General features: G+C 47.1%; 7 protein-coding genes and 2 long non-coding RNA genes across 12 annotated transcripts; 4 read left to right on the top strand and 5 right to left on the bottom strand.

Moving 5' to 3' along the window:
* Positions 1-5,446: 5,446 nt before the first annotated feature.
* On the top strand, positions 5,447-13,983 carry LOC310750977 (ras-related and estrogen-regulated growth inhibitor-like protein). Its single transcript, XM_083589437.1, has 4 exons — positions 5,447-5,700; positions 7,939-7,992; positions 9,593-9,669; positions 10,916-13,983. The coding sequence occupies exons 1-4, from the start codon at positions 5,586-5,588 to the stop codon at positions 11,333-11,335; spliced, it is 666 nt and encodes a 221-aa protein (XP_083445563.1). The 5' UTR covers positions 5,447-5,585; the 3' UTR covers positions 11,336-13,983.
* An 8,500-nt stretch (positions 13,984-22,483) lies between these two features.
* On the bottom strand, positions 22,484-27,869 carry LOC310750985. The gene is made up of 3 exons (XR_014542362.1): positions 27,389-27,869; positions 26,398-27,023; positions 22,484-24,145 (listed from the first exon to the last, which is right to left on the bottom strand). It is a non-coding gene; the product is annotated as an uncharacterized lncRNA (long non-coding RNA).
* Positions 27,870-31,393: 3,524 nt separating this feature from the next.
* Positions 31,394-41,096, bottom strand: PEX11B (peroxisomal biogenesis factor 11 beta). 2 transcript variants are annotated; one of them, XR_014542359.1, is made up of 5 exons: positions 40,767-41,096; positions 37,296-37,411; positions 34,739-34,940; positions 32,244-34,143; positions 31,394-31,783 (listed from the first exon to the last, which is right to left on the bottom strand). XR_014542359.1 is itself a non-coding variant. In XM_083589436.1 (4 exons), exons 1-4 carry the CDS (start codon positions 40,820-40,822, stop codon positions 33,774-33,776), a joined length of 744 nt encoding a protein of 247 aa, XP_083445562.1. In that variant the 5' UTR covers positions 40,823-41,075; the 3' UTR covers positions 31,394-33,773. The 2 variants fall into 2 exon arrangements, 1 of the variants encoding a protein (XP_083445562.1); XM_083589436.1 differs by having other exon boundaries at positions 31,394-34,143; positions 40,767-41,075.
* Positions 41,097-41,526: 430 nt separating this feature from the next.
* LIX1L (limb and CNS expressed 1 like) lies at positions 41,527-63,518 on the top strand. Its single transcript, XM_083589405.1, has 6 exons — positions 41,527-41,961; positions 51,192-51,355; positions 53,046-53,186; positions 54,981-55,076; positions 59,960-60,037; positions 60,606-63,518. The coding sequence occupies exons 1-6, from the start codon at positions 41,619-41,621 to the stop codon at positions 60,846-60,848; spliced, it is 1,065 nt and encodes a 354-aa protein (XP_083445531.1). The 5' UTR covers positions 41,527-41,618; the 3' UTR covers positions 60,849-63,518.
* A 919-nt stretch (positions 63,519-64,437) lies between these two features.
* On the bottom strand, positions 64,438-66,404 carry LOC310750983. The gene is made up of 2 exons (XR_014542360.1): positions 65,505-66,404; positions 64,438-65,276 (listed from the first exon to the last, which is right to left on the bottom strand). It is a non-coding gene; the product is annotated as an uncharacterized lncRNA (long non-coding RNA).
* A 1,347-nt stretch (positions 66,405-67,751) lies between these two features.
* Positions 67,752-72,401, top strand: RBM8A (RNA binding motif protein 8A). The gene is made up of 6 exons (XM_083589440.1): positions 67,752-67,909; positions 69,056-69,115; positions 70,163-70,240; positions 70,404-70,540; positions 71,177-71,313; positions 72,019-72,401. Exons 1-6 carry the CDS (start codon positions 67,843-67,845, stop codon positions 72,062-72,064), a joined length of 525 nt encoding a protein of 174 aa, XP_083445566.1. The 5' UTR covers positions 67,752-67,842; the 3' UTR covers positions 72,065-72,401.
* Positions 72,402-74,302: 1,901 nt separating this feature from the next.
* LOC310750962 (gonadotropin-releasing hormone II receptor-like) lies at positions 74,303-85,823 on the bottom strand. Of its 3 annotated transcripts, XM_083589394.1 has the most exons (5): positions 84,929-85,823; positions 84,156-84,257; positions 78,568-79,711; positions 77,524-77,728; positions 74,303-75,168 (listed from the first exon to the last, which is right to left on the bottom strand). In XM_083589394.1, the coding sequence occupies exons 3-5, from the start codon at positions 79,147-79,149 to the stop codon at positions 74,684-74,686; spliced, it is 1,272 nt and encodes a 423-aa protein (XP_083445520.1). In that variant the 5' UTR covers positions 79,150-79,711; positions 84,156-84,257; positions 84,929-85,823; the 3' UTR covers positions 74,303-74,683. The 3 variants fall into 3 exon arrangements, with proteins under 3 accessions (XP_083445520.1, XP_083445519.1, XP_083445521.1); XM_083589393.1 differs by lacking the exon at positions 84,156-84,257; XM_083589395.1 differs by lacking the exons at positions 84,156-84,257; positions 84,929-85,823 and adding an exon at positions 79,857-80,221.
* An 8,443-nt stretch (positions 85,824-94,266) lies between these two features.
* On the bottom strand, positions 94,267-106,091 carry ANKRD34A (ankyrin repeat domain 34A). Its single transcript, XM_083589391.1, has 2 exons — positions 104,373-106,091; positions 94,267-97,099 (listed from the first exon to the last, which is right to left on the bottom strand). The coding sequence occupies exon 2, from the start codon at positions 97,040-97,042 to the stop codon at positions 95,462-95,464; it is 1,581 nt and encodes a 526-aa protein (XP_083445517.1). The 5' UTR covers positions 97,043-97,099; positions 104,373-106,091; the 3' UTR covers positions 94,267-95,461.
* Positions 106,092-111,198: 5,107 nt separating this feature from the next.
* Positions 111,199-123,888, top strand: POLR3GL (RNA polymerase III subunit GL). The gene is made up of 8 exons (XM_083589438.1): positions 111,199-111,309; positions 112,656-112,846; positions 113,385-113,514; positions 115,931-115,999; positions 116,694-116,750; positions 120,358-120,431; positions 121,388-121,501; positions 122,235-123,888. Exons 2-8 carry the CDS (start codon positions 112,721-112,723, stop codon positions 122,319-122,321), a joined length of 657 nt encoding a protein of 218 aa, XP_083445564.1. The 5' UTR covers positions 111,199-111,309; positions 112,656-112,720; the 3' UTR covers positions 122,322-123,888.
* The last annotated feature ends 16,105 nt before the right edge of the window (positions 123,889-139,993 follow it).

The following is a 139,993-nucleotide window of genomic DNA, read 5'->3' on the forward strand; positions in this document are numbered from 1 at the left end:
AGGTTAAAAAATAGAATACGCAATATAAGAAAAGAAGGGATACTCGCTGAAGGGACAGAGGGAAGTCGCAAGCTTGGCAGAGCTAAAAATATCTATGTGATATGTATGTATAAGGAAAGTATGTATAAGGAAAATAATAATAATAGAATTCTCCAGAACTCTTCACCAGGCCAGATGATGAGGGGAGAGGGCTCAGGTTCTCCCCTCAGGTTCCCATTGCTTGCGTGTTTCCCATGGGGGCATCAGGTTGGATGAGAACAGGGGGATGGAATATATGGGTCAAAGGCCTGATCCAGCAACCTCTTCTTATGCTGTTGTGAGTAGTGTGTGACTGTTGAGGTGTGTTGACAGGCACCCAGTTTCTCCTGCCTAGGAAAAGACACCTGCAAGAGTTCTGGTATTTGTTCCCTGGGACCTGAGGTTGTGTGAACAGGTCCAAGGGGCTCCTGCCTGCCAGTCTTGAATTTAGTGGCTCTTGGTCAGCTGGCTAAGAACTAGAGATTTGGTCTGACTCCTAATCTGGTGACCCTGCAGCTTCTGACTGTGTGCCTTGATTGCTGCTGGAGTCTGGTGGGGGGTGTCATACCATCCCATAGGCACCCAATATCTCCTTGGGAACAAACCCCTGGTATGCACTGCTTTTTGTTCCTCACAAAGACTCTGCCTAGGCTGTTTCGTTTCCTGACAGAAGTCATTTGTGCCAAACGGGGCAGCTCGGATTGCCAAATTCTCAACCGGCTTCTGCAGCTGTGCCGCTAACAGCTGCACAATCTACAGGCATGAGCTAGCGGCATTGCTCATCTCAGTCCAGGGTGGTGCCCCACCCATTGATTTCTGCAGGTCAAAGTCCCATGAAAGGCAGAGGAGCAGGCGAAGCTGTTGCTTTGTGGGTCAGCTGGCGACCCTCCTGGAAGCCACTCCTTTGCTATCAGCGTGCAACCGAGGCCCAAACATCTGTATGCTTGTAAATGAAGGAGTGACACTTGCTTGTATTGTGTGTCGAAGGGGTGGTACTCGGCGCAAAGTCCTGAGGCCAGGTTCTTGAGGAGTGGGTGACATTTAGGACAGCTCAGGAGACTAGTCCACATGGAGGAAATCTCTTCACTCGAGGCTAGCCTCCACACCAAGAGGAAAGAGTTGGCCTTTTCCTTCAAATTAACTTCACCAAAACTATTCCCTCAAATATCTGCCCCTCTCAAAAAATAAATAAAATAAAATCCAAAGAAGAATTTAGCTTTTCCCAAAGCTTCTTTAGCAAGAGACACCTTCTGGCCTCAGGGTGCTTCCAATACCAGACATTTTTCTGGATCCTGAATTGCAGTCACTGATAAATGTACCGTGGGAGTGTACATTGATAAAGGTATTCAATGTGGAGCCAAGATCCCTTGCAGGGCTGGTACAAGACATCTTTGCTACGTGAGGAGAGAACAAACTGGCACCCTCCCACCCTCATGCCATGCTCAGAAGCCTCCTGGACTGGCAGATGGGTCTAACTTCAACGCTGATGATGGGATAGCGTCCCCCACTCCCAAGTGCTAAGGGGCTCAGGACAGGCTGCCGCTCTGCACCCCACCATCTTCCGCATCAACTGCCACCTGAGGTAGCCATTTCACCCTGGATAAAAGCAGAGCCCGTGTGGTGTAACTGTGTTAGACCAGGACCTAGAAGACCAGGGTTTGAATCCCGGTCAGCCATGAAGCTCACTGGGTGACTGGGGGGGGGGCAGTCACTGTCCCTCAACCTAAACTACCTCACAGGATTGTTGTGGGGCGGTGGGGGCGTGGAGGAGAACTATGTATGTTACCTTGAGCTCCTTGGGGGAAACAGTGGTATACAAATGAAATAAGCAAGTAGTGCTGAGTTTAGTTTGGCTCCTGCGGATGGTTGAACCCCTGCAGACCCAAAGAAAGAATTGCTTTAATGACATTTTGGCTGGTCCCAGTACAGTGGTACCTCAGGTTAAGAACTTAATTCGTTCTGGAGGTCCGTTCTTAACCTGGAACTGTTCTTAACCTGAGGTACCACTTTAGCTAATGGGGCCTCTCGCTGCGCTGCCACCACGCGATTTGTGTTCTCATCCTGAAGCAAAGTTCTTAACTTGAGGTACTATTTCTGGGTTAGCGGAGTCTGTAACCTGAAGCGTCTGTAACCTGAAGCGTATGTAACCCGAGGTACCACTGCAAATGTATTCCCTTACATTTTGGGTGGTTATCCCTGTCATGCTTGTCTCTGTCTGTCTGTCTGTCTGTCTGTCTGTCTGTCTGTCTTTCTGTCTTTCTGTCTCTCTCTCTCTCTCTCTCTCTCTCTCTCTCTCACACACACACACACACACACACAGAGAGAGAGAGAGAGAGAGAGAGAGAGAGAGTTTGCTTATTGCTTGCTTGGATGGCGGATGGAGAGGGATAAATCTACTGAACAAAGTCATCTCTGTTGCTCCACCCACTTCCTGCCTTTGGCCACACCCACTCCTGACACACAGTCCCCACCCTGCCACTCCCCAGAAAGTTGTCCCTGACGAAATGTGGCTCTGGGGCTGCAAAGAATTCCCCAACTCTGCTCTACTGTGCACCGACCACATGGGTTCATGTTATGGAATTTATTTATTTCTTTGCAACCTCCCAAGGCTGTGAGGGCCACACATCCTTCCTTGGGTCAGCTGGCAACCCGACAATCAACGTTTTTAATCAGCTCCTGAACAATGGAGGAAATCGATAAGAAAATTTCACAATGAGCAAGGAAGCAAGTGTGGGTTTCAGGAAGTCTAGGGAAACAAGCCAAGGGAAAACAAGGAGAAGCCTGCCGACCACTGACTGCTGAAGCGGGAAAGCTCCAGAGGCAACCTGCTTTTGCAGCATTGCATTGTTATCTGGGAGGTTGAAATGATCCTACCAGAGGGAGACAAATCCTCATTTTTCCTCCCTGCCCCATTAGTGGTTAGAGTGCCAGTCTCCTGGTACCTGGGAGAAGAGGGTTCATGACCCCACTTGGCCATCATGAAACTTTCACACCAGGCAACCTTGAAAGCCAGTCCCTGCCTCTCAGCCTCACCTAACATGAGTCAACAGTGTGATGCACCCGCCACAGTGGGTGGCGCTGTGGTCTAAACCACTGAGCCTCTTGGGCTTGCTGATTGGAAGGTCGGTGGTTCGAATCCACAAAATGGGTTGAGCTCCTGTTGCTCTGTCTCAGCTCCTGCCAACCTAGCAGTTAAAAAGCACACCAGTGCAAATCAATAAATAGGTACCACTGCGGCAGGAAGGTAAACGGCGTTTCTGTGCGCTCTGGTTTCTGTCACGGTGTTTCCGTTGCGCCAGAAGCAGTTTAGTCATGCTGGTCACATGACCCAGAAAGCTGTGGACAAACGCCGGCTCCCTCGGCCTGAAAGTGAGATGAGCACCACTCCCCATAGTCACCTTTGACTGGACTTAATCGCCCAGGGGTCCTTTACTTTTACCTTTCTTTTTTTTAACCTTACAGCAGCAAAAAAAAGCTCATTCTAGGCTACATCAACAGAAGTATAGTGTCCAGGTCAAAGGAAGTAATAGTAATACTCTATTCTGCCTTGCTTAGACCACATCTGGAGTACTGTGTCCCATTCTGGGTGCCAGAGTTTAAAAAGGATACAGTGGTACCTCAGGTTACATATGCTTCAGGTTACATACGCTTCAGGTTACAGACTCTGCTAACCCAGAAATAGTACCTCGGGTTAAGAACTTTGCTTCAGGATGAGAACAGAAATCGGGCTCCAGCGGCGCAGCAGCAGCAGGAGGCCCCATTAGCTAAAGTGGTGCTTCAGGTTAAGAACAGTTTCAGGTTAAGAACGGACCTCCAGAACAAATTAAGTTCTTAACCCAAGGTACCACTGTATTGACAAGCTGGAAGGTGCGCAGAGGAAGGTGACCAAGATGATCAAGGGTCTGGAAACCAAGCCTTGTGAGGAATGGTTGAGGGAGCTGGATATGTTCAGGCTGGAAAATTGGAGATAACCAGGTTGTCATCAAACCTCCTTGCAAATATGATTCAAACAAATCAAGATGAACAAGATGAAAATCAAGATGATTGCCTGGAGGTGACTCTAGTCTTTATGGGATGTTTTTTTATTTTCTGGTCACAAGGTGGCAGCACCTCTCCTTAGTCTCTTCTCAGAACTTAGAAAGAAGGAAGTGCCTTATTGGGAAGGCAGAATATGGGCTTGTCCACACTGGGCTTGTCCAAATGTAGGTTTGCCACGGCCTCTTTCCCCATTAATGTAGGGGGGGTGTCACAGGGGAGCAAGGCAGTAGCTGCAGAGTGGTGCTACCTGGTCCAGCCAAGTCTGGAGGTGTATGTGAGACCTTAGAAAACTAATTAAAATCTGAGCAATGCTCTTTTGCTGTTCTAGCAGTATTATTATTATTATTATTATTATTATTATTATTATGAAAGCCAGATTTGTTCTGTTTAATCGTTCTGACATTTTCAAGTTTTCATAAATCCCCTTATGAACATTTCAAATAAAATAAAACCACAGTATCTTCTTTTCCAAATATGCAGAAGTATTCGTTAAACCACAATATTTATACATCAGTGCTGCATAGTAGCTCTCTTCCAGTATCCTCTCTCTCTCTCATTACTTGCTTATTTATCTTCTGGAAATTTGTTTCTTTTCCTTATCTTTAAAACTTCCATAAAAAATTATATGGAAATAACAATAACAACAAAAAACAGCAGCACCATAAATATTGCAACTAAATAAAAACAATCCATTTGGCTTCCTTGCGTTGCTTCTGCCCACTGCTGACGTCTTTTTAAAAATTCCTCTTTTGATGCCCTTTGCAATTTTCTCCCCAAAGCCCTGAATTGTTTCTTTCTCATAGGCTGACATTTCTTCCACAGGGACTTGAAAGCTCATTCTCTGCTTGGTGCATACGTTAGGGCAGCCAAAGGCGTTTGTCCACACCCAGGCATTCCTTCCAGGTGTTCTGCTCTCCCACTGGGTGCTTATTGTAGGAAGGGTACTGCTTATCCATACAATTTTTTTTCTTGCAGTCTCTGCACAATGGTCAGCGTGACGTAGTAGTTAAGAGTGTCAGACTAGGAACTGGGAGACCAGTATTCAAATCCCCGCCTCACTTGACAGCGACACTCCCTGGGTGACCTTGGGCCAGTAGTTCACTCTCAGCCTAATCCGCCTCACAGGGTCGTTGTGCGGGTTAAATGTCGGGGTTGGGGGGGAACCATGTACACCAGCCTGTGTTCCTCCCTCCATTTCAGCTAGAGTTTCTTTTTCCACGGACAATCTGCTAAAAAACAAAGACTCTGTCAAAAATAACCTGCGTGCAATATCTCAGTGACCTGTTTGCTATATTCAGGCTCCGTTGAACACAGAACTCACAGTGCAGAGCTGTTCCTGGCTGTCCCTGCCACTCAAGCAGCCGCCCCTCCTCTCCGCTATATAAAATGCCAGCAGGAGAGAAGGAGGGAGAGAGAAGCAGAGGCAGAGGAAGGAAAGCACTTTGCCAAGAGGCTCCTTTAGAACACCCTGCCAGCTGCGCCCTTTGAGCTCTCTGCTCGCCCTCTCCTCCAGGGGATTAAAACTCCAAATGTTGGTCAAGCTGAGGATGGCTTTCCAGCAGGCCGGGAAGATATCCGAAGGGAGCCTGCCCAAACTGGAAGCCAACATCCTCGTCATTGGAGCTGGGAAGGTGGGCAAGTCAGGTGAGTGACCTGCAAGTGCTGGCTTTGCATGCAAAGGGATTCCAGATTCGATCCCTCTCCCATCTCCAAGCAGGGCTGGGAATGACCCCACAGAGTTGCTGGGGGTTAGTCCCATCGGCTCTGATCACTGGGCCATGCTGGCTGGGGCTGATGGGAGTTGTAGTCCAGAACATCTGGAGGGCATTGGAACAGAGGATGGGGAGGAACCTTCAGCCCTCCAGATGTTGATGAGCTGCAATTCCCATCACCCCAGCAAGCATGGCCAGTGACCAGAGACATCTGGCAGGGGGCAGGCAAAGGCTCCTCACACAAGGTGAGGACAAGGCTGACCTAGCTAGAGCAATGCTCTGGCTCAGTATAGGGCAGCTTCCACAGTTTTGCTGTCAGTTTTAAACAGGCCTCAAGCTAAGGAGTTGGCTTGGATCTGGTCGGCTAAATGGTCCACATGTTTGTAAGCACACTGGGGCAGGACTTTGGCTGCCTGCTTGCTTATGCTGCAAAGTGCCATCTTTGCTGAGGATAAAGGAGCTGGTGTTGTAGAACTGTAGAGTTGGAAGAGACCCCAAGGGTCATCTAATTCAACCCCCTGCAATGGAGGAATCACGGCTAAATAATCCCTGGCCGTCCAACTTCTCTTTGAAGGAGAGTCCAGTACTTTCGGAGATACAGTGGTACCTTGGGTTAAGTACTTAATTCGTTCTTAACCTGAAACTGTTCTTAACCTGAAGCACCACTTTAGCTAATGGGGCCTCCCACTGCCACTGCCCAATTTCTGTTCTTGTCCTGAAGCAAAGTTCTTAACCCGAGGTACTATTTCTGGGTTAGCGGAGTCTGTAACCTGAAGCGTCTGTAACCCAAGGTACCACTGTAGTGTGTTCCACCATCGAACAGCTCTTACCCTCAGAAAGCTTTTGCTAATGTTGAGTTGGGATGTCCTTCCTTGTCATTTGAATCCATTGGTTTGGGTCCCACCCTCTGGAGCAGCAAAAAACCCCAAGCTTGCTCCATCTTCCATGGGGCAGCCCTTCAGGTGTTTGAAGGTGGCTCTCTCATATTGCCTCTCACTCGTCTCTTAGTCACGTCACAACTATGCTGTGAGCTAGGATAGGAAACAGGGAATTGAATATCAAAGCAAGCCCCTTGGTTTCCAAGCAGGGGACAATAAGATCGACCTCCCTGCCAGGAGGAACAGCTCATTGAACACTGCAAAGGATGACTTTGTCGCTGCTGTTTGTCAGCTTTTTATAAAATACCATCAATGTAAAGCCACTTTACAGGTACGATTTGAAAACATAGTCCCCTTTGCAATCTAAATGTAGTCTGCCGGGGAGAGAAGGGGGAAGGCGAGGGCTGTCTGCGGCTTTAGCACAGCTGTAGGGCTGACAGATGTCCACAACCTCTGGAGAGCACTAGGTTGGTGAAGGCTTCTATAAGAGTACTTTGGGCAGAGGCCAAGCCCTGTGGAAGGGACACCCTCCAAAAGTGGTGGGCTCTCCTTCAGTGGAGGTTTCTGAGCAGAGGTTGGTTGGCCAACTGCCAGAGGTTCTGCCGCTGTGACTCATGCATTGCAGGGGGTTGGGCTAACTGGCCTTTGGGGGTCCCTTCCAACTTTACAATTTATAGGATTCTGCAACGTGGGTGAAATGCCTACATTCTGAGTCAAGTGGGGCATGATCACTTCAGAAGCAGCTGGGTATCGTGTCAGGAGGACCGCAAGGATGGACCCATGGCTAAACCCACCTCTTAACTCACAACCTGTCTCCTGCGCCCATTCTCATTGCTTTCCCCCTTCACGGAGCTGCACAGTATTGGAAGTGGGGGGAAAGGTAATGTCAGAATGGGGCTCTGGGGAAATAGATGGCAAAGGAAGATCCCCCACATCTGTCTGTCTGTCTGTCTGTCTCTGTAATTGCGATGGATCTGGGATGAATCCTCACCTGGGATGTGGTGATGTCACTTCTGTCACTTCTAGTCTGACCAAAATCAAATCATTCTTGTTATGAATCCCACTTCACCTTGGGCCAGTCCCTGCCTCTTAGCCTAACCTCCCTCACAGGGATGTTGTTGTGAGGGATTAAATGAGGAGGGGCAGAACCGTGTGAACCACCTCCAGCTCCTTGGAGGGAAAAGTGAACTATGAATGCAATAATGAAACCAACCAGTAAATAAAGACTTATTGTCTGTAGCAGCCGGATCAATGATGCCATCCTAATATTGCTGCTTCTCCCCACATTCTAGCTTTGACGGTTCGGTTTCTGACTCGGAGGTTTATTGGCGAATATGGAGATATTGGTAAGTGACCTTTGAGATCATCCTTCTCTGGTCCCGTCCCATCCCCCCCCCCCCGATAATCAAATCTACGAATTATTTTTACGTTAAAATTATATACCACTTGGTTGTAATAAAAGCTCAAAGTGATCTGCAGAAATAATAAAGCTATTGATTCTTTTTGTAAAGCTCTCTGGGGTTTCATTGCAATCATCAAACAGTATATAAATCGTGAAAAATAAATAAATAGAATCCTTTTTGTCTTCCTTTTCCTCCCCTCCTGGTCACCCGTTCACTTTCCTTCCTTCCTTCCTTCCTTCCTTCCTTCCTTCCTTCCTTCCTTCCTTCCTTCCTTCCTTCCCTCCCTCCCTCCCTCCCTCCCTCCCTCCCTTGACCTTGTGCTATTCACCATCTCCAACCTCACAGGGTTGTTGTGGGGATAAAATAGGAGTTGGGGGGGTCGAAAAACCCCTCTGAATGCTTCCTTGAACTTCTTGAAGGAAAAGTGTGATAGATGCATAATGATAAATAAATAACCCTTCATCCACCCACCCATCCTATGCAAATATGGATTGTATGCAACTTTTCTAAGTAAAATTCCATTAAAATTAATGGACCTAAGTTAATTTTTAACGGGTCACCTCTGAATAGGACTGACATTGGAGATACCACAATATGGTCCTAATCTGGATAGGGGAGGGGCTCCCGCACCTGCAAGTCAGTGTGGTGTCGTAGTTAGAGTGTCAGACCAGGACCTGAGAGAGACCAGGAGCCAAATCCCCACGTGGCCATGAACCTGACTCTCCACTTCACCTACTTCACAGGGTTGTTGTGAGTTTAAAATGGGGAGAAGGAGAACAATGCAAGCCAAATCATGTTCCTTGGAGCTATAAAACAAAGGACATAAATCTGCATCAATCTGGAGCAGCATTGTGGCAAGGGCTAAGGAATTAAACCACAGAGCCTAGGACTTGGCGATCAGAAGGATGGCGGTTCGAATCCCCACGACGGGGTGAGCTCCCGTTGCTCGGTCCCAGCTCCTGCCCACCTAGCAGTTTGAAAGCACGTCAAAGTGCAAGTAGATAAATAGGTACCGCTCTGGCGGGAAGGTAAACGGCATTTCCGTGCGCTGCTCTGGTTCGCCAGAAGCGGTTTAGTCATGCTGGCCGCAACCCGTCGTCCGCGACTGGACTTAACGGTCAGGGGTCCCTTCACCATTACCTTTTACATGCCCTATACCAGGGGTCAGCAAACTTTTTCAGCAGGGGGCCGGTCCACTGTCCCTCAGACCTTGTGGGGGGCCGGACTATATTTTTGGGGGGTAAATGAACGAATTCCTATGCCCCACAAATAACCCAGAGATGCATTTTAAATAAAAGCACACATTCTACTCATGTAAAAACACGCAAAAGGCGATTGGGCCGGATCTGGCCCCTGGGCCTTAGTTTGCCTACCCATGCCCTATACAATCCATACAATCTGCCCTTGAAGGCATGGCTACAGAGTTAAGGCACACCCACCCTCAATTTATTATGGCCAACAGACCAGAAATAAGACCAGTTAATGTAGCCTGCGGCCTGCGCTGTTATTAACACATTTTCTCCCCACCTCTCCTCCCTTCCAGAATCAATTTACACCCACAAAGTGATAATGGCTGGCCAGGAAGCCTGCTTCAGCATCTGGGACTCCGTCTGCCCCCAGGTAAGACATCACCACACACAATTCACCAAGGCAGTTTCCACAACAGGCGAATGCCTGCCTGAAGCTGGCCTGCCAGCGGTGATGCCGCGGTTAGGGTGCTGGACGAGGAGCTGGGAGACCAGGGTTCAAATCCCCCCCTCAGCCATGAAGCTCACAGGGCGTGACCTTGGGCCAATCACTTGCTGTCAGCCTGCCTCACAGGGTTGTTGTAGAGATAAAATGGGGAGGTGGAGAAGCATATTCGCTGCCTCGAGCTCCCTGGAGGAAAGCTGGGGTATATAAATGTAATAAATAAATAACAATATGTAAATTGATAGGTTCCGTAGGAGGATTATTACTGCTGAGAGATGGGCCTCTGAAATGATGTTGTGCCTTTAGTCAGAGATATACATGACGGGCAAGGAGGGAGAGAAAGCTCTTTTGGAGGCCTGAATAATTAATTTAATAATCAGATTTCTGAAAGTCGAATTCCTGAAGGAGCATTAGAGGCTGGTGCCAGGGTAGTGTAGCAGTTAAAGCATCAAACTAGGAACTGGGAGACCAGAGTTCAAATCCTCACTCAGTTATGAAGTTCACTAGGTGGCCTTGGCCCAACCAGCCTGAGGTACTTCACAGGGGAGAGGGGGAATGATGTATATCACCTTTGAATTCCTTGGAGGAATAATAATAATAATAATAATAGTTTATTATTTATACCCCGCCCATCTGGCTGGGTTTCCCCAGCCACTCTGGGTGGCTTCCAACTGAATATTAAAAACAATACAGCATCAGACATTAAAAACTTCCCTAAACAGGGCTGCCTTCAGATGCCTTTTAAAAGCAAGATAGTTGCTTATTGCCTTGACATTTGATGGGAGGGCATTCCACAGGGCAGGTGCCACTACCAAGAAAACCCTGTAACCTCGCTTCTCACAGTGAGGGAGCTGCCAGAAGGCCCTTGGTGCTGGACCTCAGTATCTGGGTTGAATGACAGGGGTGGAGACGCTCCTTCAGGTATACAGGACCGAGGCCATTTAGGGCTTTAACGGTCAGCATCAACACTTTGAATTGTGGTCAGAAACGTACTGGGAGCCAATGTAGGTCTTTCAGGACTGGTGTTATATGGTCTCGGCGGCCACTCCCAGTCCCCAGTCTAGCTGCTGCATTCTGGATTAATTGCATTTCCCAAGTCACCTTCAAAGGTAGCCCCACGTAGGAGTAAATAAAAGTGCCTCGCTAACTCCGGCCCTCGTTCAAATTTGTGCAGATGGCCAAGCTCCAGGGTTGCCTGAACGAGAAGCAGCTCCGCTGGGCCGATGGCTTCGTCATCGTCTACAGCATCAGCGACCGCGCCAGCTTCCATTTTGCCCGCCAGCAGCTCCAGAGGATCAAGCAGCTGAAGAAGAGAGGAGGCGCCGAAAAGGTCCCCGTTATCCTGGTGGGGAACAAGCGTGACTTGCAGCACCTGAGAACCGTCTCCAGCGAGGAAGGCCGCCTTCTGGCCCTCTCCACCGATGCAGGCTTCTTCGAGATCTCTGCTGCTGAGACCTACCATGGTGCCCTGGTGGTCTTCCACGAACTCCTGGACCTGGTACGGGACTCCAGGAGCGCCACCAAAAAGGCAGTGGGCATCCGGGGACTCGTACGCAGCATGTCAGCTGTCCTTGGGAGGAGGAGGACTGAATGAGCTTTGGTTGCAGGGAGCTGGGAGGAAAGAGAGGAACTAGGGAATTTTGGGAGAGGAGCTCTGTTGATGGCCGCTCAGTTGGATGTGCATCCATCCCTAATGAACATCGGGCGAAATGACCACAGAAGGATGGTGCGGAAAGCTTGCACACCTTGGACCTAGAGTTATGGACAGCTATAAATGTTTACCACAGTCTCTGAGAGTAGCCGTCTCTTGCAAGTACGAAACAAAGGTTGGATGGCCCATCTACTAGGGGTTCTTTAGATGTGGTTCCTGCTTTGCTAGGGGTTGGACTAGATAACCGCTTGGGGTCCCTTTGTGATTCTGTGATCTGGCGTCTTGGAAGCAGGAGCGATGCACACCTCCCACACGGTGTTACCAAGGTCTGGTGCTGCAGATCAGGAACGGCGTTGTGAAAATAAAGGACGAGGAAGGTGCTTTGGAGCATGTGCAGAGCACCATTTGCTTCATCGCTGAACAGCAGCAAAAGCAGACACCGTGTCTCCGTAGTTAGAGGGTGGGTCTTGCAAGTCAGAGGCTGTGGCTTTTGCTCAGGAGAGGCCGGCGTACATTAATCACTCTGCAGTGGCAGGGTTCGAAAGAGCAATTACGGCATTTGTGTGAAGGCAAACCTTTTTGGAGGCTCTGCAGGGGTTGGAGAAATGATTAGGCTGATTGGGTAGGAAATAGAGCTCAAATGGATCTCATGCCAGTTCAGTGCAAGAACTCTGCTGGATTGGACCGTGGGCGCTTGCCACCCACCCAAAGCACTTTCTCTTTGACTTAAGTGCTCAGAGGTAGCTGGAGGCTTTGCTATGTTGTTTTAAATGTTATCTGCAATGCATGCTGAAAGCCACCCAGAAGGCGCCTGCTCTCGGTTGCATGCTATGTAATTCCCCTTTTAAAAAGAGGGATGGAGAAGAGCTAAATAGCAAGGTGGCAAATTTCCAGTACTCTGTAATGTGTGTGGGGGGGGGATTTTTTTCCCTTCTTTTTATCCCCAGAAAGAAAACTAAAATGTTTACCATTATGTCCTTGTTTATCGTATAAGTTTGGTTAAACCACTGGCTTTAGGAAGAAGACATAAGAGTAGTCCTGACCACCAAATTTGCTATTATTATTATTATTATTATTATTATTATTAAAAATAGATGTTGAATATGAACCTCTTATGGTCACGATCCAAACAGCCACACTGCAAGTTCTTAGCCTTTACAGGATGCTTCTCAAACTACAGACACACCATCCTGCAAACTACAGACACACCATCCTGCTTGGGCAAATGACTTTGGAACGGATGGACATTTCTAAAGCATAACGGTGAAACATCACAGGGATCTGCTCTTCAAAGCTGGCTGGGATTGGGAGGAGAGTCCAAAGTCCCATTGAGTGTACCTACCCAAAGTAGTTACAGTATTTGGATTCTGGTTGTGCTGAGTTGCCAGCCAGCCAATTATAGGGTTGCCAACCAGTGGCGTAGCGTGGGTTGTCAGCACCCGGGGCAAGGCAAGTAATTTGCCCCCCCTAACCCGTGGATTTGTGCCCCCTAACCCCCAGATGTTGCGGCCGGCCCCCCCCCTGCACCCCCGCTACGCCACTGTTGCCAACCAGCCAATATTTTGTCAAGACAAATAACCTAACCAGATTCAATCCCTAACCAGCCCAGAAGACTGGTCTGTTTCAAATTCCGCCAAATGGCTCCTCCCATCAGTTGTTGGCCGACTGCGCCTCTGACTGGGCTCCACCTCCTCTTCTGACATAAACCTCCAGTCCCCACCCAATCACCCCACTTCTGGCCTCCTTGTGCTGAGGATGTGGCCTTGCCCAATGAGCCAGTATTTTTTAAGAGAGCAAGCATAGCTGCATTCTGCACATCAAGATTCTCCTGGGTAGTAGCCTGATGCGGCAAGCAAGGTTCTGATGTTCCATCTTGCCCTCCTTTCCTCATTGCTGCGCCCATCATTTATTTTTATTTTGAAACCACTGTGTGCACACCTGTACAGCTTAATGGAGAATATCAGCATGGCAGTGAAGTCTGGGGCTGATGAGAGTTGTAGTCCAGGACAGGGCAGGTTGGTGTAGGCCTGGGGTGCTTTTAGATGATTTGTTTATTGAGCATTCAACCTGATTTGTCTGCAGGGAGATTAGATGACGACTGCTATTTACTGGGCGGCCTATTTACTCTTATTTGTTTGTAGAGAGGTTAGATGACATTGCGTCAAAACTAGCATCATCCCAGACTTTCCAGTGCATTTCCTTATTCAGTCACCTTCCATTTTGCAAAAAATAATTCCCATCTTTTTGTGAAAGCAGGTTTGCTGCTCATGACCTCCCAATGAACTACAACTGCCCAGTTTGCCATCATCCCACCCCAAAATAGCAGCAACCCAGAAGCAGGGTGGCTTACAGTGCCCTGGAAGAGGACTGAACAGGTGCTGTCATTTTAGGCAGCGAGGATACAGCACAACATTTTGTCGTGGTTTCCTTTTGTTTTCATTTATTCAAAATTTGTTTTGAGGGGATTCTTGTTTACGTTCAAACCTATTTTGTTATTGAACTGTTCTGTTGGAATGAAACTCTTGCAGAAGAAACCTCTCACTCTGTCATAATGTTTGGATGAGTAATAAAAAGTTTACTATTTATGATGACGGTGATGGACTGTGGTGAACTTTCTTAGTTTGTTCCCCAAAATCTCCAAGCAGCGAGAGACTCCACTCCAAAGGTTTCTGGTGCTTACTCAGGGCTCTGCTTGCTTGGAATGAAGGTCAGTCAAGATTGTGGTGTCTTTAGGATACATGGTTTTATTTACACATCTCTACAACCTGAGCATAGGACGGAGTGGCTCACAGCGTCAACACCCCAACATGTCTTGCTTCTCCTTCAGTCACAGTTTTGGATCCAGCACGGAGCAAGCAGGTCTCTGTGTCTCCAGCTTCCAGCCTGCTTTTCCAGCTCACATTCACCGCACTGGCTGTGGTTCTCCTCCCTAGCAGCTAGGTGAGGGCGGTGGAGAAAAGGGCCACCCAGTAGCCTGGAGGGAATCATCACTTAGTTGCAGCTCTTGCAATCTCACTCACTCTATATCTATATCTATCTATCTGTCTATCTATCTATCTATCTATCTATCTATCTATCTATCTATCTATCTATTGTTTTCCATAAAAGTTAAATACAACAAACATAACATTTCCAAAAATTAAAAAAGTGGTTCTTTCAAACCTTCAGACCTTCCTTCCCTCCATGGGTTCCATTTCTATATTTTGTTCCTGCATCTTTTAATGTAATTTATCCATTATACAAAGGGACGCGTGTGGCGCTATGGGTTAAACCACAGAGCCTAGGACTTGCTGATCAGAAGGTCGGCGGTTCGAATCCCCACGACGGGGTGACCTCCTGTTGTTCGGTCCCAGCTCCTGCCAACCTAGCAGTTCGAAAGCACGTCAAAGTGCAAGTAGATAAATAGGTACCGCTCCGGTGGAAAGGTAAATGGCGTTTCCGTGAGCTGCTCTGGTTCGCCAGAAGCGGCTTAGTCATGCTGGCCACATGACCCAGAAGCTGTACGCCGGCTCCCTTGGCCAATAAAGCGAGATGAGTGCCTCAACCCCAGAGTTGGCCACGACTGCACCTAATGGTCAGGGGTCCCTTTACCTTTTTATCCATTATACAATCATGGTTTCCAAAGTTCATGTTACTTTACAAGTGTCCTTGTATCCCTGCCAAAGATTTCAGCTGTTTACAGTGGTCTCTCAAATATGTTAAAAAATTATTCCTGTCTTTTATACTTGGTCTTCCTGGTTTCTGACCTTACCCGTCAGTCTTGCCATTTCTGCATATTCCATCAGTTTGGTCTGTCACTCTTCTCTGGCCGATACTTTTTCTTCTTTCCATCTCTGGGCTAGGAGCATCCTTGCTGCTGTCGTTGCATACATAAATAGTCTTTTATTTTATTTTGGTAGTTCCACACCTGTAATACCTAACAAAAAAGCCTCTGTATTTTAAACAAAAGTTATATATCATTTCCCAGAAAGCTTTTACCTCCCCACATGTCCACCACATATGATAAAAGGTACCCTCTTTCCCTTTACATTTCCAGCAAACATTTGAGCTGGTCCTATACATTTTTGCAATTTTACTGGGTGCAATCTCACTCATTCTTTTGGGATGCTGATGAGGACATTTAAGCGACCAGCTAAGGTTGTCCTCTTACCTATTCCTTGTCTGACTTGTTCAGCAGTCTTATCTGTTAGATTCTAACCCTCCCTGGGTACAGGACTCCAAGAACTGGAAGGGGCTCAGGGCATCATCCAGACTGCCCCCTCCCCCCCAAAAACCCTACATCAATCCATACAGTCCTTGCCTGCAAGCTGCCTAAGTAATCAAGCACTGCACTGCAAATTGAAATTCCCTTTGAAACACATTTTCAGCACTATTATTCTCAAGCAGTTGGCAGAGGCAGGAAGCAAGGATGCTCTGTGAACTTTCCAAAGCACGCACACAACGCTGCTAAGAGAGAACAGACGTCCAAGGGAGGGTGGTGCTGCTATTTGTGGATCTGAGTGGGCCTGGGTTCAAAAAACGTTGCCTGCTCTGGGGCAACGGCTCCTCCGGAGTCCACAAAGATCCAGAGAGCTTTCCCAGACACGCTTGGCAGAGGACCCAGTTCGCACAATCTGTTACTAGGGTAGCAGTAAGTCACAGTGGAGCTGGAGCTCATTGAACTGGAGGCTGGACCACCTTTTGTCAGATGTTGCTGGTGCCCTCCAGATGTTGCCGGACTACAACTCCCAGCAGCCCCAGGTATACTTTTTTAAGAGCTGCTTTGGGATGAGTTTTTTACCGGGATAGCTTCTCTTGCCTCTGCACCACTGCAAGGGGAAAAGCAGCAAGCTGTTAAAATCAAACAGGCTTTTGGAAACTAATGCTGATCACTGGGCTGGCTGCTGACATGGCAGGCTGCATTTTAATTGCTGGTTCGAAAAGTCTTTTGATGTACAGTATTTTAACTATTATTTTTAACTAGGGTTCTTTCTTTCTTTTGTAATGTTGTTTTCAAATGTTCGAAGCTGCCACGAATCCCTGCTTGGGGAAAAGGCAGGATATAAATAACCTATAATCCCCACCCCACCCCTGCAACTCTAAAAGATAGATAGCTAATAATAATAATAATAATAATAATAATAATAATAATAATAATAATATATTTATGCCCCACCCATCTGGCTGAGTTTCCCCAGCCACTCTGGGCGGCTCCCAATCGAGTGTTGAAACAATACAGCATTAAATATTAAAAACTTCCCTAAACAGGGCTGCCTTCAGATGTCTTTAAAAAAAAGATAGCTGCTTATTTCCTTCACATCTGAAGGGAGGGCGTTCCACAGGGCAGGCGCCACTACCGAGAAGGCCCTCTGTCTGGTTCCCTGTAGCTTTGCTTCTCGCAATGAGGGAACCGCCAGAAGGCCCTCGGCGCTGGATCTCAGTGTCCGGGCTGAATGATGGGGGTGGAGACGCTCCTTCAGGTATACAGGACCGAGGCCGTTTAGGGCTTTAAAGGTCAGCTTGTCACATTGCAGTGCTGTGGGAGAGAGAAAAGTTGCACTGGCTAGAATTCTTCCTCCTACACAATCCATAGTGTGTCCCTTCTTGGCACCTGATCATCTCATGAGCAGGACTGCTATATACCAGTGGACAGAGTGATCAGGACCCCAAGATATTCAAGCCCTGTTCGCACACACGTCGACGGCCTTGTTGGCTGCACATTTATTTATTGCATTTCATCCTCACATTTCATTCCCATGACATTTTCATCCCTCTTGCTGCAGAGGCAAGAGAGGTTGCCCCTGACAGAATCCCCCTTCCATCAACAGCCTTCTCCTCCTTCATGAATTTGCCTAATCCTCTTTTAAAGCCATCCAAGTTGGTGGCTGTCACTGCCTCCTGTCGTGTGGGAGGAAATGCCGTAGTTTTAAATAAAAGTCCCAAAGGCTGCAACCATTCCTCATAGGGGAATCCCTCCCTCCTATTACCTTAGTTGCCCTTTTCTGAACCTTTTTCAACTCTACAATATCCTGTTTGAGGTGAGGAGACCAGAAATGTACACAGCAGCGTTTCAAACTTGCAGGGAAACCAAAATGCTTGTGTACAAAGCTATTGTACCACCAACCTTACTGTATGCTTGTGAAATATGGACCACTTATAAACGCCACCTCCAACTCCTCGAAAGATTCCATCAATGGTGTCTCTGAAAATTTTTACAAATCACTTGGGAAGACAGGTGAACTAATACTAGTGTACTGGAAGAAGCAAAGAACACCAGTGTTGAAGCAATGATTCTTCAACATCAACTTTGTTGGACTGGTCATGTTGTGCAGATGCCTGATATCGTCTTCCAAAGCAACTACTCTATTCCGAACTTAAAAATGGAAAGCATAATGCTGGTGGTCAACAAAAGAGGTTTAAAGACTGTCTCAAGGCAAATCTTTTTTAAAATGTAGTATAAACACCAACAATTGGGAAACACTTGCCTGCGAGCGCTCCAATTGGAGAACAGTCTTTACCAAAGGTGTCATGGGCTTTGAAGACACTCAAACTCAGAAAGGGAGATGAAAGGGAGAAACGTGCTAAGAGGAAGGCACACTTGGCAAATCCACACTGTGATCAACTCCAGCCCAGAAACCAATGTCCCCACTGTGGAATGACGTGTGGATCCAGAATTGGCCTCCACAGTCACTTACGGACTCATTGTTAAAACCGTGTTTATAGAAGACAATCTTACTTGGCTATGAGTGATCGCAGAAGAAGAAGAAGAAGAAGAAGAAGAAGAAGAAGAAGAAGAAGAAGAAGAAGAAGAAGAAGAAGCCGCACTGTAGATCTGTATAACAGCACTCTTACTTGGTTTGCAGCTGATCTTTTGCACAGCTTATGGTATGTTGAAAACTCTCAGAGAAGCTGATTGCTTCATTTGGCACCAGGGAGTACTTTTTCTCCAGGTCACACACTAGGAAGCTTTGGTGGGTTTCTGCAGTGTGAGTTGTTGCATGAGGATTTAAGAGCGGCTTGTTTTGCAGAAACCCGCTCTCTGCTTGTGGCCTACATTTCATAGAGAGCCAGGGTGGAGTAGCGGTTAGCATGTCAGACTAGGACATGGGAGACCAGCGTTCAAATCCCCACTCAGCCATGAAGCCCACCTTGGGCCAGTCCCTTCCTCTCAGCTTAGCCTACCTCCCAGGATTGTTGTGGGGATTCAATGACGAAGGGGAGAAACATGTGCGCCAGTGGCGTGCGGTGAAATTTTTCGTAGGGGAACAGGACCAGAGGCGCCAGCTTGTGAGGGCAATTGCGGGGGGACGATGACAATAACATCACCCCTCCCTCCCTAAGCTGGGCAGAAGCTTCCTGACCTTTGGGGAGGAGGCACCGGGGGAACATTTAGGGGAGTAGCCTAGTTCCCCCTTGTCCACTGACCGCATGCCACCGATGTGCACCGCCTCAAGGTCCCTGAGGATAAAAAGGTGAGATAAAAATGCAACCCTAAGATCATAGGGGATGCAGGAGGCAGATGGATTATTGTACCTGCAGGGTATACATAAGGGGGGCTGGATTAAATGACATTTAAATCTCTTGCGATTATAAGTCACATCCTCGGCCACAGATGGTCTCCACAGACACAGTGTGAAGCTGCAAATTTGCTGGCAGCTGTCCCTAGCGACAAAATGAGTGTGATATGCTCCTGGCGGGTGATGGCGGAGGGGATGTGGAACAGCATGTGAAACTGAATGGCTGGAGTAAGGTTAAGGGGGGTGGGGGGAACAACTGGAAGTGAGGAAATTTCCACCAGGGAAAGGAAAAGTACCCAGATGATGGTGACACTAAAGGCCTGACAGCAGCAGACTCCCGTTATATTTTGGATGCTCACTGGAAATGCTGTTGTTGTTTTCAAAAGCTTTCCCCATATTCACATCTGTGGCGATAGGATTAACAGCTCACCAAAATTCATTATTATTATTTTATGTGAAAAGAGTTCCATGTGCCGTTTAGAATTGTAGAGTTGGAAGGGACCCCAAGGGTCATCCAGTCCAAGCCCTGCAATGAGCTAGCCCGCTGCAGCATGAATCTAATACCAAAAGGCTCTGACATAGGGCAGATTCATACCATACGAGGAAGCACGTCCAACACACACTTAACCCCCAAAGAATCTGGCAACTGTATTTTGTTAAGGGAGCCGACATCAGCCTCAGACTCTAGCGCCCCTGAAACTTATAACAATACCACTTTTGTATTATGTAACACAGGAAGTGAGCCAGAAGGGGAAAGGGTGGGCACTTCATACTTTCATGGGACCCTGTGTGGCGCTTACAGACCCTCCAAGTGTCCCCATTTTCCAGGGACAGTCCTGGAATTTACAGAAGCCATCCTGGTTATAATGCATTACTAGAGTTAAAGCAGGATGTTGTTTGTCCTTTCCGTGCCACAACCATTCCCAAACGATCTCAAAACGTAGTAAAACCATTGATGTAGATGAGTCCCTGGTTTCTGATTTGATCTCAGAATGTCCTGCTTTTCCTTAGGACGTCCCTATTTTCATCAGAGAAATGTTGGAGGGTATGGAGTTATGCAACCCCCTGAGCCAAGGAAATAAGTAACTTTACAACCTTTAGAAGACATCTGAAGGCAGATCTGCATAAGGAAGTTTTTTAAAAAATGTTTAATCTTTTATTATGTTTTTATAAATGTTGGAAGCCACCCAGTGTGGCTGGTGCAACGCACTCAGGTGGGTAGGGTATAAGAAAGAAAGAAAGAAAGAAAGAAAGAAAGAAAGAAAGAAAGAAAGAAAGAAAGAAAGTAAGAAAGTTGAACAGGACGTCCCTATTTTCACTGGAGAAATGTTGGAGCATATGCGCTTAGCTTAGTTGGAGCTGAAACCATCTTGTGGATTCTAATTAGTTCTTCCCATAGATCCAAAAACTGTTGGTGGGTCAAATGTCAACACCCTATTCAAAGCGGGGAATAGGGGGAGGGAATGGAGAAAGGGAAGTTCAGAGCTGGTGTCGCACAATGCACAAGGCTTCACAACCCTAAAAGAAGTAAGGGAAGAGTGTCCCTGTTCTAGTGCAGAGTTCCTTGCCTTTACCACTTAGCAACCAGTGCTGTCTCTTGTGCCTCCCATGGTTAGACAACTGTGTTCTTTTCTAGGCACCTCTGGGCTGAGATTAGGGCATGCTTTGCCAAACCTGTTCGCTCACATCAAACTCAGATGCCATGGCTGTTTTGGACTCCCATCACCCTCCAGGCAGCAGCGGTGTTGGACTCCAACTCCCAGTCTGTTCCAGTTATGACACCTTACCCTTTTTTGAACCTTTTCCGTGATGGACAGGAATGATCTCACATCGTTGCAGACATCTCTTTCTCTTTCTCTCCTGCCCACACACAGAAGATCGCTGCCTGTTCCATGTGCACGGATGTCTAAGCAGACATCCCCCTCTTGCTTAAAGATACCCTCAAGAGAAAGGAAAAACAACAACCCTAATTGCCCTGTAATATAATATATAATATAATTGCCCTCTAATAACTGCAGATCAGAAGGAACCTCTTCGATGGCAGAACGTGGAAAGGAAGTGCGCCTGCACACCACGCAAGGCTCTCGTTTAATTGCACGCGGATTTGCACGTGCGTATGCACGCGCTGGAGACAAGCAGGGCCAGGCCATGGTATTTTGTGGCCTGCCGCAAAGGATGAGATAACACACATACACACTGGTTGTACAGAAGCTAAGGACTTTCCCCACACTTCCGCTAGTTCCGTGCCTAGAAAGTACAGTTCTGAGTACAATTCTCCCTGGGCAAGGATGGAGGCTGCAATCTTCTTCACCCACTCCCAACATTAACAATATTCTGTCCCCAAGAAAGGAACAGCCTTCCCAGACCCAAAGCTCCATGTGACGGGACACCTGGCAGGCGAGAGTGAGAGCGAGCGATGTTCCGTGGCTCCTGCTTCCTCCTTATTGTGAGATTACTCAACGGCTAACTCAATACAAAGATCATGTTCCCTTCTTCCCTTCCAGCCCCGCCAGGCAAAAATGTTTCTTACCAGGCTCTGCGTGCCTTATTCTAACACAATTCTGTCACCCCAGGGGACCTCTTCGCAAAGGAAACTGTTCTCCCTGAGAGCAAGGGTGTCACTCTCCTGGACGGTATGCGCCAAGCTAGCAGCAGCTGAGCGCAGCCGGATGTTCTCTGGAGAGCATTGCTTGACTGCATAGCAGGGAAACAATTTCAACTTTTCCCTGAAGCAAGGCACTTGAGCCTGGAGTGCAATATTGATGCTTTACGAGCCTCATAGAATCATAGAACTGCAGAGCTGGAAGCAATGGCTGCGATTTGTGGAACTGGCACTGTACGAAATTGATATTTTAGCATGGCAGCACCTACACTTTGGAACATGCTGACATTGATAGCTGATTTCTGATTTTAACTTTTTGAAATGGGGTTCATCGTATAGCTTTATGCATATATGTTATAAATTGGTCTGATATATATATATATATATATATATATATATATATATATATATACTGTGTATATATATATATATATATAGTGAACGGCTGTATCAATTATTTTTTTATAAATAAAGAAAATAAAAGTGAATGCACAGGCGTGAAAGGCAGGTGCACAGAATGCTGGACCACAGTTTAGCGTATGGGTCGGCAAATTAAGGTCCGTGGGCTGGATCAGGGATCAGGCCCAATTGCCTTCTGGATCCGGCCCACGGACGGTCCAGGAATCGCCGCGCAGATTGCCAGTACGTGGATCACCAGCGCACATGTTCTTTTCCTCTCCGTCACACAGCGGCGCTGGCGGCGCCTCCTCCCTCCCTCCTCCTGGCTTCTCCCTGCCCTGCCTAGAGGAGGAAGGGGGCTGGGCTTTGTTGAGCTGCGGTTGGCTGAGCGCCCCTCTCGAGTGGCCGCCATTTAAAGCAACCCCTCTCTGGAGCAAGCCCTTTCACGCACCACTCATCGTCCTGCCGCCACCACCAGCCCCCGCCGTTCGCAAGACACAGGTGAGCCTGCCTGGTGCTCTTGCATCTCCCCCCCCCTTCAAAATATAGTCCAACCCCTGACAAGGTCTGAGGGACATTGGACCGGCCCCCTGCTGAAAAAAATTGCTGACCCCTGGTTTAACGTTACGTCAAACCCCAGTCCTTGGGCAACCTGGATCAGGTCTCTCTGTCTTGGGCTCTCTCAGCCAGTAAAGCCAGACTAAGGGTGGGTGACCTGTTGCTGAGAATTGTTTGTGAGGAGGGAACCACAAATGCACATTCCGGAGCACTGTGTGCAAATGAAAAGGAAGGAAGGGATCAAGATGTGGTTGGCAGCAGCAGGAGGAGGAGATGTTCCTGGTTATTACAGATCCCCCAGGGAGCAAAGCAATGGGGCAGAAAGTTTCGCTTGGCTGGGTGCCTAGAAAAGAACAAAGGCCTTATCCTTGTCATCACCCAGTTTGCGCCAGGACGCTATGCTTGGGTCTGCACGCCACTTGCATGACATACAAGAGAAGAGGAATTAAGGAAGGGGGCCAACCTCTCGCATTGCCCTTTGGTTTCAGTTGGCAGGAGGGTGCGATAGGTACAGAAGAACATGAGTGGAGCCTACAGGATGCTCCCTGGATCCCTTTTTGAAAAATGACATTACATTGACTATTTTCCAGCTCTCATTTATGGAGGCTGATCCGACGGACACGTTGCATAGTTTTGCTAGAAGATGGTCAATTTAATATCTGAATTCTTGGAGGTCTGTCAGGTGGGTGCCGTCCAGACTCAGCAATTGGTCAGCTTTTATTTTGCCTGTTATGCCTAGAACTTCACCTCCCTCCACCACTATCCACCTTTGTTTCCCAGGCTCACGTCAGTTCAGATACAGGTATTTCCTCTATATCTTCCATCATGAAGACGGATACAAACAATTCATTCAGCTTCTCCATGATCTCTTTATCCTCCTTTACGACTTCTTCGACTCCCTTGGCATCCAAAAGCCCTAACGCCTCTCTAGATGGTTTCCTGCTACTATATATTAAAATAACTTCTTGTTGCTAGGATGATCTCTGCTTGAGACAACAGCAGTACAGACGGGATTTGAGAGCCTTGGCTATGCATGACCTCCCCTGTCAAAGGCAGTATGCCTCTGGTTAGCAGTTACTGGGAATCTCAAATGCTGCTCTTGTGCTCAGGTCCTGCTTGTGAGCTTCCCTTGGAGGCATCTGGCTGAACACTGGAGCATCTAGGATGTGGGACTCTGGACTGATCCAGCAGCCAGGCGCTTCTTACATTCGCACTAAATAGATGTGAGATTAAATATATTCGGGCCAGTTTTCACTCAATCTGGTTTTGTAAGTTTGCACATTGCTACACATCAATAACGTTGGTTTTCCCCCAATGAGGATTCTGGACAATTCTCCCACCTGTAAAAATTAACACCTCTATTGGGGGGGGGTTGCTTGTGGTGTTACTATGCTATTACATTGCTATAATATTTATTTATACCCTGCCCTTTTCCCAGACGGACTGAAGAGAAGTTTTCACTCTTGATCTAAAAAGGGAGCCACTCCTCGTGGAAGCCCAAGAGGTGTGCCATTTTCCTTCCTCTCCCCAAAACTGAGGGGCCGACTCTTGAATTCAAACATCATGGTACCTGGGCAGGGTCTATGGATGGAGTCCAGGGTAGGCCCGAGGCTAGAATTCAGGAACGCTCACCTTAAAAAGAAAGATGTGGACAAGCTAGTGGGTGTTCAGAGGAGGTTGACCAAGATGATCAAGGGTCTGGAAAACAAGAATTATGAGAAATGGTTGAGGGAGTTGGGTGTGTTTAGCCTGGAGAAGAGGAGACTGAGAGCGGATATGATAGCCATCTTCAAATATCTGAAGAGCTGCTGCATGGAAGATGGAGCAAGATTGTTTTCTGCTTCTCCAGAGCACAGGACTTTGGATCGATGGATTCAAATGACAAGAAAGGAGATTCCAGTAAAACATTAGGAAGACCTTTCTGACAGTAAGAGCTGTTCACCAGTGGAATGAATGGGCTGCCTCAGATGGTGGTGGGCTCTCCTTCATTGAAGGAGTTTAAATAGAAGTTGGGCAGCCATCAGATTTTTAAGGTGTGATTCCTGCATTGCAGGGGGTTGGACTAGATGACCCTTGAGGTCCCACCCAATTCTTAGAATTCTATGTAAACACACACACACACACACACACACACCCTTGTTCTTGCTTTTCTAGCAAATGATCTGAAACTTTACAAAACAAACACCCAGCCAGGCTAGTTTTCCCTTTCTTTGTCTTTTTTTAAATAGCCCCCCTGCCATGTTGTGTCATGGGTGACCGCTGGAGCCTGCCGAAGGGAAAGGCAGGTCCGCATTCCCAGCAGCGGTGGTGGTGGAGAGTGGGTGGGCAAAGGCACCCAAGAGGTATGCTAAGCATTCCTTCTGCTCTGGTCACGCAAGTGGGCACAGGTGGATTTGTAACAAGACAGTCCAGTCCTTCCAACTGCACATTCTCCGGGAGCCTGAGCTCCCGGCGGGTCTCAAGAAGCGACGTACTGCCAACATTGAAAAGAAAGTAAGGAAATTTCATCCCACTGGCTGAAACGTTTAGGTGGGTGTTTATTGTGGGATTGGGCACACGTGCAATATTTTCTGCAGCGCCCACATGTCATTGGCATCCATATGCCAGCTGCCCTGTTCCCCTTTAATCCAGATTTACCCAAAAACACTTGTTTCCAACAACTCATTTGCAATATCAGAACAGTTTTGCAGTACAGTCTGAAGCCCCAACAGCAATTCCTCCTTATGCCGTGCCTTGTTTTCTCGTTGCTATTGTTGGCGGCTGTTGCCATTGTGGCATGCTCTGTTTTGCCTCAGTGACAACACATCCGGGGCCAGCCCCTGCTCACAAAGCTGCGAGGATTAAATGTTTGGGCAAATGGAGCAGAGGACCATGTATACCACCTTGAGCTCCCTGAAGGAAAGGTTGGATGTTAATAAGAAGAACTACTACTGCTGCTAAAATTATAATCCTACATGGTTCTTCCGCTCTTCAATTTATCCTCACAACAACCTCGTGAGGTAGGTTGGGGCTGAGAGGCAGTGACTGAGCTATATGTCTTGTGGGGATTTGAACCCGAGTCTCTCCCAGGTCTAAATCCAGCCCTCTAACCACTACACCACACTGCCTCTGGTTATAATCTTGCGTCTATGCACACCCTCTGCCTTCCCTATTATTTTTTGGTGTACTCCTAACCCTCAGCCAGGATCACAATGAGTGTTCTCTGCAAACTTCAAGGAGGCTCTGTTTACCTCCTGGGCTCCCACCTCCCCTGCTAGGGTTCCATTAAGTCACAAAGTCTACACCTGTCTGAGCAAATACTGTTAAAACCCTAATTAGAGGGGCAGGGGGAATGAAATGAAAAGAAAAGAACGCCAATTACAGATTTTCCTGTTAATCAGTCCCAAGACCTTCTGACCTTCCTGGTGGCAAGTGACACAGAGGAAAGAGCTTCACTGCATTTCAAGGGTGGGACAGATAGTAATGGGATTAAGATCCTGCTGACAGGCTGCAGGGGGAAGAGACCAAAGTCGCAGCTATTTATGGCTGCAGGCAATCAAAGAGACATCAGGACCTCTAATTGGAGCTAATTGGGGCGGTGGGGGTGGGCGGGGGGTGACCAGTGGTTATTCCATGGCCTGGATCTTGACCTTGAATGCTGCAAAGCTGCCCACACTTTCTGTGCTTCTGTTAGAATCTATTATTATTATATTATTATTATTGGTTTATTTATACCCCATTCTTTCCCCAGACTGCAACTCAAGGCGGCTTACACAAATTCAAACAACAGAGACAAAATACAAAAAAACTAAACATATATAAAATATAGCTGTTATAAAGTCATTAAACTCTGATAGAATTTTAAAAATATATAAAAAACAAATAAGCTGAAAATACAGATAATAAAACCAGCCCTTTCCTGAAAAAAACAGTCAATTCCCAAAGACCTGTTGGAAGAAAAGTGTCTTTACCTGCAGGCAGAAGGGCAACAAGGAAGGAACCAGTCTGGCTTCTCTAGGGCGGGAGTTCCAAAGTCTGGGAGCAGCAACTGAGAAGGCCCTCTCCTGCATCCCCACCAAGCATACCTTTGAGGGTGGCGAGACAGAGAGATGGGCGTCCCATGAAGATCTTAGAGCCCAGGCAGTTTCATACAGGAGGAAACTGTCCTGAGCTGTATAACCAGCACTTTGTGGACCGGTTGTCTGCAGAAGCAAATCCATGCTATACATGTAAAGCACATGACTTCCCCCAAAGAATCCTAGGGACTGTAGTTTGTTACGGGTGCTGGAAGTGGTAGTCCTTTGAGGGGGAAACCACAGCTCCCAGGATTCCTTGGGCAAAGTCCTCTGCTTTAAACACATTCATTGGCTAAGCTTTAACTGTATAGTGTGGATCTTCTAATGATAATCTAAAGCAACCTTCTGTGTCCCTGTGCCCACCTGGCTCAGTATTGCCCCCTCTGGCAAGGAGTCTCTCCTAGCCCTACCTGGAGATGCCAGGGCGGGGTGTGTGGGATTGAACCCGGGACCTTCTGCATGCAAAGCAGGAGCCCTACCCCTGAGCTGCATCCCAACTCAGTATAAACGTCTTCCTATGCCTTGCATAGGGATGCAGGTGGTGCTGTGGGTTAAACCACAAAGCCTAGGACTTGCCGATCAGAAGGTTGGCGGTTCGAATCCCCGCGACGGGATGAGCTCCCGTTGCTCGGTACCTGCTCCTGCCAACCTAGCAGTTTGAAAGCATGTCAAAGTGCAAGTAGATAAATAGGTACCACTCCAGCGAGAAGGTAAATGGCATTTCCGTGCGCTGCTCTGGTTCACCAGAAGCGGCTTAGTCATGCTGGCCACATGACCCGGAAGCTGTACGCCGGCTCCCTCAGCCAATAAAGCGAGATGAGCGCCGCAACCCCAGAGTTGGTCACGACTGGACCTAATGGTCAGGGGTCCCTTTACCTTTACATGCCTTGCATGTCAAAGGTCTCAGGTTCAGTCTTCAGCATCTCTATGTAGGGCTGGAAGCTGTGAACAGGGATAGCTACAGGGTTTTCTGTGAATGGATCCACACATAAAAAGACAAAATTTGCAGAAATGTTGTATACGCTTTATGTCACATGCAGATTTGTATCCTACTTTTGGAGGGGCAAGCCCCCAAAATAAATCTGTGTTGCTTCGAATGTGCTTTAGAGGTATAGCGTTCACAGCCTGTGTTGCTGTTATCAAATTCAGCAGAAGGAAGATGGGGGGCAAAACTATAGTTACGTAGTTTATTAGGTGCCATTGGCTCAGGCACAACCTATTGTTGGGCTCCATGCTTTTTGCCCCACTGATTTCAATGCTCTCCGGCCACCTCTGCCTGAAAGAGACCGCTGCCAGAAACCTGGGAGACCTGCTGCCAGTATAGCACAGGGGTCACCAATATGGCACCTGTGGGCATGCATATGCCAACAGAGCATAGCTGTCAACGTTCAGATTTGAAAATAAGGGATCAGCAGCCTCGAAAATAAGGGATCAGCAGCCTCACCTGTCCCGGGGACAGTCTACAGGATATCTAACAATCCGGGATAGCAGCGGGAAGCAGTGGGAAACGGCACTGGAATAAGGGAATTTCCCGCAAAAAAAGGGAAGGTTGACAGCTGTGCAACAGAGGCATTCCATCTCTGCGCTGCCCCCATCATTTTAGCAGCAGCAGCAGCAAATAAAAGTTTGCAGCTTGCACTTGGTGTTTTTTTTTGGGGGGGGGGTTGAATCCGTGGCAGTTTCTCCGGTTCACAAACATGCCCTGTGCCCTCAAATGGAGGGTCTAACTCAGTATGAGGCAGTTCCCCTATGTCCCTGGCTGCCTTTAAAAGGCAGAAATTCAGCAGGTGCACTTCCCTGCATCGCTGAAAACGTGCTTCCAGGTGACATTTCACCTGTCATGGAGCTATTAAGGCATGAGGTTCCTGTCAGGAAAAAAGCCAGGCAAATCCTGAATAACTTGCGTTGTGGCAGCTGCTGCTGCTGCTTTTACATGGGTCCTTTTTTATTATTCTACTTGGTCAGGGACAGGAAATAAGAGGAAGGTTTACACAACCACCAGAGGAAGACTTAGCAACCATCAGTAGGTGTTTGGTAGGCTGTGGCCCATGCTGGTGTATGTATGTGTTGTGTTTCTCTGGATCCGGCCTAGCAAAGCCTCTTGACAACAAGGGCCACACGCTCCGTTGCCAAGCAACCACCACTTAAGGACAGCATCCCCTCAAGCCCTTTGTGGCCTGGAGCCACTGTTGAAGATGAGATAAAGTATCTCACTGCTCGGAAGTTGTCCACCCTTCACCCTAAGGCCCCAGAGAGAGCTACAGCAATTTAAAACACAACATTAAAAATAGTTTAAAAGAATTTTTTACAAAATAAGAAGAATTGCTGTGGGAACCAGCGCCGGCCCCCATGGGCCCAGGCATGCCTGAACCTATCCAAGTGCTCATTTGGGGCCTGTTTGCTGTGGCCTCCACCATCTGCCACTCTTCGGGTAGTAATCGGGGGGGTGGGGCTGGGTTTGTAGGGCCACAGACTTTGGCCTCTGAGTCTCAGTTGCCCCACAAAGCCCCACTGAGCCTTGGCATGGCAAGTCCTGCCTTAAGTGACAGGGATGCTGCTCAGGGAGTGCAGACACCCCTGGAGTCTCTCTCGCCACTTGGAGATTGGGGTGCGCAAAACAGTATTACCTCTCATTCCTCTCCCTCCGTCTTCTTTAAAAACAAAATAAAATTCATTCTCAACGTTTGTGAGCCTTTGTGGGTATTATGCACCCCACCCTCTGCCTGAAATCCAGCAGTAAACCTTGCAAGCTGCCAGATGAAGGGAAATTGCAGGGGTGCGTGTGTGCCGTGACTCAGGTGGACCCCAACTGGGGAAGAAAGAACAGCTCCTGCCTTCAGATGCAGGCCTAAACTGTGCACAATTCACTGGAGCAGAGTTTATGAAACTTAAAACGTTGCTGAATGACACAATCTGGGGGTGGGGCTCTGGAACACTTGACACGTTTGGGAACATTTGTTCCGACACTGCAGGTGTTCGGCAAAGCCTGTTTCAGAACAGAATATTGTTATTTAAAAATTGGAAGAGAAAGGCAATCAAAAGGGTTGTTTTTCCCTCTCTCCCCTCCCTCCCCACAAAAGCTCCTACGATTCCATTTAAGTGTTGGGGGTTGCGAAAGTACAACCCGGCACCGAAGGATAGAAGAGGCGATTTGAAGGCAGAGCAAATTGAACAGAGGGAATCGTCTGGTTGGGAAGGGTCGAAAAGCAGAGGCCTGGTGGCCCTCAGCAGCTGTCCCCTCCCCTCCGGTCAATTTGTGCAGCCCTGAGTAAAAGCTTGAACCAAGTCTACAGATGCCATGTTGCGACACTGCATTCTGCTAGACCTCATGGAGGAGTTGCTCACACAATTCTCCTTCCACCAAGGGTTTGGTCTTCAGTCACATCCATTATTTTTAAGGGGACTTCTCAAGAGTAGGCATTACATGGGATACAATCCTAAATAAATAGTAATGGGTGGTATTTAACAAAGTTTGAGTAATGTACTGAAATGATCCATTGATTTTAATGGGTCTACTCTGTAAAATTAAGCAGAATAGCACCCCAAGAAACAAAATAAATGGTGGATTAAAGAATTGCTTTTCCTTTGCATTACAGAACGCAGTTAAAAGCTGCATAGAGTGGATTAGCAGTGCCACCTGGTGATCAAGCCAGTTTATGACAGGCTGACTTCTCCCATGGGCCAGAACTCCACAACTTTCCCTTCCTTTTACAAACACAGATGTTTTCCAGCCTCCTTTCATGTGCAAAGTTACAGGTCAAGTCTCCCAGCAGATTGATGCTAACTTGTAAGGTTTTTTTTTTAAGCTTCTATTTTTCTTTCTTTTGTAAAATCAAGCAAGATACTAGTCCTCATAGTGCCAGAGAGCCATCTGACAGCAGGTAGCAGCTGGCAACAGCCCCCAGAGATAAGGAGCAGACCTTTGGGCTTTTACTCTTATCACAAACCGCCACTTCCCCTGCCATCCATGTGCAGCACCTTTGTCATCTCCAGAGCAGAGTTGGAAGAGAAGGGGAAATGAATCCACTTGGGCTGACATAGCAGCGCATCCCAAACTTCTGATTGCCGCAACACCCTCTGCTACACCAGGCGATGTCTGAAGGGAAGGATGAGAGAAATCTGATTTGCTTTATGTTTGAATGCAGGCATCCCGAAACTCAGCCCTCCAGATGCTTTGAGACTACAACTCCCATCATCCCTAGCTAACAGGACCAGTGGTCAGGGATGATGGGAACTGTAGTCCCAAAACATCTGGAGGGCTGAGTTTGGGGATGCCTGTTTTAATGCAAACCACTGATTCAGAGTCCCATGAAAAACTCTTGGCAGGACTGGTCAGAGGATAAGGAGCAGAGAAAGCTTTGATACTATCAAAGTGGATACTATCAGACCTGGGGATGGGGGGAGGTATTTAAGTTGGTGCTAAGAAACAAGGGTGGTGGTGGTGGGGTACTGGATCAACTTTACAGTTAGAACTACATAAATAGTTTTAACTGGATTTTGAATCAATGTGCAATTGATGGGTTACGGTCTTGCATCTTCCTTCATGGGTTGTGCAAACCGCTACTGTGAATGTTTTCTAGGATGGGGGCACTAGGGATGAGTTTATGGAACCAAAGAAGCCATGGTTTTGAGGGGGGATGGGAACCACTGCTGCAGAACAGGACACTGGACTACATGGGCCTTTGGCGTGATGCAGCAGTCAGGTGCTTTCTCATGCTTTTATAGAGACTCCCTTAAAAGAAAAAGGAGCATCCAGCTGCAGTGAGGGCCCAGAGGAATGGGCACCAGTGAAAGCAAAGGGAGCGATTCCCACGCCCCCAAAGGAACTGATTTGCAGGGGTGTTCCCTTGAGATCACTCGTTCAAGAAAAAGAACCCAGGCTACACAACAGATGCCAACCTTAATTTATTGGATCAAATGATCAACCCTGTTTATTTGATACACTAGTAAGAGGGAAAGGTAGAAGTGTAGTTGAGGACTGGGAGAAATGGTACATTTTTAATCCTGGGGTAGCCAATATGGTGCCCTTCTGATACTGCTGGAGGACCCCCCTCCCCAAACTCTGCTCAGACCCAACCAGTGTGCCCAATGGTGAAGGATGGAGGCTGCAAGCTCCGCAACATCTGGAGGGTATTGCACTGTATTAGCAGAGGAACAGGGTATACCACCTGCTCCAGGTTGGGAACACCTGTTTCAAAACCAGGAATGGGGTTATGAGCAGGGCAGATGGGTGGTGCTGAAGGTGGAGATTAAGAAGCAGTACTGAAAGGGGAAAGGAGACCTGGGCTGGAGATGGAAAAAGATGACAAAAAACAACGGATCAACACGGACCCCTGAGGATTCCCCAAAATGGCCTAAGCTCAGACCGAGTTGGCAATGCATTCTTTCAGACAGCAAAGAGGCATGTGTATGTATGTCGTGTTCCTGACTACGTCCCCCATAAAAATAATTCTCTCCACTCAGAAATCAAGGGGGAAGAACCTTGCCTAGCCCCCCCACCAGACATGCTAACTTCTCTTTTATGTGGAGATGTTTAGTTCACCCCCACCCCCCCAACACAGGGGAGCACCCACCCCACGGCAGTCTGATGGGATGCCACCCAGCCACAGGTTGTGCATCTCAATGAGAACACAAGGTCCAAAGCTTTGTAGCTGTTAACAGATGGGTGGCAGGCAGAAATTCAATCTGTGCAGCTTCTCCCAGAAATGAGAGGCCACAGTGAAGAGGGAGGGGGAAGCAGCCCAGGTGGAATTTCTGTCTGTTGTGCAACTACTAAAGGCACAGAGCTCCTGTGAAGGGAAATGAGGTGGCAGCACAGGGTGTGAGGAGTAAGATGGCTATGTGCATACTCTGAGAAGATTCCTATGTTTTACGAGCGGCAGAGGAGGAGATACCTAGCAGAGAAGTCTGCTGGGTAAGGCTTCCCCATCCCCCAAAGTTCTTTGACAGGAGTCTTCTCAGGGTCTGAATTTGCCAGCTCTCGCTGTAGAACAATGACGGCGAGAAACCTGACTTTATATAAAGTATCAGATCATAACCAGATCTGGAGCACATGCCATGCCCTGTGAGCTGCCTGGCAGAAAACCAGCATCCCTACTCAGAACCTAACCCAGGCAAACAGGAGCCATCCACCATTTAAAAATAGTAATACCAAAGAAAACTCTCTGTGGCTGACTACATTTAGCTTCAGGTCACTCGATTTCAAAAGTTGTTTATGAGACGCGGGAATGGGGGAGAGGTTTGCAAAATCAGGAAAAGGAACTAACAGCGCCAAATATCAAGGAATAGCATAGAACAGCCCTTCCTAATTCTCATGCTGTGTGGATACTCCAACTTCCATCATGCTCAGTGTGGCGATGCTGGCTGCAGGCTGATGGCAGCTGGGGTCTAGGACATCTGGAGGAGGACCAGGTTGAGGAAACGCAGACATTAAAGCTCTGCTTGTTATTGGAGTGTTGAAGCCTAAAAAAATAGGAGCCACAGCTCGATAGGAATACCAGAAGCCCGTTTACTGGGCATGTGCTTACTCTTCAGTCCAAACGTGGCCCCAGCTCCACAGCTGTTCTCCCTTGGCCTCCCCGCAAAGAGGTAGAGAGGATGCAGAATGCCACAGGGCCTCGTTTCCCCAGACCTTCCTTCCTTGCCAAGGGGCACCGAGGCACCATGCCATGAGGCAGCCGGTCACTAGGTTTATGCACAAGGACAGACCTTCGCTTTTCACCTCCTGCTCGAGTGGAAGAGGCTGGGTGTGGCGGGGCACAGAATAGCTCCGATTCCTTCCCCAGTGGCTCCAATGTCAGAGCATTGAAGGATGCATTCCCACAGCTCACTGGAGGCTTAACCGTTGCAGAGCAGCCCAGGATGAATTAAAAAGAACAGGTGAGTGGGTGGGATTTGCGGGGAGAGGTATTGTGGAGTGGGAAGGGCAGAGGAGGGGCAAGCCAGGGGCAGGATAGATCTTGAGGACCATCTGCATAGGAGGGTTGTAGTACGGTGGCCCAGAGGAGTGAGGAAAGTTGGTCTCGAAGTTGCTGTCCCCCACTTAAAAATGAGTGCAAATTAGATGTCCCCCCAAAGTGCCAACAGGCCCAAGTCCCCACGTACCAAGGAGCCCATGCTACGCAAATGGCCATCGGCTGCCTAAGGCTGTCAAAGTCGCAAACACCTTGTGCTGGTTCCTGGAAGTGGAACACGTAGAAAGAGGAAGCCCTGTGACATGGGGCCTGCTCCACAGACACCAGCTAGCCACCCCGCCCCCCTGTTCCCGCCCTTCAAGGCTTCAGCTTCAGCCACGGGAAGACAATGGTAAGGATGGAGATAATGGAAGACGTCAAGCCGCAGAGCCCCACGAACCCTGGGTTGGTCTTGTACAGGCCCAGCTTGTCCATGGGGATAAAAATGTCGCAGGCGTTTTTTGCCAGGTCCAGAAGCAGAGGGGGGTTGTCCCTCAGCACGTGACACAGGAGGCGGACCTGCAGCTTCAGCCTCAAGATCAGCTGCTGGAGCCGGTGGTCTTCCCCCACTCTGGGGCTGTCTCCACCGCCGCCTCGCTGGCACTTCCCATTCGCCTCATGCTCCATCAGCAACCGGATCTCATAGGCGTCCCTGCTCAGGTTCATGATCAGTGCAAAGAGGTAATACCTGGAAAAAAGGCAAAGGGGTGGGGAGGAAGAAAAGTCCTTAACTTCTATCTGTTAGAATATCGTTCCGTTCCACCTTAAAAGGAACAGGCATGGCTGTTGTGTGTCAGATGCCTGTTTACTTCCAGGACAGGCTTGCTGGGAACTTCCGTTTGTATATTGCTTTTGCTATACTGCTGTGTGCTTGGACACGAAGGGAAGCAGACATGTTTTTTCCTTTGTTCCTGAACTATGCTGAATAAATGCCTGTAAATAATGCTTACACATGTCTCTGTCCGCCACTTCTGTTGTGAGAAGTTACTCACGCTGCTGATTACAGCATGCCAAGTCTCTAAAGGTATCTGAGGCTCGTGTCGCCGATTGATGCTGTTCCGGGAACCAGAGTTCGCCCGGCTGCCGGCCGGTGGCTGGAGCCAGCTGGGGGCCTGCCAAATGCCCCCGTCTCCTCGGCAGTATCCCAACACTATCAACAGATATCAGCTGTGACAGCCGTCTTACACAGTGTCTTTATTTGCAGTCAGCAGACCGCTGCAACATTTTATGCCCATCAATAGTGTTAATAAAAGCACACATTCATACAATTAAAAAAACCTCACCTGAAAGACCGCTGGCTCCATTTCTCCTGGTCCATGTGCGGGGCGAGACCTGATTTCCCTGCCCACAGGATATTGTCACAGGCGAAATACATGGCTCTGTTTAGATGGCTGACAGTGATGCAGAAGCGAAGAACCATGTCTGACAGGTGGATGGCCCGTTTGGCCGCCTCCAGGGCATCTGAAGAATTCCCCAGCCGGAACACTGGAAAGGAATCCCAAGTTAAAGTGCTTGTCCAACATTGGCCTGCAGCTCTTTAAAGGAGAAGCTCCAAACTGCAATCCGATTTGGTGTCAACTGGCTGTCTGAATGTGTCCTTACAACATGCGTTTGCCTTAGGAGTGGCAGGAGATGGGGCCAGACAGACCAAGGGGATCTTCAACAGGCCAGATTCTAGGACAGCTTTGCTAACTAGGATAACACAGCAGCTATGAGACAGGGGAGCTAGGAATCATTAGGTCCCTGGTTTGCATTTTACTGCTGATATGACCTCATTAGACTGGGTAGGCCATTCTCAGCACCAATAAACCCCTGCCATGTGGGGGGAGGATCCTTACAGCAACCTTGCACAGTAGGCCCAATATAGGTCTACATTATAGGACGGCTGTAAGGATCACAAGGTTGCATAATGCTGTACAAGTTACTATCCAACAAATAGGTTTCCCTATCTTACATGGCTGGACGTAACCAACTGTGGCAAAAACCAAAATCACCATCTTCGTTTAGTTACCTGGGGGGAAGGTTCCTACTTGCCAGAGTGGACCAGGCAACTGGCTACTTACAAGCCTGGACTAACAGAGCTCAGGCACAAACTTTCTGGGAAGCCTTGAGAAACCTGCTTTATCAGTCTATGTTCCCTATCTGTAAAATGGGAACAACCTTAAACAGTAAGGTGTGCTGAAAAGCAGTTCCTAAGGGAGCTGCTACATGGGGAGAAACTTGGGGCCTCTGAGGCTTACTGGAGGAAGTCTGGCTGAACTATGTGGGTGACTAGAGGCTGGGTGGGTGGCTCTTCAATATGATCTAGGAGGGCTGCTCTCCTGTATAGTGGTACCTCGGTTTTCAAGCGTCTCGGAAGTTGGATGTTTCGACTTTCGAACGCCAAAAACCCAGAAGAAACTGCTTTGGTTTTTGAACACTTTTTGGAAGCCAAACATGCCATGCAGCTTCCATATTGAGTTTTCCGGACGTAAATGCTTCCAGAAATGCATGCTTCGGTTTTTTAACGTTTCGGAAATCAAACAGTCTTCCAGAATGGATGACGTTCGAAAACCGAGGTTCCACTGTACTTTGAAGCATTTTACAAATTCGAAAAAAGGGCGAAATGATGCAGAAACAATTTAGCATGAATAAATGAAGCCTGCCCTTTTTTAATACCCTATGTCAGTGGTGGCCAAACTTGGCCCTCCAGCTGTTTTTGGATGACAACTCCCATCATCCATAGCTAACAGGAACAGTGGCCAGGGATGATGGGAACTGTAGTCCCCAAACAGCTGGAGGGCCAAGTTTGGCCACCACTGCCCTAGGTCCACCAGATCCTGGAGTGGAACTGGGTGTGCTGAGAGCAGCTGACTGATTGCTGGAGGGGGCACAGTTGTGGGAAGCCTGAGGAGGCAATGAGACCTTAGTGCCTGCATGTAAGCCCTAGAGTGAGGAACTGGGGCTAAGTCAGAAAGTCCTTCTTCACACAGAACATAGCTAAACTATGGAACTCACTCCCACAGGTGGCTACCAACTCAGATGGCTTTAAAAGAAGATCCAACAAAATCACTGAGAAGGCTGCCAGCTGTGATGGCTATGCTGCTCCTCTGCAGTTGGCAGCAGCAAAGCTTCTGAATACCTGTTGCTAGAAGCCACAGGAGGGGAGAAGACTCTTGTGTTCAGGTCCTGCTTGCAGGTTTCCCACAGGCAGCTGGTTGGCTGCTGTGAGAACAGGATGCTGGACTAGATGGGCCAATGACCTGATCCAGTAGGATCTTCTTAGGCTCTTAAGTCGGCAGGTTCAGGAGTACCCTCTTTTCTGTAAGGTTTTGGGGTGGTCTGTGGGTTTGCTTGGGTCCTGGGTGAGAGGCAGGAGGCTTGAATGGTGCTGAGGTGTGTTAAAGGAGGGGCTAGCATCAGTACTCAGTTACAGTACTAATATCCAAATACAGTGGTACCTCAGGTTACATGCGCTTCAGGTTACAGACTCTGCTAACCCAGAAATAGTACCTTGGGTTAAGAACTTTGCTTCAGGATGAGAACAGAAATCGTGCTCCGGCGGTGCGGCAGCAGCGGGAGGCCCCATTAGCTAAAATGGTGCTTCAGGTTAAGAACAGTTTCAGGTTAAGAACGGACCTCCAGAACGAATTAAGTTCTTAATCCGAGGTACCACTGTATATATTTGCATTGCATTTGCGTCGAGGCTTTTACTGCATGTTTGTAAAATGTGTTTTTTTTCAAAAAATCTGCCCTGCACTGCATAGATGTATACTAAGTGCTACAGCAATTTCCTCAAATAAATAAAAATGAATCCCTCCCCAACCCTCTCAGGTCCCAGTCAACCCCTCTTGCACTCACACTTGCGCCCCAAGCTCATGTGAGCCTCCAGCTGCTTGATCCTAGCAATGAAATCGGGGCTGGCCCCATACTTCTGCAGTGAGTAGCCGAGCAGAGTGCAGGCATACTGGGCAGCCCTAGGAGGAAAGAAACAAACAGTGGAAAGGTGTTAGCCTGGTAGAGAAGATACTTGAGGCCCCAATGAAATAGCCCTACTGCAATAGCTGGCAAACGAGGCAAAAAGTATTTATTATTGCTTGTTAGCCACCCTGAGCCCGGCCTTGGCTGGGGAGGGTGGGGTATAAATAAATATTATTATTATTATTATTATTAAAGCAAAAAGGAGGGGAGGTATATACTTGTGCTGCGTAAGTGGGTCCATGAGAGCTTCCTGGAATAATTAAATATATAGATATATACAGGAGGGTTTTCAAATTAGGATATGTCACATAAATATCAACATTCTCCAACTTGATGCCTTCCAGATGTTCTGAACTGCAGCTGCTCCCATTAGCCTCAGCCAGCGCAGTCTATGGTCAGGGATGAAGGAAGTTGTAACCCAAAATATCTGGAGGGCAGTGGATGGCAATGCAAGGCTTGCTTAAGACCCCCAATCACACACTGCCAGGCCAAACAGAGAGTGCAACCGACATATTCTCAAGCTCCGGCAAGCCTCCAGGAGGGAAGGGAGAAAGGCAACGACACCGAGTGCTTGTTATGTCCTTGAAGTTTGAACTTTGGAGGAGCTATTGGCCAACCTAAGGGTATGCAGTAAGATGTGAGAGGAGTGAAGGAGTTATTACATCACCATATATTCCTGCTGCTACTGAATCATGAACAGAAGCAAAAACACTCTGTGGACAGACCCTTTCTCTACAAGTAGAATCATTTTGCAAAGGGCATCTAAACAAATTAACTGTACAATCCTGAACTTTAAGAAAAGCCTCCTTTGCTCAGGAGTCTTCCCAGCTGGGAAAAAGCAAATGCACCCTGAGAAACATTAAGGTTCATGACTTACAAATGGATTGTGGAACCACTAACCAAACAATTGCTATTGGGCAGTGGAAGAAAACTGAACAATCTGAGATTTTGAGTGCAGCTGGGAGACGGGATTGTGTCGGCCCAAAGCAAAAAGTAGCAGGAAAGAGAAGTACGTTTGTGGTTTTTTAATTTAAAGTTTATTTCCATCAAAAGAGGGTGTGCTTTCCCTGAGTTGTAAACTTTTTAAACAAATAAAAAAATAGCTCTGCTAATGCCAATGAGATAAAGTTCATCATCTTTAGTCCGATAATGCAGAGGACAGGGTGTGGCCGAGAGTGTGTGGATTAAACCACCCCTGCAATGGAACCCATTTTGATGGGGGTGGTTAAGAGTAGGGTATTACACAACGCTGCAGTCCAGCATAGTTATCCTGGTTTTGGGCAGGGAGGGGTATGGAAATGCAGGGGGAAGCAACTGTAAAGCAGATTGCACTGCCGGTACAATTAATTATGGGCTGGGGGAGATGAAAGAACTGAGGGTGTCAGTGGTGAGTGGGAAGGAATTATTTGGCCACCACTGAGAAACAAGGGAGGAGCAAACCTGCAGCACAAGTCTTTCAGAGACAGACGTGCCAGGTCACATCACTGTTCAGTCAACAGATCTACCAAAAAGGCTACACGTGTTCTCCGATACCAATTATCTTTGTCTGGAGCATTTACTTTGCCCCTGCTCCTGGAAAAATCCCCCCTTATTTCTCTCTTTAAAAAGAAAGCAATAAAAATCCATTTAAAAGGCATATAGTCAGAAAGTAGCCAGATGACAAATCAGGACCTACTGTCACACAATTTGGGAAGGATTTCTGACCTACAGCTGTTATAACAAGGAAAACAACAGAATGAACCACGTGCCCCAAACAATGCTAGTGAAATGAGGAAATTGCACAGGAAGGTGTGTGCGTGTGCAAAGGTAAACTGAAGCATATTAGTGTGAGGAAGGACTACTTGGAAGCAGCAGCCTGGATTCTTCTAGCCCAGAGATGGAAAGAAGGCACAATTCTGGCCAAGGAAGAGCAGCAGCTAAAATTGATGAACTATGCTGAAATGGCAAAACTTACAGGAAGAATTAGAAACTAGGAAGAGGCAGATTTTAATAAAGAATGGGGAAAGTTTATAACTTATTTGAAAAATTATTGTAAACAATTACATTCATTGGTAAGTTTGACAGAAAACTTGTAGTAAAAAATTGAACTATGGATTGGCAAAGGATTTGTAAAATAGTGTTATGGAAGAGATGCAGAGAGAAAATCATTATATGAGGATGCACAAAGGGGGAGGGGAGGGAAGTCAAAGGGGATTTTATGTTTTATTGTGTTTATTTTTCATTTGCTTATTGTATGTAAAATTGAAAATGCAATTGTATTTTCCTTTCATTTTTTAAAAAGGAAGTCTAATAATAATCAATAAGAAGGCAGCATGCTGTAGTGGTTCGAGTATTGGATTAGGACCTGGGGGAGACCAGGGTTCAAATCCTCACTCAAATCCTCACTCTGGGTGATCTTGGGCCAGTCACTGCCTCTCAGCCAAACCTACTTTCCAGGCTTGCTGTGGGGATTAACTGAAGATTAACTGAGGAGGAGGAGAATCATGTTGCACCAACTTAAACTCCTTTGAGAATAAAAAGGTAGGATATAAATGTGACAAAGACATAAAAACAAAAAGTCTTTTCTCTCTCTCTTTTACACCTGGTACCACAGGTTGGTGGCTCTACCAAGAAGTCTCAAACTCACCCCCCAAAAAATATGGCTTTTGACATTTGAGAGGTTATATAGTTTAAAGGCACACCTTATTGTTTTAAGATTGTGAGTTGTCTTAAATTGTTTTTAATATTGAGTTTTAGTTTGCTTACTCATATTTCTTATCCTATTGGCTACTGCATTCACATCCTTTTTCTCCAAGGAGTTCTCAAGGGGGCACATAAAGTTCTCCTCCCGCTCCATGTTACCCTCACAGCAACCTTGTGAGGCAGTTAGGCTGAGAGAGAAAGAAAGAGAGAAAGAGAGAGAGAGAGAGAGAGAGAGAGAGAGACTGGGCAAAAGTCGTGGCCGAGGTGTCTGTGTGTGTGTGTGTGTGTGTGTGTGTGTGTGTGTGCGTGTTGAACTCTGATCTTTCCTGGGTCCTCGTCCGACACTTCTAATCACTACCCGACACCCTGGCCCACCTTGGGATGAAAGGAGGCTGGTTAAAGTACAAATAATGATAAATGATAAACCAAAAGAAACAACAAAATAACAATGACTAAAGAAATGTAAAATATTTAAGAATACAGTAACAATATCCTAGTGACAACACAGTATTAATAACGTGGATCATAATAACGAACCACGATCATTACAAAAATCCCCCGCTCCCCTTCCCCAAAACGAAAGGCGCCCCAAGAGATAGCACCGGGAGCGGGTTGGCTCTTGATACCCTTCGCGGTCCCCTGCCTCTCCCTCCACGCCCTCCGCCGCACCTGAAGACCCGCTCCTTGGCTTGGCTCTGGGCGCTGAATCGCACCCAGGAATCCATCGCAGCAGCCTCTCCTCGGCGAAGGCAGCACCGGCGGGCCCCCTCCTTCCCTCGCCTCCTCCAGGCTCGCAGGCAGCCCTCGGCAGCTCTTTCCTCGGCCTCGCAGGGCCGCGCCTCCCTCAGGGCCGCCCCCGCCCGTCCCCTCGGCCGCGGGGAAATGAAATCGCGGTCACTTCCGGGGGCAGTACGGCAGCGCCCGAGGGACAAATTTAAGCGTGGATAATGGTCAAAGGCTCTGTTGTTGTTGCGGGGGTTTTGTTTTTTTTCTTTTAACTGGCTCCTCCGCCCGCCCCTCTCTTAAAGGCGATTGGGGGAAATCCCGACGCTTTCCCTGGTTCGCACGGTTCTCATTGGCTGATCCTAAGAGGCTGGGTCGGCCTTCTCTTTATCTACCCAAGCTTGGCAGCCATTCGCCGGCCTCCCGGCTCCTCCCCCCCCTGAGGTGTTCACGACGGCGATTGGAGGAATGTCCTCCGAATACCCCCGCCTCCTAGCTTGGGGACTTTGCATTTCCATTGGCTGAGTCCTCAGCTCAGGCACCTCCCCCGCTCCGGCCGAGCTGTCATTCGTCAGCCCCTCCTGCTCCATCCTACGCCTCCGCTCCTGAGGTGTTCGCGACCGCGACGAGGCCGAAGCCCCGCCTCCTGGCTTGTGGAGGCCGCTCCCATTGGCTGAGTCCTTAGCTCGGGCACCTCCCCCGCTCCGGTGACGGACACTTTGGCATGAGGGGACGGGGGCCGAGCATTTCTTTCGCCCCTCAGTCGCTCGACGGGCCGCCGACGCCTCCGCGCTCGCCATGATGATGGAGTCGCTGCGCGTGCAGCGGCTGCAGCCGGGCGTTGGGGGCACGCTGCGCTCGCTGCGGCCTGGCGTGACGGCGGGAGCGTCCCTGGCGGTTGCCTCTGCTCCCCCGCCGCCGCTGCCGCCGCCCCCGCCGCCGCTCGGGCTGTCGCTCACCCTGGGGCCTCCCCCGCCGCCGCCGCCCCCGCTGCCGCCTCTCCCGCCGTCGCTCTTGCCGGGCGTGACAGCCGGATCCAGCCCCCCGGGAGCCGCGGCGACGGGTCCGCCCGCCGTGCTGAGGGAGGCCGTCGAGGCCGTAGTCAGGAGCTTCGCCAAGCACACGCAAGGCTACGGCCGCGGTGAGGATGAAGGGCTGCCTCGGCCACCGTTATCTGCTTTTCTCCTCTGGGCGTGTGCAGAGTGCCTGCCTCACCCATCCAGGCTCGCATATGGGGAGCTGTTACCGTGTCATAAGCTTAGGGCAGAGTCTACCTGGCAGAGTTGTTTTGTTGTAAGGATAAAGGCGGCGGGGAGGAGCCTTCCAGAAGGCCCAGAGTTTCTAGGAGGAAAAGTGGGGTGAAAAATGTAAGGAACGAGGTCCAATGTATCCCTGAGGGAAAGTGGTCCCGCCTTCCCATTAGCCAGCTGTTTAAAAAAGACTGTAGTAAGCATGTAGAGTGGTCCTGTCTCTTCTGATGGACAGCTTTTTAGAAGCGAGGGCTGAAGCATGTGCAGAATTCAGTTGCCTTCTCTTAACCGCAGCCTGCCTTGCAGTGCTGTTGTGACATCAGGCAGAAAACTTCATTGCACTCATTTTGCTGCCTGCTATCTGACAACTATCTGACTTTTAGGAGACATCTGAACACAGCCCTTTAGGGAAGTTTTTGACGTATGAGGTTTTATTGTGTTTTTAATATTCTGTTGGGAGCTGCCCAGAGTGGCTGGGGAAACCCAGTCAGGCAGGGTATAAATAATAAATTATTATCATTAAAAATGATTTTGTTTATAGTCATTCTTTTATTATTATTATTATTATTATTATTATTATTATTATTATTATCGATGAAATTTATATACTGCCCTTCATCCGTAGATCTCGGGGCAGCTCACAGCATAAAAAGTCTAGATAAGCCTATTTAGATATGTAGGAATGTTGATGTGTGTTTTAATCTGTTTTTAGCTTATTGTTTGTTTGTTATTTTTTAGCATTTTAAATAGCTGATAATTTGGTGTGTTTTTCTGTAAACTGCTTTGCAGGTTATTGCTTTCTTTTTAAACCAATCAAGCAGTGTATAAATTTTATGAAACAAAAAATAAGTAAAGCAGAACAAGGGAGAAGACTTGCAGAATACCTAGAGCTTCTTAGAGGAAAAGTGAGATAGAAACGTAAGAAATGAAGTCAAAATGCCTCTGAGCAAAAAATTGACTTTTTACTAGTCAGCTGTTTACATTTAAAAGGTGAGCTGAGTGTCTTTCTTTGGTGACAAGCAACTGACTACTGGAGGAAAATTGTCCTGTGGATTTTAGTAAGGGAGAGTTGTGGTCTGGTGAACTGGGGAGCCCCAGTGGTGTGGATTCTTGAGTCGTGGGATCTTGGAGAGGGAAGACAGTAATTGGGGGGTGTTGGTACAGGTGTTGTGCACCTGCAGTTCTGGGTAGAGAGGCCCTCTTCTTCCCATCTCCAGCCCTTGATTGCTTGCTAAGATTGCTTCCCTGCTGAGAATTTTATTTGTTCATTGATTTATTTTAAGTAAGGAAGGTAGCATTTTTGGCTTCTAACTATTTGAAGTAAAAATAAGCTATTTAAATCCTACACATCTGAAGCAACCATTGTTTCTTCTGTAGCCTGATGTGTTATGTGGCTTATGTTAAGTACACCCATAGGGTAGATGTCTAGAATGTTTGTTTTCAGCTAATGTTAAATGAAGGGGTCTTCCCCCGCCCTGAGAAAGTTTCCCATCAATAATGGCGAATCCTGTTCCCTCCCATCCTTCTTTTCAGATTGGCTGTATTTTTAGCAATGTTTTGTCCCTGTTTTTGGATGAAATGGGGCCCAGGTTCTTCTTGTCTGTTTTGGGAAATGTTTTCTAGCCTGCTACAATTTTTATGTTCTGGGATAGTACAGAAGGCCCTAATTGTGAACATACTCCAGGGTAGCCTCAAAATGGGCCAATTTCAAGAGCTGTTTGGTTGGCTTATGAAATGTAGGAAAGGAGCAGTTAAAATGAGTTTTTGCAAACATCTATGTGGAAAAATGTTGTCCTCTGCTCCAAATGGGGAGACTTTGTGGCCACTTGGGGTGTCAGATGTTGGCCTACAGCAGCAGCAGGCCCAGTAGACGCCGCCTTGCAGGTTCTAAGCAGCGAATGCTTGGCAGGCAATCTGTGACTTAAACACAACACTGCTTTCCTGGCTCTGAAAGGCTTTGAGGCCATGTGGAATCATTTATTCTTTCCTATTTAATATGCAAGTCAGATGTGCTGTCATACACAAGGTAGGGACTAGAGTATGTGATCCAAGGCCATAAACAGTGGATATAAATAACAGCCAGTGGTCTGACTGTAAACGTCCTCACTCTCAGGTAGGAAATGTAAAAATGAACTGCTGCTTTTTGTACTTGTTGAGGTCTTTGAAGTATAATTTCTTTCAGTGACATGCAATGAAAGGGGGTTTTGAACAATCACTCTGGGCAGCCCCAGTCAGCACAGTTGTAGTCCGAAAGTTCTGGAGGGCAAGGGTAATAGAGGGGTAGGTTTTTATGGATGTGCTGAGGTTTCCCGTTTAAGATTGGCATTGCTTTTGCTGCTGAACTGCAGTCCCCCACCTGTAAGATGTGGCATTTCTGTATTCTCAACAGGGCATCCAACGTACATTAGGGTATAGCAGGTTCGTAAGGTAACCCTAGCCCAAACCATTCAGGGCTTTAAAGGTTGTTAGGAGTTCAATGAACTGGCCCTAGAAATACATTGCTATACAGAGCAAATGGTACAGCATCGGTGTTACAACTTCAAACTGCCTGGCTCCAACCAATGATTGCATTGTGTACTGGTTGAATTTTCTGTTTTTTCTTCAAATGCATTTCTATGTAGAGCACTTGGTATCCCTAGTACAGTACATGGATAACTCAGTCTGCTCTTTCCAGAAAGCAAGAGCATTTGAAATACTGGAGGAAGTAAATTAGGGGTGTGTGTGAAAGAGGTCTCTATTTGTCCTCTCCTCTCCCTCTTCAGAGAGAATGTGAGAATGGATAGCAATCTGATTGGGCTTTATAAATGATATTAAGCCTAAAAGAGGATCTCTTTATGAGAATAGTTTGGGAAGAAAATAGAGGGAGTTGGGCAAATTCATAGTCACACTAGCTGTTTGTATTTATGGAGTGGGTTCTCATTTCAATTAACATAAACCTGGGTTTCTTTTTACTATGCAAATCTGCGTAGGCTTTGTGTTTTGTTTTGTTTTGACTTTCTTTTTTTCCCTTTTTTGCTGCTCAGTAAATTCCAGTCTTATAAAAAAACCAGCCAGTATTAATATGGTGCGTTGAAATATCTGATACTACTTCTGAACCAGCAGTTAAGGAGATTCGTGTAGCATACTTGCTTTACTTAGCATATTGCCTCTAGCTTTTCCTTCAGCTCACAAGTAATTGTTCTCTCTTCAATCATTTCCCTATATTCTGAAGGACTACATATACAGTCTTCAGATTACCTGTGTATACATAAGCATAGTCTTGTATAAATTAGCTTGTAGAAGTTGGGAAGACATCCTAGAGCAGTAGCTCATACTGTTTATATGCGCTCCAAGCCTGAGGTAGAACTGAAGTAACAACTTTCTCCCGAGGACCAAAGACAACTGTGTAAAACCAACTGTAAAAACTAGTGTGGACAGTGGCTCCTGTTGTAATCTTTAAGCACACTTCCATTCTAACATAAGCCAGCTTCATTTCCACAGTGCTTTGGACAGCATTGCTTTTCCATAGTCTTGTTGGAGCCAGTAAGCAGCCTCTGGAAAGCTGTTCTTCGTTAAGCTTTTTATCTCCTATGCGGTGTTTGCATACTTTGAGGAAAGGCTCAGCCAATTCTTCATGGAAACCTGGACATCTTAGACATCATTGCTTGCTTTTTCAAATGTTTCTAGCCAAAATAATTATTTTATTTTCCTTGGGCTTTTCCGTCTTCCTTTTAAAATCAGAACCTCTAGGCTGCATTTATTTAAAATACGAGTTAGTAGAGTGGTCTAGGAGAAGCATTACAGCTTACACACAGTTTTTGTCTTCTTTCAAGATGTCACATTAATGGGGTTCTTAAGAATGCTGGTGACCAAGAAAGCATTGGCCCTTAGATATTGCAGAATGAATTCCATCTTCATAGTGGATTAATATATTTTGACAGATTGAAAAGTATCTCTTCGGTAATTAATCTGTGTTGTGCAGTATTGCCACAAACACTCCCGCTCTCTCAGATCATATTCACTTTTAAACAATAAATTTAAAACAATAGCACTGCTGTTTCTACATATTATATTAAAATGCAAAACAGGACTTTGTTTCTAAGCTCATGCATTTTTGCAGTCTTAAATATGAAACTATTTTGTTGTATTTTTTCTAACCAAAATATTCATACTATTTGTGCTTAGGCTGCTAATGCTGGTTTCCATCTTCTAGGGAAGTACTAATTTTAGTCAAGGAGTGCGGCTGCTTAGCATAATTATCCACTGTCTGGCCTCATGCTTCTTTCACAAACATAACACTTTGCAGTACAAAGGGGACAGTGTGTAATGGGATCTTGTCTGGGCTGAGAATAGAACACCCATGCTCTGGCTACAAAATACCATTTTCGCTGCTTTCAAACATCGCAAGCAGACACAAACCGGTTGGTTGCTTTCTTGACACATGATGAATTGATATTGTGTCATGAAGATTCTAGATAAATAATGTAGGGGTTTAGTGGGATAAGAGGGCAAGCTAATGGCCATTTCTGAGAGAACAAACACATGCAGACAATTCTTAGAAGCATAGTGAGCAGTATTACTAAAGACTATTCACTCTGTTTGGCCATAGCCATTTCCACACTGAGCTAGAATGCTATTGTTTCATTTGGTGTGTATTCAGCTAAGTCCTACTGGGTAGACCCATTGCAATTAATGAACCTAAGTTAGTCATATCTGTTGGTATACTCTGAGTAGGACTAGCACTGAATACCACCCATATACTCTAGAGGTATGCTTTTTCACTTACCGTATTTTTCGCTCTATAGGACGCACTTTTTCCCCTCCAAAAATGAAGGGGAAATGTGTGTGCGTCCTATGGAGCGAATGCAGGCTCCCTGGCTTCAGCGATAGCAAGGCAAAGCCTCCGAAGCCTGCGCTCCGGAGGCTTTGCGTTGCTTCCGCTGAAGCCAGGAGAGTCTGCTCTTTGAGGCTGGCGGTGGGGAAAGCAGCGCTTCCCCCATCGCCAGCCCCAGAGATTGGGGGGCAGCGGGAAGGCGTGCGACGCCTTCCCGCTACTCTCCAACCCGGGTTTGAGGCTGGCGGTGGGGAAAGCAGCGCTTCCCCCATCGCCAGCCCCAGAGATTGGGGGGCAGCGGGAAGGCGTGCGACGCCTTCCCGCTACTCTCCAACCCGGGTTTGAGGCTGGCGGTGGGGAAAGCAGCGCTTCCCCCATCGCCAGCCCCAGAGATTGGGGGGCAGCGGGAAGGCAGCGATGCCTTCCCGCTACTCTCCAACCCGGGTTTGAGGCTGGCGGTGGGGAAAGCAGCGCTTCCCCCATCGCCAGCCCCAGAGATTGGGGGGCAGCGGGAAGGCAGCGATGCCTTCCCGCTACTCTCCAACCCGGGTTTGAGGCTGGCGGTGGGGAAAGCAGCGCTTCCCCCATCGCCAGCCCCAGAGATTGGGGGGCAGCGGGAAGGCGTGCGACGCCTTCCCGCTACTCTCCAACCCTCCTGTGGGCTTTTGCGGGAGATGGGGGAATTCCCCCACCTCCCGCAAAAGCAGGCAAAAGCCGCGCGCTCTTTAAAGGGGCTCCGTGGCTTCTGCTGGCTTTTCTAGGAGGTGGGGGAATTCCCCCACCTCGCAAAAAAGCCTGCAAGAGCCGTGCAGCCTTTAAAGAGTGCACAGCTCTTGGGGGCTTTTCCCCAAGGAGGGAGAAGGGACTGACTGGCCGAGTCCGTCCCTTCTCCCTCCTGTGGGCTTTTGCGGGAGATGGGGGAATTCCCCCACCTCCCGCAAAAGCAGGCAAAAGCCGTGTGCTCTTTAAAGGAGCTCCACGACTTTGCTGGCTTTTCTAGGAATTCCCCCACCTCCTAGAAAAGCCCGCAGGAGCCGCGCAGCCTTTAAAGAGCGAGCGGTTCTTGGGGGCTTTTCCCCAAGGAGGGAGAAGGGACTGACGGGCCGTTTCAGTCCCTTCTCCCTCCTGGTCGAAAAGCCCGCAGGAGTCACGCGGGGCTCCTGTGGGCTTTTGCGGGAGGTGGGGGAATTCCGCCACCTCCCGCAAAAGCAGGGAGAAGGTCTTGGAGTAGCGCACAGGCTGCGTGCAGCCTGTCCACTGCTCCCAGAGCTGCGGGGAGGGGGGAATCATATTTTTTCCTTGATTTCCCCCCCTGAAAACTAGGTGCGTCCTATGGTCCGGTGCGTCCAATCGTGCGAAAAATACGGTAATCTCACTTCATGCATGGGAGTGGGGGCATTACAGTGCAATATACATCCTTCTGTCCATAGGTGACTTATGCCATCTGTGGGCACCAGATTATCCAACTGTTGATTTCAAGCATCATAACATAAATCTAGAATGTTTATTTACCACAGAGCTATTTAGTTCAGCTGACAGGCTGCTTTTAACAGTTAAATTGACCCAGCCCTGAAATTTTCTCTCCCAGTTTTTGATGCATGAGTAAAGCTGCCCTTTGAAAATAACAGTTGGGCTTTGGTAAGTGACCTGGGTGTGTGTGTGCATATTTTATGTACCATCCAGGGTAGAATCTGCTTTAGGGGAATTATTTTGATTGATTTTTTTTGAGCAAGCAAATAAAAGGCATACTAACGTAAAACTGCTAATGGGTTTGGTTGCTCTGTGATAGCTTGACAAACTACTACAGAAGAAGACTTTAGGTCTTCTTCGGAATGAAAGTGCATGTTTGACATTAGTAAAAATAAATTTTGCTTGCCCACATTTGAATTCCAGGCATTCAATGGTTTCCCACACAGCATACTGCACAGATTGTCTATGGTTTCCTGTGAGTTCCTTTCATTAGTAACTGCTGTGTTTGTTTCTCTGTGTGTGTGTGTGCGCGCATGCACATGTGTATAAAGGAAACCCCAAATCTGAAAAATCTCCATTAATAGTCATTCCTCAGAATCTTGCTGAAACTATTTTAGCAGCATATGTATCTATTATGTCTCTTCTTCCTAGAGCTAATCAAGCTAATTCACATTAATATGAAAATTCTTTTTCTTTGCTGTAGATTTGCATGGAGAAGAGAGATGGTGGTGGTTCTGAAAAATCTAGATTTGATGCATCCCACTTAATCAATTTCTGTTGCTCCTTGCACTTCCACAAATCATGGTGTCCATCTGGATTGCCTAGATAGGGTGGGCTGGAAGACACCGTTTTTGCAATTGTTCCAGTCCTTCCTGGAGGGTAGAGCTTCAAAGATGCTATTGGAATTTGGCTACTCAACTTCATCAGCATTGGCTAGTGAGGTCTGCAGTGTTCTACCTCCATCCTCTGTTTTGCTTAGCATCTAAATGCAGATACTGTACTTGGAGAAGTTGTCTGGAGATGGGGGATTGAGTGCCATCAATATGCTGATGACAAGCACCAGTTACTGTACATTAAATTCTGGGGAGGCAATAGAAGTCCTGAATGAGCTTGATGAAAGACTGGATGTGGGTGAACAAGCTGATATTGAATTGAAATAAGGCAAAAGTATCTCTAATTATCTGAAAAGCTGATTTGGGGTTAGGCATCTAGCTTCTGTTAGAGCTGATAGCACTCTGCTTGAAAAACCAGGTTTATGCGTGCTTGTGCTCTTGATCCTAGTATTGCTCCTTGGTACCCAGATGGTAGCTGTGGACTTAAATGGTTTTGTATAGCTGAGTCCTGTGTACCAGCTGCATCTTTTGCTGAGCAAGGCAGATTTAGCTATTATAAAACATGTCCTAGTAACATGAATCAACCTTAAATTCAAGAAAAGATAGGTCATAGCATTTTATAAAAATATATAAAATAAGTTGGATCATTGCAATGTGCTCTCCTTGGAGCTGCCCTTTGAAAAGAGTACATAAATTTTAACAGGTGCGCAATGTGGCAGAGTTGTGACCAAAACGTTTTTTAAGAAAGAGATCTAGAATATGGTTGTTGTACCAGATTCTTTGTCTTACAGTTTATTTCCAAGAGAAGTTCAAAGTGCTGCTCATTTCCTTTAAAGCCCGAAATGATTTAGGACTAGGGCACTTGAAGGTTGGATTCTGCCTACCTACATAGCTCTTCATTGGAGACCCAGTTCAGTGTTCTGCCACCAAGTGAAACTTTTCTGTTTGCAAGACCTTTATTTTTGTGGCTTTGTAACTCTCTACCCAAAGAGGTGGGTGGTCCTAATAAAGGCATTCTCCTTCTGTGGATTTCTGATTTTTTTTCTATGGTCCAGTATGGCTTAAGAGAGCCAGTGTGGTGTAGTGGTTAAGAGCGGTAGGCTCGTAATCTGGTGAACCGAGTTTGAGTCTCTGCTCCTCCGTATGCAGCTGCTGGGTGACCTTGGGCCAGTCACACTTCTTTGAAGTCTCTCAGCCCCACTCACCTCACAGAGTGTTTGTTGTGGGGGAGGAAGGGAAAGGAGAATGTTAGCCGCTTTGAGATTCCTTCGGGTAGTGATAAAGCGGGATATCAAATCTAAACTTCTTCTTCTTCTTCTTCTTCTTCTAATTCTTTTTTTTTTTTTACATCTTAAAAATACTTGTATGATGTGCTATCCCCAAATCCTTAAATTTGCTGAGAAATACCACATATGAATCTTGAATCAGCTGTTTGCTTTCTCTTGTATGTCTGTTTCAAAATCTAGCACAGAAAAATATTATGAATTGTGCTAGGTGAGTCTGGGCAGGTCAGTCAGACTATTAATGGATGCTCTTAACCTGCCCACTCTCAAACTATTTTCAGTTGCATCAGAATAGCACACAAGACATTACGCAGTAGTATCTTTGTTTTTAAATGTCAAGAGGGTGCCTATTTTTAGGGGGAAATGAGTTGCAATTTCATGCTCTAAACTTTTTTCTGCCTCAAAACAAGCCCTTTGAGGCATTTTTAAAGTCAACCTGAGTATGGTATTGTATGCCTTAGAATAACTTTTACACAGTAACTATCACCACAGGCTTTCCTTTTTCCCCTCTAGCTTTGGACATGTCCCAAGGATGATGAACGTCTAAGGCAACGTTCTTTAGCTTTGGCTGCTGACCCTTGGTCATGGTTGAACCTGTCTTTGTATCTCTCTTGGGGGTGGGGGGGGTGATAAGCAGCAAATGATGATTGTAGATTATATTCCTCTTGCTGCCTTTTGTGTAAATACTCTATTATGATATATGCCTCTTTCTCTATTTTCAGTCAACGTTGTGGAAGCTCTCCAGGAATTCTGGCAGATGAAGCAATCACGTGGTGCTGATCTGAAAAATGGTGCTCTGGTGGTTTATGAGATGGTCCCATCTAACAGTCCTCCTTATGTCTGTTATGTCACATTGCCTGGGGGGAGCTGTTTTGGCAGTTTTCAGGTTAGAATGTGTTAACTAGATGTTTTGATTACTTTTTGTTGTGGTGGTCTGGAACTCTGATCTGGTGGGGTCGATTAAAAGTTCCTTAGGCTATGTACAGATGGCTTTAGTGGAGCAAAGCCAGAAAATTTCCCTTCATACCACAACCATGGCACTAGCCCTGATCTAGTACAGGCAGCTAGAGGATTGTACAAATATATCCTGTGGATATGAGAGCTGCTCCGTGGTCTGTATGTGTGTGTGATTCATCACGGGCACAATCCAGTAGGCACAACAGTTAACATGAAATGGGCACGCATCTCTTGCAGTGGTGCTAATTATGTATGGGAGGGCTTGATTGTCCCCAGCAAAATGGTTCTGGATTTAATGGTGACTTACTGGGCAAAAATGGTGTCTCCTCTTAAGCTCACCTCACCTAGGAGGTTTTGCTTGATAGATGCCATCCATTCCTTTCATCAAAATGCATGGCCTGTCTGTACGGGAGTGTTATTTCATACAGTGGATAGCTCAAAACCAATTTTCCCAAGTGCAGGGGTGTGTATGTAGAGGCATGCTTAAGTTTTCTGCCTCTAATTTCTAAACCAGTGTTACCTGTTCATACCAGCAGGCAGTCCTTGACGGGAGCATCGTTGTGGTGTGTGCATGTTTGATTTCTGTTCTGCAAATGTGACTTCAGCATGCAAAAATTGGAAATAGTATTGTTTCACACACCACAATGATGAAAAATACTGCCAGTGCTCCTTCAGCAACTACTGGTGGAAATAGGCATGCTGCATCCTTTTCTTTGGGCTATTGGAAACAAAATGGCTAGCTTGTTCTCGAGTGAGGTGCAAATGGAGGTAGGGGGTGTGGCAATAGATAGCACCCAGCGAAACATCTCCATACACATAAAAACCCACAAGGTTGGGTAACTTGTAATTTTATATTCCATTTTTACACTTAGCAGGCAGTTTGGGAAAATCCAAGTTTGGGAAAAGTGTGGGCTGCCAGTTAGAAGAGCTGGATGTTATGTGGATGGATACTACAAAGACAAACTGAGACACAAGCAGCCTCAAGCCTGCATTAAACTTTGTGTGGATTATCCCTTAAAGTCCATCCAATTGCTGTAGTAAATCATAAGTCTCTTGATTGTCCAAAACAAGTGTGTGAAGCATTATGGTGTAAGTGTCATTGTGCCATAAACTTCAATATATCTTCCTTCCTACCTCAATTTTGGTAGGTTACAGACTTAACACTTGGAAGTCCAGGGTGGCCCTTACTTTTGGCTGAACCCAGGCTCTGTGTAGTGGGCTTAAAACAGGTATCCTAAACAAGCAATCCTGGTTTCTGAACTGCCTACCCACTTAGAGAACAGCAATGGGTGTTTAGAATAGGGTGTTCACAGCTTGGTTTTAGCTAATTAATTTTGTTGACAGACCCAGCTGTGGTATTTCCTTCTCCAAATAATATGTGCTCACTTCAGCTGCCTGTGTAATTCTTGCATTGTAGATGACTGGAGTTTCTGGGTTTAAAGAGCCCGTTCCTAATGACTTCAGGATGTTGGAGAGCACCATGTCAGCATGCATAGCTGCAACCTAGTAATTTGGGGTAGAAATACATACTTCATAGTATGTGGGATCTAACTGATCTTGGCTTTCGTGATTCCTGTTCTTAAGCATGCCCTGTTCTTCTGTCTCCGCCCGCCCCCTAGTTTTGTCCTACCAAAGCTGAAGCCAGGAGGAGTGCAGCAAAAATTGCACTGATGAATTCAGTGTTCAATGAGCATCCGTCCCGGAGAATCACAGACGAGTTTATTGAGAAGAGTGTCTCGGAGGCTCTGGCATCTTTCAATGTGAGTGCTTTTCAAAGCCCTGCGGCTATAATTGGTGGGGACAGAATTGCTGGGAAGCATCACGACTCCATGGGAAGGGAAATTCTTTGCATCTGGAAACCCTTATTGGCAAGGTTTCTAACAACTCTGGGAATGTCATCAAAATAAACTGTTAAACACCCACCCAGCCCATGCTCTCTTCTGTATTGAATGCAGAGCTTTTCCCAGTTGCATTTTTGTTAATTTGCCCTTGACACTTTCACTACACCCTGTGTGGAAGCTCTCTGGAGTACTAAACTGTTCTAATTCCAGAGCCATGCAAAAGCACACCAGAGTTTTCTGAGCTCTGATCAACATTCTTGTGAAATACTTTATAAAAAAACCAAAACTGATAACTCTCTTCTTTTTGTGGTTCATGGTGGGGGTGGAATGTTTGATCTGGGTTCAAATCCTGCCTCTGTCATGGGTTTATGGGACAGCCTTGAGCAAATTGCTCTCACCTCACCCTTTTCTCTATAGTGGGAATAAAGCTTTTCAGTGTTGAGGAAAAATAGAATAAAGATCCTAAAGCGCTATGCAGTTGTGAGATCATAGGTTTCATTACACTAGACACCTGTTTATCTGAAAATCAAGTTCATATATTTTTGTGTTTGATATCTTCTGCATTAATTACCTGCTTCCAGAAGGAGTGGCTCCAACTATCACCCAACCATTGCTTTTCTGCTGTAAATTACCAGCAGAATTGGAACTGCCTTTCTACACATTTGCTTTTTCTATGTATACATTCTGCTACATATAGAAGTAGAGTGCCACAGAGTTCTGTCCCAGGCCTAGTGGTGTTTAACATCTTTATAAATAACCTGGGTAGAGGTTATGCTCATTAGATTTGCAGATGACACCAAACTGAGTGGTGCTGAAGGCATCTACACACCTGTAGAGATTGCACTACTCTACTGCTCTATGGGTTGTGGGGGGAGTCCTGACTTTCTGTAGTCTGAGAATAGAAAAACCACGGGGGGGGGGACAGGGTGACAATATTTGGATGATGCCCTGTAAAATGTATGACAATTCCACTCTAAATGCCTAGTGTAAGCACTCAATGCTTGATTAATAAGACAGCAAAATGTTTTGAAGTTCATTGCATATCTACACTCTAAACTTTTTGTTGTGTACATATTTAGGTGCCAAATAATGTTAGGAACCATAATATGGTGAATAGTGGGGGTTTGGCTAAATTGCTAGCCATACTCTAGCTGAGCCACAGTTCTAGGGACTGGAAGTGTGAATGCCTATTAAACTAGATGAACTCTGGTTTAGTTATTTCTGTCTGAGTGTAACTGGAATGCCTGTTGTGTGGCGTGAGGAAGCTTATTTGTGAACCATTAAATTGAGACGTAAGAGTCATTCTTAAATAGCTTGTGTATCTTTCTTCAGCTGTCCTGCAACCATAAGAAAATGGCTATGTTTATATGTTATGCTAAACCATGGGTTAGTGCTATGTGTGTGAGCTGGAATGAGCCTGAGCAAAGCCTTGAGCTTGTGAATTCACCCTTCCCTCTCTTTTTTGGGTATGGACAAGAGACAGAGTTTGCCAGTGTTTCAGTTTCTCTTAATCTCAGTATAGTCAGTTTGTTTATTTATATACCGCTTTCCCCACAAATACATTTTACTCAGAGCAGTCCACCAAGGCTGCCCTGTCTGAGAAAAAAGGATGTCTATTAAACATCACACCCTTGCTTGTATCCAGATGCTGTGGAAATGCCTCTTTAGAGGTCTGTCTGCTCTAAGGTCCTTGAATGTTTGTCTTTCTTGCAGGGCAATAGAGAAGAAGCAGATAATCCAAGCACAGGCATTGGTGCTTTCCGCTTCATGTTGGAGTCAAACAAAGGAAAGTCCATGTTAGAGTTCCAGGTACTCTTTTTAATATGATTAATCATTCCTCCGGGGCTGGCCCTACCATTAGGCAAAGTGAGGAGGGAGGGAGCTGCAGCAAGTTGTTGGGGAAGAAGAGGAGTGTGTGCCATGTCGGCCGCCTTGTCCTAGCCTGTTGCCCTCTGGCGCTGTGGAAGACACATTCTCATTACCAGTATTAAAGTAAGATTTTTCTGCCAGCCTTATCAATCTATGTACATGGAATGAGAGGTGGCTCCACCTTGTACTTTGCCACAGGAGCAAAATGTGTTGGGCCAGCCCTTCATTCCAACCTTGTGTGCTGTATGCATAATGGGACCAGTCAGGCTGCATTAAAAAAAAAAAAGGCCTATTAAATGCAAAGTAGAAAGGGAACCCAAGTGGTTTAGTAATGCAGTATTTTTTTCCAGTTCTGAGCAGCAGAGGGCTTAATTTGCTACAACTCAGGAAGATGAATATTTTAAGACTTAACACCTCTGCAGTTAGCTTTAAAATAGGTACTTAAGGGATTAAAGCATGTAATTGATTGGGGAGTAGAATGAAGTGATAGCTTTTGAATTTCTTACCAACTCTAAATCCTCAATCTTGTGACAATTTAAGGAATTTATGCTTTGTATTTATTCTGCTTTTAGGAGGAGAGAAATTTGTCTAGTTCTTGTCACTCCCTCCCCCCCGGACCACTTCAAAATTGCTAAGAGTTGTGATGGAACACTTACCGTATTTTTCGCTCTATAACACACACCCGACCATAATATGCACATAGTTTTTAGAGGAGGAAAACAAGAAAAAAAATATTCTAAACGATACAGTGGATGTATGATTTTTGTGGTTCACGCTGTGGCCACAGACATGTGATCTGACGGTGAGTTTGGGGTAGCCCAATGCAAAAATCCTGAGGATCCATGTGGATCCATGCTTTGTAACCACGTTTTTGTACCACTGCAGCCCCAGGCAACAGTGGGTGTGTGATTTTTTTGGTGCAAGCTGTAGCCATGGACATGCTATATGATCTGATGGTGAATTTGGGGTGACCCAGTGCAAAAATCCTGAGGATCCATGTGGATCCGTGCTTTGTAACCACGTTTTAAGTGGGGAGGGAAGGAAAAGCACTCAAGGGACGAGGAACATGCATGGGGTGGGTGGAGAAGGATGCTGTTAATAATGCAGAAGAGGGTGGGTATAAGAGGAGAAGGCTCCTCTCCTCTCCCGCTTTGCTCCTTTAAAGCAAGCAGGCTCTGCTTCTGTCCCTCCTCCCCGGCTCGCTGAAAAACTTTGCTGCGATTTAGCCAGCTGAGTGGGGAGAAGAGAGGGACAGAGAGCCTGCTTGCTTTAAAGGAGCCAACCGGACAGGAGCCGCTTACACTCATGTAAGCGGCTCCTCTCCTCTCCCGCTTTGCTCCTTTAAAGCAAGCAGGCTCTCTGTCCCTCTCCTCCTCCCCACTCAGCGGCTCTTCTCCCGCTTTGCTGTTTCAAAGCGAGCCACGGAGGAGGGAAGGAAGGGGAACCATGGATCCTCTGCTCACGACTGCAGCAGATCCGCCCGCCATCCGTAGGCATTCGCTCCATAACACGCACAGACATTTCCCCTTACTTTCTAGGAGGAAAAAAGTGAGTGCTATGGTGCAAAAAATACGGTAATTATTTTTCTGCCTGTTGTAGCAGTTGTAATGCACTGTGCTAGATGCTATATGATTTTTCATTTTCATTTTATTGCTTCTTTTATTTCTTATTGATGGTGTTTGAATTTTGTAGAATTCACATTGTAATACAATAAAATATAGTATAAGAAATAAAAGAAGCAATAAAATTAATAATTAATATGAATATTTAATGTGATGGATGTGCCGTCCCCCTTCTTCAACCAAAATCCACAGACATGCTGTGGACTACCTGAATCAAGCTCATTAGCCATTGGTGGCCCATGGACCACAGTTTGAGAACCCCACCTCTAGTTTATACTGTAGTGGGACTTGAAAGCTTAGTGTCTGTGAATGGCAGAGGTATCATGCAAGATGCCTAAGCAATTAAACCTTAAAGTGCACTAATGGAATGTTAACGTTGCTTATTATGTGTCTAGGAAATTTCTGATGATCACACTGTGCTAGCAGCACACTGAATAGACAATAGAGAGACATTCTGTCAAGGGAAAATTGGGCCCCAGAGTTTCACTGCTATGGGCTGGAAAGGAGCCAGATTTGTTTTTTCTTTTTCTTTTTGAAGGCAGGTGCCTCAGACTGTGACTGCAAATCAGCTTCCCTGGTGCTGATGTCTCCTTCTCTAGTTATGATAACATTGCAGTAGGATAGCAGAGCAAGGTTTATTTTAGTGGCCCCGCTTATACAGAGTGACTCAGTTGGTTATGTATTACTCCTGCTCTTGCTGTATTTATGGACCTGCCTGCCTACGTGAGGGAGGTTTATGGGATAGTTTTTGGCCTGGGCTGCTGCTGGCCTTCATGCAGTGTTGTAGCTCTAGGATTCTTAGTGGTACATGCACACAGAAGACCCGAACCATGAGAATCTCTGCCGGGCTTCACAGTCCTTCTGTGTAAGTGTCAGGGTATTTTCCCAAGGCAGCTGGAATGGTTCTTCTAGGCAACAGGCCTGCATTGTCTTGAACTCTATCATGCTGCATTTTTTGCTAGCCTCCTGGGACAGACAAAAGGCCTTTGTAAGAGCTGGGGTTTTCACCCATGGCGCTGTGATCCCTCTGCCATATGACACTGTTTTGGAGAAAAACAGCTGGGGAACAGTTAAGCTGGCATTCAATCCCTCTCCCCACCCCAAAAACTTACAACAGATTTGTGGAGGCTCTTGGCTTTTCTTTTATTAGGGGTAAATGCACTTGGTAGAATTCTGCCAATAATTGTGGGTGATACCAATTTTTTAAAAAAAGGTTTTTATTTATTTTCCATGGTACAGAAGATACATTCTGAGAAAACAATTGTTACAACAGTAAACAACAAACAACTTGTTCCGATATGATTATTACATAGCATGACAAAAGTCTGTAAAGTTTCTTTTTACTATTCTAAAAGATCATGCCACATTTCCCCATGAGCGTTGGGTGGATTCCTGCCACAGTCTGAAAAATTAATGTATTCAGTAACATTTGCCATATGTTATAAAAGGAATAGAATAGGGATTGTGTTTGTCCTTTCCTGCTCTGACCATACGCTGGTGTACCAAGAATTGAAGTTAAGCCCAACATCTGGCTAAGTGGTCATAATTAGGGTAATCTTGGGCAGACAGGATAGTAAGCCCAAGTAGTGCTAGTGCATGATATATTTCAGTGGTTTTGTTATATATCAAGCTTACTTCTTTAAATATATTTTAATGATATCGCAAAGCCACCACATATGGAAATACGTACCTTTGACTGTGCACCCCCTCCAACAATGAGGGTTGACTTCCTAAGATATCTGGGATAGCCTCACAGGTGTATAGTGCCACTTATGCAGAAGTTTTAATGAGGATTCCGATTTTTGCATAAACCAATTTCAACGGTATCTTGGACCACAAAGCTGTCCACTTTTCATTTGCTATTTGTGCTTCTATGTCCATCTCCCACAGCGTTTTTGTGTACAAAAGATTGCTACATTTTAGATTTATTAAAGCTTTATAAATTGAGAAAGCTATACCCTTAGAGAATGGAGAGGGTTTAGGGGACACCAATTTTATGTATTTATACCCTACCCATCAAAATCTTTCCCAGGGTAGTTTACACAAAAGTCCTGTATAAAATAATTAAGGCATACAATAAAACACAAACAATCCACAGTCTAAAAGCAGCATAAAGCCGATAAACATGGATTTATAATTCAGAGTTTCAAAGGCCTGGGAAAAGCAAAACATATTTCCCTGTTGCCAAAACGACACCATAGCAGGCAGGCACCCTGTCAGCCTCCTCAGAGAGAACATTTCACAAATGGAGCACCACGACTCTGAAGGCCCTTTTCTCTAGTCACCACCCACCACATCTGTAATGATGGAAGCTTAGAGGAGGGCTTCCAAATATGATCTCATGCAGTTAAGTTATTTTAGAGAGGGCAATCCTTCATTCTGACTCCTCCCTGTGAATGGACTGAAAGGAAAATCCTAACACTTTGGCTAGGGCCTGGAACGGACTGGGAACCTGCATGTATGTGTCTCTTCTCACCAGCAAGAGACGTTTCCAGTGCCTGGTCACTGTTAGCAGCCTCACAGCTGTATTTTGAGTTTCCACACCATTTTCAAAGGCAGCTGCATGTACAATGCTTTTTCAGTAGTCTAATGGACAAGGCTACCAGAACATGGTCAACTGAGGCTTGGCTATCTTGGTCTATAACAGGTAGCAGCTGGTGCACTAGAGCTCCATGCTACAGAAGCAGGCAACCAGCAACTCCAATAACAAGTGTGGTTCTATGAGCACTCCCAAATGGCGGTCCTGCTTTATTAGACAGAGTGCTGCCTAAGTAGATTTAAGCACCACCTTCATAGATGGATGAGCTATCCATTGCCAACAACACCTCCATTTTGTCTGAATTTACCTTGTTTATTGGCCTTTATCCAGTACATTACAGACTCCATGCACTGGTCAGTGCTTCCAGAGTCTTATGAAAAAGAGAAACAGAGTTTGGTGTCATCCCCATGTTGACGATGCCTCACTCAACATTTTCATGTAGATGTTAAAGAGTGGGTGGGTGGGAGCAAGATGAAGCCTTGTGGGATGCCTTAGAGCTGAGCCATAGTAGGCGGTGGAGGTGTCTTTTTCTCTCTCAGAACATCTAGTTACACTTCCTCTGAGAAGCATTTCACCCATCAGTGGACATCTCTTTAATTTCCTACTCTTTGCTTCATTAGTGTTGAAACAGTGCTTAAAATTGGGCTGCTTTCCTTTGGCAGGAGCTGATGACCGTCTTCCAGCTGCTGCATTGGAATGGTAGCCTCAAAGCCATGCGAGAGAGACAGTGCTCGCGACAGGTAAGCAGAGCCTGCAGATGGGATTCCTGAACCTTTGGACTGACAATCCTGTCTTCTGTGTGGGATTCATGTGGCTGGCAGTGGATTCTCCCAATGCAGTATGGGAGGGTGAACCTAGGTGTTAACCCATGAATGTCTTTGTAGTAAGGGCTTTTATATGTCACCACTTGCCTTCAGCACAGGCTGGGTAAGCTTCCCTTTTCAACAGAGTTTATTTGAGTATACTCACCTGGGTCTTCATGGGGCTAGTGACTTCTGGCTAGATCTACTTTCCAGGCAGGCACACCAGCAAGAGGTGATTGCCTAAGCTTTCTTGTTGCTCCAGCCCTCACTACTGCATCTTAGTCATGTCTATCTGTGCCAATCAATTTCTGTTTTCCCAGTTGTCTTTGAAGTCCCGCTTAAAGTATGCACCATCATCTCAGTGGCAGATGGGCTGGCCGTAGTGGTTCCTCTGTGGTTGGTCCCTGCTCATTCCATTCCATTCCACTGCCCTGGTGTTTGGGAGACACAAGCTTAATCAGTCAAGTGCTCATCTGCTGATCTCTCTCTCTTTCCCTCCCGCTAGGAAGTGTTGGCTCACTACTCTCACCGTGCTCTCGATGACGATATAAGGAACCAGATGGCAATGGACTGGGTCAATCGGGAGCAAAATATCCCAGGGGCTCTTTCAAGGGAGCTGGCTTCAACAGAGCGGGAATTGGATGAAGCCCGGCTGGCTGGAAAAGAGCTGCGGTTCCACAAGGAGAAGAAAGACATTCTGATGTTGGCAGCTGGCCAGCTGGGGAACATGCACTCTTCCAACTGTTGAGAAACCCCAGAGAGCTGTTCTGTTTCCCCTTCCCTTCCCTACACTCTCACTTCACAACCAACTTCCTAATGGGGTGTGACCTAGAGCTTGTTACAAAATTGAAGGGGGCAAAATGTCCAACCAAATTCTTCTAATTGGCTTTCAAATTTTTCTTACGTTATCAGTCATGCAACATGCTTTTTGGATTTTTAAGTCTAATCTGGTTGTAGATTGTTGAGATTTGGCAAGTAAATAACCTATATCGCCAAGCAGATAGATACACCCACCCCCTTTTTTACCTACACACAAACACCATTTTTCAATATACTTCAGCCAGAGAGAAATATCTCAAAATCTGAAAGTTGAAACTTGGTCAGGTTGAGTTTGTTCATAATTGAGCTTCAGTTCTAACCTGAATCACATCACTTAAAGAGTGTGCACAGATGCCTCTTTTTGAAGAATAGGGGCCCATTTGCACATTTTTAAAACCTCTTTGCTAAAAAAAATATCTGTATAGATTTTATAATGTACTTGGATATTCTTAGTTATCTTTTTTCTCTTTGGGATAGAGAATTTCTTATTGATTCACTATAGAGCACATTTTTAAATGTAGCCTTTTTAGTGTTAAATATACTAATACTCATTTAGTCCTCAATTCTATCCAGGTACTATACAGTATTAAGTGGAAATGTAGCATTGCCAAGAGGATACTAGTTTTGCCATGGATATAAGGCATAAACTGTATGTTAGGCAAATGTATTCCTGCAGTTTATGTAGTTTGATACACTCCTTTTCCCCTTGCCACCTGATAAGCACAGCACTTAAAACACTCCTCTTCACTGTTCTCGAACTACTATTAAGGTTTTTATTTAGTTGGTTAATGGCATCTTGTTCTAGCTGGTGTCTTGATTGCAAGGTTCCACAGAGTTTGAGCAGTTCCCTATTGCTGCAAGGGATGGGGTGTAGCTCGTCATTGTGGCTGAATTTGCGCATCACTGTGTAAACTGTTGTTAATGGCTGGCTGTCATGTCACTCCACCCCTAGCACAAGTGGGAGCAACAAACCACAATCTCTGACATAGCGTTACATTTGAACCAGAGATACTGGGTTGCTTTTCTCTCTCATAAGTAAAATACAACCCATCTAGTTGCGCTTCACGAATGAATTGTGTCGCTTAAAGGAGCTTTCCAGGTTCTAGAGATTTGAGTTACTTTGGGACATTCCACACCAAATCTATGTGCTCTCACAATTCAGATTTTCTTCAAAAAAAATTATGTGTAGATACCTATGAGATAACCTCAAACTAATATTTTAAGGTTTTTTGGTCCAAAATTGGGTGCAGGAGAATTTTTGACAATTTCGATTTTCGCATGATTTAGGCTAATGCACTTTCTGTGTCAGTTTAGAAAAAACCTCCTGTTTTGCTTATTTTTCAACTGATTGGGCTTATTTTGGTATCAAAATAAAGCTAATTGTGGCCTCTTTAAAAATAAGGTATAAAAATGGTATCTAGTGCCACAGAAAAGGGTCACCAACCATTCAAAGTGAATTTTTGTCATTTTATTTCTGGTAGGTTCAATAAGCCATAGCGCGCAAACCACAACTAACACGTGTATCAATCTTGAGTCGTGAGAGCATGGTTGAGTATTAAAATCAGGTGATTTGGCGTGGAATGACCCCTTTATAATGAATCTTAATGGGGAGCTCCCAGCCTTTGGCATTTTAGTCTCTCTCTGCTTACCTCTTGCAGGGAAGGAAGATAGATGAAGTGTTGTTTCTAAGGTGCTCAGCTGATTTAAAAGAAAAAGCCCTGACTCATTTTCTTTCCTTGATAGCTTCAGCTTCTTGATGAATGCAGAATCATAGCTGCCAACGTTTCCCTTTTTTTAAGGGAAATTCCCTTATTCCGAATAGGATTCCTCGCAAGAAAAGGGAAAAGTTGACAGCTATGTGCAGAATCCTTTGATTGGGTTGCAGATACCATAGGCTTATCTTGACTCAAAGGGGGAAGCACTACTTTGTTGTTATGGTTGTGTTTGACCTTCATATCGGAGCGCTGGATTCAGTTGGTGCCTCAGAAGGGTCTACTTCCATGATTTGCTCCTGTGAACTGTGATGTGTGCAGTCCACAAATCATGCTATTTTGGTTCATTTCCAATTGAGCAGCCTCCTGTGTCTTAGGAGACTGCATCGGCAGAGTGCTCTGTGAGTTAGCCTGTCACACAATAGCTAGAGCTTCTTGTTTGTAAGTGAAGAACTGTGATTGTGCAGCTGCAAGGAGAAATGCCTCTTTGTTCGAGCAACTTTAGAAAGTTACAAAAATTTGTAGAATACAAACTTTATATATGTATGCACTTTTATATAAAAAAGAGAGACTGATACTAGGAGCAGGACTCTTAATAGCAATACTGACTATGTATATAGAGAAAGTTGCTTGAAGCTTCAGAGACAGAAGTGCTCTGCAGATCACGTGTAATATGAGGGAAAGCTGATGTAGATGTAAGGGGGAATCATGTCAGCCACCCAAAAGCCAAGATCACTCATCTGCACTGTGAGGAGAGCATTGCGTGTTCTGTGTCTGACTTTGTCACATCCGCCTGGTAAAGAACTACCTTCCAAGCACACCCTTAAGATTTGGGACTAAGACAGTATCATGAACTAGCAAAATGTGATGTTTAAGGATTAAAGGGGGGAAATAAAATAGGTTACAGAGGGGGACTAGGCCTCTCAAGAGTGCTGTGTTGTGACACTTTTGAATAATCTTCCTGATTAACAGTGCAATCTGAGGAAGTCCTGTTGAGTTCAGTGGGGTTTGTTCCCCTTTAAGTGGGTACAGGATTGTAGCTCTAATTGAGCTTGCTTGAGATAATTTTGTTACCACCTAACACTTAAATATCTTATTAAGTTGATACAGTAACAGCACTACTTCCAATTTTCAGTGCGTAATTTGAGGTGAAATTGGGGTTATAATCTACTTTATTAATTGTGAACACAGAACTAGGGGGTGACAGTTACTTCCAGGTTGATGCTAAATCCAGTGGAATCTTTTGTGTACATGGCATTGACTTTATTTTTAAAATTTCATAAGGAAAATAGCAGTAGTGGTGATTCTGACTCGGAGCTTTATGTAGTTTACTTACGGGAGGTGGGGAGCTATCCAGAAGCACAACTGTAGGACTGTGTGATTGGGGAAGGGGAGTATTGGGCTAACATTAGTGCCGTTTTGAGTGTTTCCTACCCCAGATTTTCAGGGTCTGACTTGTCATCAGACCTGTTGCACCTTAACCCATGTGCAACAGCATTCCTGTAGCCTTGGGATTAATTGTCATGGTTACACTTTAAAAACACTTCACTATTTACAGGGTAGAATAAGAGTTTAATCAGAACATTCTTGATGTTGCCTTTCTGGTCTTGACATTGGGCATGGAAGATTGTAGCTGGAGGGAATGAGGAGAGGCAGAAGACAGCTAATGCAAGGCATTAGCTTACCCTTGCTGTGAACAAAGATCTTGGATCCCATTGATTCTTTCTACTGAAAGGGAAGATAGCCTGGCTTCCTGCAACTCCATCCTGGAAGTCATTTTGTGTTAGAAGAATTACTATAAACACATTATATCTCAGAAGATAATCTTCCAGGGTATTGTCACCAGGAATGATGGAGCTAGATGACCTGTGCACTCGGACTATATTTTAACTAGAACATGCCCTTGAATTGATACTGCCTTGATCAATTTGCCTTGTTCAGCACTCAAAGGGCAAAAGACATTTAGTAGAAAAACAGTCTCAGTGTTGACAGCTGTATATAGCAACACATGGTTTGTGATAGTATTGTTGAGTCCTTTTATACAGTAACTAAAACTGACAGGCCCTTGCTTATAATTGTATCTTATAGGAGATTGGTACAAAGTGAAATTGCTGTCTGGGGCCCGAGAGCCACAAAATATTTGAACCAACGTCAGGAGGTAAAACACCCGATTGCTCCCCCAAGGTTTTTTGTAACTTTCACATGCATACCATTCCTCACAACTGGCATTTGGGTCCTAAAAGAATGGTAGTCCTGCAAAATGCGGGTGAGGAGAAAGGGGTGTGTCAGTTGTTAATGCAATTCTGTGTCCTTTGTGTGCTGCTTAGGAATGCAGTTGTATACAGGAATAAGAACTTGGTGCTTCAGGAAGTGTGGGTAGGACGCTCTGAATTGGGCATTAGAAGCTGAGGACAAGGCACACGCACAAGGATCCAAGTTAAGGCATGACTAACCTGGTTCTGTTGGTTTCAAGTAGACATACTAACTTAGTCTAGATACATCTCTGTGTACAGGATTATTTTCCACCTGGGAATCACCTTACTGAAGCTGGGGGCCTTTAGTCTCTTAGCCAGATGGTGTATAAGCAGGTGTATAGTCCTTCAGTGAGGCTTCGCAGTCACACCTCTAAACAAATACAGTGGTACCTCGGGTTACATACGCTTCAGGTTACACACTCCACTAAGCCAGAAATAGTGCTTTGGGTTAAGAACTTTGCTTCAGGATAAGAACAGAAATCGGACTCTGGCGGCGTGGTGGCAGCAGGAGGCCCCATTAGCTAAAGTGGTGCTTCAGGTTAAGAACAGTTTCAGGTTAAGTACGGACCTCCGGAACGAATTAAGTACTTAACCTGAGGTACCACTGTACTTCATAACTGTGGGAGCTCAGACTACCACTCTGAGAAAGGGAGAATAGACAAAGGGCTGCAGAAGATATGTGGAGATGGTAGTTGTTCCATAGGGAGCTCAAGAAGTGGCATTATTTTGGCCTCCACACTGTCCATTTGTATACCTGAAATAATAAATCAGTCTTGTCCTTTATATATATATTTTTATATACAGCTTTGTTTACACAATAGTATTAATGTTGAAATGCATTTATAAAGTTGGCTTATAAATAATCCTTTGACAGTTTGTATATGAATGTCTCACTTGCCTCACTTACTACTTTCTATTAGAAACAAACTATGTACAGGGTTTGAGTTTTTCCTTTCCAAACATGTGGCTCTTGAATTTTCCTTGCGGAGAGACCTGCCTACAGTTGTTTGCCTCTGGGCAGGTCCCAGCTGTCACCTATAACCTGATCCCCCACATCCCCTCCTTTTGGTGCTGGTTTTCTGAATAAGCTGCCTTCCTCCTCATCCTCCTCTTCATTCAGTATTTCTACTGTCCAGGTTTTCAATGCTGTTTTTTTCCAGTTCAGAGGTTACCGTACCTTAAATAGTTCTACATACTGTCTGCCTTTTCTTTTACTATAAGCGATAAAGTCCAGTACTTAATTTTGTAATGCCTAATTTTATACAATAAAATAGCATTTTTTTGAATCTCTGCTCCCCTTGGTTTTTTCCCAGTTGGAAATTCTGCCATTAGATTTGTCCCCAAAGCTTGTTCTGTCAACAGGTTAGAGCCTAATCTGTTAGTTCTCTCTTCCTTCCCCCACCTTCTTAATGATAAGGCTTTGCCATTTGGCTGCAAGAGCTTAAGAGCTCCAGACATCATCCTGTCTGCAAAATTAGTGCATGGATTGATAGTCTAGACTAGAGCATGGGTAGGCAAACTAAGGATCCGGCCCAATCACCTTCTAAATCCGGCCCGCGGACGGTCCAGGAATCAGCGTGTTTTTACATGAGTAGAATGTGTGCTTTTATTTAAAATGCATCTCTGGGTTATTTGTGGGGCATAGGAATTCGTTCATTTTTTCCCCAAAATATAGTCCAGCCCCCCACAAGGTCTGAGGGACAGTGGACCGGCCCCCTGCTGGAAAAGTTTGCTGACCCCTGGTCTAGAGTGGCATTGACATTCAGGAATGGCTGCCCTTTGTCACTCTTCCTAAATGCATGATCTTTTTTCTTGCAGTGAAAGAGGGAATGCTTTTGGGTGCCCTTTAAAACATGCTTCTCCTGGATATGGAAAAGGGGGAATTACCCCTTCCTCAGCACATTGTTCACTGCTTTTCCTTGGATTTTGAGCTGCATCAGAGGAGCACATGAAAGGTCTACTTCTTTCACGTTAGAAGTCTGTGCTCCCTGCCCCCCCCCCGGGGGGCTAAAAGTCATTTAACTCATCTTGCAATTATCTTCCCCTTACAAATAACACTTAAAGCTCATCTACCTCTCATCTTCCCTTGGTCAAGGTATTTTATAGCCAGCTGTGTAGTACTGTTAGGTCCTCATCCAAAAATGGAAAGTGGCTTTCTACTCAAGGCTGTGGGACTTGCTTATAAATCAAAAGATTGTCAAATTCCTTTGCATTATGCAAATTATTTGCTAGTTACACTAATTTCTCTAACTCACCTGCACACTTCAGTGGAACATTTTTATTTTATTGCACTTATTTCCCAACTTACTTCTAAAGAGCTCTAGTTGGCATACACATAGTTCTTCCCATTTTATCCTCACAACAACCCTTTGGGGTAGGCTACTGGCCCAAGAGCACCCAGTGCACTTCTTCATCGGGTGTGGATTTGAACCCTGGACTCCCAGGATTTAGTCAGGCAATCTAACCACTGCACCACACTATCTGGAAAGATAGCCACGGGTAGGGTCCTTCAGAGTCCCTGTAAGAAGATCCCGTTCAATCTTAGCCACACCCCCTTCACCCTCATTTTACAAGCTTGAGCCCTCTGCCCCGCCCTATTTCTCTTTTGGCCCTTCTTCCCACGAGGCCTTGCAACGCTCCTTCCGCCGTCGTGCTCGTATAGCGCCGCAAAGACCTCCTCAAGATGGCGCTCCACGCTCCCTCCTCCCTCCCGCGCTAGAAGACTTATCCCCAGCCGGCTCATCTGCGCAGGCGTTGAAGTAGCCCTAGCTGCGTAGAGACCTCCTCAAGATGGCGCTCCACGCATCCTCTTTCCCCGCTTCTTCCCAGAAGCGGGCCTTCAGCCAACCCATCTGCGCCGGCGTCGAGCTCTCCCGGCGTGCACTGCGCTGCTTCCGTCGTCAGGCGGGCGGCGAGATTAGCTCCGTCAGCCGAGGAAGACGCTCGAGTGGCCAAGATGGCGGACGTACTGGACCTTCATGAGGCGGGCGGCGAGGACTTCGCCATGGACGAGGATGGCGACGGTAGGGAGAGAGGGGAGGGCTGATGAATTCTGACTTTGCTTCTCCCCAGTATTATTAGTATTAACGGTTAATTTAATTCACTAGTCACAGCAGCCCTGTAAGGTAGGCCGGTGTGACCATTTCCTATATTGAGTAGAGGGTGGTGACGGTGGCGCTATCGTTTAGATGAGAAAGATGGAACGATTTATATACCGCTTAATCAAAATAAACAGCACCTTGAGGTGTTGAAGGCTTGAGGTACCCATTTTTAGGACCCTCCTTGTTTCTGTAATTCCAATAACTGTTTTTAATACTGTGTTTTTGTTGCTGTAACCCGCTCTGGGACCTTGGGGTGAAGGGCGAGTGAATTAATAATAAAATACATGGCTGAGGCCCTAGAGACAGAAGAAAGCAAGCGCTTGGAACAGCCCCGCATTGTAGTCTACTATTATTACCCCTACTTTGCAAAAGGGTCTGTCGTGGACTGCCCCGCCCCCGCCCCCGCCCCCGCCCAAGGCTGCACTGTATTGTTAGGAGACCTTCACAGCCCTGTACTGTATCCTTGTTTTGTAAAGGAGGGAAGTTGAGGACAAGGAATAAAAGTTTTACCTAAGGCCAGTTAGTGAGCTTCGTTTGCAGCAGTAGCCAATGTGGTGCCTTCAAGATGTTGTTGGACTGCAACCGCAACATCTGGAGGCCACACATGAACCTTTTAGGAAAGCTTTCCTTGCAGGGTGGCTTACAAGTAATAGACTAATTACAATATAGAAAACACATGATTAAAAACTTAAGAACATGCTAGCTACAATACAGTAGGTATCAGGTCCATGCTAAATATTAAAACAGTTATGCAATGCTTTCCCAATACATTCCTCTACTTCCTTCCATGGGTTGATTCTGGTGTTGTTTTCTTCCCCAACCCCATTTCATTAGTTGTTTCCCATCTCAGTGGTCTAAGGCAGCCTTTGCTGACCTGGTGCCCTTCAACTACAACTCCCAGCCAGGTGGGCGAAGGCTGGAATAAGCTGCGTCTCGCTCAAGGTTTCCTCCACTCCCAGGCAACATGTGTACATAATGCCTAGGCTAGGGCTTGAGAGTGCATGCAGGTAGAGACATGCCACCCATTTAGATAGTCACTTTGACCCAGCCTGTTTGATCTCTCTGCAGAAAGCATCCACAAACTGAAGGAAAAAGCGAAGAAGAGGAAAGGCAGAGGGTTTGGGTCAGGTAAGGTGACTGCCTCATGTATGTTGCTTAGATGTGTGTGTTTATCTCAGAGGTTATGTTATTTGATTCTCTTCCTTTCCTTTGTCTGAAAAATATCAGTGGCAGTACAGTGGAACCTCATGTTATGTACCGTTCTCCTTACGAATGCTTCAGGTTACGAGCTGCGCCAACCCAGAAGTAGATGCTCCCTGTTGTGAACTTTGCCGGTGGCGCGGCAGTAGTGGGAGTTGCCATTAGCGAAAGCACGCCTCATGTTAAGAACGGTTTTCGGGTTACAAATGGACCTCTGGAACGAATTAAGTTCATAACCGGAGGTACCACTATATTGCCAGTTGCTTTGATCTGCCGTTGGTTGCCACGGGGGATCAGTAGGCTGCCAGTTATAGCTGGTCTTGCTGGGTAGCCAGATTTTGTTCTTACCACTGCCCTTAGAGGAAAGGGCATGGTGTTGTTTCCAACCTCACACTGAGTTTTCTCCATAGCCCTGTATAATTGCCCTCAAAGCAGAAAGGGTGTGCTCAACACTCATGCTTAGTTTCCAACTTGCCAGAGTGCAGGAATCACATTCATTGCTCCTGGACAGCTGCAACAGCCAGAAAAAGTGGACAGCCTTATGAGCAGGCTCTCAAGCTGTGGCTGTGAGGGGAGGTGGCTGCTTTCTGGGGGAGTTACTCTGTGGAGTGTTTGACCTCTGGGGGAAGCATTGGAAAGCACAGGGTTGTCATTTTGGAGGCACTCAGAGCCCCTTCCCTGAAGGAGTTTTATTAGGGAGCATCATTGCAGGTGCTTCAGAGGGGATGTCTGTGCAGAGAGTTACACTTTCTAGTTATTGGGACTGAGGATGTGAGATTTGGGTTGTGGTATCCCTGAGGGTGAAGCCTGGGGAAAGCAGTCCTTGCTGCTGATGTGTAATTACATGCCATTAACCTAAAATAAGGGTGTGGGCGTGGGTATGTTGGGAGGGTTTCACAGCACCGTTAGTGCTTTCTAAATCATATTCTGGTTGCTTTGCTTTTTGTTTCTTTGTGTGTTGGTGCATACAATCAGAGGAGGGTTCCAGAGCCCGTGTCCGTGAGGATTACGACAGCGTGGAGCAAGATGGGGATGAGCCGGGTCCCCAGAGATGTGAGTACGTGTCCAGAGAGCATGTTCTCTCTCCCATGTCCCGCCCACCCTAATTGGCCAATGGTAACCTCTCTTTCCTTTGCATGGGGCAGCCCACGTTGAGATGTGTTCCGCCAGACACAGCTCATGACTCTTTTTTTTGTCCTGCTCTTCGTTGTTACAGCGGTGGAAGGCTGGATTCTCTTCGTCACGGGTGTCCATGAGGAGGCCACCGAGGAGGACATTCATGACAAGTTTGCAGAGTTTGGGGAAATCAAGAACCTCCACCTGAATCTTGACCGGCGGACAGGTTACCTGAAGGTACAGAGGTGGATGCTTTTGTGTTCTTTCTGGAGATAGTCAAGGAACACACCTTAGTAGTGCATTGCTATAACTACCAAAAGCCTCAGATCTTCTCCCTGTGGCAGCAGGCACAGATAGGTTCTAGAAGCTGGGGGAGCGGGGGCTATCTGCAGGTTTCTCAAAAGAGCCATGGGACATGCACAAAAGGCATTGAAAGGAAAGCATAAGAAGAGGAGGTTGCTTTTGTCAATATGTTGTTGCATTTTGTCAGCCTTATTTCTTGCCAGTGTGCTTGTTAGTGTTGAATCCTGCTACAAATAAGGTGTCCTGGGGTCAGTCAGTCTAACCAGGGGAAGTTTGTTCAGACTGCAGCAGTGGAAGAGAAGGAAAGCAAGGACTCTCCATCAGTTCAACTGAGAGACCAGCAACTTTTGGCACCTAGTGCTCTTGAACTGTTTCCCATTCCATCCAGTTGTTAAAATAACTGTATGACTAAGAATGTGTGCCTGAGTTTGCCTTTTTCCTTCTCCTTCCTGCTCTCTTTTCCTTCTGTGTTATGTCCTTTAGATTTGGCTGAAGAACAGTCTAGAAACCCTTCCAATAAATGTTTGAGTGAATTATGTTTCTTCCCCTGAACGTCCTCGTATTTTACAGGGCTACACCCTGGTAGAATATGAAACGTACAAAGAAGCCCAGGCAGCCATGGAAGGACTGAATGGACAAGACCTTATGGGGCAGCCGATCAGCGTGGATTGGTGTTTTGTCAGGGGACCTCCGAAAGGGAAGCGAAGGTGAGATTTTCCCACTAAGAAGTGGGACGAAATTGTACATTTTTTTCTCACAGTGAGCTAAAAGGTGGTGCTTACAGCAAACTGATAATACTACAGCTCTTTTTCTGTCTTCTGTATATGTTAAAGCAGGAAAGCTAAGATGAATTTAATCAAAAGATCTGGCTGTTGTCTGGGGTCCGTTAACCTGTTTTTGCAAAACAATTTGAACATAACGGAAGACACACTTTACATACCCTTTTCTAATTGTCCATAGTTTTGTATGTGTTCTGTTTTTTGTCTTCACGATCTCTGAGACTCCCTGCCACTGTTGCCAGTTTCAGAAAGGGAACTGAGTCAAGGCTGCACAGTGGACTGATTATGCACCACAAGCATGAAATGAACCCAGGGCTAAGGCACTGACACTGATCGGGGGGGAGGGGTCTGTGTAATTGCATAAACAAGATTAAATTGCAAACATTTTTGGCTTTGGGGCTTGCCAAATTCTGGTCTTTTGCCAGCAGCAAGCTCTCTTCTTCAGCTAACACTTCCACACTGTGTCTAGAGTTGTCCTCCATTTGTGGCTTTGTGGCATGATAAATGGAGCGCAGTTCCCCAGCAGATACTTCATGACCCTCATCCAGTCTTGTTAACTTTCTCAGCTTTTGCTTATGGAGAGAAACTCAGCATAATTTAATGGACCTTTTTGTCTCCTCTCTTTCCTCTCAGGGGTGGCCGTAGAAGGAGCAGGAGTCCTGACAGAAGGAGGCGCTAAAGGTGGGGAGGGAGGTTCTCCTTTTTGCGATGCTTGTGATGTTAAGTCCTGGCGAACCAGAAGGAAATGCCCATCTGCGCTAAGAGACCATATGCTTACATCTTTTTCTCTCCTCCACCCCCCCCCGGTTAATTTTGTATTTACACAGTTTGACTATTTCTTAATTACTCTCAATCTGATGTCTCAGTTTACATGAGATTTCCTGTTATTGGTGTCCTTGGACATACGTCCTCCTGTGTCTTGGTACAAGTCATTGTGCTTTTTAGTCTTTTGAGAAGGGACTGTCTGAAAGCAATGTTCAGAATAAAAAGATTATGGACTTTTTTATATAAAACAATCCTTGTGTTTAACCTTTTTTCCTTTGCTTGGGGGATGTGTTCCAAGGTGGTGGGGCGGCTTCAGAGTGACTATAGTTTAACACCTCCCCTTTGCTGGGCTGTTAGCCTCTTTTGTGGTTGGATTGTCAAGAGCATCCATAAAAATTCCCAAACTAGCCTTTTTTATCAGTCTGAAAAAGTTACTAGCCTGCTCACACTTGTCTACATAAGTCCTTTGTGGCGCATCAAAAGCCCCGGGGGGGGGGGGAAGCACTAGGGCTCTACATGTTTATGTCACACAAGTTTGTGTAGATCTAGCAGGTTTTCATTTCTTTCCCGCCACTTTCCTGGTGCACTTTTTAAAAAGCTTTTGGTTACAGAGCCAGAGAGAATGGGCTGGAACCAAGGGCCCCCATAGCATTCTGCCTGCCCACCACACTTCATCCTGGCTGCCAGAACCAGGACAACATTTGTTCAAAACAAGGGTGCCTTTTCTTTTGTGTCAAACTTGAAAGCTCATTCTCTTGTGATTTCAGTCCCTAACAAAGGTATTGGTCTCTTGTTACTGCTAGATTTAACAGTCAGCAGACGGTATTCAGGGATGTATCCCCTCTGATACTGGAGGTGGTACACAGCCTTATCATCCAAGAGTGATTAGCTGTGATTCCTGCATTGCAGGGGATTGGACTAGATGACTCCTGGAGTCCCTTTCTTATGGTTTTATGGATAAGCTGTTGAAGAATAGGTGCTTCAAGGAGGTGTCACAGGTAGCCTTTGGCCACTGGGTGGGGCTGTGGCTTTATTAGACCAAAACCATGCTCATTAGCAGGAAGGGATCTAGACATGTCTCCTGTTCCGTGCTTGATTGAAGTCACAGCATCTCCTAAAAGACAGCTAGAATGAAGAAAGAGCAGCCTGGTTCTAAATTGCTGGGAAGCAGATTTCAGGCCACATGCAGCAGGAACTTCCAGATGGTGAGAGGTGTTCAACAATGGCCAACGAAGGAGAGCTTTCCACTTCCCAAGGCAGATTGTGCTATTGCCTTTTCCTGCAGCTGCCTGTGTCAGCAGGGCAAGAGCCAGCAGAGGACTTTGGGTGAGTTGCAGGTGGCTGGAGCCAGGATCCTGAAGGAGGAAGGGATGCAATCCTTAGAGCAGATGGGGCTGCAGGGAGAGAGGTCAGGAAAGGCTAGGATGCTGCAGAGGATTCAAGAACCCATGGAGGTTCTGAGGCAGCACAGCAATGAGGAGGAGAGTAAAGTTGAGAGGCAATAGTCTCAGCAAAGGGCAAAGCCTCCAGGCATTTTATCCCCAGGAGAAACTGGAGGCAGGGGTAGACTTTGGTAATATGGCAAAATTGATGACAAAATTTGGTGCCTCCCACTACATATTTCTTATTTTCATGCCCTCTCACTTTCCATTCTGCGGCCCCTCAGCTCACCATCCTAAATCTGACATTTCTGGAGGTTAGCTATGCAGCTCAATGTTAAGCTATGGGACTCCCACCGGTGTCAGTGATGGCCACCAACCTAGATGGCTCTGGAAGAGGTTTGGACAAATTCATGGAGGACAGGACTATTGTTGGCTACTTTAGCAGAGTAGGAGAGCTGGGGGAGGTCACATCTGGCAACCAATGCGGCCCTTTGGTTTCAGATAGTACATGGGCAAAAGCCCAAGACACAAATTTTCATAGCCCTCTAGCGGCTATGGTGGCTCATTTACCAGAAGTAATGCATTTTGTGTTAACTCTGAAAGTGCATACTCACTTCTGACCAAACTAAGCCTCCTAGAGCACAACATAAATCGGGAGGCAAGTTAAATGCACATAAGATGTGATTGTACCATATTACTATTCCTGGGCAACTGCCTTTTTCCATAGCTGCAGCACTAGAGGAGAAATAAAGGACAAGAGAGAGGATCCCTCATTGAGAAAATATTCTGTATTTGTTGGTCAGAGATTCGGAGTGTTGACTATTGCCATGGAAGCTCCTCCAGAGCTCAAATTAGGCCGCAACCAGCCACCAAGACAATTTGCCACCTGTAGCAAAGGACAAGATGTCGCCTACCTTCCTTGTGCAGAAGTTGACTGAGCTGACAGTTGTCTCTTACGCTGGTGCTTGTGACAAGACAGCAGGCAGGTTGGGACTGGCAGCTGCGTCCCCCAACACCTCCGCCTCTGAATAATTGGCACATGAGGCAGCTGCATCACTTTGCCAAACAGTAGTGCCGGCCTTCCACCCAACTCCCAGCAGTGAAAGCAAATCCCAGCAAGTGAGGTAATGGACCATGTTTTATCTACATGTTCAAATGAAGCTCTCCGCCATCTTCTTCCTCTTCAACCCCAGCTTTTTGACCCTCGCCAGCGCTGATTCCGGCTTGTGCTTCTTGGGCTCCCTCAGCTGCCTGACAGCTCCCCCGCTGATGGTGGAAGCTCGGAAGGAGCCGGTGAGCACGGAAGCTCCCTCCATCTCCTTTTCCCTCCGAGGGCAGCAGCAGGCCTGCCCGCTCTCCATCCGGAAGTGCATAGCGAAGAAGCCGTAGATCAGGGGGTCAAGGCACGCGTTGAAGAGGCCAAAGAGGAAGAGAATGTGGCTGAGGGATGGGGGCACCTGCTCCCTGGTCAGCATCTCTGGGGAGAACCAGTACCACAGGCCGAGCAGGTAGTAAGGAGTCCAGCAGACGACGAAAGTCAGGACAATGATGGCAGACATCTTGAGGGTGCGCATGCGCACCCGAGGAATGTTGTTGTAGGAGCGGCGGAGGTGGAACTCCCTGGACTTTGGTGAAGCTGGAGGAGGAGTAAGACGTTGGTGAGAGGCAAAAAGTAAAGGGTCTGGGAGAGGGGAGTTAGGGAGTTGGGGAACATCTTGGCTGTGAGTCCTACAAGACCTGCTCCCTGCCTTGCTGGCCTCCTTCCACTTTGCTGGGAGAGCAGGTCCCTGCCTGCCTGACTCCAGCTACAAATGTTGAGGCTGCCCAAGAACCAGAAACCATCTTAGATCAGGCATCCCCAACCTTCGGCCTTCCAGATGTTTTGGACTACCATTCCCATCATCCCTGACCACTGGTCCTGTTAGGGATCATGGGAGTTGTAGGCCAAAACATCTGGAGGGCCACAGGTTGGGGATGCCCGATCTTAGATGCCTCTGGGGTCTTGGGGTGGGGTATTGTTGAGGGTTTTTTTTATAAAAAATATTCATTTGGTTTTTCAAATTAAAATTTTAAAGTCACACGTCCAATTTACAACATAAAAACAAGATTCCAAGGAATCTCTTGGACTTCCCTCCTCCCCTTTCTGGGTCCTATTGCTAGTCATTTCCTCCTGCATCTTTTATGATAATCCAAAATATTTTACCTCTCCACTGTGTCCAAAATTCACCATTTAACCAACAAGTGATATTCCAATCCTACTAACAACTTTAACTCTTTACAATGGTTTTTAAGGTAACTTATGAATTTCCCCCATTCCTTCTTAAAATTTTGCTCTTCCTGATTTCTGATTCTTCCGGTCATTTTGGCATAATCCATCAAAGTGATCTGCCATTCTTCTTTGGTAGGAACTTTATCTTCTCTCCATCTCTGGGCCCAGAGTTGTTGTGGGTGTTTTGTTGGGGTCACAATTGGAGATGCTTAATTGATACTAAGATTTGCACCTTTATTTTTAAAACTTATGGTATTTCAGAAATACTATAAAATTAATGAATGCTAAAACTGTGCTTGGATTGGTTATAAGTGGTAATTAGTGATAAAAGTTAATAAGATCATGTAAAAAAAGGCATTGATGATTGGCTGAAAATATTGATATAGAATGTGTTATGGTATAAAGTTTAAATATTTGAAAAAGGGTAAGAATTTGCTGAACTAAATATCTAAACGGGAATACAAAAGGGGGGAGGCGTGAGGAGGTCAAGAACATAAGCATATGAATTTGAGGTCATTGGGAATAATGGATTTGTTTTTATCTTTTGTTTTTTTGTTTAAATTTAATTTTTCTTAATTAGTTGTGACTTTTTTTCTTGTATTTCTGTGTATTTCTTTTTTCTGTAACTTATGGTTTTTTTTTATTTTGAGAATCTTTTCTTTTCTGTAAAACTTTAATAAAAATTTATTAAAAAAAAAATATTTTTAAAACTTATGGGGGGGGCGGGTTGTTTGATTTTCTTGTGTATGCTTTGATCCGGTTTAATTTCTTGCATATGACTGTTTCTGTTCTATTTTTTGTGACTCTGTAAATCTTTCCGTGCTGTAAGCCGCCTTGAGCATGGTTTTAAATATGGAAAGGCGGCATACAAATAAACAGGGAGGAGAGGGCTTATCAATGGCTACTAGCCTTGATGGCTCTGCTCTACCTCCACCAATTGCGGGAGGGGAGGGTTCTGTGGTGCTCAGGTCCTGCTTTCCAGTTCCCCCAGGTTTCTGGTTGGCCACTGTGGGAACAGGATGCTGGACTAGATGGGCAATTGGCCTGACCCAGCACACTCTTCTTATGTTCTTATTAACAATTATTATTTATTATTAATTGAATTTGTGTACCGCCCTATACCTGGAGGTCTCAGAACAAAATCAATATATAAAACTATAAAATATATAATGAAAATCAAAACAACCCAACAAAACCCCCACAAAAAAACCCCACATATTTAAAAGGGCATAGGATGTCAATCAAATCAACCAAAGGCCTAGTTAAAAAGGAAAACTTTTGTCTGGTGCAGGCATGGCCAAACTTGGCCCTCCAGCTGTTTTGGGACTACAACTCCCATCATCCCTAGCTAACAGGACCAGTGGTCAGGGATGATGGGAATTATAGTCCCAAAACAGCTGGAGGGCCAAGTTTGGCCATGCCTGGTGCCTAAAGGTGTATAATGAAGATGCCAGGCAAACTTCCCTGGGGAGAGCATTCCGCAGACGGGGAGCCACTGCAGAGAAGGCCATCCTCCGGGCCTCTCTGGAGCCACAGAACCTTAGACCTCAGCTCCCATCAACCCTGACCAAGGACAATGCTGAATGGGGCTGATGGGACAGCACCATCTTATTCATTAGACTTACTAGTCTTTTTTTAAAAAAGCCAAAAGTAACGCTCCTTCGCCCACCCCTTCTGGGCAGGTACCAGGAGGATAGTTGGCGCCCTGCAGGTTAACCTCACCGCAAGCTTTCTTCATCTTTCTCGAGATCTCCACGAAGATGCGGGAGTAGCAAAGGACCATGATTAGCAGCGGCAGGAGGAAGAGGCAGGAGAAAGTGAACATATTGTAAAGGGTCTCCTGCCAGTGAGCCTGGAAGCTCCCTACGGTGGCGCATTGGATGAAGTAGGTGGGCTGAGACCGGCTGACAGTGTGGAAGACAAACACCTGGAGACAGAACCGTGGGTGTGGGGGGGGAGAGAGAGAGAAAGAGAGAGATCCATCAGAGTGCTCAATCATCTAAAAAAATCCAGCAGGCATCTCAACGTAGTGGCTGCATTCACACAGCAGTTAATTCCATTTCCCCAACTGTTAATTCCCAGATTATATTTGGATTTCACACAACTGTAAAAGCCACATCTGGAAAATTAACGGGATATGTAGCACATGCTTAGCATCCATTTCCATTGGATTTGGTGGCAGGGGGGGAAATGCATTTACAGCCCCGCTTTACCCAGAAAATTGTGGGAGCAAGATGACAGAATCTGGGGCAGGATACCAGCATGTGGATCTTTCATGCTGTTTTTGTGGGGGAAGAGAAACAGGCATTGCGGAAAGCGTAGGAGACTAGCGACGTCCAGTGTCACACGTCTGAAGGCACCCTGAGTTTGGCTTTATGATAATTCTTTATTGTCCCATTATCTATGGGTTGTTTTTAGGCACATATATATAATTCAATGTCAATTCCCTCTTGTAGAAAAGCTATATACTTCCTTTTTATTTTAAAATCCGGAGAAAATAGCATTGGACAACAACCAGCATTGCACCAGTGAGCATAAGATGAAACCTGCTGGATCAGGCCAAGGGCCCACCTATTCTGCCATCTAGTTGTCACAGTGGCCAATGAGATCCCTGAACACCAAGGTCTTCCTAACCTACCTCACAGGGTTGTTGTGGAGATTAAACAAGAAGCGGGAAGAACTGAATTTGCCACCTTGAGCTCCTTGGAGAAAAGGATGGGATATAAATGCATATAATGCACACACACACATATATATAGCACCTACCTGAGGTAACGCCAGAACCAAACTCAAGACCCAGGCTACAGACAACATGACCTTATTCTTCCTCTTGGCCTCACTGACGCTGAGCGGGTGCAAGATGGCTGCCCTGCGGTCCAGGCTGATCACCACAGTAACGAAGGCCGAGGCGTACATGGCCACAAGTTTGAGGAACATGAGAAACCGGCAAGCCAGGTCACCAGCATACCACTGGACAGTGACATTCCATGCTGCATCCAAAGGCATCACCACAAAGGTCACCAGGAGATCAGCAGCCGCCAAGTTCATGAGGAGAATCCGGAGGTGAGGCCTACGCTGGTACTTCTGGGTGACAGTCCAGAGCACAGCAATGTTGAAGCAGGCGGAAGAGAAGAAGAGGACCACCGTTATGGCAACGCGGACTTTGGCTGCAGTAGAGAAAGTGGGCAGTTGGAAGACCTCCTCTCCCAGAACACTGCCGTTGGAGGTCCCCCCATTGGACAAGAGCTCCTCTAGGCCGTTGGGTTTCCATTGACTTTGGTTGGACGCGATGGGTAGCCCAGAACCCACCATCTTGCTGAGCTTCATCTGGGTGGCGGTGGTGTTCATTGGGCCAGTGTCAAGCTTTCCCGAGATGGAGACGGTGTCCTGCCCCAAACAAATACACGGATCCTAGTTGAATATGGGGTTCCCAGTTGGGCTGGGCCCCTACCAGTTCCCAGGGAAGCCCTTCTCTTCCAAGACTGGGGCAGATCTGGCAAGTATAGGGCATGGTTCCCTTGTTCAGACAGAGCTTGAGCTACCCAACTCTGCTCCAAATCGAATGGTGGCAAGGTGTCCTTTCTGTTGGGTCAGCTGACCAGCTACACCTTGCTGCCAGGTGAGACCTCTCTTTGGGAGGTCCAGAATCCCTTGTCTTTGATCTTTATATTTCCAGTCCCAAATACTCTATTAAATAGGAGAGATTTGTCTACTTAATGTAGTTCTAATGTTGTGGCCATGTCAGGAACACACAGTTCAGTCAGTGGCCAAGATGGTGCCTTCTCAAGGATTTCTCTGTGGTTTATCTGGCCTCCGGGGGAACAGTTCACAGCCCACACATTTCTTTTCTCTTCAGGGCAGTTTTAGTGCCTCTTAAAAGCACTGAAGAAGGAGAGCACAGCCCAAGGACCTGCAGCGGGGACAGAATACAGATCAGCTTAGTTCTCTTTGCCATTTCCACCACTACCACCCTGCTCCAGCCGAAGCTGATCGAAGGCGCTCCATGCCACTGAGACCACCCGACCTCAAGCCAACAGCAAAGGATCTGGAAGTACCCTCAAGCTGTGAACCTGCTTGTAACCCCATCAAAAGCAGGCAACCTCTCATCCATCTGGTCTAGGGAACTGCCCACTAACATTGCCTCAGGCTTATCTGGACTGAGCTTCATTTTGTTGTCTCTCATCCAGTCCAGCACTTCCACTGCCTCACCTGCAGTTGTAAAGGAAAAGCAGAGCTGTGTGCCATCACCATATTGCTGACAACATGCTTCAGAATTCAAAAAGACCCCACTCAGCAGTTTCAGGTAGATGTTAAACAGCACGGGGGATAAAATGGAACCCTAAGGAACCCCATATTGAAGGCTCCACTAGGCTGAAGAGCACTCCCCAAGCATTTCCCTCAGGAAATGGCCATCCAAGTAGGACCAGAATCACTGCAAAGCAGTGCCATGTTACCCCCAAATCAAGCGCTTCAGGATACCATGCTCGACGGTATTGAAAGCTGCAGAGAGGTCGAGGAAAATTAACGGGGACATATTTCCCCATCACTCTTCCGACAGAGGGCATCGTACAAGGTGACCAAAGCAGTTCCTGTGCCAAAATGAGGCCTAATAAACCCTAACTGAAACAGATTTAGAAAATTGGTTTCCTCCCAGAGTGCCTGGACCTGCCATGGCATGGGATGGCAGAAGTGGACAGAGGAAAGTTTTGTGTCTCAGAACACTAGAACTTGTGGACATCCCATGAAGCTGAACGCTGGAAGATTTGTGACAGGCAACAGAACACACTTCTTCATATGCAGTGCAGTAGTTAAACTTTGGAACTTGCTGCTACAGGAAGCAGCAATTATTTTCTTATCAATTTTACTATTTTTTTTATTTATTAAATTTTATGCCCTGTCAGTCTGTCTAACTCAGCACTGCCTACTCTGACCGGCAGCATCTCACCTACTCTGCCTACTCTGACCGGCAGCATCTCCCCGGTTTTCAGTCGGGGAGATGGCATTGGGAATTGAACCCGGGACCCTGTGCATGCAAAGCCTGAGGGGGAAGAAAGCCTGATGCCCTGGAGATCTGTTGCAAGGTTTCCTGGAAGGGTGCTTCCTTCCTACGTTCAATAATCAGATACCTCTTTGTGTCTTCCCCAGTTCCTAAACTACCCATCCTGTTGAAGGAAAAAATTAATAGACTCCCAATTAAAATGCAACACCCATCCTTGAGGTTTTGTCGCAGACACTTCACGCTACCTGCCCACACTGGCGCTTATTTTTAGCTTAGCTGCTGTGGTTTCTAGCTAGCCAGCCGCTGATTTATTGAGTGCAGCCGGAGGAACAATGGAGAGAAGCCTGAGATAAGAGGAACAAGACAGGCCCTGAGCTATTTCCAGCAGCTCCCAGTGGGTAGCCAAGCATGCAAAGGGGATACCTCTTTTCCTTCCCACCTGCCTCCTCCTTTGCCAGGGATGTTTCCTGAGAAGAGTTCCAGTGGCTGCGAATCCTCATCAAATGCTGGGCTGAAATGAGCAGGTGTTACAGGAATTCTAAGGTCTTTTATCTATATAATGAATGTTCATAAATGTACAGTACAAGGCAAACACATAAGTATATAAACCACGTGTCTGAAATAGTACAGGAGAACAATCCTGAAGCCATTTTGACTCCCCCAAATTGACCTCAAATATTTATCTGCAAGGTGTGAAGAAATGGGAAAAGCTTTCCAATTGTCATTGGACTGTAGGGGCTTACAACTCCCTGTAAATACAGTCTGGCAAGTATCTGCTAAGCTGAGCACACTATCAATATGCGTAAGAGATTCAGGAACTAAGTATTTACCATCTGAAAGGAATGGCCATCAGATAAGGAATTATTTGGTATCCTGGCAGACAGGAGAGAAGCAACACACTCAAATTTCTGCTGGGGACCACCTTTTTCTGTGTCGTATGTATGATGTTTTGGGGGTTGGTCTTGAGCTACAGGGTAGGCAATTTCAAAAGTCTATATAAGAGCTTGCACACCAATGTTCGGCATTCCTCTCCTCCCTTCCTGCATGGGGAAGTTGGGGACCCTGTTGCAACAGTTTAATAAAGATCATGCTTATTAGCTGCTTTGCTTCTCAATTTTCTCTGGCTGGCCTCTGTTATTTTCTCCTACTGATAGAAAACCTACATAAGGACTCTATACGGGCTCTTGGATATCCATAAGGGATAAAGGAGCAGTTTTTTCTTATAACAAAGGGAAGCGGGAAACCCTGCAAGAGGATACAGACACACCCTCCCAAATGCAGACATAGCTATGTTGCTCTGCTCACTTCAACCTCAAAGGAATAAAAGATACTGAGAGATGGAACAGGTCCAGAAAAGGAAAACCAAAATTATCAAGGGGACAGAGAGAGACTCCTCAGTGAAGAAAGGTTGCGGTTGTCTGAAACTTCTCAGATTAGAGGAAAGGCAAGCAACAATACATGGCATGGAGAAAGTGAAGAGAGATTTCCCTCCGCTCTCATAACACTAGATCTGGTGAACATTCAATGCAGCCGAAAGCAAAGTCCTTCATGTGGCACATCGTTAAACTATGGAACTCCCTCCCACAGGATCCAGTAGCGGTCACCAGCTTGGATGTCTTTAAACGAGGATGGGGACAGATTCATGGAGGACAAGGCTATCGATGGCCGCTAGCTATGATGGCTATGCTTTGCTGCCACGGTTGGAGGCAGTAACGCTTCTGAGTACTGGTTTCTGGAAACCACAAGGAGGGAGAACTGTGCTCCAGTGCTCAGGTCATGCTTGCAGCCTTCCCCAGGGGTCTGGATGGCCACTGCGAGAACAGGATCCTGGACTAGATGGGCCTCATCCAGCAGGGCTCTTGTGAGTGCCTTGCAATCATTGTTTCTCATAAAGCTTGGTTTCCAGGCCCTTGATCATCCTAGTCACCCTCCAACTTGTCAATATCCTCCTTAAACTGTGGTGCCCACAGCTGGACTCGGGGTTCCAAGTGGGGTTTGACCAAGGCAGAACAGAGCGGCACTATGACTTCCCTTGATCTGGATGCTGTTTTCCTGTTGATGCAGCCTAGAATGGCATTAGCTTGTTTTGCTGCTGCATCACACTGTTGACACATGTTAAGCTTGTGGTCTACTAAGACCTTTTAATGTGATCTGCTGTACAGCCAGGGGTCCCCCATCCTCTATTTGTGCATCTGGTTCTTCCTGCCTCTGTGTAGAACCTTACATTTCTCTCTCGCATCTCCAGGTAGGAAGGACCACTGTCTGAGACTCTGGAAGCTGCTGCCAGTCAGTGTCAGGCATACTGAGGTGGATGGACCAAGAGTCTGACTCAGTCTAAGGCAGGTTTTATTGAAGGCCAGTTTTCCCTGGCGGCAGACAGAACCACAAGACTGATGTAAAGTACTCAAACAAGAGTTTTATTTCGGCAATACAAACACAAAACTTGTGGGTGTTCTCTTTCTGCAGGCAGTTGCAAACTGGAACTTCTTCTCTCTTTATACACATCACCAGCTGTGCCTAATTAGCCTGGAAAACCACACCCAGAACTCATAGAAAATGCCCTTAAAGTTATCTGCACCCTTTTCCTGTTTCGTGACGAATGATACCTAACAGGTTTCTATATTCCTAATAGCCCCAAAGGGGTGGTGCTGGTATGAAAAGATAATAGCTTGATCTTCCCAACACAACTTTCAGGCTCTCATTGACTGCAGAGTATCCATTCTCTGTACCCAAACCATCTGATTTTTTTACTCCCCAACCTGCCCTTTTTTTGTTTAATAGCTAACCTGAGGAAGAATGCAGCAGCAATGCTCAAAGGCCTGAGCTTTACTTGGTCCCTTAGTTATATTTAGGGATAGTGGGGAATTGGGTTGGTTTCATGTTTTAGTGTGAGCCTACTTGATTTGCACTTTCCAGAACAATGTACAAATCCAGAACTCTGCTACCTTTCAACGCTTCACATTTCCTGAATTCTGCAATGTGGGTTTTCCAGCCAAAAATGTGGATATTAGGGCAATGCATACTTAAGAGCAGGTCATAAATTTAATACTGGTGGCAGTAATAGTAGTGAAAATAGCATTATAATAATAAAAATTGCTTGCAAAAATATTAGGAGAAATGTGCAAGAAAAGTTGAGAGTAATTGAAATCCACAGATCTGGCTACCCTTAGTTCTGCTGTGCTCCTGCTTTTTTGATATGAACTGCAACAAGCATCCACCAATGTACATGGCACAAGCTGAGTCAGCCCAAGCTCCCATGCCCACTAAAGGCCACCTACCTTCAAAACTGTGGTGCCTTGGACCATCACCAAAGCATGTACAGAGCGCAGAATGTATTTTCACCTAGAAACGGGACCTAAAGGCAAAGTGCCTCTGAGCATGTGCACAACACTTGTTCTCTATTCAGGGAACCAGCTTTCTGGAATCTTTTCATCACAACGTCAGGATTCATTGTGATCTGTGGAGCAGAAAATGGGCAGTTTTGAGCTGCGCAGGCAGTTGCACCCTCGATTCTCAGACCATAATCTGATATTTATGGGTGAAGAACTTGGAAGACCTTGGGGGTGGGGGACCCTTCAGTTAGGCATTCTTTAACTGTGATTCCTGCATTGCAGGGGGTTGGACTAGATGCCTCTTGGAGCCCCTTCCAGCTCTACGAGTCTCTGACCCAGGAGTGCCATGGCAGGCAAGGGGCATTCCTTTGTGACAACAACCAAAACTATGTGAGGGAACTCCTAGGTGGCCATAATAACCCCTTTCACCAGTGCTTTGTAAATCCGGTTGGAGCACTCACACTGAACTGGGAAGAAATGGGAGAGATGGGCCATGGGACCCCTGAACCCTCCCGGCAGTTGGGGTGCTCAAGAATTGCCCCAAGCCCCAGAAAAGCCATGCACACCATATGACCCATGCAGAGCCCTCCATGTGCGAGATTTTCGAACCAAAAGCGACCCACACGTGACCCACCAACATCCCTCCTGCCCATCTTTGAGCCGTTTCCTTGGAAAGCCACCAGCGGGTCAGGTTATGCTCCCCCACCCCAATCTATTTCCCTAGTGGGGTGCCCACAGCCACTGTCCCCGCCATCCCCATGGCTTTCCTCCAGATGGGACACTCGGCCTTACTCACCATCCTTTTGCTCTGCTCCTTCCGCAGTTCCATGGGCTGCTGTTGCTGCAGAGAAATGGGGAGGGGGGAGGAGAAGAGGGGGAGGGAACCCTTCCAAGAACAAGGCAGGGGGGCTGCTGAGTTCCTCTCTACCCGCTTAGTTCCTCTGATGCCAGAGGTCTGCTTTGGGGGCTGCGTCGTGCGCCCGATGCCATCGCGGGATAGCAAGTGGCCGTGGTGGATTTCCAATGTTACAGCCTTGGTGGAGGTCACTGCAGAAACAGTGCTGCTTCCTTCAGTGTCCTCCTCTCTCTCCCTCTCCTCCCTCCTTCCCTCCCATCTCCACCTTTTCTATTTAAAGGTGCCACTTTCTTTTCTTTTCTCTGTCCCTCTCCAGCAACCCAGACACAGCGCAGATGGCCAGTAACCCAGGGGGGGGGGGCCCTTTTCTCCCAGCCTCCTCAGTCTGTTCCCACTGGGTACCAGATGCCAGCTGATCACTTTAGGACACAGTGCAGAGAAAACTCTCTGCTTTGCAAAGGGCCTCTTAGGCTTCTCCAGTACGTTGTTTAAAAGCAAGAATTTGTTGCAGACAATGGCCAGCTTCTAACTTTCTTCGGCATCCTGGGAACTGTTGAGCGACACCAGGGAAGCGCAGCGGGCAAAGGTTGTGAGCTGCGGGTCAGGGCTGACGTGACAGCTCGCATCTCATGGCAAATTCATTAAAGGCCGTCTTAGACGCTGGAGCAGCTGGCTTATTTTCAACCCTGAACTTGCTAGTCTCACATGCCGCCCCCTTTGGGCAGCCATGAGTATTGCTTCCATTGTGAAGCACTCACATCTATGTGCAATATGGAGGTGCAGCAGCTGATCCTAAACCTCTCCTGCCTTGCGGGACATATTCGGGCGAAGAAAAGGCTAAGGAGTGAAGCCTACGCAAATCCAGAGTGGAATCCCTAAGGATGGCGTCCTGTACTCCTCCTTCCGGCGACTCTTGGTGCCAAACGTATACAGTGGTACCTCGGGTTACAGATGCTTCAGGTTACATACGCTTCAGGTTACAGACTCTGCTAACCCAGAAATAGTACCTCGGGTTAAGAAATTTGCTTCAGGATGAGAACAGAAATTGGGCAGCGGCAGCAGGAGGCCCCATTAGCTAAAGTGGTGTCTCAGGTTAAGAACAGTTTCAGGTTAAGAACGGATCTCCGAAATGAATTAAGTTCTTAACCGGAGTACCACTGTATTGCTCTGCTTTCCTTTGGACCACATCAGCCAGGCCGAGACAGGGGTGGGGGTCTTGCCATCTGGGCAGGGGCGGCTTACCCATAGAGGCTAGTGGTGGAGGGTGCCAGGGCGCCAAGTTCTGGAGGGTGCCAGGGAAGAGGCGGAGGCTGGAAGTGGCACCTCCTGGCATCAGCTTGCCGCCCTCGCCTGCCTCCGCCATGCCGCGCCGAAGCAGCGCTACGCCCAGAGCCTCCGCCTGTCGTGGCCACCGTGGCACAAAGCGGCCAGCTGAGCCAGGGGGTGCCGCGTCCAGCCTCTGCCTCTTCCTCACTGGAGCCGCCCTCCAGCCGCTGCCCGCCTCCTCCAGCCCCGCCAGCAGCACCGTCCTCCCTAAAAAACTCTGGGAAACGGGGGGGGGGGCTGAAAGGAGCTTTGCACCACGGCGCCGGATATGCTTAAGATGGCCCTGCATCTGGGCAGCCCAAGGCCTCCATGCACACTGCCCAGGCTTGTGCAGGGAGGTTAGGTAAAGGTAAAGGGACCCCTGACCACTAGGTCTAGCCGTGGCTGACTCTGGGGTTTCGGTGCTCATCTCGCTTTACTTGCCAAGGGAGCTGGCGTACAGCTTCCGGGTCATGTGGCCAGCATGACTAAGCCGCTTCTGGTGAACCAGAGCAGCACACAGAAATGCCATTTACCTTCCCGCTGGAGCGATACCTATTTATCTACTCGCACTGGTGAGCTTTCAAACTGCTAGGTTGGCAGGAGCAGGGACCGAGCAACGGGAGCTCACCCCGTTGCAGGGATTCGAACCACCGACCTTCTGATTGGCAAGTCCTAGGCTCTGTGGTTTAACCCACAGTGCCACCCGCGTCCCGTGCAGGGAGGTTACTTTAGTCCTTACACACTGGCTTGACTTCACCCCAGGAGGCACACTCCATTGCCTCTTGAGACCAAGAGATGCCAGCGACAACAACAAGGATAGTTTGCCAGCCACGTGTGCTTTTTCTACATCCTTAAATCACGGCACCATCAGGCTCTCTGGGATAAAAACACACTTGTTTCTGTTGCCCTGGCCATTAGAACACATTTGTTTGGGAATAACCAGCCCCATTTTGTTGTAGAAAAGGTTAATAGGTATTTTGGAAAGTCAAAATGATGACATGAGCCTCTGTAACCACGCATATGCCTGGCTGGTTGCCCCTTGTTTATTTATTTGTTGTTATTAGTGTTGCAGAGGGTCAGTCTAGATGGTTCCTAGGGGTTCCTTCCAAACCTGCAACCATAGGAGCCAACCCCTAGGGGCCGAGGTCCCTTCGGGGGCCCCAATAAAATATTTGAAACCCCCCTACCATCAGTTAATGAGCTTTGCCATTCCAATTGTGTGTGTGCAGCATCTTATTATTGATTGTGTGGGGCAGAGCTTACCTGCCCCCGTCCCATATTTTATTAAAGTTGGCACCCCTGCCTGCAATCCTGTATCCAGTTTGGTTTAGGTGCTAGAAGAAGAGACAGGTCAGACAAGTTATTTTGTTAAGGCAATGGCCTTAAGCCAAGCAGTTAAGTATGTCCATTTGCAAGTCCAGCGAGGCTGCCATAGAGACAAATGGGTGAAACTTTTGGATGCTTGGGCATCATAGGATGGAGAACAACAGACCAAGCGGAACTGAACTGGGTGTGTTTGGCTGATGTTAGAAGCAGTAGTGGGGGCCTGAGGGCCACATTTAGCATCCCGGTGCTCTCTATCTGGCTCCCAGGACTCTCTCCAGGCCACACATGCCTAATCATTGAGCAGCTGGTTGTTACAGAATACAAGAAACAGCAGCAGGAACATGTAGCCACCAGGGGGCACTGCTGTATTTCAGATACACCCGCACGCACACACACCGGGGCCGATCATTTCTCTCCATGAAGACTAGTTTGTTTGTTTTCCCTGTTGGTTAACAATATCACAAAATAATACAAATACAGAACTTGGTATGAGCTCTCTGAGCTGCTGATTTGGAATCTACTGTTCATGGCAAGACTGAGTGTAACTAAGAATTGTTATAAGGTATGGTAATAAGGTACCATAATTGGCACTTGCTGAGAAGCTCACCAATAAACTTAGAATGGCACAAGTTATAAAACGAAAGAAATCCTTTGCAGCAGTGAGCTATCTTCATTATGCCTATAGTGAAGAGCAACTATAAAGTTGATTTATTATTTGAGTTATCCTTTCCAGACCTCTGGAATCTAGTTGTGCAAATCTACCTTTCTGGTATGTGCTGGAGTCTGGAGGCCTCCTAGATTTTTCATCCAATACTGAATACTCTGTTGTTTTATTTTATATTATATATATATATTCAAATTATCTGCAGAGCAAATGTAGGTCCTTTCATACCTCCTCCGCGCCACTGAAAAAAGAAAAACTCAGTACACCACTCCAGACAAAATTATGCTCTGAGATTCTTAGTACATCTGTGCACCCAGCCCTGGGTACATGGGACGTTGCTGGTGGAAAGCCACTGTCTACACAGAGAAAGCAGGTTTGAAGTGATTGTACTAGGTGTCCATGGTTACAGCAAGATTCTTTTCCTGTGGCACTTTACTGATACGCCGAAAAAGCATCTTGATATGGCCAAAGATACCATCATATCAAGATTGCTGCAAGGGGAGGGTATTGACACTGTGTGCTGCTCCTCAGTGTAGACGTCTGCATTCAGTAACGCAAGGTGGGGAGATGCTGCAAATTCTTCTAATGCTTTCTTGATTGCATTTAAATCCCAGCATTTTCTTCGTGGAGCTCAAATACATGGTACATGGTCCTCTCCCTCCTCATTCAATCCCTATAACCAGGGCCGTCTTACCCATAGGAGCCAGGGGTGCAGAGCACCTGGGCGCTGGGCTCTCAAGGGCGCCAGGCCAAGAGTCCGGGGCCCGAGAGTTGAGTCCGGGGAAGAGCCCACCCATCAGTCGGAGCGCCGCAGTGGGCTCTTCTGCTGTGGGCGGCTCTGCGCCACGAGCTCTGCCCTCCTGCGCGTCTGGGACTGAGCAACTTGGGGGGGGGGCGTGCCAGGCAGATCTTTGCACCCCAGCGCCGCATATGCTTAAGAAAACCCTGCCTACAACAACCCTGTGAGGCAGGTTAGGCTGAGAGGCAGTGACTGGCCTTCAAGGTCACCCAGCAAACTTATTGGCGGAGTGTGGATTTGAACCCTGGTCTCCCAGGTCCTAGTCCGACACCCTAACCACTACTCCACACTGGCTCTCCAGAAGAGAAATGAAAAGGGGGCAGCTACTAGCCACAATGGCTGTGCTCTGCCTCCACAATACCAGCTTCTGGAAACCACAGGAGCAGAGGGTGCCCTTGTACTTGACTTGTGAGTGCCTCTGTGAGAAAAAGGTGCTCTATTAGATGATCCATTGGCCTGACCCACCAGGCTCTTCTTATGGTCTAAAGCGGTACATTTCCCAATTCCAGAATTCATTCCATAAATTCTTCTAGTTAGACCGGAATCCAGGAGGAGCAAAACACACCAAAGGAATGGAATGGGGGGGAGGAGAGAAATTCTATCACCCATATGCATTTTCCAAGCCTTATTTCTGAGATCTTTTTAAACTTAAGAAGTTGGAGTGGATGGAACCTGGGATTTTCTGCATACCAACGGGGTGCTCCAACACTAATTAACCTACTCTAATTAAATGCACCAGCAGTGTTGATGCCTCCTTTATAATGCGCCTAAATCTCTTATCCTTATACCCTAAAACAGGAAAATGGGAAAGCTTAAAAAATAGATTCAGATATTTACTTGATGTACTTTCCTAAGTATATCACTTAAACAGAGGCATTTATTATGGACCTGCCCCATAACAAACTTGAATTTGACTTGCTGTAACAAAATGTTATTTTCCTTTTTATATAGTTTATACTATAATGTATCTTATTCTCTTCTATGTTAAAAAACAACAGCATTATTATTATTTTTAAATATGCTTGTAAGGAGCCAGAGGTTCAGTCTCCTGGCCCTGTACTGGAAAACAGGAATCCACAGGAAATATTTGCCTTGCCTCAACCTTTTTTCAAAAGCCACTTCCCACCCAGAGACACTGTGTTTTAAAATATCACTTTTCAAATATATTCCTCCACATGGGGGGGGGGTGTCTTTGCCCATGTTCACAAGTCCTTTGCTTTTGAAACAAAACCTTTGCCTGTGCATCACTCTGCACGTGCTCAGAGGCAGGCATGCTCAGAAAAGTATGAAAGTGGCAGGCTTAGGCGGAAAGCTGGTGCGATTTCTCCTCATTTCCTCTGAGGCAGCAGAAGACAGGATAGTCCTTGCTCTCAACTTCCCTGCTTAACAGTGCCAGCCTGCCTCTTGCTTAGCTCTCCACCCACGGCCATTTCTCCTTCTGTGCCGTCAGCTACCGACCAGCTTGGCTTCACAACACTCCTGTGCGCATTTCCCCTCCAAAGCGCCCTGCTTGTTCCGAACAGCTGCTTAAAATGTCACTGTCTGTCCTCCTGCCTTTATTGACACAGTCTGCCTGAGCTTTGCAACCGTGATCTTCCGCTGCTCCCTGGCTTGTGGATCTGGACCAAGAGGAACCAGGTGGAGTTTTTTTTTTTGCAGAATGGATCCAGATCAAGTGGGCAGTTTCACCCACTAGCCAGGGACATTACTACAGATTCACCCTTCTAGAGGCTTCTTAATTGGAGAAAAAGCATTTGGGTCTTAATCCTGGAATGATCAGTGTCTCTTTGAGCATGTTCAGAGTGCTTTCTGCTCATTGGGTAAACTGCAACAATCCTGTTGTGCTGTGGGAGGGGCTCTTGGGACAGAGGGATATTGCTGGCCGTTGACTTGAGAGCTCTGGCATCCATCATTTTATAACGAAGAAGTAGTGAAATTAATTTCCCAGGAATGCCAGAATGCAGGAACGAAGGAATCACAGCTAGGTGGGGTAGGATTCAGCCTCCCAATGATTTTGACCTGAACAGGAGCTAAGAGGAAGGATGAAGCAACACTTTGTGTCTCTTCCATCTCTATTGACCCTTTGACCCTACATTGGAAGGATAATTAGGGTTTTACGTTTGTGACCTCACCCTTTAAGCGGAATGGCCAGGATATGTTCTTCAGAGGTGTGTATTTTGGACTTACAGGTCTTGTTTTATTGCTCATTTAAAATGTTTCCTGTTACAGTGGTACCTCGGGTTACATACGCTTCAGGTTACAGACTTTGCTAACCCAGAAATATTGCTTCAGGTTAAGAACTTTGCTTCAGGATGAGAACAGAAATCGTGCTCAGGCGGCGCGGCAGCAGCAGGAGGTCCCATTAGCTAAAGTGGTGCTTCAGGTTAAGAACAGTTTCAGGTTAAGTACGGACCTCCAGAACGAATGAAATACTTAACCCGAGGTACCACTGTACTTTTATCTTTCAAGACTGTTCAGTGGGAAAAAGTGACAAATAAATATGAATATAATATTGATATCAATATTAATATTAGAAAGAAAGAAATGATAAAAGTACAAGCTGGCTATTGAATATTTTTGACTATCCTAGCTCCTGAGTCGGTATTTTTACTCCTTGTTGTCTGAGATGCTAGAATGAGGGTGGCAGAGAGGCGGTTTAAATATGTTATGAACTTGCAGAACTCTAGACAGCATATACTGAATTTGCTTGGGACTGACACTGAGGCTGCACAAATCTAAAGCAAACATAAACCCTTAGACTCCAGCACTGTCTCTCCTCCAGGTGAAAAGAGGCCCTATAAGAGAATATGAAAAACTCTGAGCTGCATTTAAGGCAAGAGGCGTGGAGCACATTGTTGGCTATTTACAAACACGGGCACACAAATAAGCAAACAAACGCAGTAGTTCTTTTGTTCAGTATTATGTGTACATTATTTTATATCTATCTATCTCTATTGGTCCATACAGGACTTTATAGCACAGAAAAGCTTTAACGGTTGGCATTCACCACCCAACAAGTTGTGCGTTTGGCCACAGGGGGCGACATTGTGCTTGTACCACGATTGGAAGAGAAAGACGAGTGCAAAGGCAATTGAACAAAATTCAGGGGGGAAACCTGTGATTTGCTATTAAGGAAACAACGTCGGTTTAGAGCATGGAGGGCTGCCTATCAGACAGAGGGCATTATTGGGACTGGGAGAAGAAAGCATGTGGGGCGACGGAGGGGAAGGGGTGGATTCACAGCAGGAAATATACCCTGGATACCGACGCCCTTCTCCAAAGCTCAGAATACTGAAATTCAAAAAACTTGGTGGCTGGAATTGACGGTAGGCAGGAAAGTGGGTGGTCCATCTTCCCTCACTGGCAGCACAGCTGTCGCTATTGGCTGAGCTTCTCTGCTGTCGTGGAATGTTCATAAACATTCCAGCGCAGCAGGCCAGCCAGCGCTCTGCTCCAGTTACCAAGGCGGAAGTAGAAGAGGATTGCGGAAGCAGGGTTTGCAAAAACAAAACAAAACAGTTTTTGCGAGGGAAGGTTAATGTGGGGCCCTGGCATGTCCTTCTCAAAGAGTCCCTCCAGCAAAATTAAGTGCTCACTGCTGTGAGAGAAGGAAGAGGTTATTCTGGCTGGCTGGTCTTGAGCTGGGACAGTCGTGGGAAGAAAGGAAGGCAGGCAAGGGAAATGGAGAGGCTGGGATCCAATTGGAAGAGGAGTAGAGGGGGGGACGGACATCCCCACCTGAACTGACTTTTATCGCTGGAAAAAACCACAGGGCGGTGGCACATGCCACCTGAACAACCAACACCTCAGCGACACAGGGTGTGCCGTAGGACCGGGAGCAAAAGTGCGAGGAAGAGGGAACATTGCACAGGTGCTCCTTCAGGAGAGCTGAGAGTGTGCTTGGATTGGGCCTCAGGTCTTGAGTGGTGGGGGTCCCACCTTCCTGAAGCCCCCCTGTGCCTGCTGAGAGAGTGAGGGTGTCATTTCAGCACCCCTCGGAACAGCGCTTAAGGATGGAAGGGGCTGAGTTCAAGTGTTACTCCGAAGTACTATTGCTTTGTCGACACTACTAAACCGCAGGAAGGAACAAGAGAATACATTCGTTGTTGCCGGCAACCCTGGCGGCTTTGCCACGGCCTCCTTCCCTCGGTTATCAAAGTCGTTTTACAGACGTGGGTCGGTATCGGGAGCCCCATTTGGCAGGAAACTGAGGCACGTGGAAAGCTGGGAGAGGCAGGAGAGCCTCTCGCTCTCTTGACTGCCCCAAATGAGCGCAGTGTCAAGGCCCGCACTTGGACTGCACCAGACATTTCAATCTGTTTCAAACTGGACCGACAGCCATGGAATCCATGTTTCTTGCAGGGAGGTTGCTGGGCACTCTCTTTTGGCCCAGAGGACATGCAAACTGAGTGCCAAGAGGCAAGAGGGTTGAACCACTGTTTTGAAGGCTTGGGCCCTATAGAGCTGGCCAGGCCTTGGGGAGCTTAGGTAAAGGGACCCCTGACCATTAGGTCCAGTCGTGACTGACTCTGGGGTTGTGGCGCTCATCTCGCTTTATTGGCCGAGGGAGCTGGCGTACAGCTTCTGGGTCATGTGGCCAGCATGACTAAGCGACGTCTAGCAAACCAGAGAAGCACACGGAAACGCCGTTTACCTTCCCGCCGGAGTGGTACCTATTTATCTACTTGCACTTTTTGATATGCTTTCGAACTGCTAGGTTGGCAGGAGCAGGGACCAAGCAACGGGAGCTCACCCCATCACGGGGATTCGAACCACCAACCTTCTGATCAGCAAGTCCTAGGTTCTGTGGTTTAACCCACAGCGCCACCCGCGCTTAGATTGCGTCAAAGATGTGTCTGGGTTCCCTGATGCAGACTGGGTTACAGCTGACAGGCTGCATGGGGGGGGGCGGCGGCAGGAATCCCAACATTACTCCTGTTGGCCAGATAAATCCTGTTGCCATCCCTGAGCCCTGACAAGGAACGGGAGAGGAAGAGGTGCCCAAAAAAGTGGTTAGCAACCAGGTACTCCCAACAGTAACATACCATTGTTCTGGGAGCTGATGGAGGAAATAGATACACCTCCTTGTAAGGAAGAACGAAGAGTGTCTCTGAGTTTAATTCAAGGGCACGGGGCAGGGGGAGGGAGATATCCTGTGTCTCAGGCATCAAATAACTTGGGGGGGAGTTTTGCCCTACTGCAGCTTTTGCCAACATATTTTTTTTGGTACCCATATGCTCTAGACTACAACTTCCAGGTTGAAACCAGGTTGGCAAAGGCTGCCTTGGCATTTTTCGGGTGCTTCAGCATTCTGTGGGGCTGGGGGATGATGCCAGTTTAAAGGGGCTTGGGTTGGGTTTGGCATTTATCCCAGCTGCAGCAAACTAATTTGAACTTTTCAGGAAAGTCACCCCCCCCTCCAAAAGAGCCCAGGTGGGCTGTGATCCCTATGAAGAGAGCCTGGCAACCCACTGCTAGAGCTCTCCCTTGCCCATGCCACCCACTCCAGGAGGTGGCAAAGAGAACATGTGCCCTCTCGGTTTTCAGCTTTCCAGGTCTAAAAACCAGATGTGCGTAGATTCGCCTCCCTGAAATTGGGCATACAACTTCCCACAACCCACCCAACCAACATCAAGTGGCAACAAGACAACTGAAATCTCCCCCCACCCAAAAGAAAAAATATATTCAAAAGAATATAGATGAAGGTGACCCAGGGAAGAACATCTGGGGGCTTAAAGTCCTCTTTCCTCCTGGGATGGGTCTCTGCTTGCTGAGGACGGGACCCTCAAAGCAGACAATGATCCACAGAACGTATGTTTTCCAAATGCGAATTCACCCTCTAGATTTCTTCTCAGAGATGTTGGGGTTTTACCCCATGGAGTCACCATGTCAAGCATCAGACTCCATTGCTCTGCCTTTTTTGCAGTTCCCAGGCCTCATCTGTAGGGCAGGAAGCGAAGGATCCCAAAAGTCTCCTGCAGGCCTGATGAAGATTTTGGTGGGTCAGTCAAGGAAGCCAACACCCGACTCAACCTTCCCACTCCAAAGAATTTCATCGCAAGCAGATGGGCAAAACTTCCTGGGTCGCCTACTTGCCCTCAGCGACTTCACTCTAAAGGCCCCTCCCCTTTACTCTGGCCTCGCGGTGTCGGCTCCGACGTCATGCTTCGTATGTCCAGTTTATAAAGATGGCGGCTACGACATGGAACACCAAAATGAGAGGAAGGAGGAAGACGCAGAAACCCAGCTACGAAGACAGGGTGGGCTCAGAGGCCGGCGAGGAAAGCAGGAAAATGGCATTGTGGAAGGCCCTCCGAGTCCCCATGAGGCAAAGACGAGAAGACTGTAGATTGCCCTGTTCCCATTCCGCCATGTCTTAACTGGCCACCGAGTCCCCTTGGGCGATCAGGCTCTGAAAACTGACCAGCTGCTTCATCTGCTCCGTCTGCATGGAGTGCCTCCGGAGTAGCCTCTTGCCTTTGGGAGAAGTGGGGGCCACCGGGATCAGGCCCTTGTGGGCCGGGGAGGAGGGCTTGCCATTGCCCCGGATGTCGCGGAGGGGAGGGTGGGGGTTGAGGTGGAGTGGGGGCAGGAATCCCGGCCGGGTGTGGGCAATGTGGTCCAGCAGCAGCGTCCCAGAGCCCCTCCTCTCGAGGAGACCCGGTGCCCGGCGTCGTATCGTGATGGGGGAGACGGCGTTGGGGATGCTTTCCAAACTCTCTCGGGACGAGCTGGCCGGCAGGGTCAACGGGGAGGCGTTGTACTTTCTCCTCTCCACAGAAACGCGGCCCGAATCCGGGGAGCCGGGAATGGACTCGGGGCAGAGGGAATCCAACTCGTAGTGGTCCAAGCAATTCAGCTTGGGGTGGACCAGAGCCCGGGAGCCAGGACTCGGGCCGCCGTCTTGGGTTTCGGGCGCCGTGTTGCGTCGGGCGAGAGTCTGGTGCAGGTGGCTGAAATGGACTTTCTCTGCCCACGCGGCTTCCAGGCTGGGCAGCTCTTCCCCTGAGGCCTGGTGAGCGGCCATTTTGAGGCAGGACGACTCCTGGCCTTCCATGCTATGTCTCCGGGACAACGGAGGCCTCTTGGAGAAGCTCAGGCCATTCATCTCAGCCGTCATCCTCTCTTCCGGGGTCCGGGCCTTTTCCTGGTGGGAGGCAGCAAGGACAGAGGGCGCCACCAGGCCCCACGGCTCCGAGTTCAACCTCTTCAGCTGCTTGGGCCGGCCTTTGGGCGGGAGGGCTGGGGCTTTCTCCTCAGCCTCCTTCCCCTTGCCGTGCGGGAGAGGGGAGCAGCTGAGCCGGGTGGCCATGGTAAAGTTGAAAACGTCACGCTCCTCTTCCTTCTCGCTGCCGCCGGGAGACTGGGAGGTCCTCACCTCGATGTCTGAGGGGGACATGCACAGAGCGGGCGAACGGCTGTCCTCCACGCCTGGCGACGGTGGCGAGTTCAGGTACTGCTTGGTTTTCTTGGTCCCTGAGGGGGACGTGTCTGTGGTGATGATGATGACCTCCTTCCCTTTGGCCTTGCAAGCATCCAGGAGCACCTGCAAGGTCCCCCGGTCCCCCTTGTTGATGGCGTACACCAAAGCCGACGCCCCGGAGTAATCCTTGGCGCTGGGCTCTGCCCCATGCGCCAACAAAATGGAAGCCACCTCAGCCCCAGCCCCGTCGGCACAGGCGTGCATCAGGGCGGACTTCCCCATCTTGTCAGGGATGTTGGGGTCGGCCCCGTTCTCCAGGAGGTACCTCACCATGCGGGACTTGTTCTGAGGGTCCTCGTAGGGGGCCACGCAGGCCGCAATGAGGGGGGTCTCGCCCTGGATGTTGCCCTCGTTGATGTAGGCCCCGCCCTCTAGCAGCAGGCGGGTGAGGCGGAACTTGCCCTGCCAGACAGCCTTCAGCAGGGCACTCCCCTCGGGGTGGACCATGGCGGTGGCAGGCGGTTCCGCAGGCATTGGGCAGAGGCAAGGAGATCACGAGATGGAGGAGGACATCTCAGGGCACGCCATGACCTGGAATGGGAGACAAAGCGAAGGAAACCAGAGCGTGAGGACTGCTCTATTGTAGAGCAATATTATGGGTTTCTGAAGGTCTGTCCAAAAGCATTCCCTCCAACATTTCTCTGATGAAATAAGGGGCTTCCTATTCAATAATAATAATAATACAGTGGTACCCCAGTTTTTTAGCATCTCGGAAACCGAACGTTTTGGTTTTCAAATGCCGATAACCCAGAAGTAAATGTTTCCGAACGTGCCTCAGAATTCGAACGCCTTCCACTGCGTGTTTTTCAATTTTCTCCACTGACTTTGCTGACCGCCGTTTGCGCCTCGGTTGTCAAATGTTTCGGAAGTCGAACGGTCTTCTGGAACAGATTACGTTCAACAACTGAGGTACCACTGTAATAATATTTATACCCTGTCCATCTGACTGGGTTGCCCCAGCCACCAACATATATAAAAACATACTGAAACATTGCAAAATGTCCCTATACAGAGCTGCCTTCAGACATCTTCTAAAGGTTGCATTGTTACTTATCTCCTTGGCTCGGGGGTCGCATGACTTCATACGCTCCAACATTTCTCTGATGGAAATAGGAACGTCCTAAGGAAAAGCAGGTCATTCCGGGATCAAATCAGAAACCAGAACAGCTGCTGTAAATCCTGGACTGCCCCCTGAAAAATAGGGGCACTTGGAGGGTCTGCAGAATAAAGAAATCAGGGGAGGAAGAGGAGCATGAATAGACCCAGGGAAAGGAAGAGGTGGGGCCTGGAAAAAAATACCAGCATTAGGGAAAAGTAGGGATAGGAAATGAGGAGTGGGGTTCAGGAACAGAAAGAGAGCGCAGGAGACAAGTTAGGCCTGAGCAGGGGGCCGTGTTCCTGACAATTAAGGACAGCTTTCCCAAGATCTGAATTTGCTGGATCAAAGCACAGCACTTTGCAAGCTCCTTCGACAACCTTGCTAGCAGCCCCTCTGCTCCTTTTGCAAGCTTCTGTCAGTTGAAATTAAAAGAAGCTTTCTTGGGGTCTGAATTTGCTGGGTCAAACCTCAGCACTTTGCAAGCCTCTCTGCCCCTCTGACAACCTCTCAAGAGACCACTCACTGCTCCTTTGCAAGTTTCAAACCTTGCAAGGAGATAGCTTGAGGCCTTAAGGTCCAAAGCAGGTTCAGCAGCCCTTTTGGATGCTTCCCAGCATCTCTGTGACTTTTCTAGAGGTGGCCAGCGGTAAGCCGAGTGGGGGAAGGACCTCCTGTCTCTTAGGCAGGCTGTGCCAATTTTGCTGCCCCCGCTGAGGCGCGGCCCCTGCCAGCGCTGGCAGGAGGAGCGTTCACTCCACATGCTGTTAAAGACACAGACGGGCACAATTGGCCGGTCCTTCCGGGCGCAGCATCCAAAACAGCCTGCTGTGACTCAGAAACCCTTCCGCAGGAGCCAGAAGGGAAAAGGGTAATTAATTCTCATTCTTGAGATTTGCTGCCCATGCCTTTAAACGCTAGGAAACTCAGGGTGGCTTTTGCAAAGGTTAGTTGACTTTGCGGGAAGCGTCACTTGGGCAGGGTCTTTTTTCCCTTGCGCAAACCAGGTTATTTGTGTGAACTGTATTAGGTTCTTCCTGAAGGCAACTTTTGCCCTCGTATCCATGCTCGACCCTCTAGTTCTCTGCCGGCTTTGTTGATTTATTGATTGAATAATGACTCTATACATCCCTCAATATGTCATGTTCTCTAAGCCAGCCTTTGTCAACATGGCCCCCTCCAGCTGTTTGGGACGAAACACAGCCATCACAGATAATATACCTTTCTGTGAATTTGTCCAGCACTCTTTCAGAGCCATCCCAGTTGGTGGCCATTGCTGCCTCCTGTGGGAGGGAGTTCCATAGTTTAACTCTGTGCCACGTGAAGAACTTTATCCGTGCTGAACCTTCAACCTCTTCAGCTTCATGGAATGTCCACGAGTTCTGGTGTTACAAGAGGGGGAGAAAAACTTCTCACTAGCCACTTTCTCCCGGCCATGAATAATTTTAGAATCTCCTATCATGTCACCTTTTCTAAACAAAGCCTCAAAAGCTGCAACTTTTCCACTTAGGGGAGTCACTTGGCAGAATTTTGGCTTTTTTCCCCCATTTATCTTTTTAACCTGCAATTTCTTCTTGCACAGGGGAAACCAGGAGGAGGCCTCAGAAAGGCTGCAGTCCTCAGCAGCGTGGAACTGCCACCCCTCCACTTCCTGTGTCTCTTGGAAGGAGGGAAAAGTGGGGTAAGGCAGCCGGGTTGTTTGAGGCCAGCTCGCTAATTTAGAATCCTTTTGCGCTTGCTTTAAAAACAAAAGCCGCTTCAATGAGACTTTGCTTTGGAGCAAGTGGCTTCTGGATGGCTGAGCAAATCCGCACTCTGGCTCATAAATCCCACTTCTGACTACCGGCCGTGGCTAATTTAGTGTGGCAGGCAAATCGCCTCCTGCCCACAATTCATGGGAGGCCATGCACAGCGACACCAGTTAACCCCCAGAGTTAGTTAGGACTGATTGAATAGGAAGGCTTGGAATGAGCCCGGCCGATGAACTAGGAACTTAAGATACTGCATTGTTCAGTCTCAGGAAAACACCAGCCCTACCTGGGACGCGGGTGGCGCTGTGGCCTAAACCACAGAGCCTAGGGCTTGCTGATCAGAAGGTCGGCAGTTCGAATCCCCGCGACGGGGTGAGCTCCCATTGTTCAGTCCCGGCTCCTGTCCACCTAGCAGTTCGAAAGCACGTCAAGTGCAAGTAGATAAATAGGTACTGCTCTGGTGGGAAGGTAAAATGGCGTTTCCGTGCGCTGCTCTGGTTCGCCAGAAGCGGCTTAGTCATGCTGGCCACATGACCTGGAAGCTGTCTGCGGACAAACGCCGGCTCCCTCGGCCTTTAGAGCGAGATGAGCATGCAACCCCAGAGTCGTCCGCAACTGGACCTAACAGTCAGGGGTACCTTTACCTGGAGATGCCAGGGATCAAACATGAGACCTTTGGAATGCAAAGCAGGGGCTCCAGAGCTGAGCGATGGCCCTTTCCCTAAAAAATTAAAACGAAACAAAACACTCTCTTACGAGGAAAGGTTGCAGCGTTTGGGACTTTTTAGAAAAGGTGAGCGGGATGGTAGAAGTATATCCAGTTTTGCAAAGCATGGATAAAGTAGATAGGGCAAAGTTTTCCTCCCTCTCCCTTGTAGCACTAGGACTCCTGGCTATCCAGTCGAGCTGAAGATGGGAAGATTCAGGACAGAGAAAATTCAGTGCAGAGTCAAACCACGGAACTCACTCCCGTGATGGAACTCGCTCACCTCCCTAGATGGCTTTAAAAGGGCGTCAGACAAATTCATGGAAACTATCCGTGGCTGTACTCTGTTTCCACAGAATCCAGATGCCAGCTTGGCAGTTGGCAGTGGGCTCAAACCACCAACCTTCTGGTTAACAGCTAGACGCACTGACCCCTTGTGCTACTGGAGGCCGCTATAATTAAATAGGAACATAAGAAGAGCCGGATGGATCAGGCCAAAGGGGGACCGTCTAGTCCTGTTCGCACAGCAGCTAACTAAAGGCCCCGAAGGGAAACCCCCAAATGGGACCCGAGCATAGGAGTCCCCCACAGATCCCCACATTGGTCACAACTGGACCCGTGCCAGTCGCAAAACGCACCTGGCCAATTTCTTAATACTATTTGCAACTCCCTCCTTAGAGAGGCCAGACTGGCCGCTGGCTGGTGAAGACTATTTTATTCTGACAAGCCTTCAGAAACTGTCTGTACTCTTCTTCTTTTTTAAGGAAAGAACTTATAGCAGTGCTGTGCTGTTTTTACTATTTGCATTTTAATAGATTTGTTTTTATGTCATTTTCATTCTACCATATCTTAATTGCTTTTCAACTATTATACTTCATATGCTTTTAGATTTCTGGGTTTTTCCGGTGTTTGTGAGTCCTGGTTCTGGGGGAAAGGCAGGATATAAATAAAATAATTATAATTATCCCGCAGAGTGGGGATTAGTACCTCCACAGAGAGTTGCCAACTGTTCAAATGACCAGTGTTTCTCTGCACTTAACTACAGTACAGTGGTACCTCGGGTTAAGAACTTAATTTGTTCTGGAGGTCCGTTCTTAACCTGAAACTGTTCTTAACCTGAGGTACCATTTTAACTAATGGGGCCTCCTGCTGTTCTCATCCTGAAGCAAAGTTCTTAACCCAAGGTACTATTTCTGGGTTAGCAGAGTCTGTAACCTGAAGCGTCTGTAACCTGAGGTACCACTGTACATTCTGCAGTGATGAGTACGTGAGGACATTTGACACAAGCCGCAGTAGCAAGCTGGGTGGGTGGTGGGCTAAAAAGTTGGCAACAGTGGCGTAGCGTGGGGGGTGCAGGGGGGGCCGGTCGCATCGGGCGCAACATCTGGGGGGTAGGGTTAGGGGGCGCAAATCCACGGGTTAGGGGGCGCAAATCCATGGGTTGGGGGGCGCAAATTACTTGCCTTGCCCCGGGTGCTGACAACCCACGCTACGCCACTGGTTGGCAATAGCACATCCTGCAGGTTGAGGTCAGGGGACACACAAAATTCCTTTGTTCTCAGACACCCCAACCTTTTGCTTTCTTCTTTTAAGGTGTGACCCAGCAGCCCCACCCAGCCCTTGCCTCACTGCCTAGGAAGACCTTTGCTCACGAGATTGTTCACTAACTCCAGGTCACAGAATAATTTTAGGGAGCCACAAGGAGGGCACCTGGGCTTATTGGTGGGGAACTAACTGCTTGCTGACCCTGTAGCAGGACCTGGTTCAGGACAGTATTTTAAATAGAGAGGGAGGCCCAGCCGGTGCCCCAGAGCTGTGGTTCATGTGGTTCATTTCCTCTTTGCAGCCAGCAATGCGAGGGTTTCTGGAAAGCATTTGAATGTCATACACAAATGCAGCTAATTTACACTGGGAAATTTTTCTGTCACCCTGGAGGGTGATCTAATTTCGACCTGTTTGTTTTGCTTGCATTTAGCAATCAAATCTAAAAATGTCAACACGGCCAAGCTTGCCTGATAGCGTATCTGAGGCTAGCATACATTTGCTCACAGAAACATATAATCATAGAATTGGAAGGTCCCCGAAAGGGGTCATCTAGTCCAACCCCCTTGCGACAGCGTTGACAATGAACTTACGAAATGGAAAAGCTGTCCGCAGAAAAGAAAAGCAATCCTCGCTGTTTGCAGGACATACAACCCTTGGGCGCCTCAAATAAGAATTTAATGATTATTTTGTTATTTCTATGCTGCTCACCTGACGGGGTTGCCCCAGCCACTCTGGGCGGCTTCCAGCAAAATATGAAAACACAATGAAACATCAAACATTAAAAACTTCCCTATATACAAGCCCCAAAGCTCAGCTCTTGGATTGCAACGCTCAGGTCAAGCTATTTAAGGTGACCGGGGACCACCTGCATTTCCCAGGAATTGACAGAATGACGAATGACTACCCTCGTCCTTGCAGATTCCCAGCTCTCTCTCCCCCTCCCCACACTCACCGCTCTCTATATCATTTCTCCAGTCCCTCTAGGGGCACTCGAATGAAATCTACAAGAGCCATATATCAAATATTAGCAAAATCCTTATGTCATGCTGGGGGTGTAATAAGGCATACAGTTCCATCTTGGGTTTCCCAGCAAGATGCATAATTTATCCTCAACAAGCCTGGCTCCAAATTAATGACAAATCTGATACTAAAGCCCTTCGCCTTGTCTTCCTCCACCCAGATTCCCCTCCTCCCCGGAGACCTGGACATATTTATCAAAGCCGGGAGAAGCTCTCAAGAGAGCTCTCCGCTGGAATCGCAGACCCACTCAAAACAGCAAACGTTTGATCCCCATTGCTGGGCAAACTGACTTTATTGAGAGAGAGATATTTCATTAATGCCAAGTGGGTGGGCAGGAGGCAGACTCATCTTTTGAAATTATTATTATTATTTTTAAAAGATCAAAAACTGAAATAACTAAAGAAATAATCTCTCTCTCTCTCTCTCTCTCTCTCACACACACACACACACACTTTATTTTTAGCATTGCATCCTTGATTCTTAGGAGGGGGTTAAATATAAAGAGCAAGGAGGTGGCATTTATTTGGCAGACTGATAATATCTACCACTTTGCCCAGGGTCCCTCAGCAAGACAGACCCTTCTGTGCGGAGACAGATGGAGAGGGGGTCCTGTTTCTGTTTAAAATTTCAGGCCTGGATGTTTTGGGATTTGAAGACAAAAGAGATTGCTCAAAATTAGTGTGAGTTGTGGGGGGTTGTTTCCACTTTGGTTACATAACAGTCAGTAGGGAACTGAGCCCAAAGCCAGCCTTAATGAGCGAATGGATTCGTTGTGGTTTTCAGAAGCAAGGCAGAAAGGGTGCCTTTGCATAGCCAAGATATCAGTAATATTTCCCCCACCCCAGTCTTCCTGAACAGGTGTTGTGGGGGTGATGTGAAACGAAAGGAGGCGGAAGGCATGACTGGATTGGAATACTTTTAATTTATTTTTTAAAACCCGCTAGAAATAGCCCCACTTCTGAACTGGGAAATCAGGAAAGGATGGAGGTAGCTCTGAAGCTTGCCCAGTCCACATGCAAAGTGAGGGTGCATTTTGCTCCAGGGTGTCACTGGCAAATTTAGAGTCTGTTAAACCTGCAGGGAAGAAGGTGGGAGAATCTGGCACTACTGGGGTCCCTCCTTTTCTTTCTGTGTCTTCGAGACCCCCGCGCTTTTAGTATTTGGAGATCAGGGGTGGGTGGGGGAAAGGAGGGAATCACCCCCCTGATTTTGGTAGGGATTTTCTTCAAGAAAACCAGGGACCTGGTTCCTTCAAATATCCAGCAGCCTGTGGGGTCTGAGGTCCCCCCCATCCTAAATTAAAGGAAGCCCCCCCCAAAGATATTATGATATTGTCACACTTTCGACCCCCATGGAAAAGCAACACGCTTTTGTCACACTTTCAACCCGGATGCAAAAATTACATGATTTTCTCACACTTTCAGCCCTGGCGCAAAATAACACAGGGCAGTTCCCCCCACCCCACCCTGACTCTCTTAATGCTCACGAGCCCCCAAACTCCCTGCCCACCCTCCTCCCCAACAGATGCCCACCTGGTTGAAGAAAGGTATTTAAAATTAAAATCCTATTTTATTTGGTAAAAAAACAAAAAACCGAGGATCAAAGTTTGCATCCCACAGCCCAGGGGAAACGCAGGCACCGCTGCACACCTGCATGGACCCCAAACAGCTCTGCTGGAAAAGGTACCTGGCTGCATCCTCCGGTGGTCTTCTATGTGGTCCACCACCACCCTGGCGGGGGCTGGCGAGGCGAGGCTCCTCACCCGGGCTGCATGCTTCTGCTGCGCTCTCGGGAGGAGGAGGAAGAGAGAGGGGGAGCCACGGAGCAGGGGGGCTCTGGCGATCTCTCCCGTCTCCTCTGCACGCCGAACACGTGTCCTGCTGCTGCTGCTGCTGCTGCTCTCTGGCGCTGTGTTATTTTGGTGCCTGGGAATGATGCTAACCCCCCTCTGCTGCTTCGGGGATGGAGCGAAAGGGCCAATCGTTAGCAAGCCATCTCCAAAGATCATCCAGTTCCTCTAAGATTTGGGGAGGGGGGGGCGCGGCGGAGGCGTCTATCTCTCCATCCATCTCTCCTACCAACCAACCATTCTGAGGTTCTTAAGGCTGGATGGCGGATTCTGCTATTTTTAGCCCCCTTACCTATCAAAAGCAAGGGAGAGGACCAGCACCCCCCAATTAAAATATACACTGCACCACATTTTTGGGGTGGGGGGGAGATCGTCTCTTAAAGGCTCGCTGCTAGTCAACACTTACAAATTTGGTTCTGTCTGCCAGGGTTAGTGTCCCCCCCACCCCACCCCTTACAGTAATTTTGGGGCGTTTTCTCCCCAAGATCTTTTTTGCACGTTGTTGGTGAGTCGCAGTACAGGTTTAGGCCAGGTGGCATTAATTCTGCAATAAAAGAGCAGGTCATTTCTTTCTTTGTAGTCTTGACTGTCGGGTCTTTCATGTTGGCACTGGGAAATTAATTATAATCATCACAGAGGCAGTGTGGTGTAGTGGTTAGAGTGTTGGACTGCTAGGGTCTGGGAGAGACCGGGGTTCGAATTGCCAGTCAGCCATGAAGCTCACTGGATGTGGGGGGGGTCAGTTGCTGCCTCTCAGCCAAGCCTGCCTTTCAGGGTTGTTGTTATGAGGGTTAAATGAGGAGGAGGAGAACCACCTTGAGGTGGGATATAAATGCAAGAACATTTCAAAATGCAAAATAGAAAAATAAGGTCTCTTTTCCCACAAATCTGAAAGTACACTATATATTTTTTTTTAATGACTGCAACATGCCATGTATTTATTTCCTTCTGTCTCCCCCCCAAAACCTCTCTTTATTGACTTAGGGAAGATCTTTTTGTATTCTGAACAGAGGGTAAAGTTTATTCTGAATTTGTTAAGTAAGATACCTGATGGCGACAATCAAGTGAAAATCACACGTAGGTTGTCTGATTCTGACAAATTCGTGACAGGCAAAGTTGTGAGATTTGCAGTGGCTGCCCGAAAGCCAAGGAGAATTTTTACTGGGGTCAATGTGGTGAATGGCAAAAAATGTAAATATATTTTTGGGTAAATGCCGTTCTTTAATATTGTATTGGATGGTTGAAATAACAATAAAACTGCACAGACTTAAGGCAAAGCCATACCCTACATTTAAAGTGCATCCAATGCACATTTAAAGCACACAATACCCCCCCCCAAGAATCCTGGGAAATGTAGTTTCACCCTCACAGAGCTGGAGTTCCCAGCACCCTGAACGAACTACAGTTCCCAGTATTCTTTGGAGAAACTCATGAACTTTAAATGTGCATTGGACATGCTTTAAATGCATTGGTGTGGATCTGCCCTTGGATTGTAAGTCCATGGGGGTGGGGACAAACACAGAAGAACAAACTGGAAAACTACTGTAAGCTGCTTTGAACCCAAGGGATAATACAGGATATAACCTATGTAATAAAGTAAATAATAAAGTTCATCCTTTGCATCTCCCTTTCCTTCCTGTCCCCTCTGCTGCCTCCCAAAGTGTCACCCTTTACATTTCTTATTGATTGAAAACATTTATAACCTTGCAAAAGCTCCCAGAGCACCTTACAATGAAAACAACACAGACTCTGTCCTAACCTCTAAAAAGCCACAACATAAAAGGAAAGTGGGGAGCGGAGGGAAAAGGAAAGCAAGCCAACCAACCAACCAACCCAGAAAGCCAAATGGTTGATGTTACAAGGCTGCAATTTATTCAGATCATGTATCTGTTCAAGGTCTAGGTATGAATAATTTTTGTTTTTACTTCTCTGTGCGCTGTAGTTCCGAGTGCTGTATTGTTTTATTTAAAAAAAGAGAGAGCGAGAACGATGGATATGGTCCTCTCTTTCCTTTTCACAACAACCCTGTGAGGATAGCTGAGAAAGGGTGGTCAGCCTAAGGGCTTTATGGCTGAGATTTGGGCCTGGCCCCTTCTCGGGCTGCCACCCGCTAAACCATTGTGCCTTTGCCAGAACCCTTGGGCAAAACATTCCCTGCCGCCTTCCTTAAGAATTAAAACACACAATATCCGAAGCACAATATTATATAATACTAAAAGCAAATAAAAATTGCAGCAATAAGGCGAGTCTTTATAAGTGCTACATTCCCCCGCATACCCAGCAGATATAATTTCCCTCCCACCGGCAAAGTCTGCTCCGATTATTGGGGGTGGGGGTGGGGATCTTTCCCTCTTTTCTTAAAACTGCTGAGCAGAGCAGATGTGGCAGAGTCCCATCTGCCAGGGGAATGCAAACCCACAGCACCAAGCTCTGCTCAGATGCCAGCCTTTCTGTTCCATACCCCTGTTTCTGCAGCATCAGAATGTCTATGCATTGAGAGGGTCGATGACCCTTGAGGTCTCTTCCAACTTCCCAGTGCTAGCGGCTCCCGCCCTGTGGAACGCCCTCCCATTAGATGTCAAGGAAATAAACAAGTATCTGACTTTTAGAAGACATCTGAAGGCACCCCTGTTTAGGGAAGTTTTTAATGTTTGAAGTTTTATTCTGTTTTTAGTGTTCTGTTGGGAGCCACCCAGAGTGGCTGGGGAAAGCTCAGCCAAATGGGTGGGGTATAAATAATAATAATAATAATAATAATAATAATAATAATTAATAATAATAATAATAATAATAATAATAATAATAATACAAATTCATGTAGGAGAGGGCTATTGATGGCTACTAGCCAGGATGGCTATGCTCTGCCTCCACCATCAGAAGCAGCAATGCTTTTGAATACCAGTTTCTTGAAAACCCAGGAGGGGAGAGTTGCTCTTGCGTTCGAATCCTGCTTGCAGGTTTCCCATTGGGGCATCTGATTGGCCACTGTGAGCACAGGATCCCGGACTATATGGGCTCCCTTTGGCCTGATCCAGCAGGCTCTCCTTATGTTTTAATGTTCTTATGACATACACTAGGCAGGAGAAATGAGGACTTGTGGGTTTGCAGGTGGCGGAGGGGCGAGTCTGTTGACCTCTGAGCGAACAATCTGAACGGGAGGGCTCAGCCCCAGAATATAATGTCAACGTTAGCCCGGAAACCTGTGAAGTAGCGAAAATGATAACAGCACTTGTCGTATTTTTGCAGTGTCAAATGATATTTCAAACACATTATCTCTGCAACACCTAAGTGGCTCTCCACTCTGGGATGAAATTACTCTCCCTCCATTACTGATGCAGAGCCGAGGGACAATTATCTAGCTGGTGAAATTGTAACTCATTGAAATCCATAGGGTCTACTCACAAGGTAGTAACTCTCTGCTTGCCATGAAGTTCATAGGAAGAAATGTGCAGCCCTCCCCATTGCAAATCCACTGCCTTATTGTCAGGATAAAAGCAGGCAAGCGTACTTGGGTGCTTTTCAGCTAAGTCATGCTCAGAGTAAAGGGCCTAAATTGGTCCTCACTGTTATTTTCAGTGGGTCTGCTCTGAGTAGGACTAACAATGAAGGCAACCCTTACTGCCTATCTGTTTTGCTGGGGATTTCCTGGTTCCTAGCTCAGTCTATCTGGCTATTAAGCTGTAGAAGCTCTGTGCAGGGAAAAAACCACCAAGTGCATCAGAGCATGTGCAAAGTGCATCACCCGGCACCAGACACATGCTAGAATGAAGGGTCAGCACAGCCAGCAGTCAGGAATGATGGGAGAATCCAGCTACATCTGGAGGACCACGTCCCCCACCTCTGGTCCAGAAAAGACACCTGTGTACATTAGAAATAGATGCCGAAAAGAGATTGCACAAACTGACTCATAATTAAATGCATATTTTTAAAATGTAGATTGCTACTCCCTGCCCCCTTTTTTCTCTCCGTGTCCAGTTCTGCTTCTTTCTCCCCCTCCATCTTCTCCTGCATCTCCCCCCACCCCACGCTCTGTTGCTATGGCAACCACCGGCTGGGCAACACACAGGCATCCCAGGGTGATGGGCTGCTGAGATGCCTTAGCGGATGGAGAAAAGAAGAAGAAGGAGAGAATCTAATAGCAATATGTCTCTGGCTCCTGCTCTCTCCCCCTCCCCCATGGCATCAGCCCACGTGCTAGTGTGGCTCTGCTATTAATATGATGCGCAGATCAAGAAAACGGTTTATTTTTATGTCTGTGCAATTTTAAGGCCGCTCTCTGAGCAGGGGAGGGAGGAGGGGGATGAATCACCTTAGCAGCTCCAGAGAGAAATTTCAGGGTGGGGAGGGTGGGGAAAAACTCAGGAAATCAGGAGGGGCTTGGGATTAGAAACGGGCGCTTGATCACGGGGATTGTGGCTAATCCTAAAATAGCTCCATGCCTCCCTTCACCTTAGCAGATGTGTGTGTGGCTATTTATTTATGTAGGCATTTATTTTCTTACATATACATCCCAGAGTTTGTCCATCAGAGAACCCAATGTGGCGTTCACGGGGTGGGCCACCCATCCAGGCACTGACCAGGCCCAGATCAGCTTAAGGCCTTACCTACCTTGAAACCAGTATCTCTGGAACCAAAAACCAGTAGAGAGAGAAACGCACCTTTGCGCATGCTCAGAGGAGCTTTACTTGATGGTGACGATGAGTTGGCATGTACAATGCACAGGCTTAAAAGTTCAATGGGGACGCGGGTGGCGCTGTGGGTAAAACCTCAGCGCCTAGGGCTTGCCGATCGCATGGTTGGCGGTTCGAATCCCCGCGGCGGGGTGAGCTCCCGTTTTTCGGTCCCAGCTCCTGCCCACCTAGCAGTTCGAAAGCACCCCTAAGTGCAAGTAGATAAATAGGGACCGCTTTCTAGCGGGAAGGTAAATGGCGTTTCCGTGTGCTGCGCTGGTGCCGGCTCGCCAGAGCAGCTTCGTCACGCTGGCCACGTGACCCGGAAGTGTCTCCGGACAGTGCTGGCCCCCGGCCTCTTAAGTGAGATGGGCGCACAACCCTAGAGTCGGACACGACTGGCCCATACGGGCAGGGGTACCTATACCTTTACCTTAAAGGTTCAAACCCCCACTCAGCAATGACACAGACTGGATGGTTTTGAGCCATCCCACCTTACAGAAGTTCTCATGAAGATGGAATCATAGAATTGTGGAGTTGGAAGGGTCATCTAGTCCAACCCCCTGCAAATGCAGGAATCTTTTGCCCAACGTGGGGCTCGAACCCACGAACCTGAGATTAAAAGTATCATGCTCCAGCTGGCTGAACTATTCCAGAGGTGATGTTTAAAACCCTGAATGACAGAGGCCCCAAATACCTGAAAGATGACCGCCTTCCAGACAGACCCTCTTGGGTGCTGAGATCTGCAGAGGGGGCCCTCTTGGTTGTTCTTCCACCCTCAAAAGTTTGGGGTGGTGGTGACCTGGGATAGGGCCCCGTAATTGTCTAACTCCTTGTCCCATGTAGGTGCATTGAGCCCCTTAACTACACAGCTTTTGGCTGAAGACACATCTCTTCACCCTGGCTTTTGACTCTGGAGTTGTATATTTTCAGAACATGCCTTGTTTTGTAATTTTAAGTTGTTTAAAACTGTTTTAAATATTGTGTAAAACTGAACTTTAAAATTATTGTTGTTTTTAATTGTTGTAACCTGCCCTAGGATCTCAGGATGAGGGGGTGGTAATGAAGTGTGTGGTAATAATAATAATAACTGTATAGAATTGCACTGTTAAACTTATAAATGAATTTCAATATATTTAAATGATATTTATATGTATACCCATACACACACACTTCATTTAATATGTCATGTCCTATATCTGAATGAAAATGTGAAAGGGGGGGAAATAATATGTAAAGGGTTTAATGGTGTGTAGGAGAGAAGCACTTTGGAACGTAGAGACAAATCGCTTGATAAATGCCAAGAAACATTTTCCTTAAAAAGAAAAAAAAAATCTGCACCCACTCTTATCCTTGGTGTGTGCAAAAACGAGAGGAACGGCTGACAAAACAGAGGTATCAGCCGATAAATTAACTGCGCGCTGCTGACAGGTCTACTCAGGAGTAAATCCCAATCGCTGTAGCTGGTTTCAAGGTAAATGCACGATCCAAGGCTGCAGTTCGGTTAACCATTTCGGGGGGGGGGAGAGAGAAAATTGGTGCGGCCCGATCCCCTGCGCGTTTACTCGGAAGTAAGCGCCTCTGTGCTCAGCGGAGTACCCTATGTTACACAGGCACGGGTTGCAGTCGACACCTTTTTGAAGGACTTGTTCTGTGTAAACCTGCAATCCTAGATCCGCTTACTTGGGAGTAAGCCCCCTATGTCTCTTACTCCTGAGTAAGGTTACAGAAAGTAGCTTCTTCACTTACTTCCAGCCAAAACACATGCTGCGTGATTTGATTGCATCTATACAGAGAGATCAATCTCCACCCACTCCCCCATTGCAGGGGGGGTTAGATTAAATGACCATTTGGGTTCCTGCCAATTAAAAAAATAATAATTTATGATTCCAAGGGAACAAAAATCAGCTTGACACCCTCCCCATTCACAAGTTCTTAAGCCACTCCTCTTCCTCCTCCCTAACCTCCTCCCTATTGGCCGCGCGCCGAGGAGCTCCGCCCCTTTCGAACGTTGCGTATCCGGCTTCGAAGGACCCGGCAGCAGCTCTAGCCGCTGCCTCCCCCCACCCCGCCCCCACGTGGGTCTTGCAAAGGGGAAACTGAGGTAAAGGCGGGGAGGGGGGAGGTCTTGGATCGGTGGACTAGCTGGTCCGGTCCATTCTTCAATGAGAGGCCTGGGAAGGAGCCCCGCCCATCTCTTGGTGGAGGAGAGGGACTAATGGGGTAATAAGGGAGAAAAGGGGAGCCCCCCCAGGGTGCTGCTTCGCACCGAGTCAGACCACCCCCGGCCCTTCTAGCTCAATATTGTCCACACTGACTGGCAGTTGTAGCTCTCCGGGATCTCAGACACTTCCTGCCCTCCCACCGAGGAATCGAACTTGGGAAGTTCTGCATGCAAAGCAGCTTCGCCGCCGCTGAGCTACGGCTCATTTTTCCTTTTGCAGTTGCAGCTACGGCTTGCTTCTGAAGGACAGCCTGCCATCCCGAAGGGCAAGTCGCCCAGTGTGGCGTGGGTGACAATTGTGTGCGTGTGTCCCACGGTGGGCTGGCTCGATCCAAATGCCACAGGTCCAGAGTGTAAACATCTAATGTGGAACTGGTTCGGTTTTCGGATGCATCTTAAAGTCAGCTTGTTGGTACGGTCAGCTTTACCACCTCAGGTTGAGAGGCCAGAGAAGCAAAAGTGAGGACTCCTGCACCCTTAAAGGTAAAGGGACCCCTGACCATTAGGTCCAGTCGTGACCGACTCTGGGGTTGTGGTGCTCATCTCGCTTTATTGGCCGAGGGAGCTGGCGTACAGCTTCTGGGTCATGTGGCCAGCATGACTAAGCCGCTTCTGGTGAACCAGAGCAGCGCACAGAAACGCCGTTTACCTTCCCACTGGAGCGGTACCTATTTATCTACTTGCACTCTGATGTGCTTTTGAACTGCTAGGTTGGCAGGAGCAGGGACCGAGCAACGGGAGCTCACCCCGTTGTGGGGATTCGAACCGCCGACCTTCTGATCAGCAAGTCCTGGGCTCTGTGGTTTAACCCACAGCGCCACCCGCGTCCCCCTGCACCCTTACACAAGTATTAAAGGTGTAAGTCACCTTTGCCCCATGACTCTGCTCCCTCCTTCGGCTGTGTGTATCTGGCCACATGCTGTCGTGCTACGTTACACGGCAATGCTGTAACCACAACTGAGCTTCATAACTGCCGTGCAGGCCAAACATCTGTCTAATCCAGCATAAATTAAATTCTCATATATCTCATAATAATGAGATAAATTTAGGACCATTTCTGCAACAAGTGCTCATTTTCCAAAAGTTACGGTATGTCCTGTGCTTTCCCCCTCCTCTGGGGCCTGCTCCCTGGTATTTTATCTGTGTTGTTTTAACTGAGACTCGGTCTGGCAAAAAAGCAAGATATAAAAAGCAATTTATATCTCTCACCTTATATTGTGTGACAGATTTTGCCTCCTGACAATACCTCTCCTAAGACCATCAGTACCTTTTTCTGCCCAGAGGACCAATCATGGCTGGAAGAGGCGGCAGAGGGAGGGGCCGCGGCGGTCACATGACCTTCAACGTTGAAGCTGTGGGCATCGGAAAGGGGGAGGCTCTGCCCCCACCGACCCTCCAACCATCCCCACTGTTCCCTGTGAGTCTGGATTGCTTTTTCTTAATTTCTCCCCCCCCCTTTATTATATTTATTTACATTCCATATCAAACGTGTATTACCAAAGCAATGTTGATTTAAAACATACGGTAAATAAAATAGGCTATATAAAACAATGAATGCTCTAAAGGAAACTGTAGTATTGAATATTATAGTAGATCAAATATTATGTTAAATAGAATATTTATAATCCTACCAGTAGAAGATATTGTGCTTTAAATAAACGTAACCTGAATCCTGAAATACTGTTCATAGGGTAGCTGCGTGGTGTTATATCTATTTATACTGTAATCCATTTTACATTTTTTCTTAATTTGATCTTGCCAGGGGGTGGGGTGGGCAGGGTTGTCTAGAAAAATCAGACATATTAATTTATCCAATAAAATTTTCCATATTTATTTATTGCATTTATAAGGAGCTCAAGGTGGCGTCCATGGTTCTCTCCCCTTCCCATTTCATCTCCGCAACAACCCTGTGAGGCAGGTTACCTTATCATGTCTCTTTGCCTCTCCCTGTACAGCCCTTAGAATATAAACCTGTTCCACTGCAAACGGGAGAGGAGGTTGAATACATGTTGGCCCTGAAACAAGAACTGAGGGGTGCTATGAAGAACCTGCCGTACTTCATCAAGCCTTCTGCACCAAAGAAAGGTAAAAAAACAACAACACAACAAGCGTAAAAACCCACCAGCCAAGAAGAATGCAGAATTCCTCCTCTGCTAGGAGGACAGTAAAACAGCTGACCCACCTCTTAAACATCAACGGGCAAAAATAGTTTGCCATCTTTTAATCGCTACCCCCACCCCATAGATTGGCTGACCTGTTTCAGAGTCACAGAACATTCACCGTTGGGAATTTTGGGTTTGTTTTTTTGAAGGAGGGGGAAGGGTCAGTCATGAATGTTGGAAGTCATAAGAACATAAATAGAGCGTGCTGGATCAGGCCAATGCCCCATCTAGTCCAGCATCCCAGTGGCCAACCAGATGCTCTAATGGGAAACCCAAACACAAGAGCCCTCTCCCCTCCAGTGGTTTCCACCAGCTGGCATTGGTCCTGGAGGCAGAACATCGTCATCATGGCTAATAGTCATTGGTAACCTTCTCCTCCATGAATTTGCCTAATCCTTCTTTTAAGGCCACCCAAGTTGTTGGTCTATTCCCAGAGGGGTTTTCACAATCAATGCCTCTTTCCCAGGGAACTCTGGGTATCCCATCTCTTGTCACCCTTAACAAACTACAGTTCCCATGATTCTCTGGGGGAAAGTCATGGCTGCTTCAAGTGGTACCATCGTGCTTTGAATGTAAGGTGCTGATGTGACCTATATCATCTGGCCGCATCATTCCCAGACCTTGCTGTGAGGACTGGGCAGTGACAGGCAAACAGGAGCAGATTCACTCCCATTTTTCAATCCCTCCTTTCAGTGTGGTGTTAAGAGCGGTAGTCTCGTAATCTGGGGGACCGGGTTCGCTTCCCTGCTCCTCCACCTGCAGCTGCTGGGTGACCTTGGGCTAGTCACACCTCTTTGAAATCTCTCAGCCCCACTCACCTCACAGAGTGTTTGTTGTGGGGGAGGAAGGGAAAGGAGAATGTTAGCCGCTTAGAGACTCCTTAGGGTAGTGATAAAGCGGGATATCAAATCCAAACTCCTCTTCTTCTTCTTCTTCTTCTTCTTCTTCTTCTTCTTCTTCCTCTTCCTCTTCCTCTTCCTCTTCCTCTTCTCCTCCTCCTCCTCCTCCTCCACCTCCCTGTTGCTTAGCTGTATCCCCTCTCGGTCTCCTCTTTTCCAGGCTGAGCATACCCTGATCCCTCGACTATTCCTCATAAGGCTTGGTCTCCAGACCTTTCGTCACCTTCATCACCCTCCTCTGCACATGTTACTATAGGCAGGTGCATCCCGGAGATATTGCAAAATCCCCCCAAGTCGAGTTTCTCTGGGTTGTAAAATCCTTTTCATCTGTGGTGTCATATACACCTTGTTAACCTGAGGCCACTTGGTGTCATCAGTGTGTGCAAACCCAGTGACTCTAAACCCCAAATCTCTCTAAATTTCAGGATTCCTAGATCCCTATGGAGTGGCTGGTTTTCACTGGCCTAAAGCCAGCTTCAGGTTATGTTGACAAGAGGTCATTGGCCAAGCTGATATTAAATACAGACCTGTGTTCAGCGGAGCACAGCAGAGATCTTCTGCTGTGATCCACCAGCCTGGGCGACCTTCCTGGTCGTAGGAGCAAAAGTCCAGAGATGAGGATCATAAGATGCGATGGGCAGCTTTCAGGAACTGTTCATTCATTCTTCGACAAACATATTTTTTAATTCCAGGCTCTGGTTTCACTCGTAGAAGCAATGAATCAAGGCTCTTTGAGCTCCACAGTGACCACTTGAGGAATTGGATACTGGGCACACAAAAAATGAGGATCAAGAACTTTCTTCTTCTTTTGAAAGCAGACTTCTGGGCCTCAGGAGTCCCTAAATAGCCCTGAGAATATGTGGGTAGAACCTGGTGGGAAATCTCAGTGGCTAGATTAGGAACAGGGTTTTCTGGAAACTGCACAAGGGGGAGAGCATTGCTGCTGTTCTTCCCAGGAGTGTCTGGTTGACCACAGTGAGAGCAGGAGGCTGGACTAGATGGGCCATTGGCCTGATCCAGTGGGCTCTTTTATGTTCTTTTGTTGTTCTGAGGATGCTGGAGACTATTAGAACAGGCTTCCTCAACCTCGGCCCTCCAGATGTTTTGAGACTACAATTCCCATCATCCCTGACCACTGGTCCTGCTAGCTAGGGATCATGGGAGTTGTAGGCCAAAAACATCTGGAGGGCCGAGGTTGAGGAAGCCTTCATTAGAACAAAACCTGTCTCGACTCATAAGAGCAGAGAGGTAAGGGGAGGAATAAGGTAGGGCCTGTTGCATATGGGGGCAGGTAGGAGGCAGTTTTGGTGTGTAAAGAGGGCCGGCCCATGAAGAGAACCACAAGTTAGCCACACCGGGTTTAGTCAAGTCCCTACATCTGTGTGTGGGTTGGTAGACTGGCTTGTTTCTTGAAACCTGTCTGCATCCTGCATTTTCCAGATGTGGAACGCTATTCTGACAAGTATCAGATGTCCACTCCTGTTGACAATGCCATTGAGTGGAGTCCTGGTAAGTTTGGGAATATTTTATTTAGTTGTATTCATTTGGATATTTGCACATCCCACACCAGCCTCAAGGGCTCCTTTCCCCCCTTGCCTAACATGATATCTTAAATATATTGGAAGATATTTATATATCATTTTCCATTACAAAAAAACCCAAAAAACAAATACAAGTACAAATTGGTGAAAACATACCATGAAACAGTAAAAGCGACATAGAAACAGATGAGATGTAAGTTGCATGCAGGGTGGAACCGTTGGAATTAATCAACCTAAGTTAGTCATTATTTGTGAGGTGGTTTGGAGGGTACAATTGCATTCCATATGCATCATCCAATTGCAGCCCTTACAACAAACCTGCAAGTTAGGCTGATGTTATTACCCCCATATTAACAGTGCACACTGAAGGGCCTAGGTAGGATCCTGTCTCCCCACCCCCACATTATTCCCCCAGCCCACCTTGCCAACAGGGATGAATGAGACCTGTGTAGAGTATAGGCAGATAGAGTTCCCTGCTTAGAGCACAAGGCAAAATTCCTACTTGGTTTTTTTGGGGGGTGGATTTTTTGGGGGGGAAATAAATGGTGTTATTAGGAATTTTGAATGGCTCTGAAGTACAGAAGTGATAGATTTTATAAGAAAATCCAGCCTTCCACGTGTGCTCAAGTAGTTAAATTTTGCTTGGCTATTTATCTTTGCAGATTGGAAACAGCTACCCCAAGAATTAAAGATCCGGGTGCGGAAGATTAAAAAGCAGAGTAAGTACTTTTCCGCGTTCAAGCTAAAGTCAGAACAGCAGCAACAGAAACCCCCCTTTCCTGACTTTTATGCTTTCCCACCCCACAATCGCCCAGGTGCAGGCCAGGTGCAGAGCAGGGATTTGACCCTTCATCTCTGTGCCTCAAATGGCAGCACTCTGCTCACCCAGCTCTTAAGTATCTGCATCCAGTAGGCCCCCACCACTGGTTTAGGAAGCAATGTACGCACACTATCAGCCACAATCCATATCTATCCTGTTGAGAAAAGCTGCCTTTTCATCTCCCCGTAAGCATTATTTATTTCTTGCATTTATATATTCCTTTTTTTAAAAAAAGGTTTTATGTATACTTTTCAGGTTTATACATTTTATTTGTAAATCAATTTAACATTTCAAAGTTTGACTTCCTTCCCCCTTTTTCTGTGGTTCCTAAAATTTATTTTTAAATATTTTTTGCATATCCAAATTCGTTTAATTTGCTCATTTTTATTATCTACTTTAAATATATACTCTTATGAAATTGCAGGTTGTTACAATAATCCTGTCAATGTTCTTATCTGTTTACAATTTATCTGTAAATAAATCAATCAAGATAAGAGTTTGTTATCTTGATTTCTAATTCTTCCGGTAAGTTTTGCCATTTCTGTATATTCCATAACTTTTTGTATGCATTCTTCCTTTGCTGGGACTTCTGCTTCTTTCCACTTTTGGGCAAGTAGCATTCTTGCTGCTGTAGTTGCATACATAAATAAATTTCTATAGAATTTAGGTAGTTCTGTCCCTATAATTCCCCAAAGAAAAGCTTCTGGGCTTTTTTTAAACAAATGTTATTTTGAACATCCTTTTCAATTAATTGTATATCATTCCCCATTTACCGTATTTTTCGCCCTATTGGACGCACCGCCCATAGGACGCACCTGGTTTTCAGGGGGGGAAATCAAGGGAAAAAATATGATTCCCCCCCCCCGCAGCTCTGGGAGCAGCGGACAGGCTGCACGCAGCCTGTGCGCTACTCCAAGACCTCCTCCCTGCTTTTGCGGGCGGTGGCGGAATTCCCCCACCTCCCGCAAAAGCCCACAGGAGCCGTGCGCGACTCCTACGGGCTTTTCGACCAGGAGGGAAAAGGGACTGAAACGGCCAGTCAGTCCCTTCTCCCTCCTCGGGGAAAAGCCCCCAAGAGCGGCGCGCTCTTCAAAGGGTGCGCGGCTCCTGCGGGCTTTTCTACGAGGTGGGGGAATTCCCCCACCTCCTAGAAAAGCCAGCAGAAGCCGCGGAGCCCCTTTAAAGAGCGCGCGGCTTTTGCCTGCTTTTGCGGGAGGTGGGGGAACTCCCCCATCTCCCGGAAAAGCCCACAGGAGGGTTGGAGAGTAGCGGGAAGGCGTCGCACGCCTTCCCGCTGCCCCCCATCCTCTGGGGCTGGCGATGGGGGAAGCGCTGCTTTCCCCACCGCCAGCCTCAAAGCCGGGTCGGAGAGTAGCGGGAAGGCGTAGCGTGCCTTCCCGCTGCCCCCCATCCTCTGGGGCTGGCGATGGAGGAGGCGTTGCTTCCCCCCACCGCCAGCCTCAAAGATCAGACTCTCCTGGCTTCAGCGGAAGCAACGCAAAGCGCTGCTATCACTGAAGCCAAGGAGCCTGCATTCGCCCCATAAGACGCACACACATTTCCCCTTCATTTTTGGAGGGGGGAAAGTGCGTCTTATAGGGCGAAAAATACGGTATATATTCCACCTTTTTCTCTAAGGAGCTCAAGGTGGCCTACATAGTTCTCACTCCCCCCCCCCCAAATTTAATCCTCACAACAACCCTGTGAGGTAGGTTAGGTTGAGAGTGAGTGACTGACCTCAAGTCACTCTAACCACTGCACCACGCAGCCTCTATGAAGACAGCCATGCCCCCTCCCCACCCGCTGGTGTGTGGACAGACAGCGACTTGGCAACTTGAAAACACACACCCAGCTGTGTACAGTGTGCAAATGGGATTTGAAACAGAGGGGGTGGATATAGCCCCACCGCGTTTTAAGCCGGTAATGTGTGCACAGCCTAAAGCTCTGCCCACTGTACCATGTTGCCTCTGCCAGTTTACAAGGGTTCTTTCCTGTAAAAACCCATTTAGCCTTTCCTGAATTGCCCATGTCCCCATTTACGCAGCTTACTGTTTAGTTTTATGGGGAATTTAGTGACAAATTTCCGCTCAGAATTCCCACACCCTTTCCCGGTTTAATCCTCAGCCAGGGAGATGAGTTCAGACAGGCAGAGTTTGTCACCCTTCCGAAGAGAGCTGAGGCCTCTGTAAATCCAAGGTGGGAAAGAGTCTTGTAACTGGCAAGCAGGGCCTGAGAGAACCTTCTGCCCTTGATGCTCAAACCTGGTGCAGAAATGACCACATTAAGAGGATGTCCTTGGTTGGTGGGTCTTCAAAATGGAGGGTGAGGGAGAAGATGGTGGTCACTTGGGTATAATGGGCCTAACCGTACTAGGATTTTATAAACTGCCACTTTTCAAAGTTTTTTGCCCCTGCCATATTAACGTGCCTTCCAAAGAAGCACCTGGGCTTAGCCAAAGAACCCCTGTGTGTTGCAGAGGATTCTGGGACATGCCATGGCTTTCAATTAAGCAGACGAACCCAGAACCCTCATTCTTGCCCCTTGTGAGCTGAGAGGGCACATTCACACCATATATTTTAAGCACTATGATGCCACTTTAGATAGTTGTGGGTTCCCCCTAAGAATTCTGGGAGCTGTAGTTTGTTTAAGGGTGCTGAGGAGGCCACAAATTCCCCCCAGACTTCCCTGAGAAGAGGGGTTGATTGTTAAATCACTCTGGGAACTGTAACTTCGGGAGGGGAACAGTGAAAATGTCGAGATGTTTCCCATGGTTGATTGTGGGAGCCTTATTATTTAAAATATAAACTGAGGTGATTGATTTATATAGATATAGATATAGATATATATAGATATAGATATATATATAGAGAGAGATTCTGGCTGTTTATGTTATCTGTATGTGTGTATTGAGCTGTTGAATGTTTTGGAGGCCTTAACTCTTTGTTGCTTTTTGTGGCTCCTTGTTGTGAACCGTTCTGGAATGTTTTGTATAGTGGTACCTCTGGTTACATACTTAATCGGTTCCGGAGGTCCGTTCTTAACCTGAAACCATTCTTAACCTGAAGCACCACTTTAGCTAATGGGGCCTCCTGCTGCTGCCGCGCCGCCAGAGCACGATTTCTGTTCTCATCCTGAAGCAAATTTCTTAACCCAAGGTACTACTTCTGGGTTAGCAGAGTCTGTAACCTGAAGCGTATGTAACCCGAGGTACCACTGTATTTAGGAACTGTTGACCACACAAGTAGATAAGATAGCCAGCTCCCTGAATTATGCCTGGGGAAAAATGGGCAGCCTTCAGGAGAGGTCGGTGTGCTGATGTAAATGTATGCAAGGGCTGTAGGGCATCTTTTGTGTGCAGAAGGTTCAGTCCCCAGTGGCGTCTCCCAGTAAGACTGGGAATGTCCCAGGTGGACTAATGGTCTGGCTTTGGTATAGAAGCAGCTTCCAGCATTGATCCTGCTGTCCTCTCTCTGTGGTATTAACCTGATGGTCTCTTTTTGGTACAGGAGCCACTGTCCTTACCCCCAGGCGCAAAACTCAGTTGCCAGTAGACAAAGAAGAAGCCATCAAGAAGCTGGAGGTAAGAACATAAGATGAGCCTGCTGGATGAGGCCTATGGGCCATCTGGTCCAGTATCCTGTTCTCACAGGAGCCAACCAAATGCCTCTGGGAATCCCGGAAGCAGGACTCAAAGACAAGAGCACTTTTTGCCCTCCTGTAGTTTAAAGTAACTGCCTTTCAGAAACATTAAGGCCAGGGTGAAGAGGTGTGCCTTCCGCATCCTCCGAAAGCTGTACAGTGAAGGTGCCAGACGGAGTTCCGCAGTTTAGGGGCCACCACAGAGAAGACCTCTTGGGTCGTAACCACCATCCCTGAGCCTCTGAGAGCAGAGGAGCTACCAAGAGGGCTGGTCTGTAGGGAAGAAGGCAGTCTTTCTGATATCTGGGGCCTGCATTGTTCAGGGCTTTAAAGACTACCATGAGCACCTTGGATTAGGCCCAGAAATGAACTGGCAACCAGTGCAGCTGTTTAAGAACAGGGGGTAAATCAGAATTGTAGAGTGGGGAGGTCCTTCAGGGGTCATCTAGTCCAACCCCATGCAATGCAGGAATCACAGCTGAAGAATCCCCAAAATGGCTCCTGTATTTATAAACAATCCGACCTCTTGTTTATAAATCACCAATGAAAGAGAGCCCAACTTTCCTGGGTCATCTGTTCAACTGTCAAACAGCTCTAACCGTCAGGATTATATGTGAGATCTAAACGGAACCCCAGCCACTAATGTGACTGCTGTATTTTGGACCAAATGAAGTTTCATCTTGAATCAACCAGTGCCAGTGAGATCCATCGCAAGTCGGGAGCGAGTTGTATATAATAGGATGGAGATCAGGAGGCCGAATCAAGACCACCACCCCCTTCACCCAGTTCATGTGATGGTTCCTTTGGGTCCCAGATCCTGTTGTCAGCGCTAGGAGTCTGCCCTTGAAATTGTGATATAATAAGCTTGTGTCTTAATACTTTTCAATTGTTTCCTAGACTTTGGAAAAGAAAGAGGAGGAGGTGACGTCTGAAGAGGAAGAGGAGAAAGAAGAGGGAGAAGAAGGGAAGGAAGAGGAGGAGGAGGAATACGACGAGGAAGAATTTGAGGAGGTATGGAGGACAAAAATCAGAAACACAGACCCGTCTTTGGCAAGAGGTGCAACCTGCCATTTCTTCAAGTTGACAGGTTCAGGCTTCCTTCCCTGCACAACCCCCGCTTGCTAACGCCCCCACTAGACTTCTTGCCTTAGCTAAAAAAGTGTGTGCGGTGCCATCCCAAAAAGGTTTCTCTGCTCCCTAAAATTCGGAGAGGCATCCAACTGGGATCCATTTGGCAGGAGGGTTTTGGATAAAGCTGAGAATTCAGCGTTGACCAGCGAATTCAAGGCACAAGATATTCACATTTTGTTTCCTTAAAAAAAAAAAGAAAGGATTGTGCTTTTAGTCCTTAAGGATAAGCTAGAAAGTGTGTGGGCCACATCTGATGAAACCTCGGAAAGCCAGGATGTCCAGAACATCTGGAGGGGCACCAGGTTCACGGAATCGTAGAACTGTAGAGTTGGAAGGGGTCCCCAAGGGACATCTAGTCCAACCCACTGCAATGCAGGAATCACAGCTAAAAATTCCTGGCAGGTGGCCATCCAACCTCTGTTTAAGAATCTCCAATGAAGGAGAGTCCACCACCTTCCGAGGTGGTCCAGTCCACAGACAAACAGCTCTTACCCTCAAACATTTCCTAATGTTGAGTGGGAATCCCCTTTCTTGTTATTTGAACCTGTTGGTTTTAGTGAAAGCTTGTTCTAAACTCTCATCTCCGCTGCCCCCATTTATTCTTCTTCAACAGGAGACGGATTACATCATGTCCTACTTCGACAACGGTGAAGATTTCGGGGGCGACAGTGACGACAACATAGATGAAGCCATATACTGAACGGGGCGGCCCACCCGGTTTGCAAACAGGGAGGTGCGTCTCACAAGCGCCCCAAACATCTCTCCCCCACTGAGGAGCCTTTTCTGCTGCCCCTTTGGGGTCCTTGGGTGGACAAGCTGTGTCTTGCTTTGGATGGGCTCCTGCTTGGTTCCTGTGGGGCCCCTTCACAAGCAGAACCTGCCGGAACCTCTGCTCATTCGGCCTCTAGGTGGCATCGCTGATCCATTCTTCCCTGGGTGCTCTGTGTGTGTCTTTGTGGGCACCTGTTGACAAAACCAGCACAGGAACGTTGGATCTTCGGCTTCCTCCATTTTCTTCTGGAAAATGTGGGTCCCCTTGGGTTTAGTAGGAGAGTGTGTGAACTCCTGACACACCTGTCTTTCTTTCCTGAGCCTAGGAAGGAAATGGAATCCTTCCAGAAGACACTGAAAGGGACTTTTATCTGCGGTGTTAATTCACAGCAAAAAACATTCCTCTCGTTTGATCTTCTCTTTTGTAACGATGCCTTGCGTTTGTTTTTCCTCTTGTGCGGAAGGCGGTGCCAAACGGATGCGAAAGATACAGATTTTTTTCTTTGGGAAGTATTTTAACGAGACGGTTTTAAATTCCACTTTTCTACTTTTGACTTTGTGAAGCCCTGTTGAAGATGAAGGGGATGGATAGGAGGCAGAGGAGATAGCTAGCCTCTTCGAAGAGTTGCCAAGAATCTCCCACAATCCTCTGGAGCCTGTAACTGGTGAAGGGACACAGTCCCTGTTCCGTGGAATGCCTGTGCATAGAAGTTCCCATTTTGAGATGTACAAAACCCGATTTTTAACTTGTATTTTAATCAGCAACGAGGTTTCGGTGCTGTACTTTGGTTTGGCTGAGAGCTGCCAGCTGCATCCACAACTTTCCCATCTCAGGCATAACTGTTGAAGATGGTGGGGCTATCCCCCCCACCCCCCTGTGATATTTAACCCTTATAAGGATTTTTGCAAGCACCTGGGCTAAATACTCACCCCGCCTTCCTGGAGCCATTTATCAGCTGCTAAAGAAGAAGGACTTTTTAAAGGTCTTATAGTTTTCAAGAGTGTCATCCTGTCTTTAAAGTTCAATATGGACAAAGGTATCCCCCCCCTCTTCCTTTAACAAAAAACAAAGCCCCCAAATTGAAACAAGCTGGCCAACCACTGCAAGCAGGCCATGCACATTTCTGGGACAGACTGCCCTGCCACTCAGCCTCAAAGATGCTCTGTCTTCTGCTTCCTCCTAAGAATTCTCCTGGGAACAGTGTTTGTGACCAATGGGAATCCCGACACACTGACAAGCAGAGCATCCCATATGTTCCCTTTAGGAATCCTTCATCTGGTTCAGAAGGTCCTTTCTTTGAACCAGCTCCCTGATTTGCAGCATATTCTGAGCTTAGGGACTTTCCTCTAAAGTAGGATTGCTGCAAGACAGAGCCCTTCCCTTTATTTTTGCCTGTTGGCAAGTTTTTAAAACGCCGCTCCTTTTTACAGTGTGCGTGTGTAATACATGTGTCTGCATATAAATTATTTTATTGCAATAAAAGTTTCCACATTTCCCCCCGTGGCTCGTTCAGTTTCCTGAGGCTTCCCACTCACAACAAAGCCGAAAGGTTTGCTCATGTTTAGGCTGCATTCGCACAGCAGTGTATTCTGTATCCCCGATACTTTCCTTAATTCTTCATTTCTGCATTAGGTTTGAGTTTTCACACGACATAAAAGCTGCTTTCAGAAACGTAGCACCTGTTTAGTGCTTGTTTCCGTGTTGTTTACAAATGGATTTTTCCTGGAAGCAAAAAAATTAAAAAAATTAAAATTGAGCACCAGACTTGAGCTATAATCTGTTATATTTCCGGAAATGGCTTTTTTACTCTGTGTGAAAGCTTGGGTATAATGTTAGGAAAACATCAAGGAAATTGAAGAAATTGCTACATAAATTCATAGAAGAGAGGGCTGTTGATGGCTACTAGCCACAATGGCTATGCTCTGCCCCCGCAACTTGAGGCAGTGATGCTTCTGAATACCAATTGCTGCAAACTACAGGAGGGGAGATTTGCTCCTGGGCTCAGGTCCTGCTTGTGGGTTTCCCACGGGCACCTGGTTGGCCACTGTGAGAACAGGTTTTTTAAAAAAATGTAAAGGACCCCTGGACAGTTAAGTCCAGTCAAAGGCGACTATGGGGTTGCGGCGCTCATCTCGCTTTCAGGCCGAGGGAGAAGGCATTTGTCCACAGACAGCTTTCCAGTTCATGTGGCCAGCATGACTAAACCGCCGCAGTGGTACCTATTTATCTACTTGCCCTGGCATGCTTTCGAACTGCTAGGTTGGAAGGAGCTGGGACAGAGCAACGGAGCTCACCCCGTCGCGGGGATTCAAACCGCCGACCTTTTGATTAGCAAGCCCAAGAGGCTCAGTGGTTTAGATCACAGCACCACCTGCGTCCTTGTGAGAACAGGATGTTGGACTAGATGCGGTCATTGTCCTGATCCAGCAGGCTTGTCATAGGTTCTTAGGTTCATAATGCAGCCTTTGCTGCTCCGAATGAAACAGCCACAAGCAAAATGTTGGTAGGTCGTTTTTGGGAAGAGCAGATGAAAGGGCAAATTTGGCTGGGGGGAAACCATCACACAAGACCAGGGGAGCTGCTGGGACTTTTAGCGCTGACTAGTTGCAACCTAAAAAGGCCTCCTTTTGATTTTTGTAAGCTGGAAAGAGGAAGTAGTAATTATTATTATTATTATTATTATTATTATTATTATTATTATTATTTAAAATTCTATACCGTTCTTCCAAGAATCACAGGGCGGTTTCCAATTTAAAGACATAAAAATACATGCCATTGTAACAAACAAAAGCAATGCACCCCTGGAATATAGTGGAAGGAACAGGCAGTGGATTGTGCAAAAGCGGCAAGGAAGAAGAACAGGAAGAAGGGGGCGAAAGGGCTCTGCACTCTGTTTCCATTATATACTTTGGGTTTTTATATCGTAATTTTATGCTGTGAACTGCCCTAAAATCTATGGGTAGAGGGCGGTATACAAATTATTATTATTATTATTATTATTATTATTATTATTATTATTATTATTATTATTTATTTGCATTTATATCCTACCTTTCCCCTCCAAGGAGCTCATTTAACCCCCACAACAACCCTGTGAGGTAGGTTAGGCAGAGGAGACAGTGACTGGCCCAAGGTCAACCAGTGAGCTTCATGGCGGAGTCAGGATCTGAACCCTGGTCTCCCAGGTCCTGGTCCAGCACTCTAACCACTACACCACACTGCCAAATTCTTGCTTTATTTTTTTTCTACAGAAAAAAGAATTGCAGAGTACGGGATGCGAAAAATGTGAGAAATTGTGCAGAGTCCCTTGGTTGCCGAATCCGGCCCCAGCCCCAGCCCCACCGCTCAATGCAAAATTTGAATTGCTTGGTGTAAAAGATGTCCCATGTTGTCTTTTGTGTGTTTTAAAGTGAAATTCACAAGCTTTAAAGTGACGAGAAGCATTTGGAGAAACTGGGGACTGATTCAGGATTGACTGTCAACTTTGATCCAGCAGGGCTCTTCGTGTGCCCTGGACTTCATTCTGGCAGCTGGGAATGCGCCAGACGCATGACGGACGAGGGACAGAGTGATGGGGAAGGTCTAGTGTGAAAAGAAGGACAGAGTTTGTAACTCTGTACAGTCAACAAGCTGCCATCCTTGGCATCTGGGCTCTGCTTCTGACAAAGGCCTCCGGACAACGCCAGCCCTACTTGGCTGACCCCTCTGCTGACGCACTTCGAGGATTTCATGTTCCTGTGCTCTAGGGGAGGTGGCCGGGGTAAATTTCTGACTGCACGCACTTAGGGGGCTGTTTCTTCCTGCTTCCCACTTTGTGTGTGAAGCAATACGCACCACCGTCGGTCTGAGTGAAAGGGCCGAACTTACACTGAAGTCAAACCATTGCTCAGTGTGTGTCCTGCACTGACCGGCAGCATCTCTCCAGGATTTCAACATTCCTACCTGGAGATGCAAAGCTCAACTGCTGATATACAACCCTTCCCCCAACAGGCAGATTTGTGTGTGTGCCACAGTTCTGAAGGGACCCAGAATGTGGCACTGGGGCAGAAACAAAATAAAAAAATTCCTTCCAGTAACACCTTAGAGACCAACTAAGTTAGTTATTGGTATGAGCTTTTGAGTGCATGCACACTTCTTCAGATTCAATGGTTAGAGCGTGAGCCTAGGAATGAAAGAAACCCAGGTCTAAACCCCTATTCACTGAGTGACCTTTCATGTGCATGCACACAAAAGCTCATACCAATAACTTAGTTGGTCTCTTAAGGTGCTGCTGGAATGATTTTTTTTAAAATTTTGTTTCAACTACGGCAGACCAACACGGCTACCTACCTGTAACTAGAGCACTGGGGCAGGAAATTCTCGTGACAATCTTCCAGGCTTGATAGAATTCCAAGTTCCTATCCCTTATGGTGGGCAACGCCTGCTGAAATCTCCAGAGTCGGAGAGATGGTTGAATGAAAATGTTCCGCAGTCGAGGGATTTGCGCCTCACGCTGCTGTTGCCTCTCTCCATAATTAGCAGCATAGGAAAATAAAATAAATAAATTGTGCATTTGTTCCTCAGAACAACCCTGTGAGGTGGGCCAGGCTCTGTGTGTGTGTGTGTGTGTGTGAGAGAGAGAGAGAGAGAGAGAGAGAGAGAGAGAGAGGGAGGGAGGGAGAGAGACGCTCATCCAAGGTCACTCAGTGAATAGGGATTTAGACCTGGGTTTCTTTCATTCCTAGGCTCACGCTCTAACCATTGTACCACACTGTGTTTAGTTTTGCCTCCCCCTGCCTCCCACAATTTCTTCTCCCCAATGCTGCTGTTTGGTATTTCATGGAAACTGGAAAGGACATATTGCTGTTGGGGGCTCTGGGTGTCAGGCTGTGGCCAGATTCCTCTTTGGGGACATCACACAGCAGAAGGGGTATGAACAGGATCGAGATAGTTGTGTCACAATAAACTTGGTACATGAAATCATGGACCTGTAGAGTTGGAAGGGACCACGAGAGTCATCTAGTCCAACCCTCTGCAATGCAGGAATCTTTTGCGCAACGTGGGGCTCAAACCCATAACCCTGAGATTACGTGTCTCCTGCTCTGCCAACCTATTATCATTTATGGTGGGAATGTAAGTTGGTGCAAGATTTTGATGATTTAATTTTGACAGAAATAGGACTAAAGGAACTATTGTTTGCTGTCCAAAATTAAGGTTGCTGAATATTTTTTGATGGCACCAGTGTAGATGCATTGTCAAAAGAACTGGTCATATATCTGACCGTGGCGACTCAAATAGTAATTGTGGCTCAATGGAAAACAGCCCAGCATCTTACACTGAATGCTTGGTACCTCCGGAATATAGCTATAATGGAGAAAATTGCTCAAAATTTGAGATTTCGACCAGAACCACCAGGCACTTTTCGTACTATTTGTCATTCCTTTATTACATATGCAATGAAACCATCCTTTTCAAGGCAACCTTCATCACAAGTCTGGCAAATCTGCAACTACAGTTGAAAATCAGATAATGCTGATATTTTTCGCTTGGACTTTGTTATTTTAACCCATGTGCAACTGCACTCATTCTATTTGTCTATGTTACAGTTTTGCTTTTCTTCTCTTAATTTTCATCTGTTGTTTTAACGGTCCTCTCTGGTTTATATACATTATAAAAGGAGGGGCGGGGGGGGGGGGGGGGAGAACCTTTACCAAAAAAGCGAGAAAAGCTTTCCTGCTGGGGTCAGATTCCTCCTTGGGGACATCGTAGGGCAGGGGGTCTGAGGGAAGGTCAAGGTGGGTGTGTTGAGGGCTGGGGAGCAACGTCACCGTTTCCAGTGGAGTGGAATTTTCCTTTGGTGGCAGCTGAAGAAGAGCAAACACTTTCCAAGAATACCTGGAGGCCAGGCATTCCTGTCCACAGGCCACTTACGCAGGGAGAGAGGAGTTTACGCTGATGGTCAAATGCAAGCAGCACTTGATTTGGACAGAAGCTGCTACTTAATTCCTGTGCCAAGACTTGGCCGTGCCTCAACGATGCAGTGACGACACAGAGTACCTCTGGGCATGCAAAGATTGCCTTTGCTGCGTATCGCATCCCATCGCCATTTTATTTCTGTAGCATGCAGAGACATGTGTAAACTTGACCCTCAGCCTCCAAACCTTTCTCTCTCTCTGAATTTCATACCCACGACAAAGAGTTTCAGGGACAGGCTTCATATATAGACCAGATTCAGGTCCAAAGTACAGTGGTACCTCAGGTTAAGAACTTAATTTGTTCTGGAGGTGCGTTCTTAACCTGAAACTGTTCTTAACCTGAAGCACCACTTTAGCTAATGGGGCCTCCTGCTGCCGCCACGCCGCTGCTGCATGATTTTTGTTCTCATCCTGAAGCAAAGTTCTTAACCCGAGGTACTATTTCTGGGTTAGCGGAGTCTGTAACCTGAAGCGTATGTAACCCGAGGTACCATTGTAATGTACACACCATGAAACTCAGCCTTGCAGGCTGGGAACAATAAAGCAGCACTGAAGAGCATTGCTGAACCAGCAAATTGCGGAATAGATGCAAATCCACCATGCCAAATAATGCAATAGCTTAGTTGACTGCGGCAGAAATCTGCTTTCATTTAGTGCAGTTTGACGGATTGGGAGCAGGGTTTTGCATGGAATCTGTTTTTTTCATTGCACGGCCACCATCACTTTCGCCTGCCTCTTGTCCCTGGAAGAGGGAGCAGCGTCTTGCAAACGGCTGTTGACAAACGAGAGAAGGGTTTGGATGAAACGCACCTGCTGCACGAGGGCTGGTTACGGATCCCGTCCCCACCCACTACCGCGTGATTCCCTCGCCCTTGTTTTCCTCTTCAGCCAGGCCTACGTGCAGAAAGTCCTGGCCAGCCCTGGGACACACCCCTGATAGGAACGAGGGGAGGGATCGAGAGCAGGAACACGATCCCAAGGCCCTTATCTGCACACCACACAAGGCCTGGCAGAGGCTCCAACTTGATCACAGATGTGCTTATCTCCCCACACCCAGCAGTTTCAAGTGCTGCGCAGGATTCCCTTCACGCCTCTCTCTCCTGTCTCCCCCAAACTGAGCTGAGCCTATTTTTCACAAGTTGTCCAGAGTTAATCTGGACGCAAAGGCTACTTAATCTGACACAAAACTGGTTTTCTGGTCCCCATTATAGCCGCCCCCCTTTTTTTAAAAAAGTATTTTCATAGAAACAGAGAATTGTTGTAAGGTACCCCAAAGGTCACCTGAATTGCTACTCAATAATCCCTCAGAGATGACTATCCAACCTATCCTTAGAAACCCCCAGTGAAGGAGAGTCCACCATTTTCTGAGGCGGTCTGTTCCTCTGTCAAACAGCTCTTACCTTCAGAAAGTTCTTCCTAAGGTCTAGTTGGAATCTCCTTTCTTGTCCTTTGAATCCATCCGTTTGCGTCCTACTCTCTGGAGCAGCAGAAAGCAAGCTTGCTCCATCTTCCATGTGATGGTCCTTCAGCTACAGGTAACACTTTTACGTGCATTCAATATGTGTGTGGCCATGTGCATTGCCACATCCCGGAAGTGGCCAGAAAATGGGGCAGGCAGAATGGGCTTGCAATGCTCCACCAATGCATGTTTTGCTCCACGCAAAACATTTGTCACCTGTATTCAAAGTTGGCTATCATATCCCCTCTCAGTCTTCTCCAGGCTAAACATCCCCATTGCCCTCAACTGTTCCTCACAAGGCTTGGTTTCCAGACCCTTTATCATTTTTGTCGCCCTTCTCTGCACACCTTCCATCTTGTCAACATCCTTCTTAAATTGTGGTGCCCAGAACTGGATAAGGGACTCTTGGTGGGTCTGACCAAGGCAGAACAGAGTGGTACTATAGTTTCCCTTGATTTGGATAATGCAGCCTAGAACTGCCTTAGCTTTTCTGCTAAAATATTAATATTGATATACAGTCGTACCTTGGTTGTTGAATGCCTTGGTACTCGTACGTTTCAGCTCCTGACCAATCGAAACCACGGAAGTGAGTGTTCCAGCTTTCGAACATTTTTTGGGAAGCCAAACATCTGACAGGGCTTCTATGGCTTCTGATTGGCTGCAGGACCTTCCTGCAGCCAATCAGAAGCCGCTCTTTGGTTTCCTGAACGTTTTGGAAGTCAAACAGACTTCTGGAACGGATTCCGTTCAATTTCCAAGGTACTGTACGGCTGTGTTAACAAAAACACAGCAAGAAGAAAGGGGAAAATCAAAGATAAAGTGTCACAGCCTGGAAGGAAGAAAGTACAAAGATACAGCTCGGCTCCAAAGTAATAATCAGGCATACCCTCCAACATTTCTCCGATGAAAATAGGGAAATCCCAAGGAAAAGCAGGACATTCTGGAATCAAATCAGAAACCGGGACGGCTTCTGTAAATCCGGGACTGTCCCTGGAAAATAGGGATACTTGGAGGGTCTGATAAAGTACTAACTCATACAAATATTCCCTTTACAAATAGTAAAGATTTAGGAAAAATAAAAGTATTATCCACCTGTGGATGCCATCATTACTGATAATAGGTGTTCTATATAGTCTTAAATAAGCCTGTGTCCTGTAATGTTATACCTGCCTTTTCCAAGTATGCTCAGAGGCTTAAGCCCTCGAATAGAACGTGGAAACTGTCTAGGAGTAAAACCATCCTCCTTCTCTGTGGAAAGGCTGCCCCACTCTGCACCATTTCCTGTTTTCGACTCAAATCCAAAATGGCAGGAAGTTTATCTAATGGACAGAGAGGCAGAGGGCCGGGGGGGGGGGTGAAGGAGGGCCGGGGGGAAGTCACGAGCTAAGGCCTTGGCAAGACGCAGGAAACTTCGAATCCCAAACTTTTCCCCTTAAATGGATGCTTCTAAAATTGTAACCATTCCAAATCTTTCAGCAGCATTGACTCATCCACACAGGCAATTATAGGGTTTTTGTTTGTTTGTTTCTGAGAGAAAGAGAGAGAATTGTTTAATATGTTTTAGAATAGAATAGAAACTTTATTCACCTCGGCCAATGGCTATAGCAGCAAGAGAACATTACAATATACACAGAAGAAAGTGAAAATTAAATATAAATTAATACGTTTATATCCTACCTATGATCATGGGACGCAGATGGCGCTGTGGGTTAAACCACAGAGCCTAGGACTTGGCGATCAGAAGGATGGCGGTTTGAATCCCCGCAACGGGGTGAGCTCCCGTTGCTCGGTCCCTGCTCCTGCCCACCTAGTAGTTCGAAAACACGTCAAAGTTCAAGTAGATAAATAGGTACCGATCTGGCGGGAAGGTAAACGGCGTTTCCGTGCGCTGCTCTGGTTCGCCAGAAGCGGCTTAGTCATGCTGGCCACATGAACCGGGAGCTGTACGCCGGCTCCCTCGGCCAATAAAGAGAGATGAGCGCCGCAACCCCAGAGTCGGCCATGACTGGACCTGATGGTCAGGGGTCCCTTTACCTTTACCTTATTATGATCATGGGACTGCAGGACATGCAGGTGTGTTGTGTTGGGCAGACACCCCGTGGCTTGCACACGTGACACAAGTACACCCGTCAGTGTGTGCACACGGCCACCATGGAACTTTAAGGGGGCCCGACCCACTCAGTGAAAACTTTTGCCCTCCCACTTGGCCAATGGGGAGGGAAAATGGGAGCTGGAGTCCGGCAGCTCTAGAGACATTAAAAAGTACAAATGGGGCTGCCAGTCTACAACGATCCAGCACCAGAAAATAGGGGGCAGAAAATAGAGGGCATCTGCTAAGAAAATAGGCATAAACGAGAAATGTAACAACACTTGAAGCTGCCTTCCCCAGCCAGTTGCCGTCCAGATGTTTTGGACTCCAACTCCCATCAGGCTGGGGCAGATGGGAGTCCAAATCTTTCCCTTGCAGAGCTCCTATACCGCTTGCATTAGTGAATCAGGCCCAAATTCAATGGGTGAAGCTTGTTCACCATCACTGTACCCCCATGCCAGGGAAAACTATGCCTGTTGAATTTCTGCCTGTCCCCATGAGGTCCCAGGAGCCCTGCTGGGGAAAGCAGTAATCCAAATTCATGGTCCAGCAACAGCCATGGTAGCTTAACAGAACCCCCACATTTAGAGGCAATGTACCTGTGACTAACAGTTGCTGGGAGGTGAGCAACATGAGACGCCTGTATTCTTTTTGGCCTGCTTGTGGGCTTCCCACAGCAAGGAGAATAGCCTCCCAAGACCCAGGCATTGCTTTCACCTGGATGGGGCAGGTGTGAAGATCATCCTTTTGTGGCTTCCTCACATCCTCTGTGCCATTCCAGGGATGCTGTCTGCCTTGTCAGTTCCAGTGTGCGTCGCCCTAATTTTAATTGCTGCCTCTGCCTTCTGTGCCCAGGAGTGACCCATGTGTGCCCAAGAGAATGTGAAGTTTGCTTGCCCAGGAGCAAATTCCTCGGGTTATCCTCTGATTCCAACAGGTAAAATGGTTGTGGTTCTCCCTCAGCAGGCTGTTGGCAGGATGTGGCATTTCCACATGTCCTGCTGCCCTCTGGCATGTGTCAGATGCTGCCCTGAAGCATGGTGGGAAGTGTTCAGAAACTGACAGGGCATCTTTTACACGTGGTGCAAGTCAAGGTCCGGCAGGATCAGGCCCCAGAGGCTGGTTCTGAAAAGCACATCTGAAAAGCAACCCAGTCCTGGACATGTGTGAAGGAACAAGGGCAGAGTACAGGGGAGCTTACACCAGGGGTGGCCAAACTTTTTTTCAAAGAGGCCCAGATTTGATGAAGTGAACATGTGTGAGTTGCTGAGGTTTTTTTTAGGATTTTACCTCAGGACATATTAAATCGACCGGCGGGGGCCGGATTAGGCCCTGAAACGGACTTTGGACATGCCTGGCTTACACAGAGTGCTTTTCTCTCAGCAACCTAACTCACCAACACACAGGGTTTTTGTGAGAATAAATTGAGGTGAGAGACTTTGATACAGAAATGATCTTAATAATTAAAGGGCTCTGCTAGGGCAGCAGCTATCTTGATAAGAGAACACCATACAGTATTGTGAATGGAAATTTCCTAAGTAACTTTTCTTAGAAAGGCTGAGTGGGAGAATATTAGGAGCTGCCTTAGTGGTAGAGATGGGTGAAAGATGATTTCAGTTTCTCTCCCTGTCAAATCTTTCTACTCTTAACTCTGGTAACTTCCAAATTGGATTATTGCAACACACTCTATGTGGGGCTGCCCTTGAAGACGACTCAGAAACTTCAATCGGTTCAAAGCATCAGCCAGATTACTGGTAAGCGTTCTGTTTAGATCTCATATAACCCCTGTTTTTATGCTGACACATAAAGAGTAACACGACTGAAAGCTTGGAGGCAGAGGTAGCGGCGTTTGAAAAGATTATTTGTGTATGATGAATACAAGGAAGAATAGAGAGAAAGCAAGAAGCAAAGGGGAAAAGGGGTGAAATCCTAACAAAATTTCTATCAGAAGTGTGCAAGTTTCTGAGCGTCACCAAACCCTTTGGTCCAGCATTGATTTCTGTGAGACCTGAAAGCTTACACTCTTCCCAAGTCAAAGCTAAACCAGCCCCATGAAAGCAGTTGTTTGACCTCTTGTGTATCTCTCCTCTGTAGAACTACCTCTGCCACACTTTTTTTTGTCTGGGGTCTGTTCTGCTGCCACCCCAAATTCTGCAGAAGAGTTTCCGGAGGCAGGAAGCGCAAAAAGGAACAGCCTGTTCCGGATGGAGCAGAGAACCTTGATTTAGCTCTCTCTAGAGGAAGTTGCGGTGGGGGGGGAGTCAAATGGGTTGGCTGAAAGCATCAGCAGACTTGTGAAAACGCCAATGAACCCGTCCCCCCCCCCCCCGCCCACCTCCAAAACCAAAGGCAGTGCCGGGGATGTCAGAAACCTCCAGTTTTAGCAGCCCAGTCAGATCTGCAAAACCAGCTGTCAAGCGCCCAGGCAGGTGATGCGTTCTTGCCTCTTGAACCTTGACTAGGTGTGCTTTGCAAACTGAGCCACCTCCTGTGATGCTCGCCCACATTTGAACCAAAGAAGAGCTTGCTGGATCAGACATATGGTCCATCTAGTCCAGCATCCTCTTTTCACAGCAGCCGACCAGATGCCCCAGTGGGAAACCCATGAGCAGGACTCGAACACAAGACTGGAAACCCTCCTGCGGTTTCCAGCAACTGGTGTTCAGAAGCATTCCTGGCTCCAGCTGCAGAGGTAGAGCACAGCCATTGTGGCAAGTAGCCTTATCCTCACACAACAGTCTTGTAAGGTAGATTAGGCTAAGGATAGAGATTTGAACCCTGGTCTCCCACGCCCTAGTCTGACAATCTAACCACTACACCACCGCTGGTGCCCAATGCATTTCAGTTGCCACCATTTCACTGTATGTTCTAGGAGGTCTACAGCAGATCTGTCCACGCTAGAGCTGGCGTGGACTAGGTTTGGGAAGCTCTGGGTTCAAATCCCTGCTCAGCCATGCAGCTCACTGGCTGGTGTTGGACTCGTCACCCCTCGCTTAGCCTAGCCAAAGCTGTCAACTTTTCCCTTTTTTAAAGGGAAATCCCCTTATTCCAAATAGGATTCCTCGCAAGAAAAGGGGAAAGTTGACAGCCAAATGCCTAGCCTACCTCGAAAGATTGTTGTGAGAATAAAATGAGGGGAGAGATGGGATATAAAATGTAATTCAGAATAATGAAAAAAGAAAATCTGTTCTAGTAAACATTAAGCTTGTTTTCAAAGGAAACTGTAGTGGTCAGTTTACTACGGATCAGTTTCTTTATCCAGACTAACCACACAAGGCTAACCTCATCTACTCAGAAGCCAGTCCCAATGAATTAAGTGGGGCTTACTCCCAGGTAAGTGGAGTTATGATTGCAACCTAAGTGAGTTGGGAAACAGAGCCTTTAATTTTGATGGGGTTGGGATCCTGTCTAATTTTGACCGGGGTTGGGATCCTGTCCACCATTACATGGCAACAAGACCCACTGAACCGAGTAGAAAACTCTGTAGGTTTGCTCTATAAGCTCACCGAATGGAAGTCTGGACCCAGCTCATTTGTGTTTTCCACACACTGGCCAAAGGCCTTTTATTACTTTCCCAGACTACTTAGATCTAATCTTGCAGATCCCCTTCATCCTGTGTTCCTGATCATCCTGAGGCCTTCTAGTTTATGACACAGTTATATTCTTTTTGATAACTTTCCAGCAAACTGCCCAGGAGCATGACAAAGGGCATTATAAAATAAAACACCTGTTCTAACTAATACTGCATCTGCTTTGGAGCCAGGCTCAGCCACAGAATCGTGGAATTGTAGAATTGGAAGGGACCCCAAGGATCATCTAGTCCAACCCTCTGCAATGCAGGCATCTTTTTGCCAAACGTGGGGCTCAAATCCGCAACTCTGAGATTAAGCGTCTCCTGCTCTACTGACTGAGCTATCCGGCAGGCTCTAAGCTATCCTGCAGGTTGGCAGCCATCACTGCCCCTTAACGGTCCATTTAAAAGGGACCCCTCTCCAATCCCATCCCTCCCACCCCAGAGCTACACTACTGACTCCTGCAGCTATAAACAGGAAATATTTTCAGCCTACAATAGACACCCAGCGCCTTGAGTTCTTTGGAAAAGCTGGCCAGTGCAAATCTATGCAATGCTCTGTTTCCTCCCTATTTCATCTTCTGGGACCATTCATTTGGGTGTGTTTTTCCAGCAGCTATTGGCCCAGGTCCCCTTCGTTTGCCTGCTTGAAGCCAAAAGCCACAGGGATGTATGTCCCACATGCTCCAGAAGCTTCTTGAAAGGCACCGGAGCAAAGAGGCCGACGTTTTGCAAGCACATAGCCCAGATGCTATACGGTCGTGGGACAGTCATATGTGTTACCGAGACAGTAAGCAAGTCAGATGGAGCAAAACAACAACACCACAAAGCAATCCTGTTATAAGAATTCTAAGGTCTCAAATGTAGCATAAATGTTCATAAATGTACAAGGCAAACACATACATAAGTAAGTATAGAAACCACGTGTCTGAAATAGTACAGGAAGAGCAACCCTGAAGCCATTTTGACTCTCCCAAATTGACCTCAAATATTTCTCTGCAAGGAGGAAGGAAATGGGAAAAGCTTTCCATTTGTCTTTGATTGTAGCAGCTTACACCTCCCTGCTAGTACAGTCTGGCAAGTTATCTGCTAAGCAAACTATCAATATGTGTAAGAGATTCAGGAACTGAAGTATTTATCATTTCAAAGGAATGGCCAGGCTACCCAGAAAATGCAATCAAGTAAGGCATTATCAGGGACCCTGGCAGACAGGAAAGAAGCAACACTCTCAAATTTCTGCTGGAGACTGCCTCCTCTTGTGATGTTTTGGAAGGTGGTCTTGGGGTACAATACAGGGTGGGCAATTTTAAAAGTATTTGCAGAGGCTTGCGCACCATTGTTCGGGGCCTCTCCTACCTCTTTGCAAGGAGGGGAGGCAATTCTGCTGCAACAGAAAAAAAATAAAGATCTGCCTTGCTTTCTATGGCTCTTGCCTCCATCCCTTCATCTCTGACCTATCATGGACTTAGGGGACTCGGTCCCTAGGGGAGTTGGGCAGCAAAAGCCAAATCCCCTATATTTTCTATGACAATCCCAACCATGCTCAGATTGCCGCGTGCATTCTAGAAAGAGCACGCACGCATGGACCCGCCCTTCGAGGTGGGGCACAGAGGCAGCAATGTTTTCCTGCACATCGTATTCCAGGAGCAGTTTATTCCTCCGAGGCTGCATTGTTTCCATAAGGTTACATAACTGTACCGTGCTCCCAGTACTTCTCAGAACTGCCCGGCTGTTTGCTTTCACTAGGCAAAACGCCAGGCTCTTCGTCCCATTGATGTACAGTTACAGAGGGAGAGAGGGAGCATTTGCTATCCTGGGCCTAAAGACAGACAGCCATCTGTAGGCTGTTCCCTACAAACCCTTTTATCAAGCTTCACTCTGTACAGTTTTGCATTAAGTTAGTGCAGAGGATGAACATTCGTTCTGAGAGATAGATGATAGATGATAGATAGATAGATAGATAGATAGATAGATAGATAGATAGATAGATGATACATAGATAGATAGATGATAGATCAGAATGAATGCTCGATCAACATGTTGCACAACATGTTGCGCACACGCACATGCGCACACACTGTTCATAAAAGGTTAGCTCCCTTAACCCACTGTAACTAATGCTAAGAAAAATAATTGCAGATTCCACGCCGCCCCCCACCACTTCTGCTCTGCCCCCACCCCCCAATCTGTTTCCCCTTCTTTTTATCTTCAGTTTTTATAATCACCTTTGGGGCATTCCCTTGTCCTCTTGCAACACGTTAACCGCCAGGCGCAGCTGATGGTGCCAAACAGACAAAGAAGCTATAAAATATCAGGGTGAGCAATAGATTAAGCATGCAGCTTGATCAGGCCTGCCTGAGATAACAGAGCAAAATCCTGCATCAAGGCCACACAAATTCTATGGCGCGCAAAAGCAGCAGCCTGCGGCCTGTGTTTATATACCACTATTCATTTTAAAAAAGGAAGAAATAAATACCAGAGTGGTATACAACAATCCTGTGTAAAACCATGCGATAAAAAGCTTATAAAAATAATGAAATCGGCTAACTTATTGTGGAAAGGTATATTGTTAATTGCCTGAAGAAGCCTGACAGAATAGGAAAGCTTGCAGGAGATGTCTAAAAGATGGCACAGAATTAGGGTTGCCATATTTTAAAAAAAAATATTTCAGAAATCCCCCTGGACATCAATTCTTCCTTTGAAATCCCAGTAATGTCCAGGAAAATCTGGACATATGGCAGCCCTACACAGAAGATACCTGCTGAATCTCTACTGGCAGAGTATTCTACAGGACTGGGCACATGACACTAAAGGCTTCTTGTTATTATTATTAATATTATTATTCAAGTAATTTCAATTAAAACAAATAAAGTGATACAGAAAAAAAGAAGGAAAAGTGAGAGGGAGGAAAAAAAGAACAACAAAGTAATATATAAGAGAAAATATATTTACAAAAATACAAGATACTCCCATACATCCTTATATAAACTGATGTGTCATTATCCTAATGTTTAAAGGGACCCCTGACCATTAGGTCCAGTCGTGACCGACCATGGGCTTGTGGCGCTCATCTCGCTTTATTGGTTGAGGGAGCCGGTGTACAGCTTCCGGGTCATGTGACCAGCATGACAAAGCCGCTTCTGGTGAACCAGAGCAGCGCACGGAAGCGCCGTTTACCTTCCCGCCAGAGGAAGGTAAGCGCCGTTTACCTACTTACCTACTTGCACTTTGAGGTGCTTTTGAACTGCTAGGTTGGCAGGAGCAGGGACAGAGCAATGGGAGCTCACCCCATCGCGGGGATTTGAACCGCCGACCTTCTGATTGGCAAGTTCTAGGCTCTGTGGTTTAACCCACAGCGCCACCTGCGTCCCTATCCTAATGTTTATGTAAATGTTAATTTACATTCTGTATAAACTCATTTCAAAGGTTATCATAAATATGATAACTAAAGGCTTGTTGATGTCAGATGAGCCTTGCCAACTCAGGGAGCAACAACCAACAGCTCTCCTGCACACGATCTCGGTGATCAAGCTGGGATAGAAGGGTACCCTGTGTTTGCAGCAAAATTGTATGGCGTTTCTCAGCACTGCCATTATCCCACACTCTCCGGTCACTTTTCCTCATCACTTTTCTTACCGCAAAAATAATAATCTGGTTTTCAGAGTCCAGGGTGGGTAGGTGGGTGGGAAGGAAGTAGGTTTGGTGAGCAAGGGCCCCCAAACCCACTTTAATTGCGCAAGCTGAATCTGCTGCTATACAATTTAATGATACCCACAACGTAATGACAGTCTGGAAGTGGCCTGAGTCTCTCTCCTCAATTCCCCAACGAGTAGAAAGCCAGGTCAGCTATTAGAAGAGTCAAATCTCCTCTGGAGGAGACAGAAGCAGGCTTTATGGCGGGGGGGGGGGTGCGGCCATCCAGGGGTCAGCAATCCCTGTATGATCTAGGTGCTCGCCTAATAAGAATAAGAGGTGACATGGTAGAAGTTTATAAAATTATGCATGGCATAGAGAAGGTGGATATAGTGCTGCAGGATTTTATGTATAGGTTGGGGGGGGGTTGCTCCTCCAGCAGATATCATGCACATGCAGCCCACTACTAAAATCAGCACAATCGCTTTTGTGACTTTTGTGATTTGTCCCCACAAAACACTTCATCACAGTTTCTTCCTATCTACTCAAAGGACCTTTGCTGCCCGATACCAAATGTAACAATTCACTGATAAATGTACTGGCTCACTGGGAAAACTTCAGAAATTCATATAGACATGTGAGTTCAGCTACTCAGCAGCCCCTCTGCCAGAGTGATAATCCCTGGCATCCTAATACCTGAGTGCCAGACAGGTAGCCATTCCAGAAATAACAAACCCAGATGAAGACAAAAGGGTGTGATTAACTTGGCTGGGAAACAGGAAAATATAAATATCTCTTTGGTTACACTTGATGGGTGTTTGGTGGAGGGCAAGGGGAACCATGGGGCAGGGTCCAGGATGCTCAGATTACTGCCACCAGACCTCCCCTTTCAAG

This window comes from Podarcis filfolensis, assembly GCF_964270895.1.
Source record: "Podarcis filfolensis genome assembly, chromosome: 16".
NCBI lineage: Eukaryota > Metazoa > Chordata > Lepidosauria > Squamata > Lacertidae > Podarcis > Podarcis filfolensis.

Coding starts and splice junctions, on each gene's coding strand:
- LOC310750977 (XM_083589437.1), top strand. CDS start 5,586: ATGTTGGTCAAGCTGAGGATGGCTTTCCAGCAGGCCGGGAAGATATCC. Junction 7,993..9,592: donor TGGCGAATATGGAGATATTG/GTAAGTGACCTT, acceptor CCTCCCTTCCAG/AATCAATTTACACCCACAAA. Junction 9,670..10,915: donor GGGACTCCGTCTGCCCCCAG/GTAAGACATCAC, acceptor AAATTTGTGCAG/ATGGCCAAGCTCCAGGGTTG.
- POLR3GL (XM_083589438.1), top strand. CDS start 112,721: ATGGCTGGAAGAGGCGGCAGAGGGAGGGGCCGCGGCGGTCACATGACC. Junction 120,432..121,387: donor AAGCCATCAAGAAGCTGGAG/GTAAGAACATAA, acceptor ATTGTTTCCTAG/ACTTTGGAAAAGAAAGAGGA. Junction 121,502..122,234: donor ACGAGGAAGAATTTGAGGAG/GTATGGAGGACA, acceptor CTTCTTCAACAG/GAGACGGATTACATCATGTC.
- LOC310750962 (XM_083589393.1), bottom strand. CDS start 79,149: ATGAACACCACCGCCACCCAGATGAAGCTCAGCAAGATGGTGGGTTCT. Junction 77,729..78,567: donor TGGTTCTGGCGTTACCTCAG/GTAGGTGCTATA, acceptor TTCTGTCTCCAG/GTGTTTGTCTTCCACACTGT. Junction 75,169..77,523: donor AAAGATGAAGAAAGCTTGCG/GTGAGGTTAACC, acceptor CTCCTCCTCCAG/CTTCACCAAAGTCCAGGGAG.
- PEX11B (XM_083589436.1), bottom strand. CDS start 40,822: ATGGATTCCTGGGTGCGATTCAGCGCCCAGAGCCAAGCCAAGGAGCGG. Junction 34,941..37,295: donor CATGAGCTTGGGGCGCAAGT/GTGAGTGCAAGA, acceptor ATTCCTTTCCAG/TGTTCCGGCTGGGGAATTCT. Junction 34,144..34,738: donor TGGAGCCAGCGGTCTTTCAG/GTGAGGTTTTTT, acceptor CCTTTTTTCCAG/GTATTACCTCTTTGCACTGA.
- RBM8A (XM_083589440.1), top strand. CDS start 67,843: ATGGCGGACGTACTGGACCTTCATGAGGCGGGCGGCGAGGACTTCGCC. Junction 67,910..69,055: donor CATGGACGAGGATGGCGACG/GTAGGGAGAGAG, acceptor ATCTCTCTGCAG/AAAGCATCCACAAACTGAAG. Junction 71,314..72,018: donor CCTCCGAAAGGGAAGCGAAG/GTGAGATTTTCC, acceptor CTTTCCTCTCAG/GGGTGGCCGTAGAAGGAGCA.
- ANKRD34A (XM_083589391.1), bottom strand. CDS start 97,042: ATGCCTGCGGAACCGCCTGCCACCGCCATGGTCCACCCCGAGGGGAGT.
- LIX1L (XM_083589405.1), top strand. CDS start 41,619: ATGATGATGGAGTCGCTGCGCGTGCAGCGGCTGCAGCCGGGCGTTGGG. Junction 41,962..51,191: donor CACGCAAGGCTACGGCCGCG/GTGAGGATGAAG, acceptor CTCTATTTTCAG/TCAACGTTGTGGAAGCTCTC. Junction 60,038..60,605: donor AGAGACAGTGCTCGCGACAG/GTAAGCAGAGCC, acceptor CCCTCCCGCTAG/GAAGTGTTGGCTCACTACTC.